The sequence below is a fragment of the Triticum urartu genome, chromosome 6A (genome assembly GCF_056163025.1).
Source record: "Triticum urartu cultivar PI428250 chromosome 6A, HENAU_Tu73, whole genome shotgun sequence".
NCBI classification, from domain to species: Eukaryota; Viridiplantae; Streptophyta; class Magnoliopsida; order Poales; family Poaceae; genus Triticum; species Triticum urartu.
This window is the reverse complement of record NC_141878.1, coordinates 427,498,486-427,642,664: the sequence shown is the minus strand read 5'-3', so window position 1 is coordinate 427,642,664 and position 144,179 is coordinate 427,498,486. Positions and strand designations below refer to the sequence as shown.

The window sequence follows — 144,179 nt, the reverse complement described above, 5'->3', positions numbered from 1 at the left end:
TTTCATACTTGTTCTAGGTAAAGTGAACGTCAAGCGTGCGTAGAGTTGTATCGGTGGTCCATAGAACTTGAGGGAATAATTGTTCTGCCTTTAGCTCCTCGTTGGGTTCGACACTCTTACTGTTGCGATCCCCTATACTTGTGGGTTATCAGCAGGGTGCCGGAACGGGTCTAGATTGGTTTTTGGTGGCTACGGAGGCTTCTGGCGGCGGAACTCCCGATCTATTGTGCTCCCTGAAGTTTTTCGGGTATATGGGTATATATAGGAGGAAGAAGTACGTCGGTGGATCTCCGGGCTGTCCACGAGGCAGGGGCATGCCTAGGGGGTGGGCGCCCCCCCACCCTTGTGGGCAGCCCGGGACTCTTCTGGTCCATCTCCGATACTTCGTGGGCTTCTTCTGGTCCAAAAATAAGTTCCGTGAGGTTTCAGGTCAATTGGACTCCATTTGATTTTTCTTTTCTGCAATACTCTAAAACAAGGAAAAAAACAGAAACTGGCACTGGCACTGGGCTCTAGGTTAATAGGTTAGTCCCAAAAATCATATAAATAGCATATAAATGCATATAAAACATCCGAGGTTGATAATATAATAGCATTGAACAATAAAAAAATTATAGATACGTTGGAGACGTATCAGCATCCCCAAGCTTAATTCCTGCTCGTCCTCGAGTAGGTAAATGATAAAAACAGAATTTTTGATTTGGAATACTACCTAACATATTGATCCATGTAATTCTTTATTGTGGCAAGAATATTCATATCCATAAGATTCAAGACAAAAGTTTAATATTGACATAAAAATACTTCGAGCATACTAATAAAGCAATTATGTCTCTTCAAAATAACATGGACAAAGAAAGTTATCCCTACAAACTCATATAGTCTGGCTATGCTCCATCTTCACCACACAAAGTATTGACATCATGCACAACCCCGATGACTAGCCAAGCAATTGTTTCATACTTTTGGTGTTCTCAAACTTTTTCAATCTTCACGCAATACATGAGTGTGAGCCATGGATATAGCACTATAGGTGGGATAGAATGGTGGTTGTGGAGAAGACAAAAAGGGAGAAGATAGTCTCACACCAACTAGCCATATCAACGGGCTATGGAGATGCCCATCAATAGATATCAATGTGAGTGAGTAGGCATTGCCATGCAACGGATGCACTAGATCTATAAGTATATGAAAGCTCAACAAAAGAAACTAGTGGGTGTGCATCCAACTCGCTTGCTCACAAAGACCTAGGGCATTTTGAGGAAGCCCACCATTGGAATATACAAGCCAAGTTCTATGATGAAAGATTCCCACTAGTATATGGAAGTGACAACATAGGAGCCTCTCTATCATGAAGATCATGGTGCTACTTTGAAGCACAAGTGTGGTAAAAGGATAGTAGCATTGCCCCTTCTCTCTTTTTCTCTCATATTTTATATATTTTTAGTTGGGCCTTTTCTCTCTTTTTTTGGACTCTTTTTTTTAGTCCGAAGTCTCATCCCGACTTGTGGGGGAATCATAGTCTCCATCATCCTTTCCTCACTGGGACAATGCTCTAATAATGATGGTCATCACACTTTTATTTACTTACAACTCAACAATTACAACTCGAAACTTAGAACAAAATACGACACTATATGAATGCTTCCGGCGGTGTACCGGGATGTGCAATGACTCATGAGTGACATGTATGAAAGAATTATGAACGACGGCTTTGCCACAAATACGATGTCAACTACATGATGATGCAAAGTGATATGACAATGATGGAGCATGTCATTATAAACGGAACAGTGGAAAGTTGCATGACAATATATCTCGGAATGGCTATGGAAATTCCATAATAGGTAGGTATGGTGGCTGTTTTGAGGAAGGTAAATGGTGGGTTTATGGTACCGGCAAAAGTTGCACGGCACAAGAGAGGCTAGCAATGGTGGGAGGGTGAGAGTGCGTATAATCCATGGACTTAACATTAGTCATAAAGAAGTCACATACTTATTGCAAAAATATATTAATTATCGAAACAAAGTACTACGCGCATGCTCCTAGGGGGGTAGATTGGTAGGAAAAGACCATCACTCGTCCCCGACCGCCACTCATAAGGAAGGCAATTAATGAATAAATCATGCCCCGACTTCATCACATAACGGTTCACCATACGTGCATGCTACGGGAATCACAAACTTCAACACAAGTATTTCTCAAATTCACAACTACTCAACTAGCATGACTCTAATATCACCATCTTCATATCTCAAAACAATCATCAAGTATCAAACTTCTCATAGTATTCAATGCACTTCATATGAAAGTTTTTATTATATCCCTCTTGGATGCCCATCATATTAGGACTAAATTCATAACCAAAGCAAACTACCATGCTGTTTAGAGACTCTCAAAATGATATAAGTGATGCATGATAGTTCATCTATTTCTTCAAAATAAAATCACCGCCGTGCTCTAAAAAGATGTAAGTGAAGCACTAGAGCAAAGGACAAACCACTCCAAAAGATATAAGTGAAGATCAATGAGTAGTTGAATATTTATGCAACTATATGAAGACTCTCTAACATTTAAGAATTTAAGATCTTGTTATTTTATTCAGGCAGCAATAAAAAACTAAATAAAGTAAAATGATGCTCCAAGAAAAACACATTTCATGTGGTAAATAAAAATATAGCTCCAAGTAAAGTTACCGATGAACAAAGACGAAAGAGGGGATGCCTTCTGGGGCATCCCAAGCTTAGGCTTTTGGTTGTCCTTGAATATTACCTTTGGTTGGGTGCCTTGGGAATCCCCAAGCTTAGGTTCTTTCCACTCCTTGTTCCATAGTCCATCGAATCTTTACCCAAAACTTGAAAACTTCACAACACAAAACTTAACAGAAAACTCGTAAGCTCCGTTAGTATAAGAAAATAAATCACCACTTAGGTACTTTTGTGAACTCATTCTAAATTCATATTGGTGTCACCCGCAACAAAAAATTCATATTGGTGTAATATCTATTGTATTCCAACTTCTCTATGGTTTATAAACTCTTTTACTAGCCAACGGTCTGTAGTAATCTGAATCAAACGTATACTTCTGGAACCCCAAAAATTCTAAAATAAATTTCTGGACGTTAGTAATTTATCTATTAATCATCTGCAAAAAGAATTAAGTAAATAGAACTCTCCAATTAAAACTGGAAGCAATTCTCGTGAGCGCTAAAGTTTCTGTTTTTTACAGCAAGATCAACAAGACTTTCCCCAAGTCTTCCCAATGGTTCTACTTGGCACAAACACTAATTGAAACATAAAAAACACAATCATAACAAAGGATAGATGATTAATTTATTACTAAACAGGAACAAAAGGCAAGGAGCAAAAAAAATTGGGTTGCCTCCCAACAATCGTTATCGTTTAACGCCCCTAGCTAGGCATGATGATTTCTATGATGCTCACATAAAAGATAAGAATTGAAACATAAAGAGAGCATCATGAAGAATATGAATAGCACATTTAAGTCTAACCCTCTTCCTATGCATAGGGATTTTGTGATTAAATAACTGATGAGAACAATAATCAACTAGCATAGGAGGGCAAAACAAGCATAACTTCAAAACTTTAAGCACATAGAGAGGAAACTTGATGTTATTGCAATTCCTACAAGCAGATGTTCCTACCTCATAATAATTTTCAGTAGCATCATGAATGAATTCAACAATATAACCAGCACCTAAAGCATTCTTTTCATGATCTACAATCATAGAAATTTTATTACTCTCCACATAAGTAAAATTCTTCTCATTCGGAATAGTGGGAGTATCATAAGAAAGTCGAATACAATAAATTGTTTCCACATTAAAAGAGTAATGTTCAGAAAAAGGGTAATCATAATTGAGGGAGTCCTGGATTAGGGGGTGTCCGGATGGCCGGACTATACCTCAGCCGGACTCCTGGACTATGAAGATACAAGATTGAAGACTTCGTCCCGTGTCCGGAAGGGACTTTCCTTGGCGTAGAAGGCAAGCTTGGCGATACGGATATGTAGATCTCCTATCATTGTAACCGACTTTGTGTAACCCTAACCCTCTCCGGTGTCTATATAAACCGGAGGGTTTTAGTCCGTAGGACAACATACAGAACAACAATCATACCATAGGCTAGCTTCTAGGGTTTAGCCTCTCCGATCTCGTGGTAGATCTACTCTTGTACTACCCATATCACCAATATTAATCAAGCAGGACGTAGGGTTTTACCTCCATCAAGAGGGCCCAAACCTGGGTAAAACTTCGTGTCCCTCGCCTCCTGTTACCATCCGGCCTAGACACACAGTTCGGGACCCCCTACCCGAGATCTGCCTGTTTTGACACCGACATTGGTGCTTTCATTGAGAGTTCCTCTGTGTCATCGCCGTTAGGCTTGATGGCTCCTACGATCATCAATAGCGATGTAGTCTAGGGTGATACTTTCCTCCCCGGACAGATCTTCGTCTTCGGCGGCTTCGCACTGCGGGCCAATTCACTTGGCCATCTGGAGCAGATCGAAAGCTATGCCCCTGGCCGTCAGGTCAGATTTGGAAGTTTAAACTACATGGTTGACATCCGCGGGGACTTGATCTTCGGCGGATTCGAGCCACTGCCGAGAGCGCCACACTTTCACGACGAGCATGATCTAGCTCTGCCGCCGAACAATGCCCTGGAGGCCGCACCCTCATCGGCTTCGACCCTTAATTCGGAGCCAACTGCGCCAATCGAGGATGGGTGGTTGGACGCCGCCTCGGGGGCTGCGATCTCAACGGCGATCAAGCCGAGCACCAGCCCCGCACTCCGTGAGACTCGCGACTCCAAGGAGCTGGACTCCTCTCCGGACTCCGAACCCTCTGCGCCCCTGCCGATCGAATCCGATTGGGCGCCGATCATGGAGTTTACTGCCGCGGACATCTTTCAGCACTCGCCTTTCGGCGATATTCTGAAGACGCTAAAGTCTCTCTTTATCAGGAGAGCCCTGGCCGGACTACGGTCAGCAAGGTTGGGATACGAACGATGAAGAAATTCAAAGCCCACCCACCACCCACTTTGTAGCCACTGTCGATGATTTAACCGACATGCTCGATTTCGACTCCGAAGACATCGACGGTATGGACGCCGATGCAGGAGACGATGAAGAACCAGTGCCTATTGGGCCCTGGAAAGCCACCTCGCCATATGACATATACATGGTGGACACCCCAAAAGAAGGAGATGGCAATGGAACATCGGAGGATGACCCCTCCAAGAAACAGCCTAAGCGTCGGCGTCAGCGCCACTGCTCAAAATCCCGCAAAAGCAAATACGGTGATTCCAGCACGGGAGATAATAATACTCCGGAGAGTGCTGAAGAAAACCACCTCCAGCAAGATTCAGCACAGGAGGATGGAGAAGCCAGCCCTCATGAGAGAGCGGCAGACAGAGAGGTCGAGGACGATAATTATACGCCTCCCTCCGAAGACGAGGCAAGCCTCTACGACGATGAATTCGTCGTGCCAGAGGATCCCGGCGAGCAAGAGCGTTTTCAACGCAGGCTTATGGCCACGGCAAGAAGCCTCAAGAAAAAACAGCAACATCTTAGAGCTGATCAAGATTTGCTAGTCGACAGATGGACTGAAGTCCTTGCGGCCGAAGAGCATAAACTCGAACGCCCCTCCAAGAGCTACCCAAAGCGCAGGTTGCTACCCCGATTAGAGGAGGAAGCACTTAAACCTACATCACCAGCACTTGATACGGCCGACCGACCACCTCGTGGCCGCGACAAAGAGGTCTCTCGGCCCTCCACTCAAGCCGCACCCCGTACCAAGGCATGGGAAAATGCGCCAGACCTGCGAGATATGTTGGAGGACAAGGCAAGGAAAACAAGGTCGATCTACGGATCCCGTGGGCACCCCACGACTCGAGACAGTAACCGTCACGCCGGACACAAATCCGGTAGGGCCGAACACAGTAGACAAAGCTCATTGGAGCAACGTCGTGATATAGCCCAGTACAGAGGCGCCGCACACCCACTATGCTTCACAGACGAAGTAATGGATCATCAAATCCCCGAGGGTTTCAAACCCGTAAACATCGAATCATATGATGACACAACAGATCCTGTGGTATGGATCGAGGATTATCTCCTTCATATCCACATGGCCTGCGGCGATGATCTCCATGCCATCAAATACCTCCCACTCAAGCTTAAAGGACCAGCTCGGCATTGGCTTAACAGCTTGCCAGCAGGATCAATCAATTGTTGGGAGGACCTGGAAGCCGCATTTCTTGACAATTTCCAGGGCACTTATGTGCGACCACCAGACGCCGATGACCTAAGACACGCAATTCAGCAGCCAGAGGAATCGGCCAGGCAATTCTGGACACGGTTCCTAACAAAGAAAAATCAAATAGTTGACTGTCTGGACGTAGAGGCCCTAGCAGCCTTCAAGCACAATATCCGTGACGAGTGGCTTGCCCGGCACCTTGGACAGGAAAAGCCGAAATCTATGGCAGCACTCACGACACTCATGACCCGCTTTTGCGCGGGAGAAGACAGCTGGCTTGCTCGTAGCAACAATATGACCAAGAACCCTGGTAATTCGGATACCAGGGATAGTAGTGGCAGGTCGCGTCGCAACAAGCAGAAGCGCCGCATTAACGGCGACAATACTGAGGATACGGCAGTTAATGCCGGATTTAGAGGCTATAAATCCGGTCAGCGGAAAAAGCCATTCAAAAGAAATCCTAGGGGCCCGTCCAGTTTGGACCGAATACTCGACCGCTTTTGCCAGATACATGGCACCCCCGAAAAGCCGGCCAATCACACCAACAGGGATTGTTGGGTGTTCAAGCAGGCAGGCAAGTTAAATGCCAAAAATACCGACAAGGGGCTGCATAGCGATGATGATGAAGAGCCTCGGCCGCCGAACAACAGTGGACAAAAGGGTTTTCCCCCACAAGTGTGGACGGTGAATATGATATACGCAACCCACATCCCCAAGAGGGAGCGGAAGCGCGCGTTAAGGGACGTATATGCGGTAGAGCCAGTCGCCCCAAAGTTCAACCCATGGTCCTCCTGCCCGATCACCTTTGATCGAAGGGACCATCCCACTAGCACCCGTCATGGCGGATTCACCGCATTGGTTCTAGACCCAATTATTGACGGATTTCATCTCACTAGAGTCCTTATGGATGGCGGCAGCAGCCTGAACCTTCTTTACCAGGATACAGTGCGGAAAATGGGCATATATCCCTCGAGGATTAAGCCCACCAAAACGACCTTTAAAGGCGTAATACCAGGTGTAGAGGCCAACTATACAGGCTCAGTCACACTTGAAGTGGTCTTTGGATCTCCGGATAATTTCCGAAGCGAGGAGTTAATCTTCGACATAGTCCCATTCCGCAGTGGCTATCACGCACTGCTCGGGCGAACCGCATTTGCCAAGTTCAATGCGGTACCGCACTACGCATACCTTAAGCTCAAGATGCCAGGCCCTCGAGGAGTAATTACGGTCAGTGGAAACACCGAATGCTCCCTCCGAACTGAGGAGCACACGGCGGCCCTTGCAGCGAAAGTACAAAGCAGCCTCGCCAAGCAGTTCTCCAGTCCGGCCATTAAACGTCCGGACACTATCAAGCGCGCCCGGAGTAACCTACAACAAGACCGCCTGGCACATTCCGAGCAGGCGTAGCAATGCGGCCCCAACCCCAGCCCTCGCAAAAATGCGACGCCAGTGCTTCGCGTACATAACTACGCTCTAGAAATACCATGGGTACAGGGGGAGGGGCACCATCACGGCACGCCCGAAACACGGCTTAAACCACACCAGGGGCTGCCGATTTTTTAATTTTCTCGAACTTTCAGGACTCCACTCTTCAGAAGGCCTGTTCGGCAGTTCAATTGCCGCACAAACGATGCAAGAACCAGGGAAGCAGACAAGCCATGCCGCATTACGGAACTCCCAGGTGGTCTCTATCACGAGCAGTATACCTGTTTCGCATACCATTCTGCAGCCTGCCCCTGGAACGGACATGTTAAATAGTCCAACCTTTTTCTTATTGCATTATTTGTATCGTTCTTCTTTGATCGCAGCCCTTTTTAATAAACAATGCATAGCTTTTGTCTATTTTTGCATTACTCTTTTTTTTACAAATATATGTTCCTTAACGACATGTTGCACCCGTACACTTTGGTACGGCCAAAATACGCCAGGGGCTTTAGTACCCCTCAATATGGTGTGAGAAGTCCGAACACTTTAACAAGTGCGGCACCCCGAACTTATAGCATTATATGCATCAGCTCCGAATCATGTCTTGGGTCAATAGTTGGGTTTGCCCGGCTCCTATGTTTTGGTGCCCTACGTTCCGCTGTGTCGGCTAAGGTAGCACTAGGAGAACTACTGTGATTGTGCCCCAGTTGAGCTGGGTTGAGCACCTCAGTAGAGAAAGCTAAAACTGGTCGCTGTTCGAGAGGTTTTTCGAGTCCCTAAAGACTTATGCCGCTTAGAGCGAGGAGTCGGCTCTGTCCGGCCAAGGCGTGGATAGCGCCCTGAACTCGGTCTTCCGAATACCAGGGGCTTCGCCGAAATTTAAAATTATAGAATTCTATGGCTAAGTGAGAGTGTTCACGCATTATAGTCCGATTGCCTCGTTCGTTGTGTTGAGCGCCTCCCTCGAAGGACCCAAACATGGGAAAAAGAGCGCTCATGTTTATCCCCGAACACCCCAGCACTAGCGGCACAGGGGCAGAAGCCGACGACTCGCCATCTCTCAGAATTGATAAACAGCCACACAAAAGGTAATATTTTAAATTCCAACAGCACTGCTTAGCGCATATGAACAAGTTTTCAGCGCACAGGACAAAACGAGCGAGTTTTACTCAAAAATTACATCCCTGGAACATTCATCTGCCACAAGGCGGGCACCCTTCAGAACATCCGTATAATAATTCTCGGGCTTGCGATGCTCTTTCCCCAGCGGTGGCCCGTCCTTCACAAGCTTCTCAGCATCCAGCTTGCCCTAGTGCACCTTAGCAAGGGCAAGGGCCCTACGGGCACCTTCAATGCAGACGGAGCGCTTGATGACTTCGAGCCTTGGACAGGCCCCCACCAGCCGCCGCACCAGCCCGAAATAGCTCCCAGGCAGAGCCTCTCCAGGCCACAGCCGAACTATGAGGCCCTTCATGGCCTGTTCGGCCGCCTTGTGGAGCTCGACCAGTTGCTTCAGCTGGTCGCTCAGGGGCACGGGGTGTCCGGCCTCAGCATACTGAGACCAGAACACCTTCTCTGTCGAGCTACCCTCCTCGGCTCGATAGAATGCGGCGGCATCGGACATGCTACGGGGAAGATCTGCGAATGCTCCTGGAGAACTCCAGATTCGGGTAAGTAACAAGTAACTCACGTTTATGTGTTTGCTTTGCATAAAGAATGCCTTACCCGCCGCTATCTTTTTCACCGCATCCAACTCCTGGAGGGTCTTTTGGGATTTGGCCTTGGCATTTTCAATAGCCATCGCAAGCTCGGACGCTCGCGTCTTTGAGTCTAGCTCCAAACTCTCATGGTTTTTCATGAGAGCCTGGAGCTCTTGCCGCACCTTGCCAACCTGGGCCTCATACTTCTCCCGCTCGGTGCGCTCCGTGGCCGCCCTCTTCTTGACCTCGACCAGCGCTTGCTTAAGGGTCGCCACCTCAGACGTGGCCCCTACAATAGCCACGATAATCCTGTCATTTTTTGCAATTGCACTTTTTTATATATATTTAAACAAGGTATTTCTTACCTTCCTTGTCCTCGAGCTGCTTCTTGGCACACCCGAACTCTTGCTCGGACTGCTCGAGGTTCTGCTTTAGCGTGTCCACTTCCGTAGTCAGTGCGGCGGACGCCAGCAGAGAAGCCTGCATACGCATATTGACTCCTTTTTGTTAGACTCCTGCGAATTTTATTTGATCCTCTATTCGGATTTTCTTCCAAATGCCAAACAGAGCATCAGGGGCTACTGTCTATGCGGTAATATTATTTACACATTCTTTACTTACCTCAAGGCCTGTTAAAAGGCTAGCACAAGCTTCAGTCAGTCCGCTCTTGGCGGACTGAACCTTCTGGACCACCGCACTCATAATGGTGCGGTGCTCCTCGTCGATGGAGGCGCCTTTGAGCACCTCCAATAGATTGTCCGGTGCCTCCGGTTGGATGGGGGTCACCGGCACGGTGGGCTTCCTCCTCTTGGAAGGAGGTCGCCCGTTGGACTCTGGAACCTTTGAAGGTTCCGGAGCGGTGTCCGGCCTAGGGCCGGACTTGGAGTGGCCACTGCTCTTCGCCATCGTCGGCGTCGGTGGAGTAGTTTGGAGGAAGGGTTTTCCCCTTCTTAGACCCTTCGGCCTCCCCAGTGAGGGCGGCCTTCCTTTTCTTCTCTCCCCCGCTGGAGGGGGAGAGGTCTCTTCTTCGTCCTCCTCGTCATCACGGGAGGAATGCGCCTTGGAGCTGTTGGATGATGAACCCGACACCTCCTGGCGCCGGGCACTTTTTCGAGTCCCCGCGGCCTTCTTCGTGGCCTTCTTCTCCGGCACCACATGGGGTGCCGGAACCAGCAGCTTCGCCAAGCGGGCATCGGCTGGGTCTTCGGGAAAGGAGCTGGACAGTCGATCTGTCCAGACTTCGCCTGCCAAACCTGTCAAAGGTAGGGGAGCTTAGATCCCTCATAGAGTTAAACTATGAAAAACTAATACCCTGTAAAAGGTACAAACAACTTACCGCGCTAGCGTGACGCTGCGCGCTGAATCCGCGATCCTCGGTAGCGGATGCGGGAGCCTCAACACCCTTGAAAAGGACCTTCCAGGCATCTTCGTACGTCGTGTCGAAGAGCCTGCTCAGGGTTCGGTGCTCCGCCGGGTTGAACTTCCACAGATTGAAGGCCCGTTGTTGACACGGGAGGATCCGGCGGATGAGCATAACCTGGACTACGTTGATAAGCTTGAGCTACTTGTCCACCAGGGTTTGGATGCACGTTTGCAGTCCAGTCACCTCTCCTTTTCTACCCCACGACAGGCCCGTCTCTTTCCAGGACGTGAGCCGCATTGGGGGTCCGGACCGGAACTCGGGGGCTGCGACCCACTCAGGGTCGCACGGCTCGGTGATGTAAAACCACCCCTATTGCCACCCCTTCAGGGTCTCCACAAAGGATCCCTCGAGCCATAAGATGTTGGGCATCTTGCCCACCATGGCGCCTCCGCACTCCGCCTGGTCGCCGCGCACCACCTTTGGCTTGACATTGAAAGTCTTGAGCCATAGGCCGAAATGGGGGCGGATACAGAGGAAAGCCTCGCACACGACGATAAACGCCGAGATGTTGAGGATGAAGTTCGGGGCCAGATCATGGAAATCCAGGCCGTAGTAGAACATGAGTCCCCTGACGAATGGGTGGATAGGAAAGCCCAGTCCGTGGAGGAAGTGGGGAAGGAACACTACCCTCTCGTGGGGCCTTGGGGTGGGGAGGAACTGCCCCTCTTCGGGAAGCCGGTACGCGATGTCGTTAGACAAGTATCCGGCCTTCCTCAGTTTTTTGATGTGTCCCTCCGTGACGGAGGAGACCATCCACTTGCCTCTCGCTCCGGACATGGCTGGAGAAGGTTGAGGTGGGGAGTGCGGACTTGGGCGCTGGAGCTCGAGTGCGCGAAAATGGATAGGCAAAGGAGGAAGAAGGCGTAGGTGAAAAGGTGGATCCTTATCCCCTTATATGGGTGGACGCAACTACGTGTCCCCACTAGCCTGGTAAAACTCTCTTATCTCCAAGCGCCGTAATCAATGGCGCGGTTGGGTTACCCACGCCCGTATTGATGAGAATCCCGGAATAAGGGGACACGATCTCTGCTTTAACAAGACGTGCCAAGGAAACTGCCTCGCATGACGCGCTGAGGTGGGATAATAAAATGATTCGAATAAAGGCTTGGCCGTGGTGCGTTACACTACGGAATACGTCAGCAGATTAGATTTGTGTAAATATTATTCTCTCTATGGAAATATGTGGAAACTTATTTTGCAGAGCTGGATACTATCTTTGTGTTCAAAATCTTCTATGAAGTACTTGGAGGAGGAACCTGCTTTGCAATGCCGAAGACAATCTGCGCGCCAGACTCGTCGTCATTGAAGCCTGGTTCAGGGGCTACTGAGGGAGTCCTGGATTAGGGGGTGTCCGGATGGCCGGACTATACCTTCAGCCGGACTCCTGGACTATGAAGATACAAGATTGAAGACTTCGTCCCGTGTCCGGAAGGGACTTTCCTTGGCGTAGAAGGCAAGCTTGGCGATACGGATATGTAGATCTCCTACCATTGTAACCGACTTTGTGTAACCCTAACCCTCTCCGGTGTCTATATAAACCGGAGGGTTTTAGTCCGTAGGACAACATACAGAACAACAATCATACCATAGGCTAGCTTCTAGGGTTTAGCCTCTCCGATCTCGTGGTAGATCTACTCTTGTACTACCCATATCACCAATATTAATCAAGAAGGACGTAGGGTTTTACCTCCATCAAGAGGGCCCGAACCTGGGTAAAACTTCAGGTCCCTCGCCTCCTGTTACCATCCGGCCTAGACGCACAGTTCGGGACCCCTACCCGAGATCCGCCGGTTTTGACACCGACAATAATCATGACAAGTTTTATAAATATAATCATCACCACTTTTTATAGCATATGTATGATCACAATAATTATCATAAGTAGCAACTTTGTTCTCATCATAATCGATTGAAACCTCTTCCAAGATAGTGGAATCATCACTAAATAAAGTCATGACCTCTCCAAATCCACTTTCATAATTATCATAATAAGATTTAGCATCCTCCAAAATAGTGGGATCATTACTTCCTAAAGTTAACACTCTTCCAAACCCACTTTCATCAATATAATCATCATAAGTAGGAGGCATGCTATCATCATTATAAATTTGCATATCAAAACTTGGGAGACTAAAAATATCATCTTCATTAAAAGTAGCATCCCCAAGCTTGGGACAAACATTAATTGCAGCGAATATATTCTCAAAAACATCATCTTCATCAAACATAGCATCCCCAAGCTTGGGCCTTTTCATATCGTAAGCATAATCACTCTCATCATTAATAGTATGGATAGCACCAATAGTATAGCAATTATCATCATCACAATGAGTAGTAGGAGTAACATCATTTGGTAGGGATACATTTCTATCTTTGCTTCTCCGTCTTTTCCTTTTCTTCTTCACATCATGTGTGGGTTCAACCCTCTTTTTGGAGCTCCTTATTAATGAGATTGGTTGAATAGAAGGCTCCTCCTCGTTACCTGATTCATCATAAGAAATAATAGGAGGATATTGGGAAGTATCTTCCCTTTCATTAGTATTCTCTTCATCTTCTATTTGTTTTCTTTTCTTTATGTAATTGGCAATATAAGGATTTTCAATGCAATTCACCACACAACACATATAAATTTCTTCTAGATCAATATCGAGGAATTTCTCGAGGTTATATTCTGGGATAATCTTAGTTTGACGTTTCATTTCTTCATAACCCAAAAGCAAACTAAGTTCATTATAATGTGCAAGGGAAATCAAGTTATCACAATTTTTGGACACGATTCAATCATGAAACAATTTGCATTTGATATTTAAATGACCATGTTCATTGCAAAGTTCACAAGTATGGCTAAGAAATTTTAAATTTTAAGCACTAACATTTATCCTTTCTTGCAACCATTTAGTTTCTAAATGCTTATGCCTCTTGCAATATCTATCTTCCATATTTGGTGTGTACTTGCAAACCCAATGCACTCCACAAAAATTGACATGTTTATAGGAGACATTTTCATCATAACTAGTGCAATCATCATTAGTACTATGGATATTCAAGGAGTTCATACTAATAACATTGCAATCATGCTCATCATTCAAAGATTTAGTGCCAAACATTTTATAAACTTCTTATTCTAGCACTTGAGCACAATTTTCCCTTCCGTCATTCTCACGAAAGATATTAAAAAGATGAAGCGTGTGAGGCAAACTCAATTCCATTTTTTGTAGTTTTCTTTTATAAACTAAACTAGTGCTAAAACAAGAAACAAAAAGATTCGATTGAAATATCTAAAGATATACCTTCAAGCACTAACCTCCACGGCAACGGCGCTAGAAAAGAGCTTGATGTCTACTACACAACCTTCTTCTTGTAGACGTTGTTGGGCCTCCAACTGTAGAGGTTTGTAGGACAGTAGCAAATTTCCCTCAAGTGGATGACCTAAGGTTTGTCAATCCGTGGGAGGCGTAGGATGAAGATGGTTTCTCTCAAAGAACCCTGCAACCAAATAACAAAGAGTCTCTTGTATCCCCAACACACCCAATACAATGGTAAATTGTATAGGTGCACTAGTTCGGCGAAGAGATGGTGATACAAGTGCAATATGGATAGTAGATAATGGTTTTTGTAATCTGAAATAATAAAAACAGCAAGGTAGCAAGTGATAAAAGTGAGCGTAAACGGTATTGCAATGCGTGGAAATAAGGCCTAGGGTTCATACTTTCGCTAGTGTAAGTTCCCTCAACAATACTAACGTAATTGGATCACATAACTATCCCGAGGGTGAACTACTCCCTCCTCGTCATGGAGAGCCACCGGTGAGGGGTTCCCCCTCCGACAGGGTGCCGGAACGGGTCTAGATTGGTTTTCGGTGGCTACGGAGGCTTCTGGCGGCGGAACTCCCGATCTATTGTGCTCCCCGAAGTTTTTAGGGTATATGGGTATATATAGGAGGAAGAAGTACGTCGGTGGATCTCTGAGCTGTCCACGAGGCAGGGGGCGCGCCCAGGGGGGTGGGCACGCCCCCCACCCTCGTGGGCAGCCTGGGACTCTTCTCGTCCATCTCTGATACTCTATGGGCTTCTTTTGGTCCAAAAATAAGTTCCGTGAAGTTGCAGGTCAATTGGATTGCGTTTGATTTTCCTTTTCTGCGATACTCTGAAACAAGGAAAAAACAGAAACCGGCACTGGCACTGGCACTGGGCTCTAGTTAATAGGTTAGTCCCAAAAATCATATAAAATAGCATATAAATGCATATAAAACATGCAAGGTTGATAATATAATAGCATGTGAGGGAGTCCTGGATTAGGGGGTCTCCGGACAGCCGGACTATATCCTTTGGCCGGACTGTTGGACTATGAAGATACAAGATTGAAGACTTCGTCCCGTGTCCGGATGGGACTCTCCTTGGCGTGGAAGGCAAGCTAGGCAGTACGGATATGTAGATCTCCTCCCTTGTAACCGACCTTGTGTAACCCTAGCCCCCTCCGATGTCTATATAAACCGGAGGGTTTAGTCCGTAGGACAAGATACAATCATACCATAGGCTAGCTTCTAGGGTTTAGCCTCTATGATCTCGTGGTAGATCAACTCTTGTAATACTCATATCATCAAGAACAATCAAGCAGGATGTAGGGTATTACCTCCATCAAGAGGGCCCGAACCTGGGTAAACATCGTGTCCCCTGCCTCCTGTTACCATCCGCCTTAGACGCACAGTTCGGGACCCCCTACCCGAGATCCGCCGGTTTTGACACCGACATTGGTGCTTTCATTGAGAGTTCCACTGTGCCTTCACCGTAAGGCTTGATGGCTCCTTCGATCATTGGTAACAATGCGGTCCAGTGTGAGGTTTTCCTCCCCGGACAGATCTTTGTATTCGGCGGCTTCCACTGCGGGCCAATTCGCTTGGCCATCTGGAGCATATCAAGAGCTACGCCCCTGGCCATCAGGTCAGGTTCGGAAACTTAAACTACACTACCGACATCCACGGAGAATTTATCTTCAACGGATTCAAGCCCATGCCGGGTGCGCCGCACAGTCTTGATGAGCATGACATAACTCTGCCGTCGGACAGTATTCGGGAGATCGCATCTACAACTACTCTGGTCGTTAATTCGGAGCAAATTGCGCCATCCAGGAGCGGAGGGATAGACCCCGCCATGGAGGCCGCACTCTCAGTGGCGATAGAGCCGGATACTAACTTCACCCCTTACGAGAGCCGTGTCGCCGAACCACTGGATTCGTCTCCGGCCACGGACTCCGAGCCGCCTGCATCCGTGCCCATCGAATCCGACTGGGTGCCGATCATGGAGTTCACCTCCGCGGATATTTTTCAGCACTCGCCTTTCGATGATGTGCTAAATTCATTAAGGTCCCTCTCCTTGTCGGGGGAGCCTTGGCCGAACTATGTTCGGCTAGAATGGGATGGGGACGACGAAGAAATTCGCTGCCCGCCCACCACCCACTTAGTAGCCACTGTCGATGATTTAACCGACATGCTCGGCTTCGACTCCGAAGACATCGACGGTATGGACGACGATGCAGGAGACGAACAGGAACCACCGCCCACAGGGCGCTGGACCGCCACCTCATCATATGATATATACATGGTGGACACCCCCAAAGAAGGCAATGGCGACGAGACAGTGGAGGATGACCCCTCCAAGAAGCAACCCAAGCACCGACATCAGCGGCGCCGCTCTAAGTCCCCCCACAGCAAAAGTAGTGATGCCGGCACAGGAGATAATAAAACTCCAAATAGTGCTGAAGTCAACCACAACCCCCTCCAGTACGATGTAGAGCGGGAGGATGAACAAGCTAGCCCTCCAGAGCAGGCGGCAGATGGAGAACCAGAAGAGGACAATTACATGCCTCTCTCCGAAGACGAGGCGAGCCTCGGCAACGAAGAATTCATCGTGCCTGAGGATCCCGTTGAGCAGGAGCGCTTCAAGCACTGGCTTATGGCCACAGAAAATAGCTTGAAGAAAAAGCAACAACAGCATCAAGCTGATCAAGACTCGCTAGCAGACAGATGGACCAAATTCCTTGCAGCCGAGGAATACGAACTCGAGCGCCCCTCTAAGAGTTACCCAAAACGCAGCTTGCTACCTCACCTCGAGGAGGAAGCATTGAAACCTCATTCACCAGTGTACGATGTGGCTGACCGGCCACCGCGTGGCCGAGCCAGAGAAGCGTTTCGGCCTGAAGTTCAGCCTATACCCCGCCACCACTCAATGAAAAATACCAAGGCCCGGGGCAACACATGGGACCTGCGAGACGTATTGGACAGCGGGGCAAAACTTGCAAGGTCAATATACGACTCACGGGCACGCGTGCCAACACGGGACGATGATCGTCGCGCCGGATACACCAAAGGTAAATCCGTCGGGGCCGAATACAGCAGACAAGACTCATATGAACTGTGTCGGGATATAGCCCGGCACAGAGGCGCCGCACATCCCCTATGCTTCACTGATGAAGTTATGGATCACGAATTCCCGGAGGGTTTTAAACCCGTAAATATCGAATCGTATGATGGTACAACAGATCCCGCTGTATGGATCGAGGATTTCCTCCTTCACATCCACATGGCTCGCGGTGACGATCTACATGCCATCAATTACCTCCCACTAAAACTCAAAGGACCAGCTCGGCATTGGCTGAATAGCTAGCTAGCAGACTCCGTCGACAGTTGGGAGGATTTGGAAGACGCATTCCTTGACAACTTCCAGGGCACTTATGTGCGACCACCGGAAGCTGATGACTTGAGCCATATAACCCAGCAGCCAGGGGAATCGGCCAGACAATTCTGGACACGGTTCATGACTAAGAAAAACCAAATTGTCAACTGTCCGAACGCAGAGGCCCTAGAGACATTCAAGCACAACATCCATGACGAGTGGCTTGCCCACCACCTTGGCCAGGAGAAGCCGAAGTCTATGGCAGCCCTCACGACACTCATGACCTACTTTTGCATGGGCGAGGATAGTTGGCTGGCTCGCAGCAACAACACATCGAGGAATCCGGGCACTTCGGATACCAAAGATGCCAACGGCAGACAATGTCGTAACAGACCAAAGCGCCGCAATAAAGGCGATAACACCGAGGATACGGAAGTCAGTGCCGGATTCAGAGGCTCTAGATCCGGTCAGCGGAAAAAGCCATTTAAAAGAAGTACTTTGGCTCTGTCCAGTTTGGATCGCATACTGGATCGCTCGTGTCAAATCCACGGCACCCCTGACAAGCCAGCCAATCACACCAACAGAGAATGCTGGGTGTCCAAGCAGGACGGCAAGGTAAATGCCAAAAACAAGGACAAGGATCTGCATAGTGATGACAAGGAGCCCCGGCCGCCGAACATGGGAGGACAGAAGGGGTTCCCCCCACAAATGAAGACGGTGAACATGATATACGCAACCCACATTCCCAAGAGGGAGCGGAAGCATGCACTAAGGGACGTCTATGCGATGGAGCCCGTCGCCCCAAAGTTCAACTCATGGTCTACTTGCCCGATCACCTTTGATCGCAGGGACCACCCTAGTAGTATCCGTCATGGCGGATCCGCCACACTGGTCCTAGACCCCATCATCGACGGATTTCACCTCACCCGAGTCCTTATGGATGGCGGCAGCAGCCTGAACCTGCTCTATCAGGATACAGTGCGAAAAATGGGTATCAATCCCTCGAGGATCAAACCCACCAAAACCACCTTTAAGGGCATCATCCCAGGTGTAGAGGCCTATTGCACAGGCTCAATCACACTGGAAGTGGTCTTCGGATCACCGGACAACTTCCGAAGCGAGGAGTTAATCTTCGACATCGTCCCGTTTCGCAGTGGCTATCATGCACTGCTCGGACGAACTACATTTGCAAAATTCAATGCAGTACCGCATTACGCATATCTCAAGCTCAAGATGCGAGGACCTAGGGGGTCATAATAGTGAATGGAAACACAGAATGCTCGCTCCACACGGAAGAGCACACTGCGGCCCTCGCCACAGAAGCACAAAGCAGCCTTTTAAGGCAAACCACTAATTCGGCGATACAGCCCGCGAACACCTTCAAGCGAGTCCTGAGTAAACTACAACAGGATCGCCTGGCATGTTCAGAGCTCGCCTAGCAATTCGGCCCCGTCCCAGTCCCAGTCAAGCGACGAAATCTGTGCCGCGCGTACATAATTACGCACTGAAAATACCATGGACATAGGCGGGGCACAATCAAGGCACGTCCCGCAATGCGGCTTAACCGCCCTAGGGGCTGTATACCTTTATCATTTCTTTTCTCTTTCAGGGCCTAACTCTCTGGGAGCCCTTTCCGGCAGTACGATTGCCGGACACATTACGGGAAGGAACAACCAAGGTGGCAAGAATCTAAGATGTACATGAGAACCCCCAGGTGGTCTCTAATAATAATTGATATACCCGCTTTCTAATATCCATATGCAGCTTGCCCTTGGATAGGACATTTTGAATAGTCCTACTTTCTGCTTATTGCACTACTTGTACCAGTACGCTTCGACGTATTATTTTAACAATGCATAGCATTAGTCTATTGTTGCATTATTCATCCTTTTTTTCTTATATGTCCATTTACGACAATCTGCACCCGTACATTTGGGTACGGTCAGTATGCCAGGGGCTTTTGTTTACCCCATAATACGGCGCGAGAAGTCTGAACACTTTCGACAGAGCGGCACCCCGAACTTATAGCATTATATGCATCAGCTCCGAATCATGTCTTGGGTCATAAGTTGGGTTTGCCTAGCTCCCATACTTTGGTACCTTACGTTCCGCTATATCGGCTAAGGTAGCGGTGGGAGAACTACTGCGATTGTGTCCCGGTTCTTCTGGACGAGCACCTCAGTAGAGAAAGTCGAAAACTGACTATCATGATAACGCGAGAGACTGGTCGTTGTTCGAGAGGTCTCAAGTCCTTAAAGACTTTTTCCGCTTCAGGTGAGGAGTCGGCCTTGTCTGGCTTAGGCGTGTATAGCGCCCCAAATTTGGCCTTTCGAATACTAGGGGCTTCGCAAAAATTTAAAATTGTAGACTTCTATGGCTAAGTGAGAGTGATAAAGCCTTATAGTCCGATTGCCTGGTTCGTTGCGCTGAACACCTCCCTTGAAGGACCCAAAATTGGGGTAAAGAGTTCTCAGGTTTATCCCGAACACCCCAGTACTAGTTACATGGGGGAAGAAGCCGACGACTTGCCAACTCTCAGATTTTATAAACGGTCGCACAGAAGGTAATATTTTAAATTTAAAAAAAGTGTTGCATAGCGCAGATGAACTTGTTTCACATTACAGGATCACATGAGCATGTTCATTAAAAATTACATCCTTGGCACATTCATCCGCCATAGGGCGGGAACCCTTCAGGACACTCTCATAATACATCTCGGGGCAGCGATGCTCCTTGCCCTCCGGCGGCCCCTCCTTCACCAGCTTCACGGCGTCCAACTTCGCCCAGTGCACCTTCGCCCGAGCAAAAGCCCTACGCGCACCCTCGATGCAGACGGACCGCTTTATGACTTCAAGCCGGGGGCAGGCATCCACAAGCCGCCTCACCAGGCCGAAGTAGTTGCCAGACAGGGGCTCGCCGGGCCACATCCGGACTATAAGGCCCCTCATGGCCTGTTCGGCCGCCTTGTGAAGCTCGACCAGTTGCTTCAGCTGGTCGCTCAAGGGCATTGGGTGTTCGGTCCCAGTATACTGAGACCAGAACAACTTTTCCGTCGAGCTCCCCTCCTCAGCTCGGTAAAACTCCACGGCAACCAGTACGCTGCGGGGAAGATCCGCGAACGCTCCTGGAGGGCTCCGAACTCGGGTAAGAAAAAGGAAAGTTTCCTTCGCATGCTTGCTTTGCATAATGAATGCCTTACCCGCTGCTATCTTCTTCACCGCATCAATCTCCTGGAGGGCCTTGTGGGCTTCAGCCTTGGCACTCCGGGCACTTTCGAGCGCCTTATCAAGCTTGTACTCTCGCGTCTTAGAGTCAAGCTCCAAGGACTCATGTTTCTTGGCGAGAGCCTTGAGATCTTGCTGCACCTTGCCTACTCGGGCTTCTTGCTTTTCCCTCTCAAGGCGCTCCTTGGACGCTTTGTTTTCGGCCTCGGACGACGCCTTCTTCAGGGTCGCCACCTCGGTCCTGGCCCCTGGCAAATTCATGATGATCCTATTATTTTACAACCGAACTTCTTTTAAAAAAAAGTGTAGACAAGGTATTGCTTACCTTTGCTCTCCTCGAGCTGCCTCTTGGTAAGGCCGAGCTCGTTCTCGGACCGCTCCAGGTCCTACTACAGTGCAGAGACCTCCGCAGTACGTGCGGCAGTGGCCAGCAGTGAAGCCTGCACATACACATAGATATATTCTGATTAGACTCCTGAGTCATCATTTGATCCTCTATTCGGCCTTTCTCGCCGAATAGAGCATCAGGGGCTACTATCTATGCGGTAATATTTTCTTATATTTTGATTGCTTACCTCAAAGCCTGTTAGGAGGCTGGCACAAGCTTCGGTCAGTCCGTTTTTAGCGGACTGAACTTTCTCGATCACCGCACTCATGATAGTGCGGTGCTCTTCGTCGATGGAAGCATCATGAAGCACTTCCAGCAAGTTGTCCGGTGCCTATGGATGGACATAGGACACCGGCACGGGCGGCTACCCCCCCTTAATGGGGGATCGCCTGCCGGAGTCCGGAACCATCGAAGGTTCCGTCGCAGTATTCGGCTAGGGGCCGAACTCGGAGCCCGTGGGAGTTTTGCTCCCTTTGCGCCCAGTGTATGGGAGGTTGCTTCGAGGCGCCCCAGGACCACCTCCCCTCGGCTCGGTGCCTTTCGAGACAACACCTCAACGTTGTCCGTAGGGCGAGGGGTGGAGGTGGTCGGAAGAGAACCGATGTTCATATCCGACGAGTCCAATGAACCGCTCGACGAAGATACGTCGAGATGAGCTCGGGACGGCCTGCATAATCATGTTCGGCATGAGGAAAAGCAGTGCAATAAAACATACCATGAATTACTATGGTGTCCGGATACTTACGACTTCGCCAGGGGCTTGACCCTGGGTAGCCACTCGTCGCCGTTGTAGGCTGCCGTCGTGGAGCAGTCCGGAGGGAGGGTCCTTCCCTTCTTGGACCCTTCGGCCTCCCCGGTTGGGCCGGCCTTCCTTTTCTTGTCTCCCCCGGCTGGGGGGGGGAAACTTTCCTCCTCCTCGTCGTTTTCATGGGAGGAGTGTGCGTCGGAGTCATCGGACGATGAGTCCAATACAACCTTGCGCTGGAGACCCTTTCGGGTCCCCGTGGCCTTCTTCTTGGTCTTCTTCATCGGCACCTCGTAAGGTGCCGGAGCCAGCATCTCCGTTAGGAGAGCATTTGTAGGATCTTCAGGCAGAGGGGTTGGGCAATCGAGCTCCTCCGTTGTCTTTATCTAGTCCTGTTAATGACATGGAAGCTTAGATCCCGCACATGATTTAACTAGGGCAAATAAATACCCTGTGAGATATCAAAACTTACCGGATTGGCATGGCGCTTTGCGCTGAGTCCGCGGTCCTCGGTGAGGGAAGGAGGTACCTCGGCGCCCTTGAACAGCACCCTCTAGACGTCCTTGTGCGTCGTGTCGTAGAGCTCTCCCAGCGTCTGGTGCTTGGCCGGGTCGAACTCCCACAAATTGAATGCCCATCGTTGACACGGGAGAATCTGGCGGAAGAGCATGACCTGTACCACGTTGACGAGCTTGATTTTCTTGCTCATCATGTTCCTGATGCGGGTATGGAGTCCGGTCAGCTCTACCGAAGAACCCCAGGACAGGCCCTTCTCTTTCCAGGAAGTGAGCCGCGCGGGGATTCTGGATCGAAATTTGGGGGCCGCCGCCCAGTTGGTGTCGCGCGGCTCCGTGATGTAGAACCACCCCAATTGCCACCCCTTTATGGTCTCCACATAGGAGCCTTTGAGCCACGTGATGTTAGGCATCTTGCCCACCATGGCGCCTCCACACTCTGCTTGCTGGCCGACCACCACCTTCGGTTTGACATTGAAGGTCTTCAGCCACTGGGCGAAATGGGGCTTGATGCGGAGGAAGGCCTCGGACACGATGATAAACGCCGAGATGATGAGGATGAAATTGGGGGCCGGATCATGAAAATCCAGCCCGTAGTAGAACATGAGCCCGCAGACAAACGGGTGGAGGGGAAATCCCAGTCCGTGGACGAAGTTGGTAAGAAAAACTACCCTCTCATGGGGTTTGGGCGTAGGGATGACCTGCCCTGCATCTGGCAGCCGGTGCGCGATATCCGCGGCCAGATATCCGGCTTCCCGTAACTTTGTGATGTTCTCCTCCATGACGGAGGATACCATCCACTTGCCTCCCGCTCCGGACATGCTTGGAGTGGTTTGAGAAGAAAGACGTGAACTTGGGCTCTGGAGCTCGAATGTGCGAGAATGGGTATGCAAGGAGGAAGAAGGCGTGGGTAAAAAGAATGAATCCTAATCCCTTTATAAGGGCGGAATAGGCGATGCGCCTCCCCACTTTCCTGGCAAAATCACTTATCCCCCAAGCGTCGTAATTGATGGCGCGGTTGGGTTAGCACATCCGTATTGATGAGAATCCCGTAATAAGGGGAACGTGATCTCTGCTTTGACAAGACGTGTCAAGAAAACCGCCTCGCGATGTGTGCGGTGCTGGTTGAGAAAAACGGTTCGAATAATGACTGGGCCATGGCGTGATGTCATGCTGCCAAAATGTGTCAGCAAACGAGATTTGTGGAAATATTATTCTCTCTACGGTGGTGTGTGGAACTTGTTTTGCAGAGCCGGACACTATCTCTATGGTCAAAATCTTCCATGGAGTATTTAGAGGAGGAACCCGCCTTGCAATGTCGAAGACAATACTGTGCGCTGGACTCATCGTTATTGAAGCCTGGTTCAGGGGCTACTAAGGGAGTCCTGGATTAGGGGGTCTCTGGACAACCAGACTATATCCTTTGGCCGGACTGTTGGACTATGAAGATACAAGATTGAAGACTTCGTCCCGTGTTCGGATGGGACTCTCCTTGGCGTGGAAGGCAAGCTAGGCAGTACGGATATGTAGATCTCCTCCTTGTAACCGACCTTGTGTAACCCTAGCCCCCTTCGGTGTCTATATAAACCGGAGGGTTTAGTCCGTAGGACAATCATACCATAGGCTAGCTTCTAGGGTTTAGCCTCTACGATCTCGTGGTAGATCAACTCTTGTAATACTCATATCATCAAGAACAATCAAGCAGGACATAGGGTATTACCTCCATCAAGAGGGCCCGAACCTGGGTAAACATCGTGTCCCTGCCTCCTGTAACCATCCGCCTTAGACGCACAGTTCGGGATCCCCTACCCGAGATCCACCGGTTTTGACACCGACAGCATGGAACAATTAAAAATTATAGATACGTTGGAGACGTATCATTGACTGAACTTCCATTGTTGTGACAAAACCTCTTGGAACTATCTCCAAACGAAGTTCCTTGAGATCATCAACTAACTCCTGCAGTAATCCACCGCTTACGAGGGTATTGACATAACTCTTCCAGCTCAAAGCGTTTGCTACAACATTGGCCTTTCCTGGATGATAATGCAGCTTCATGTCATAATCCTTTATAAGCTCCAACCATCTACTATGTCTGAGATTCAGCTCCTTCTGACTGAAAATGTACTTCAAACTCTTATGATCCATGTACACATCGCAGCGGTTTCCAACAAGAAAATGTCTCCAGGTCTTGAGTGCATGCACTACAGCTGCTAACTCCAAATCATGTGTGGCATAATTCAACTCATGCAGTCGAAGCTGTCGTGAGGCATATGAAACAACTCTTCTGTCCTGCATAAGTACTCCTCCAAGTCCTAAGCGAGAAGCATCGCAATACACTTGGAAATCCTTGCGTATATCAGGAAGAATCAGCACTGGGGCTGTAACCAAACGTTTCTTCAACTCCTGAAAACTGGCCTCACATTCATTCGTCCATTTAAACTTAGTGTCCTTCTTCAACAATTCTGTCATAGGCTTCGCAATCTTGGAAAAGTTCTCAATGAATCTCCGATAATATCATGTGAGTCCAAGAAAACTGCGGATGTCTCCTACTGAGGTGGGGGACAACCAATCAGTGACTGACTGAACCTTGGTAGGGTCTACTGCTATACCCTCTCCTGATATAACATGCCCGAGAAATCCAACTTCCTTCAACCAAAACTCACATTTGCTGAACTTTGCAAATAGCTGATGTTCCCTGAGCTTCTCGGGAACTAAACGCAAATGCTCCTTGTGCTCCTCTTCATTCTTCGAGTATACCAAAATATCATCAATGAACACCACAACAAATTTATCCAGGAACTCCATGAACACTTTATTCATCATGCTCATGAAATAGGCAGGGGCAATTGTCAATCCAAATGACATGACCGTGTGCTCATATAGCCCGTACCTTGTGGTGAAAGCTATCTTAGGTATATCCTGTTCTTGGATCTTCAGCTGGTGGTATCCTGATTGCAGATCGATCTTGGAGAATACTTTAGCTCCTTGCAGCTGGTCAAACAAATCGTTGATCATCGGTAGTGGGTACTTGTTCTTGATCGCCACTTCATTCAATGCACGATAATCAACAACCATTCTCAAAGATCCATCCTTCTTGTCAACCAAGAGCACTGGGGCTCCCCACGGTGATGAACTTCGTCGAATGTAACCTTTCTCCAATAACTCCTTAATCTGCTTCTTGATTTCCTCCAGATCATTTGCGGGCGTCCGGTATGGTCTCTTTGATATCGGTCTGGTGCCTGGCAACAGCTCTATCAAAAACTCCCGAGTTCGGGGTAAAACGAGGCTTCTGCAATGCTCTAGAATTATACTTCCCTTCTCCATACTTCCTTTTGCGGCTCTCTATCTGCTGCTTGCTTTCATCATAAGGGCTCGATCTACCAACTCCTGGTAGTTAGTGAATGTTACCACCATCAACTGCATACGCATCTCATCATTCAGCCCTTCCATAAACTTCTCCTGCTTTGCGGCATCTATGGCCACATCATCTAGGGCATAGCGGGCTAACTTGCTAAACTCATCCACGTACTGCCCTACAGTACAATTTCCCTGGTGTAACTTGCGAAACTCACGCTTCTTCATATTCATTGCTCCTGTAGAGACATGTGCAGTGCGGAATGCTTGCTGAAATTGATCCCAAGGTAACATTGGCTATGGGGAACGTGGTTGTGTAATTCTCCCACCATGAGGCTGCAGGTCCAACCAGTTGGTGTGTGGCAAAGCGCACCTTCTCAGCATCTGTGCAACCTGCGGTGGTCAACTCTCTTCCAATCATGCGTATCCAGTCATCAGCAACAATCGGCTCGGTGCTACTGGAAAACACCGGCGGATTCAACCTCAAGAAACGGGCTAAGTTGTCAACTGGAGGTGGTGGCGGTGGGTTGTTGTTGTTGTTGTTGTTGTTGTTGTTGCCTTGGTTCTGGACTAGTAGCTGCATCAAGGCATTCTGCTGTTGGATCAACTGGGTGAGCTCCGGTGGGAAAACAAATCTAGGGTCACGTCTCGGAGGCATCTGATGGGTTTAGAGGGAAGAGATTAGAATAGAAAGGGGTCTAAGGAGAAATCCCTACCCATATGCACATGAGACACACACATTCATATCACACCACTCAATTCAAACAAAGGCATACAATTGATATAGCTACCATTACAAAGTACTCGAACTACAGTTATATACATGGGGGAATACTACTGATAATATAGTGGTCATCTAGAAATTTTGATCGGTGGAGGACTCCATGATATCCGCTCCAGCTTCATCTTCGTAATCATCATCACTACAGTCTGGGTCAGAGTCGGTGTCGTCGATGATGATGTAGTCCTTGGGATGGTCGTCATCTCCTCCTGGCGCGGGGTTTCCCATGAATACTCCTAGCTTCTTCTTCAGATCTTCATTCTTCTCTAGTAGGACTGCAATTTCCTCTTCATATCCATCGCGTGTAGACTTGAGTTCCTCTTCTAGCTCCATGTTCCTGGTCATCACCTTCTTCAGGTCTATCATGTTGGCGCACATCTGGTTCTCCTGTCGATGAATGTGTTGGTTTAACTCCTGGATGTAGGCTGCAATGGACTTGTCCCTCCTGATGCTGATCATCTCCCATTGCTCATCTCGGCATCCACATATCTAGTAGATGGTGTCCTTAAGATACTTGTGGTAAACTTGGCCGATGCGTCCCATGGCGATGTGTGCTGCCATGCTCTTTCCTAGACTCCAGGTTGGTGCATCAAAGGAAAACTCTATGGGCTCAATCACTGGTATGAATGTTCTTCTTGGAACATGTACTCGAATGGTCCAGCGCTCTTCTTCCGGTAGAGTAGCGTTGTAGGTCCCGGTGAAGCTTGGTATTCCGATGTTCAGGTATCTAGTGGCCTCCTTCAAGTGTCGTCCAAAAGGGGTGTCTTCATCCAGTTGAGCAAAATTGTTCCTTGGGTCCGCCATCTATAGAGTGGAAAGTGGAGAAGAGTCAAAATGAAGTAGAGAAGAGTGTCCTATGGCTCATCTTGGTGGTCGCGTCCTATAGTCAGCGTGTGCTCTGATACCATCATGTAGCGATCTAACCTCAAACGGTCAAATCTCTGTGCATAAGTGTCATCCCTGCATCGGTAATGCTAACACACACAGTACTTGAAGGATTAATAACTGAGTGCAATCACACACTTATTACATCAAATGTCTCAAAAGAGAACTTACTACAATAATATGGCATAAGGCCATCTAAATAAGATAATGGCAGAAGCATCGAGATAAATGAGTCCATCAACTCCATCGGCATAGCTGAGTGCACGACAACGACCTAGTGCACCTTACTCTTCATCTGAAAAGTCTGCAACATAATACGTTGCAGCCTGAAACGGGTCACACATGGAATATGCTGGCAAAATAACACTATAGAGCAATGAACACGGTAAATGCTAACACTACATGCATATATGGCTGGTGGAGGCTCTGCGTTATCATGTTTCTGCGAAAAGCCAGTTTTTCCCTACTACAAAGGAATATAATTTATTTAACTACAAAGTTAGTTGATAAACATTGAGAATGGAAACCCCATCTCAATCCCAATTAAATAGTAATTAACAACCCAGCAAAATTAATTTAGAGTGTTGAGATCACATCAATAATTCAAGAACCAGATACTCAAGATGTCCATAACCGGGAACACGGCTAACCATGATTAGTTTGTACACTCTGCAGAGGTTTGTAAACTTTTCCCCACAAGACTTGATCTCATCCATTGTATTTCTCGCACTGCATGGTGTTTGAGAAACGGATGACCAAGACGCAGTCTTTCCGAAGAGGTCACCTTAACTGATAGATAGGCCCGTACACCTACAATTCCCTACATCTGCTAGCCCATCATGGAAAGGTTTCCCATAACTTACTCAACTATGCCAGAGCCCATAATGGCTTGTGGCTACACATGAAAGTTTCTAGCATGAATGATCTTACGATCCCTTTGAGCCTGGGTGGTGAACCATAGGATGATCACGCGGATTCCCTGGGATCTCCTTGGACAACACTGGATTCCCTAGGTGCCCACAAACAATCCACCCAGAATTGTATTAAAGTAGCCACCTTTGATAGACCCTTAGTTCATAATAATACTCACAACTGTCATGAATCTCTCAAACCAAACCACGTCTACGAGCATAGCATAGCAGTATAAGCATAACGTATTAACACCCAGGGTTTAAATAAACTACAATAGGTTCTACCTCATCAACTACTTCCCAATACCCACAAGTTATCAAATACATGCAGTCTTTGAGGATTGAAAGTAATGCATAAAACTGGGTAATGAAGAAGTATGATCAAAGTGTTACTTGCCTTGATGATGATCTGCAAACCCTAGTGACTCGTAGTAGCACGCTTTGCACTCCGGAAATTCTACCACAAACAAACAATAGCATACATAAGCACTCAAGCATATATGCAAGGGTAAAACTCATATGAGAAAGCCCAAATTGAAAGTTCAACTGAAGTGCTTCGATTTGCAAAAAGAATCAATCAAATCGGAGCTACGAAACTCAAACTACGATCAAAAGTAGTTCGAATTCAAATCTGCTTGAAACCAAATTTTAAATTGTCAAAATCAAGTTCAAGTTTGTTAACTGGAAAGAGGGGTTCGATACGAAGATTTTGGCGTTGGTTTCACTGGATTTGGATGAACGGTTAAAAAGTTGCGAGGGTTTGAAGATCAGGGGCTAATATGCGATAAAAATAATCACGGGTAGGTCCCTGGCCAAAAAAAGATTAAAAAAAACCTAACTAACTTTCGTTCATTAACAGAACCAAACGAATGAACGTGTTTGCGAACAGAAGCATTCGGGCGAACGTTCGCTAATTAGCGAAACCGAAACAAAAAACCGATCTAACCAATCCAAATGGAAACCCGAAAAAAACTGGGCGGCGGCGGCAGTTTTTACCGGTTCGTCGAAAAAGACCGGCGGCGGTGAGGTGGGATTCCGGAGGGGTGGTGCTCCAGCGGGGCAGCGGTGGTGCGGTGTCGGCGGGGTGGGGCGACGGCGTGGCGGCGGCGCGGCAAGCGGCAAGCAGCGGCGGTGGTGGCTGCGGCTGCTGCTACTGTTGCTGTGGAGGCGGCGGGCGGCGGCGGTGGTGGTGAGGGAGGGGGTCAGGGCTCCGGCTTTTAAAGCCTCAGGAGGGCGGCGGCTTACGCAAGGGGGCGGCGGCGAGGAGTCCGGCTCGGACTCCTGTTGGAGTCCGGCGGCGGCACGGCGGGGAAGACGCGGTGGCGCGGACGGGCCGACCTGCTCAGCTGGGCCTTCGGCCCAGTCGGGCTGGAACATTTTTTTAATAAATTCCACCAAAAACAAAAAATCTAATAAATAATTAAAAAATCTAAAAATGCCAAAAACAATGTTCACCGTCTAAATAAAATATTTAGAACAAAGTGAACATTTTTCTAGCCTAAAAATGCACATTTTTTAATTCAAATAAAATAGCAATAAAATTCCAAATAAAATATTTATTTGATTTTAACATTTTTCCTCCAATATTCCCCTCTGATTTTGGAGAAGTCATTTTATCTCCACTCATTTATTTTTAATATTGGAAATATTTCAGAGAGAAAAATTATTAAGATCAAAATGATCCTCTTTTCAAATTTGAGAAAATTCAAATATGAAAATAATGAAATCCCCAACTCTCTCTCTCTCTGTGTGTGGGTCCTTGAGTTGCTTAGGATTTCTTGGATCACAAACAAAATGTAAATAAAATATGATATGCATGATGACCGATGTATAACATCCAAATTGAAATTTGGGATGTTACAATTTCCCTCAAGGACGAGGGGAGGTAAGGAACTGCCATCTAGTTCTGCTTTAGATTCACCTTCTGTTATGAATAAACTTGCAACACCACCACATGCTATTAATTCTGATATGTCGCAAGTTATTGATGATGCTACTTCTACTATGAATGATGCTTATGATGATGCTAGTACCTTGCTTGATAATGATGATGTGCCACTTGGTGAATTTCTTGATGAACAAATTGCTAGAGTTATACAACATGATGTTGTTGAATCTCATGATGAGCTTGAAACTGAAACTCCTGAAACACCTGCTAGAACTAGCCTTCCTAGATATAAATTGCCTAAGGTACCGGAAGGTTATCTTTTGAGTGAAGAAGCAACTAGAGATATTCTTGCTTGTAATGATAGAGATGATCTAGGGACATTATTACACAAGTGTAAAGAAAAATCTCTGAATGCTAGAATGAAATGTGATCCTAAGTTTGCTACTTCACCTATCTTTATTGATGACAAGGATTATGAATTCTATGTCGACCCACAGTTAATTACTCTGGTTGAATCTGATCCTTTCCATGGTTATGAAACTGAAACTGTTGTGGCACATCTTACTAAGTTGAATTACATAGCCACTCTTTTTACACATGATGAGAAAACTCGCTATTACTTTATTCTCAAATTATTTCCTTTCTCATTAAAGGGTGATGCTAAAGCTTGGTACAATACTCTTGCTCCTGGTTGTGTGTGTAGTCCTCGGGATATGATTTATTACTTCTCTGAAACATATTTTCCTGCTCATATGAAACAAGCTGCCTTACAGGAAATATTTCACTTTGCTCAAACTAAGGAAGAGAGTCTCCCACAAGCTTGGGGGAGGCTTTGCCAGTTACTTAATGCTTTGCCTAATCATCCTCTTAAGAAAAATGAAATACTTGATATCTTCTATAATGGACTAACCGATGCTTTTAGGGACTTCCTAGATAGTTGTGCTGGTTGTGTTTTCAGGGAACAAACTATTGCTCAAGCTGAAGAATTATTGAATAACATATTGAAAAATTATGATGATTGGACTATTCCTGAACCAACACCTAAACCCACTCTGAAGAAGAGGGGTATATTATATCTCAGTCCCGAAGATATGCAAGAGGCAAAGAAATCTATGAAGGAAAAAGGTATTAAAGCGGAGGATGTTAAAAATTTACCTCCTGTTGAAGAAATACATGGGCTTAATACACCACCAATGCCTAAGGTGGTAGAGGTAAATTCTCTTTTGAATTTTAACGATAATGATAATCCTCACAATATGCATCCTAGTCAATGCCTTTATGAGTTTGAAAACTACATTAGAAAACAAGATCACTTCAATGCAAATGTTATGAAACAATTGAAATATAATTCTGATATGATTGCTCGCTTGAGTGACTTGTTATTTAGAATATCAAATGATGTTAGAGGTGTTGGAAAACATGCTTCTATGGTTCAAACTCAATTAGAACAAGTTGCTAAAGCACAAAGAGAATTGCTTGATGAAATGAATCATAATATGCATGACCTTTGTTGTTAGAGTTGCAACTAGAGGAGGTAAAATGAGTCAGGAACCACTATATCCTGAGAGACACCCTAAAAGAATTGAACAAGATTCACAAAGAACTAAAACTAGTGCACCTAGTCCTTCTAGAAAGAAAAAGAAAAAGAAAAATGGTAGGACTTTGCACACTTCTAGTGAACCCGAAATAGAAAAACTTCCTGATAATGAAAATGAAATTTCTATCTCTGATGCTGAAACTCAATCTGGTAATGAACACTCACCTAATGATAATGAAAAAGATAATAGTGAGGTTCATGAAGACTCTCAACCAAATGATAAAGAACGAGATAATGATGTTGAGATAGAACCACCTGTTGATCTTGATAACCCACAACTTAAGAATAAAAGATATGACAAAAGAGACTTCATTGCTAGAAAACATGGTAAAGAAAGAGAACCATGGGTTCAAAAACCTATGCCTTTTCCCCCAAGTCAACTAAAAAGAATGATGATGAATAATTTGAATGCTTTGTTGAAATGTTGAGGCCAGTCTTTTTGCGTACTCGCTTGACTAATATCTTGAAAATGCCTCCTTATGCAAAGTATACGAAAGACATCATCACAAATAAGAGAAAAATACCGATAGCTGAAATCTCCACTATGCTTGCTAATTATACTTTCAAAGATGAACTACCTAAAAAACTTGGAGATCCGGGAATACCAACAATACCTTGCTCTATCAAAAAGAATTATGTGAAAACTACTTTGTGTGATTTGGAGCTAGTGTTAGTGTTATACCTTTCCCTTTGTATAAAAGACTTGACTTGAATTAACTCACACCTACTGAAATATCTTTGCAAATGGCTGACAAATCAACTGCCATACCTATCGGTATCTGTGAGGATGTGCCCGTTGTTGTTGCTAATGTTACTATTTTGACTGACTTTGTTATACTTGAGATGCTCAAGGACGACAACATGTCGATTATCCTTGGTAGACCCTTCTTGAATACTGCAGGGGCTATCATTGATCGCAATAAAAGCAAGGTCACTTTTCATATTAATGGCAATGAGCATACGGTGCACTTTCCGAAGAAACAATAAAAAGTGAATGGTATTAAATATTATTGCAAAATCTCCGACAATCACTATTGGAAGTTTTCAAGTACCTCTACCTGCTGTCAAAAAGAAGAATGAAATGCTTATTGTTGGGGAAATGCATATCCCCATTGAGGTAACTTAGTGATTTATGAAAGTTCTTCGGTTTCATGCTAATCAAAAGTGGTTGTTAATAAGACTTGATCAACCTTATTAATGGATCATTTTTGAACGGTATGAAGTTGATGAATTTAGTAAGCACTACTTTCTGTCCCTACCTTTTGTTTTCTGTTTTTATCAGTTAAATAAAATAAAGTGCCATGTATTGTATGTTTTCTGAATTTCCCATGCAAAAAAAATGACCCAAAAATAAAAGTTCTTAGAATGCCCTAAAGATTGAATACGGTTTTTTTATGAATACTTGAGATTTTTTTGTGCAATAAACATCAGAGGGAGGTGCACCAGGTGGCCACAACCCACCTGGGCGCGCCAGCACCTCCAGGCACGCCCTGGTGGGTTGTGGTCCCCATGTGGGCCCCCCTCACTTACCTCTTCATACCACATCATCACTTAGCTCTAGAAAAAATCCCCATTGCTCTCTCTCTCTCTACTGTGTTCTTGAGCTCAAACCCACGGATTTCGATCTCTTTGCTTGAAGCTCCATTTCCGAAACTCTTCCGGGGGATTGTTGCTTGGTATGTGACTCCATCATTTGTCTAATTAGTTTTTGTTTTAGTGGCTTATACTTTGAATAATTAGTTACTCTTCGTGCTGCTATAGATGTGCTTGCATGATGAATTCTTAGTGTTCTAAGTAGTTTGAATGCTTGCTATGGCCTCTATGTATTCCTATGAGTAGTTGCTATCAATCTTACAGAGTTTTGTTGACAAATTTTTGTCACTCTAAAATTTTTGTTTTTAAAAAATTGTACGCGGACATGATGAACCTATTTGGAAGGAGTTCTTCGAGGAGACGATCCTCGTGGGCATCTTCTAGTGACAATTCCGCCCATTGGTCTTATGTTGAATCAAGTGAAAGTTCCACACGGGATGCCGCCACCAAGACATGTTTATGGCCTAGCGATGAATATATGGTGCATGTGGGCATTAAGGAGGAATTTGAAAAATATGTTCACAATGTCGGCTTCGGTCCCTACCTATTAGATAAGTGTGTACAACACCGCCTTCTCACTGAATCATTTGTCAAAGGATTTAAATATTTTCCATGTGAGTCTAGGGTGTCGTTTATGTTTTATGGTAATCCTTATACTATCCCAGTAGATAATTTTACTTACCATTGCAAACTTCCATTTTGGGGTTCGCTTGATGAGCCACCAACAGTTGAGTATGAGTCTTTATTGACTAGCATGTGCTACGGCGAAAATAGGGGAGTGAGACAAGGAATAATAAAGAGCATTCACTTTCTCGCAATTCAGTATTTTGCATTGTTTAACGGGAAATGCATAGTAGGCAAGCAAGACTGTAGCATACTTTGTGCGCCAGACTTGGGCCTCCTTCACACCGCTCACTCTGGTGAAAGGAATTATAACCTTGGAGCGATTGCTGCACGCAGACTTCAGCACAATGCTTAAAGTGGCTGGTTCTATGGTGGAATTTATGCCACACACCTAGCACGAGAGGTGGGTGTCTCACCTTTGCCCTTTGATCCTATCCTACCCACTCGGTATTTATATTTTGATGCCTTGAAAGATCATAAAATTCACAAGGGAATGGCTAATAACTTCACTTATAATTTGTTGTTTAACCAATCACATGTTGTGGACACATATTTGCCTGCGCCTGCTCTCTTTGATTATCACTACAAAACCAATACCGTTACTTTTGCTATCATTATCGCTACTATCATATTACTTGCTACTAAATACTTTGCTGTAGATATTAAGTTTCCAGGTGTAGTTGAATTGACAACTCAGCTACTAATACTTGAGAATATTCTTTGGATCCCCTTGTGTCGAACCAATAAATTTGGGTTGAATACTCTACCCTCGAAAACTGTCGTGATCCCCTATACTTGTGGGTTATCAGGACTATTTTCTGGCGCCGTTGCCGGGGAGCATAGCTCTATTATTTGAGTCACATGGGATTTATATCTGCTGATCACTATGAAGAACTTGAAAGATAAAAGAACCAAGATTTTTCCCTCAACTACAAGGGGAGGTAAGGAACTTCCATCTAGCTCTGCACTTGATTCACCTTCTGTTTTGAGTAAACTTGCGACACCTACTCCTTCTATTCATTCTGATATGTCGCATGTTATTGATGGTGCCAATTCTGCTTTGCATGATACTTATGATGAAACTACTTCTATGCTTGATAATATTGTGCCACTTGGTGAATTTCTTGATGAACAACTTGCTAGGGTTAGAGAGAATGAACTTATTGAAACTGATAATATTGATGAAAGTGATGATGAAGATTCTCCCCCTAGATATGAATTGCCTGTTGTTCCTGAGGGTTATGTTATGGATGAAGAAACTGCTAGACACTTCTTAGCTTGCAATGATAGATATGATCATAAGAAATTATTAGTTAAGCTTAAAGAAAAGTCTTTGAATGCTAGAATGAAATATGACCCTGCTTTTGCTACTTCACCTATCTTTATTTCCGATAAGTATTATGATTTCTCTGTCGACCCTAAGTTAATTACTTTGGTTGAATCTGATCCTTTTTATGGCTATGAATCTAAAACTGTTGTGGCACATCTTACTAAATTAAATGATATAGCCACCCTCTTCACTAATGATGAGAAAACTTGCTATTACTTTATCCTTAAGTTGTTTCCATTCTCATTAAAGGGTGATGCTAAAACATGGTTTAATTCTCTCGATCCTGGTTGTGTGCATAGTCCTGAGGATATGATTTATTACGTCTCTGCTAAATATTTCCCCACTCATAAGAAACAAGCTGCCTTAAGGGAAATATATAATTTTGTGCAAATTGAAGAAGAGAGTCTCCCATAAGCTTGGGGGAGGCTTCTCCATTTACTTAATGCTTTGCCTGATCATCCTCTCAAGAAAAATGAAATACTTGATATCTTTTATAATGGACTAACTGATGCTAACAGAGACCACCTAGATAGTTGTGCTGGTTGTGTTTTCAAGGAAAGAACTGTCGATCAAGATGAATTTCTATTGAATAATATGTTGAGTAATGAAAATTATTGGAAACTTCCTGAACCAACACCTAAGCCAAGTCCGAAGAAAAGGGGTATTCTATTTCTCAATCCGGAAGATATGCAAGCGGCAAAGAAATCAATGAAAGAAAAAGGTATTAAAGCTGAAGATGTTAAGAATTTACCACCTATTGAAGAAATGCATGGTCTTGATAACCCGACACAGGTAGTAAAGGTAAATTCTCTCTATAGATTTGATAAATGTGAAGTCCCATCTACTAAGTTTTCTAGCCAATGCTTGGATGAGTTTGATAATTTTATGGTTAAACAAGAAGAATTCAATGCTTATGTTGGTAGAAAATTGAAACGAAATGCTTATATGATTGAACACTTGAGTGATTATATGTCTAGAGTTAAAGGTGAACTTAAACTCATTAGTAAACATGCTTCTATGGTTACCACTCAAGTAGAACAAGTACTTAAAGCTCAGAATGATTTGCTCCATGAATTAAATAATAAGAAAAATGATCATGTTGTTAGAGTTATGACTAGAGGGGGTAAAATGACTCAGGAACCTTTGTAACCTGAGGGCACCCTAAGAGAATTGAGCAAGATTCTCAGAGAACTAATGTTGATGCACCTAGTTCTTCTAAGAAGAAGAAAAACAAAAATGATAGGACTTTGAATGCTTCTAGTGAACCTGTTGTTGACACACCTGAGAACCCCAGTGATATTTATATTTCTGATGCTGAAACACAATCTGGTAATGAACATGAACCTAGTGATAATATTAATGATGATGTTCATTGATACGTCCATTTTGCATCATGCTTTTATATCGATATTTATTGCATTATGGGTTGTTATTACACATTATGTCACAATACTTATGCCTATTCTTTCTTATTTTACAAGGTTTACATAAAGAGGGAGAATGCCGGTAGCTGGGATTCTGGGCTGGAAAAGGAGCAAATATTAGAGACCTATTCTACACAGCTCCAAAAGTTCTGAAACTTCACGGAAGACGTTTTTAGAATATATAAAAAATACTGGGCGCAAGAAGTTCACCAAGGGGGCCACACCCTGCCCTCGAGGGTGGGGGCGCGCCCTACCCCCCTGGGCGCGCCCCCATACCTCGGGCCCCCTGGTGGCTCTCCGAGGTCCATCTTCTGCTATATGAAGTCTTTCGATGAGAAAAAAATAATAAGCCATCTCCTCGGACGAAACTCCGCCGCCATGAGGCGGAACCTTGGCGGATCCAATCTAGGGCTCCGGTAGAGTTGTTCTGTTGGGGAAACTTCCCTCCGGGAGGGGGAAATCATCGCCATCGTCACCACCAACGCTCCTCTCATCGGGAGAGGGCAATCTCCATCAACATCTTCACCAGCACCATCTCCTCTCAAAACCCTAGTTCATCTCTTGTGTCCAATTCTTGTCATTCTAGTTTTAGACAGATTCTGTTTTTTGATGCATAGTTTGCTTGTTTTGATGAAACTACCAATTCATATCAGTGGATTAATCCATGAAAAAGTTATATTATAGTAGACACAATGCAAAAACAAAATATGAATTGGTTGGCAACAGTATTTAGAGTAGTGATTTGCTTTATTATACTAACGGACCTTACCGAGTTTTTTGTTGAAGTTTTGTGTGGATGAAGTGTTCGATGATCGAGAAGGTCTCGATGTGAGAAGAAGGAGGAGAGGCAAGAGATCAAGCTTGGGGATGCCCGAGGCACCCCAAGTAAATATTCAAGGAGACTCAAGCGTCTAAACTTGGGGATGCCCCAGAAGGCATCCCCTCTTTCTTCAACAAGTATCGGTATGTTTTCGGATTCGTTTCGTTCATGCGATATGTGCAATCTTGGAGCGTCTTTTGCATTTAGTTTTCGTTTTTCTTTTATGCACCATGCTGGTATGAGGTAGTCCTTGGTTGATTTATAGAATGCTCTATGCACTTCACTTATATCTTTTGAGTATGGCTTTATAGAATGCTTCATGTGCTTCACTTATATCATTTGAAGTTTGGATTGCCTGTTTCTCTTTACATAGAAAACCGCCATTTGTATAATGCTCTTTTGCTTCACTTATATTTGTTAGAGCGTGGGCATATCTTTTGTAGAAAGAATTAAACTCTCTTGCTTCACTTATATCTATTTAGAGAGATGACAGGAATTGGTCATTCACATGGTTAGTCATAAAATCCTACATAAAACTTGTAGATCACTGAATATGATATGTTTGATTCCTTGCAATAGTTTTGAGATATAAAGATGGTGATATTAGAGTCATGCTAGTGGGTAGTTTTGGATTAGTAGAAATACTTGTGTTGAGGTTTGTGATTCCCGTAGCATGCACGTATGGTGAACCGTTATGTAACGAAGTTGGAGCACGAGGTATTTATTGATTTTCTTCCTTATGAGTGGCGGTCGGGGACGAGCGATGGTCTTTTCTACCAATCTATCCCCCTAGGGGCATGTGTAGTAGTACTTTGCTTCGAGGGCTAATAAACTTTTGCAATAAGTATGTGAGTTCTTTATGACTAATGTTGAGTCCATGGATTATACGCACTCTCACCCTTCCATCATTGCTAGCCTCTTCGATACCATGCATTGCCTTTCTCACCTCGAGAGTTGGTGCAAACTTCGCCGGTGCATCCAAAGCCCGTGATATGATATGCTCTGCCACACATAAACCTCCTTATATCTTCCTCAAAACAGCCACCATACCTACCTATCATGGCATTTCCATAGCCATTCCGAGATATACTGCCATGCAACTTCCATCATCATCATATATATGACTTGAGCATTCATTGTCATATTGCTTTGCATGATCCTAAGATAGCTAGCATGATGTTTTCATGGCTTGTCCGTTTTTTGATGTCATTGCTATGCTAGATCATTGCACATCCCGGTACACCGCCAGAGGCATTTATATCGGGTCATATCTTTGTTCTAGTATCGAGTTGTAATATCGAGTTGTAAGAAAATAAAAGTGTGATGATCATCATTATTAGAACATTACCCCAGTGAGGAAAGGATGATGGAGACTATGATTCCCCCACAAGTCGGGATGAGACTCCGGACAAAAAAAAGAGAAAGGCCAAAAAAAGAGAAGGCCCCCCCCCAAAAAAAATAAAAAAATAAAACAAAATGAGAGAAAAAGAGAGAAGGGTCAATGTTACTATCCTTTTACCACACTCGTGCTTCAAAGTAGCACCATGTTCTTCATATAGAAAGTCTCTTGAGTTATCACTTTCATATACTAGTGGGAATTTTCATTATAGAACTTGGCTTGTATATTCCGATGATGGGCTTCCTCAAATGCCCGAGGTCTTCATGAGCAAGCAAGTTGGATGCACACCCACTTAGTTTTCAGTCTGAGATTTCATACACTTATAGCTCTTAGTGCATCCATTGCATGGCAATCCCTACTCACTCACATTGATATCTATTGATGGTCATCTCCATAGCCCGTTGATACGCCTAGTTGATGTGAGACTATCTTCTCCTTTTTGTCTCCTCCACCATCATATTCTATTCCACCTATAGTGCTATGTCCATGGCTCACGCTCATGTATTGCGTGAGGGTTGAAAAAGCTGAAGCGCGTTAAAAAGTATTAACCAATTGCTCGGCTTGTCATCGGGGTTGTGCATGATGTGAATATTTTGTGTGGTGAAGATGGAGCATAGCTAGACTATATGATTTTGTAGGGATAACTTTCTTTGGCCTTGTTATTTTGAAAAGACATGATTGATTTATTAGTAGGCTTGAAGTATTATTGTTTTTATGTCAAATTATAGACTATTGCTTTGAATCACTCGTGTCTTAATATTCATGCCATGATTAGATTACATGATCAAGATTATGCTAGGTAGCATTCCACATCAAAAATTATCTTTTTTATCATTTCCCTACTCGAGGACGAGCAGGAATTAGGCTTGGGGATGCTGATACGTCTCCGTCGTATCTGTAATTTTTGATTGTTCCATGCCAATATTCTACAACCTTCATATACTCTTGGCAACTTTTTATACTATTTTTGGGACTAACATATTGATCCAGTGCCCAGTGCCAGTTCCTGTTTGTTGCATGTTTTTTGTTTCGCAGAATATCCATATCAAACGGAGTCCAAGCAGGATAAAAACCGACGGAGATTTTTTTGGAATATATATGATTTTTGGGAAGAAAAATCCACGCGAGACGATGCCCGAGGGGGCCACGAGGCAGGGGGCGTGCCCCAGGGGGGCAGGCGCGCCCCTGACCCTCGTGGCCACCCCGTCAGGCAGTTGACGCCCTTCTTTCGCCACAAGAAAGCTAATATCTAGATAGAGATCGTGTTAAAATTTCAGCCCAATCGGAGTTACGGATCTCCAGGAATATAAGAAATGGTGAAAGGGCAGAATCTGAGAACGCGGAAACAGAGAGAGACAGATCCAATCTCGGAGGGGATCTCGCCCCTCCCACGCCATGGAGGCCAAGGACCAGAGGGGAAACCCTTCTCCCATCTAGGGAGGATGTCAAGGAAGAAGAAGACGAAGGGCCCCCCTCTCCCCTTCTCTTCCAGTGGCGCCGGAACGCTACCGTGGCCATCATCATCACCGCAATCTTCACCAACAACTTCACCACCATCATCACCAACTCTTCCCCCCTCTATGCAGTGGTGTAACCTCTCTTTTACCTGCTATAATATCTACTTAAACATGGTGCTCAACTCTATATATTATTTCCCAAGGATGTATGGCTATCCTATGATGTTTGAGTAGATCCGTTTTGTCCTATGGGTTATTTGATGATCAAGATTGGTTTGTGTTGCATGTTTTATTATTGGTGCTGTCCTATGGTGCTCTCTGCATCACGCAACCGTGAGGTATCCCCGTTGTAGGGTGTTGCAATACGTTCATGATTCGCTTATAGTGGGTTGCTGATGTCTACTACACAACCTTCTTCTTGTAGACATTGTTGGGCCTCCAAGTGCAGAGGTTTGTAGGACAGTAGCAAATTTCCCTCAAGTGGATGACCTAAGGTTTATCAATCCGTAGGAGGCGTAGGATGAAGATGGTCTCTCTCAAGCAACCCTGCAACCAAATAACAAAGAGTCTCTTGTGTCCCAACACACCCAATACAATGATAAATTGTATAGGTGCACTAGCTCGGCGAAGAGATGGTGATACAAGTGCAATACGGATAGTAGATAATGGTATTTGTAATCTGAAATAATAAAAACAGAAAGGTAGCAAGTGATAAAAGTGAGCATAAACGGTATTGCAATGCGTGGAAATAAGGCCTAGGGTTCATACTTTCGCTAGTGTAAGTTCCCTCAACAATACTAACATAATTGGATCACATAACTATCCCTCAACATGCAACAAAGAGTCACTCCAAAGTCACTAATAGCGGAGAACGAACGAAGCGATTATGGTAGGGTACGAAACCACCTCAAAGTTATTCTTTCGAATCAATCCGGTGGGCTATTCCTATAAGTGTCACAAACAGCCCTAGAGTTCGTACTAGAATAACACCTTAAGACACAAATCAACCAAAACCCTAATGTCACCTAGATACTCCAATGTCACCTCAAGTATCCGTGAGTATGATTATACGATATGCATCACACAATCTCAGATTCATCTATTCAACTAACACAAAGGACCTCAAAGAGTGCCCCAAAGTTTCTACCGGATAATCACGACGAGAACGTGTGTCAACCCCTATGCATAGGTTCCCAATGTCACGAAACCCGCAAGTTGATCACCAAGACATACATTAAGTGTTCTCAAATCTTTAAAGACTCAATCCGATAAGATAACTCCAAAGGGAAAACTCAATTCATTACAAGAGAGAAGAGGGGGAGGAGAAACATAGGATCCAACTATAATAGCAAAGCTCGTGATACATCAAGATTGTATCATCTCAAGAACACAAGAGAGAGAGAGAGAGAGATCAAACACATAGCTACTGGTACATACCCTCAGGCCCGAGGGAGAACTACTCCCTCCTCGTCATGGAGAGCACCGGGATGATAAAGATGGCCACCGGTGAGGGATTGCCCCCTCTGGCAGGGTGCCGGAACGGGTCTAGAATGGCTTTTGGTGGCTACGGAGGCTTCTGGCGGCGGAACTCCCGATCTAATCTCTGTTCTGGAAGTTTTAGGGTATATGGAGTTATATAGGCAGAAGAAGCACGTGAGGGGAGCCACGGGGGGCCCATGAGGCAGGGGGCGCGCCCTAGGGGGGTGGGCGCGCCCCCCACCCTCGTGGGCAACTCCTGTATCTTCTGACATGGGGTCCAAGTCCATCAGGTGTGTTTCCTTCCAAAAATAACTTCTCCAGTTGATTTCGTTCCGTTTCGACTCCGTCTGATATTCCTTTTCTTCAAAACACTGAAATAGGCATAAAACAATAAATCTGGGCTGGGCCTCCGGTTAATAGGTTAGTCCAAAAATAATATAAAAGTGGATAATAAAGCCCAATATTGCCCAAAACAGTAGATAATATAGCATGGAGCAATCAAAAATTATAGATACGTTGGAGACGTATCAAGCATCCCCAAGCTTAATTCCTGCTCGTCCTCGAGTAGGTAAATGATAAAAAAGATACTTTTTGATGTGGAATGCTAGTTGGCATAATTTCAATGTAATTCTTCTTACTTGTGATATGAATATTCAGATCTGAAAGATTCAAGACAAAAGTTCATATTGACATAAAAATAATAATACTTCAAGCATACTAACTAAGCAATCATGTCTTCTCAAAATAACATGGCCAAAGAAAGCTATCCCTGCAAAATCATATAGTCTGGCTATGCTCTATCTTCACCACACAAAATATTTAAATCATGCACAACCCCGATGACAAGCCAAGCAATTGTTTCATACTTTTGATGTTCTCAAACTTTTTCAATCTTCACGCAATACATGAGCGTGAGCCATGGACATAGCACTATAGGTGGAATAGAATGGTGGTTGTGGAGAAGACAAAAAGGGAGAAGATAGTCTCACATCAACTAGGCGTATCAACGGGCTATGGAGATGCCCATCAATAGATATCAATGTGAGTGAGTAGGGATTGCCATGCAACGGATGCACTAGAGCTATAAGTGTATGAAAGCTCAAAAGAAACTAAGTGGGTGTGCATCCAACTTGCCTGCTCACGAAGACCTAGGTCATTTTGAGGAAGCCCATCATTGGAATATACAAGCCAAGTTCTATAATGAAAGATTCCCACTAGTATATGAAAGTGACAACATAGGAGACTCTCTATCATGAAGATCATGGTGCTACTTTGAAGCACAAGTGTGGTAAAAGGATAGTAGCATTGTCCCTTCTCTCTATTTCTCTCATTTTTTTTATTTTTTTAATTTTTATTTGGGCCTTTCTCTTTTTTATGGCCTCTTTTCTCTTTTTTTATTTGGGCTTCTTTGGCCTCTTTTATTATTTTTATTTTTATTTTCGTCCGGAGTCTCATCTTGACTTATGGGGGAATCATAGTCTCCATCATCCTTTCCTCACTGGGACAATGCTCTAATAATGATAATCATCACACTTTCATTTACTTACAACTCAAGAATTACAACTCAATACTTAGAACAAAATATGACTCTATATGAATGCCTCCGGCGGTGTACCGGGATGTGCAATGACTCATGAGTGACATGTATGAAAGAATTATGAATGGTGGCTTTGTCACAAATACGATGTCAACTACATGATCATGCTAAGCAATATGACAATGATGGAGCGTGTCATAGTAAACGGAACGGTGGAAAGTTGCATGGCAATATATCTCAGAATGGCTATGGAAATGCCATAATAGGTAGGTATGGTGGCTGTTTTGAGGAAGGTATATGGTGGGTGTATGATACCGGCGAAAGGTCCGCGGTATTAGAGAGGCTAGCAAAGGTGGAAGGGTGAGAGTGCGTATAATCCATGGACTCAACATTAGTCATAAATAACTCATATACTTATTGCAAAAATCTACAAGTTATCAAAGCAAAGTATTACGCGCATGCTCCTAGGGGGATAGATTGGTGGGAAAAGACCATCGCTCGTCCCCGACCGCCACTCATAAGGAGGACAATCAATAAATAAATCATGCTCCGACTTCATCACATAACGGTTCACCATACGTGCATGCTACGGGAATAACAAACTTCAACACAAGTATTTCTCAAATTCACAACTACTCAACTAGCATGACTCTAATATCACCATCTCCATATCTCAAAACAATTATCAAGTATCAAACTTCTCATAGTATTCAACACACTCATAAGAGAATTTTATTATTCTTGAATACCTAGCATATTAGGATTTTAAGCAAATTACCATGCTATTTAAGACTCTCAAAATAATATAAGTGAAGCACGAGAGTTCATCTATTTCTTCGAAATAAAACTACCACCATGCTCTAAAAGATATAAGTGAAGCACTAGAACAAAAACAAAACTACTCCGAAAGATATAAGTGAAGATCAATGAGTAGTCGAATAATTATGCAACTATGTGAAGATTCTCTGACATTTAATAATTTCAGATCTTGGTATTCTATTCAAACAACAAGCAAAGCAAAATAAAATGACATTCTAAGAATGGAAAACATCATGTGAAGAAGCAAAAACTTAGGATCAACCGATACTAACCGATAGTTGTTGAAGAAGAAAGGTGGGATGCCAACCGGGGCATCCCCAAGCTTGAGATTTTGTGTCTCCTTAATTCCTCTCATATCACGGTCTCCCTAAATCTCAAAAAGCTTCATCCACACAAAACTCAACAAGGACTCGTGAGATAAGTTAGTATAAACCATTGCCAAAACCTTATCATACTCTACTGTAGCAAATCACTAAAATTATTATTCAACATTGAATAATAAATGCCTCTGCATATTTAATAGTCCAATCCTCAAATAGAATCATTAAAGAAGCAAACATATGCAAACAATGCAAACATAACAGCAATCTGCCTAAACAGGATAGTCTGTAAAGAATGCAGCAACATCCATACTTCCCTAGCTCCAAAAATTATTAAAGAAAATTCCCACTGTAGTAAATTTATCAGAGCTTAATATTCAAAAGGTTTCAACATTTTATCACATTCTGACTTTTCTAGGGAATTATTCCAACAGCGGTGAACTTTCTGTTTTCAAACAGAAACATGTGGACTTCTAAAATAGGCATAGTAAAGACTATCAATGCCACTTTTATTGAAATAAAAGATGCAAAAAATTTTTCTAAATAAAAGCAAGAAAATACTAACAAAATAAATTGACGCTCCAAGCAAAACACATATCATGTGGTGAATAAAAATATAGCTCCAAGTAGAGTTACCGATGAACGAAGACGAAAGAGGGGATGCCTTCCGGGGCATCCCCAAGCTTAGGCTCTTGGTTGTCCTTGAATATTACCTTGGGGTGCCTTGGGAATACCCAAGCTTAGGCTCTTGCCACTCCTTATTCCATAGTCCATCGAATCCTTACCCAAAACTTGAAAACTTCACAACAAAAACTTAACAGAAAACTCGTAAGCTCCGTTAGTATAAGAAAATAAATCACCAATTCAAGGTACTGTAATGAACTCATTCTTTATTTATATTGGTGTAATATCTACTGTATTGCAACTTCTCTATGGTTTATAAACTCTTTTACTAGCCATAGATTCATCAAAATAAGCAAACAACACATAGAAAACAGAATCTGTCAAAAACAGAACAGTCTGTAGTAATCTGGATCAAACGTATACTTCTGGAACTCATAAAATTCTCAAATAAATTTCTGGACCTGAGGAATTTATCATCTTCAAAAAGAATTAACTAAATATCACTCTCCAAATAAAAATGGCAGCAATTCTCGTGAGCGCTAAAGTTTCTGTTTTCTACAGCACGATCGCAAAGACTTTCCCCAAGTCTTCCCAAAGGTTCTACTTGGCACAAACACTAAACAGAGGCTAGATGAATTATTTATTACTAAACAGAAAAAAATCAAGGAACAAAAATAAAGTTGGGTTGCCTCCCAACAAGCTCTATCATTTAACGCCCCTAGCTAGGCACGATGATTTCAATGATGCTCACAAAAAAGATAAGAATTGTAACAGAAAGAGACCGTCATGAAGAATATGACTAGCACATTTAAGTCTAACCCACTTCCTATGCATAGGGATTTTGTGAGCAAACAACTTGTGGGAAAAGGAATCAACTTGCATAGGAAGGTAAGACAATCATAACTTCAAAACTTTAAGCACATAGAGAGGAAACTTGATATTATTGCAATTCGTACAAGCATAAGTTCCTCCCTCATAATAATTTTCAGTAGAATCATGAATGAATTGAACAATATAACCAGCACCTAAAGAATTCTTTTCATGATCTACAAGCATAGAAAATTTACTACTCTCCACATAAGCAAATTTCTTCTCATGAATAATAGTGGGAGCAAACTCAACAAAATAACTGTCATGTGATTGAAAATTAAGATCAAGATGACAAGTTTCATGGTTATCATTATTCTTTAAAGCATACGTGTCATCACAATAATCATCATAGATAGGAGGCATGCTTTCATCATAATAAATTTTCTCATCAAAACTTGGGGGACAAAAAATATCATCTTCATCAAACGTAGCTTCCCCAAGCTTGTGGCTTTGCATATCATTAGCATCATAGATATTCAAGGAATTCATACTAACAACATTGCAATCATGCTCATCATTCAAATATTTAGTGCCAAACATTTTATAGATTTCTTCTTCTAGCACTTGAGCACAATTATCCTTTCCATCATACTTACGAAAGATATTAAAAAGGTGAAGCGTATGAGACAAACTTAATTCCATTTTTTGTAATTTTATTTTATAGACTAAACTAGTGATAAAACAAGAAACTAAAAGACTCGATTGCAATATCTAAAGATATACCTTCAAGCACTCACCTCCCCGGCAACGGCGCCAGAAAAGAGCTTGATGTCTACTACACAACCTTCTTCTTGTAGACGTTGTTGGGCCTCCAAGTGCAGAGGTTTGTAGGATAGTAGCAAATTTCCCTCAAGTGGATAACCTAATGTTTATCAATCCATAGGAGGCGTAGGATGAAGATGGTCTCTCTCAAGCAACCCTGCAACCAAATAAAAAAGAGTCTCTTGTGTCCCCAACACACCCAATACAATGGTAAATTGTATAGGTGCACTAGTTCGGCGAAGAGATGGTGATACAAGTGCAATATGGATAGTAGATAATGGTATTTGTAATCTGAAATAATAAAAACAGCAAGGTAGCAAGTGATAAAAGTGAGCGTAAACGGTATTGCAATGCATGGAAATAAGGCCTAGGGTTCATACTTTCGCCAGTGTAAGTTCCCTCAACAATACTAACATAATTGGATCACATAACTATCCCTCAACATGCAACAAAGAGTCACTCCAAAGTCACTAATAGCGGAGAACGAACGAAGCGATTATGGTAGGGTACGAAACCACCTCAAAGTTATTCTTTCCGATCAATCCGTTGGGCTATTCCTATAAGTGTCACAAACATCCCTAGAGTTCGTACTAGAATAACACCTTAAGACACAAATCAACCAAAACCCTAATGTCACCTAGATACTCCAATGTCACCTCAAGTATCCGTGGGTATGATTATATGATATGCATCACACAATCTCAGATTCATCTATTCAACTAACACAAAGGACCTCAAAGAGTGCCCCAAAGTTTCTACCGGAGAATCACGACGAGAACGTGTGCCAACCCCTATGCATAGGTTCCCAATGTCATGAAACCCGCAAGTTGATCACCAAGACATAGATCAAGTGTTCTCAAATCGTTAAAGACTCAATCCGATAAGATAACTCCAAAGGGAAAACTCAATTCATTACAAGAGAGAAGAGGGGGAGGAGAAACATAGGATCCAACTATAATAGCGAAGCTCGCGATACATCAAGATCGTATCATCTCAAGAACACGAGAGAGAGAGAGAGAGATCAAACACATAGCTACTGGTACATACCCTCAGCCCCGAGGGAGCACTACTCCCTCCTCGTCACGGAGAGCACCGGGATGATGAAGATGGCCACCGGTGAGGGATTGCCCCCTCCGGCAGGGTGCCGGAACGGGTCTAGATTGGCTTTTGGTGTCTACGGAGGCTTCTGGCGGCGGAACTCCCGATCTAATCTCTGTTCTGGAAGTTTTAGGGTATATGGAGTTATATAGGCAGAAGAAGCACGTCAGGGGAGCCACGGGGGCCCCACGGGGCAGGGGGCGCCCCCTAGGGGGGTGGGCGCGCCCCCCACCCTCGTGGGCAGCTCCTGTATCTTCTGACATGGGGTCCAAGTCCATCAGGCGTGTTTCCTTCCAAAAATAACTTCTCCAGTTGATTTCGTTCTGTTTCGACTCCGTCTGGTATTCCTTTTCTTCAAAACACTGAAATAGGCATAAAACAACAAATCTGGGCTGGGCCTCCGGTTAATAGGTTAGTCCCAAAATAATATAAAAGTGGATAATAAAGCCCAATTTTTCCCAAAACAGTAGATAATATAGCATGGAGCAATCAAAAATTATAGATACGTTGGAGACGTATCAGTTGCGTGAGTGACTGAAACACAAACCCGAGTAAAGGGGTTGTTGCGTATGGGATAAAGAGGACTTGATGCTTTAATGCTATGGTTGGGTTTTACCTTAATGATCTATAGTAGTTTCGGATGCTTGCTAGAGTTCCAATCATAAGTTCATATGATCCAAGTAGAGAAAGTATGTTATCTTATGCCTCTCCGTCAAATAAAATTTCAATAATGATTACCGGTCTAGTTATCGATTGCCTCGGGACAAATAACTTTCTCGTAACAAAAAGCTCTTTACTAAAACTAACTTAGTTGTGTCTTTACCTAAACAGCCCCTACTTTTTATTTACGTGCTCTTTATTATCTTGCAAACCTATCCAAAAACACCTACAAAGTACTTCTAGTTTCATACTTGTTCTAGGTAAAGTGAACGTCAAGCGTGCGTAGAGTTGTATCGGTGGTCCATAGAACTTGAGGGAATAATTGTTCTGCCTTTAGCTCCTCGTTGGGTTCGACACTCTTACTTATCGAAAACTGTTGCGATCCCCTATACTTGTGGGTTATCAGCAGGGTGCCGGAACGGGTGTAGATTGGTTTTCGGTGGCTACGGAGGCTTCTGGCGGCGGAACTCCCGATCTATTGTGCTCCCCGTAGTTTTTAGGGTATATGGGTATATATAGGAGGAAGAAGTACGTCGGTGGATCTCCGGGCTGTCCACGAGGCAGGGGCATGCCCAGGGGGTGGGCTCCCCCCCACCCTCGTGGGCATCCTGGGACTCCTCTGGTCCATCTCCGATACTTCGTGGGCTTCTTCTGGTCCAAAAATAAGTTCCGTGAGGTTTCAGGTCAATTGGACTCCATTTGATTTTCCTTTTCTGCAATACTCTAAAACAAGGAAAAAAACAGAAACTGGCACTGGCACTGGGCTCTAGGTTAATAGGTTAGTCCCCAAAATCATATAAATGCATATAAAACATCCAAGGTTGATAATATAATAGCATCGAACAATAAAAAATTATAGATACGTTGGAGACGTATCAGCATCCCCAAGCTTAATTCCTGCTCGTCCTCGAGTAGGTAAATGATAAAAACAGAATTTTTGATGTGGAATACTACCTAACATATTGATCCATGTAATTCTTTATTATGGCAAGAATATTCATATCCATAAGATTCAAGACAAAAGTTTAATATTGACATAAAAATACTTTGAGCATACTAATAAAGCAATTATGTCTCTTCAAAATAACATGGACAAAGAAAGTTATCCCTACAAACTCATATAGTCTGGCTATGCTCCATCTTCACCACACAAAGTATTGAAATCATGCACAACCCCGATGACTAGCCAAGCAATTGTTTCATACTTTTGGTGTTCCCAAACTTTTTCAATCTTCACGCAATACATGAGTGTGTGCCATGGATATAGCACTATAGGTGGGATAGAATGGTGGTTGTGGAGAAGACAAAAAGGGAGAAGGTAGTCTCACACCAACTAGCCATATCAACGGGCTATGGAGATGCCCATCAATAGATATCAATGTGAGTGAGTAGGCATTGCCATGCAACGGATGCACTAGAGCTATAAGTATATGAAAGCTCAACAAAAGAAACTAGTGGGTGTGCATCCAACTCGCTTGCTCACGAAGACCTAGGGCATTTTGAGGAAGCCCATCATTGGAATATACAAGCCAAGTTCTATAATGAAAGATTCCCACTAGTATATGAAAGTGACAACATAGGAGACTCTCTATCATGAAGATCATGGTGCTACTTTGAAGCACAAGTGTGGTAAAAGGATAGTAGCATTGCCCCTTCTCTCTTTTTCTCTCATTTTTTATATATTTTTATTTGGGCCTTTTCTCTCTTTTTTTGGCCTCTTTTTTTAGTCCGAAGTCTCATCCCGACTTGTGGGGGAATCATAGTCTCCATCATCCTTTCCTCACTGGGACAATGCTCTAATAATGATGATCATCACACTTTTATTTACTTACAACTCAACAATTACAACTCGAAACTTAGAACAAAATATGACACTATATGAATGCATCCGGCGGTGTACCGGGATGTGCAATGACTCATGAGTGACATGTATGAAAGAATTATGAACGGTGGCTTTGCCACAAATACGATGTCAACTACATGATCATGCAAAGCGATATGACAATGATGGAGCATGTCATAATAAACGGAACAGTGGAAAGTTGCATGACAATATATCTCGGAATGGCTATGGAAATTCCATAATAGGTAGGTATGGTGGCTGTTTTGAGGAAGGTAAATGGTGGGTTTATGGTACCGGCGAAAGTTGCACAGCACAAGAGAGGCTAGCAATGGTGGAAGGGTGAGAGTGCGTATAATCCATGGACTTAACATTAGTCATAAAGAACTCTCATACTTATTGCAAAAATATATTAATTCTCGAAACAAAGTACTACGCGCATGCTCCTAGGGGGGTAGATTGGTAGGAAAAGACCATCGCTCGTCCCCGACCGCCACTCATAAGGAAGGCAATTAATGAATAAATCATGCCCCGACTTCATCACATAACGGTTCACCATACGTGCATGCTACGGGAATCACAAACTTCAACACAAGTATTTCTCAAATTCACAACTACTCAACTAGCATGACTCTAATATCACCATCTTCATATCTCAAAACAATCATCAAGTATGAAACTTCTCATAGTATTCAATGCACTTCATATGAAAGTTTTTATTATATCCCTCTTGGATGCCCATCATATTAGGACTAAATTCATAACCAAAGCAAACTACCATGCTGTTTAGAGACTCTCAAAATGATATAAGTGATGCATGATAGTTCATCTATTTCTTCAAAATAAAATCACTGCCGTGCTCTAAAAAGATATAAGTGAAGCACTAGAGCAAAGGACAAACTACTCCAAAAGATATAAGTGAAGATCAATGAGTAGTTGAATAATTATGCAACTATATGAATACTCTCTAACATTTAGGAATTTCAGATCTTGTTATTTTATTCAGGCAGCAATAAAAAACTAAATAAAGTAAAATGATGCTCCAATAAAAACACATTTCATGTGGTAAATAAAAATATAGCTCCAAGTAAAGTTATCGATGAACGAAGACGAAAGAGGGGATGCCTTCTGGGGCATCCCAAGCTTAGGCTTTTGGTTGTCCTTGAATATTACCTTCGGTCGGGTGCCATGGGAATCCCCAAGCTTAGGTTCTTTCCACTCCTTATTCCATAGTCCATCGAATCTTTACCCAAAACTTGAAAACTTCACAACACAAAACTTAACAGAAAACTCATAAGCTCCGTTAGTATAAGAAAATAAATCACCACTTAGGTACTGTTGTGAACTCATTCTAAATTCATATTGGTGTCACCCGCAAAAAAAAATCCATATTGGTGTAATATCTACTGTATTGCAACTTCTCTATGGTTTATAAACTCTTTTACTAGCCATAGATTAATCAAAATAAGCAAACAACACATAGAAAACAGAATCTGTCAAAAACAGAACAGTCTGTAGTAATCTGGATCAAACGTATACTTATGGAACCCCAAAAATTCTAAAATAAATTTCTGGACGTTAGTAATTTATCTATTAATCATCTGCAAAAAGAATTAACTAAATAGAACTTTCCAATTAAAACTGGCAGCAATTCTCGTGAGCGCTAAAGTTTCTGTTTTTTACAGCAAGATCAACAAGACTTTCCCCAAGTCTTCCCAACGGTTCTACTTGGCACAAACACTAATTGAAACATAAAAAACACAATCATAACAGAAGATAGATGATTAATTTATTACTAAACAGGAACAAAAGGCAAGGAGCAAAAAAAATCGGGTTGCCTCCCAACAAGCATTATCGTTTAACGCCCCTAGCTAGGCATGATGATTTCTATGATGCTCACATAAAAGATAAGAATTGAAACATAAAGAGAGCATCATGAAGAATATGACTAGCACATTTAAGTCTAACCCTCTTCCTATGCATAGGGATTTTGTGATTAAATAACTGATGAGAACAATAATCAACTAGCATAGGAGGGCAAAACAAGCATAACTTCAAAACTTTAAGCACATAGAGAGGAAACTTGATGTTATTGCAATTCCTACAAGCATATGTTCCTACCTCATAATAATTTTCAGTAGCATCATGAATGAATTCAACAATATAACCAGCACCTAAAGCATTCTTTTCATGATCTACAATCATAGAAATTTTATTACTCTCCACATAAGTAAAATTCTTCTCATTCGGAATAGTGGGAGTATCATAAGAAAGTCGAATACAATAAATTGTTTCCACATTAAAAGAGTAATGTTCAGAAAAAGGGTAATCATAATTGAGGGAGTCCTGGATTAGGGGGTGTCCGGATGGCTGGACTATACCTCAGCCGGACTCCTGGACTATGAAGATACAAGATTGAAGACTTCGTCCCGTGTCCGGAAGGGACTTTCCTTGGCGTAGAAGGCAAGCTTGGCGATACGGATATGTAGATCTCCTACCATTGTAACCGACTTTGTGTAACCCTAACCCTCTCCGGTGTCTATATAAACCGGAGGGTTTTAGTCCGTAGGACAACATACAGAACAACAATCATACCATAGGCTAGCTTCTAGGGTTTAGCCTCTCCGATCTCGTGGTAGATCTACTCTTGTACTACCCATATCACCAATATTAATCAAGCAGGACGTAGGGTTTTACCTCCATCAAGAGGGCCCGAACCTGGGTAAAACTTCGTGTCCCTCGCCTCCTGTTACCATCTGGCCTAGACACACAGTTCGGGACCCCCTACCCGAGATCTGCCTGTTTTGACACCGACATTGGTGCTTTCATTGAGAGTTCCTCTATGTCGTCGCCGTTAGGCTTGATGGCTCCTACGATCATCAATAGCGATGCAGTCCAGGGTGATACTTTCCTCCCCTGACAGATCTTCGTCTTCGGCGGCTTCGCACTGCGGGCCAATTCACTTGGCCATCTGGAGCAGATCGAAAGCTATGCCCCTGGCCGTCAGGTCAGATTTGGAAGTTTAAACTACATGGCTGACATCCGCGGGGCTTGATCTTTGGCGGATTCGAGCCACTGCCGAGCGCGCCGCACTTTCACGACGAGCATGATCTAGCTCTGCCGCCGAACAGTGCCCTGGAGGCCGCACCCTCATCGGCTTCGACCCTTAATTCGAAGCCAACTGCGCCAATCGAGGATGGGTGGTTGGACGCCGCCTCGGGGGCTGCGATCTCAACGGCGATCAAGCCGAGCACCAGCCCCGCACTCCGCGAGACTCGCGACTCCAAGGAGCCGGACTCCTCTCCGGACTCCGAACCCTCCGCGCCCCTGCCGATCGAATCCGATTGGGCGCCGATCATGGAGTTTACTGCCGCGGACATCTTTCAACACTCGCCTTTCGGCGATATCCTGAAGACGCTAAAGTCTCTCTCTTTATCAGGAGAGCCCTGGCCGGACTACGGTCAGCAAGGTTGGGATACGGACGATGAAGAAATTCAAAGCCCACCCACCACCCACTTTGTAGCCACTGTCGATGATTTAACCGACATGCTTGATTTCGACTCCGAAGACATCGACGGTATGAACGCCGATGCAGGAGACGATGAAGAACCAGTGCCTATTGGGCCCTGGAAAGCCACCTCGTCATATGACATATACATGGTGGACACCCCAAAAGAAGGAGATGGCGATGGAACATCGGAGGATGACCCCTCCAAGAAACAGCCTAAGCGTCGGCGTCAGCGGCGCTGCTCAAAATCCCGCCAAAGCAAATACAGTGATTCCAGCACGGGAGATAATAATACTCCGGAGAGTGCCGAAGAAAACCACCTCCAGCAAGATTCAGTACAGGAGGATGGACAAGCCAGCCCTCATGAGAGAGCGGCAGACAGAGAGGTCGAGGACGATAATTATACGCCTCCCTCCGAAGACGAGGCAAGCCTCTATGACGACGAATTCGTCGTGCCAGAGGATCCCGTCGAGCAAGAGCGTTTTCAACGCAGGCTTATGGCCACGGGAAGAAGCCTCAAGAAAAAACAGCAACATCTTAGAGCTGATCAAGATTTGCTAGTCGACAGATGGACTGAAGTCCTTGCGGCCAAAGAGCATAAACTCGAACGCCCCTCCAAGAGCTACCCAAAGCGCAGGTTGCTACCCCGATTAGAGGAGGAAGCACTTAAACCTACATCACCAGCACTTGATACGGCCGACCGGCCACCTCGTGGCCGCGACAAAGAGTGCTCTTGGCCCTCCACTCAAGCCGCACCCCGTACCAAGGCACGGGAAAATGCGCCAGACCTACGAGATATGTTGGAGGACAAGGCAGGGCAAACAAGGTCGATCTACGGATCCCGTGGGCGCCCCACGACTCGAGACAGTAACCGTCACGCCGGACACAAATCCGGTAGGGCCGAACACAGTAGACAAAGCTCATTGGAGCAACGTCGTGATATAGCCCAGTACAGAGGCGCCGCACATCCACTATGCTTCACAGACGAAGTAATGGATCATCAAATCCCCGAGGGTTTCAAACCCGTAAACATCGAATCATATGATGACACAACATATCCTGTGGTATGGATCGAGGATTATCTCCTTCATATCCACATGGCCCGCGGCGATGATCTCCATGCCATCAAATACCTCCCACTCAAGCTTAAAGGACCAGCTCGGCATTGGCTTAACAGCTTGCCAGCAGGATCAATCAGTTGTTGGGAGGACCTGGAAGCCGCATTTCTTGACAATTTCCAGGGCACTTATGTGCGACCACCAGACGCCGATGACCTAAGACACGTAATTCAGTAGCCAGAGGAATCGGCCAGGCAATTCTGGACACGGTTCCTAACAAAGAAAAATCAAATAGTCGACTGTCTGGACGTAGAGGCCCTAGCAGCCTTCAAGCACAATATCCGTGACGAGTGGCTTGCCCGGCACCTTAGACAGGAAAAGCCGAAATCTGTGGCAGCACTCACGACACTCATGACCCGCTTTTGCGCGGGAGAAGACAGCTGGCTTGCTCGTAGCAACATTATGACCAAGAACCCTGGTAATTCGGATACCAGGGATAGTAGTGGCAGGTCGCATCGCAACAAGAAGAAGCGCCGCATTAACGGCGACAATACTGAGGATACGGCAGTTAATGCCGGATTCAGAGGCTATAAATCCGGTCAGCGGAAAAAGCCATTCAAAAGAAATCCTAGGGGCCCGTCCAGTTTGGACCGAATACTCGACCGCTTGTGCCAGATACATGGCACCCCCGAAAAGCCGGCCAATCACACCAACAGGGATTGTTGGGTGTTCAAGCAGGCAGGCAAGTTAAATGCCGAAAATACCGACAAGGGGCTGCATAGCGATGATGATGAAGAGCCTCGGCCGCCGAACAATAGTGGACAAAAGGGTTTTCCCCCACAAGTGTGGACGGTGAATATGATATACGCAACCCACATCCCCAAGAGGGAGCGGAAGCGCGCGTTAAGGGACGTATACGCGGTAGAGCCAGTCGCCCCAAAGTTCAACCCATGGTCCTCCTGCCCGATCACCTTTGATCGAAGGGACCATCCCACTATAACCCGTCATGGCGGATTCGCCGCATTGGTTCTAGAACCAATTATTGACGGATTTCATCTCACTAGAGTCCTTATGGATGGCGGCAACAGCCTGAACCTGCTTTACCAGGATACAGTGCGGAAAATGGGCATAGATCCCTCGAGGATTAAGCCCACCAAAACGACCTTTAAAGGCGTAATACCAGGTGTAGAGGCCAACTGTACAGGCTCAGTCACACTTGAAGTGGTCTTCGGATCTCCGGATAATTTCCGAAGCGAGGAGTTAATCTTCGACATAGTTCCATTCTGCAGTGGCTATCACGCACTGCTCAGGCGAACCGCATTCGCCAAGTTCAATGCGGTACCGCACTACGCATACCTTAAGCTCAAGATGCCAGGCCCTCGAGGAGTAATTACGGTCAGTGGAAACACCAAACGCCCCCTCCGAACGGAGGAGCACGTAGCGGCCCTTGCAGCGGAAGTACAAAGCAGCCTCGCCAAGCAGTTCTCCAGTCCGGCCATTAAACGTCCGGACACTATCAAGCGCGCCCGGAGTAACCTACAACAAGACCGCCTGGCACATTCCGAGCAGGCGTAGCAATGCGGCCCCAACCCCAGCCCTCGCAAAAATGCGACGCCAGTGCTTCGCGTACATAACTACGCTCTAGAAATACCATGGGTACAGGGGAGGGGCACCATCACGGCACGCCCGAAACACGGCTTAAACCGCACCAGGGGCTGCCGATTTTTTAATTTTCTCGTACTTTCAGGACTCCACTCTTCGGAAGGCCTGTTCGGCAGTTCAATTGCCGCACAAACGATGCAAGAACCAGGGAAGCAGACAAGCCATGCTGCATTACGGAACTCCCAGGTGGTCTCTATCACGAGTAGTATACCTGTTTCGCATACCATTCCGTAGCCTGCCCCTGGAATGGACATGTTAAATAGTCCAACCTTTTGCTTATTGCATTATTTGTATCGTTCTTCTTTGATCGCAACCCTTTTAATAAACAATGCATAGCTTTTGTCTATTTTTGCATTACTCTTCTTTTTACAAATATATGTTCCTTAACGACATGTTGCACCCGTACACTTTGGTACGGCCAAAATACGCCAGGGGCTTTAGTACCCCTCAATATGGTGTGAGAAGTCCGAACACTTTAACAAGTGCGGCACCCCGAACTTATAGCATTATATGCATCGGCTCCGAATCATGTCTTGGGTCAATAGTTGGCTTTGCCCGGCTCCTATGTTTTGGTGCCTTATGTTCCGCTGTGTCGGCTAAGGTAGCACTAGGAGAACTACTGCGATTGTGCCCCAGTTGAGCTGGGTCGAGCACCTCAGTAGAGAAAGCTAAAACTGACTGTCATGATGAAGCGAGAGCTGGTCGCTGTTCGAGAGGTTTTTCGAGTCCCTAAAGACTTATGCCACTTAGAGCGAGGAGTCGGCTCTGTCCAGCCAAGGCGTGGATAGCGCCCTGAACTCGGTCTTCCGAATACCAGGGGCTTCGCCGAAATTTAAAATTATAGAATTCTATGGCTAAGTGAGAGTGTTCACGCATTATAGTCCAATTGCCTTGTTCGTTGTGTTGAGCGCCTCCCTCGAAGGACCCAAACATGGGAAAAAGAGCACTCAGGTTTATCCCCGAACACCCCAGCACTAGCGGCCCGGGGGCAGAAGCCGACTACTCGCCATCTCTCAGAATTGATAAACAGCCACACAGAAGGTAATATTTTAAATTCCAACAGCATTGCTTAGGGCATATGAACAAGTTTTCAGCGCACAGGACAAAACGAGCGAGTTTTACCCAAAAATTACATCCCTGGAACATTCATCCGCCACAAGGCGGGCACCCTTCAGAACATCCGTATAATAATTCTCGGGCTTGCGATGCTCTTTCCCCAGCGGTGGCCCGTCCTTCACAAGCTTCTTAGCATCCAGCTTCCCCTAGTGCACCTTAGCACGGGCAAGGGCCCTACGGGCACCTTCAATGCAGACGGAGCGCTTGATGACTTCGAGCCTTGGACAGGCCCCCACCAGCCGCCGCACCAGCCCGAAATAGCTCCTAGGCAGAGCCTCTCCAGGCCACAGCCGAACTATGAGGCCCTTCATGGCCTATTCGGCCGCCTTGTGGAGCTCGACCAGTTGCTTCAGCTGGTCGCTCAGGGGCACGGGGTGTCCGGCCTCAGCATACTGAGACCAGAACACCTTCTCTGTCGAGCTGCCCTCCTCGGCTCGATGGAATGCGGCGGCATCGGACACGCTACGGGGAAGATCTGCGAATGCTCCTGGAGAACTCCAGATCCGGGTAAGTAACAAGTAACTCACGTTTATGTGTTTGCTTTGCATAAAGAATGCCTTACCCGCCGCTATATTTTTCACCGCATCCAACTCCTGGAGGGTCTTTTGGGATTTGGCCTTGGCATTTTCAATAGCCATCGCAAGCTCGGACGCTCGCGTCTTTGAGTCTAGCTCCAAACTCTCATGTTTTTTCATGAGAGCCTGGAGCTCTTGCCGCACCTTGCCAACCTGGGCCTCATACTTCTCCCGCTCGGTGCGCTCCGTGGCTGCCCTCTTCTCGGCCTCGACCAGCGCTTGCTTTAGGGTCGCCACCTCAGACGTGGCCCCTACAATAGCCATGATAATCCTGTCATTTTTTGCAATTGCACTTTTTTATATATATTTAAACAAGGTATTTCTTACCTTCCTTGTCCTCGAGCTGCTTCTTCGCACGGCCGAGCTCTTGCTCGGACTGCTCGAGGTTCTGCTTTAGCGTGTCCACTTCCGCAGTCAGTGCGGCGGACGCCAGCAGAGAAGCCTGCATACGCATATTGCCTCCTTTTTGTTAGACTCCTGCGAATTTTATTTGATCCTCTATTCGGAATTTCTTCCCAAATGCCAAACAGAGCATCAGGGGCTACTGTCTATGCGGTAATATTATTTACACATTCTTTACTTACCTCAAGGCCTGTTAAAAGGCTAGCACAAGCTTCAGTCAGTCCGCTCTTGGCGGACTGAACCTTCTGGACCACCGCACTCATAATGGTGCGGTGCTCCTCGTCGATGGAGGCGCCTTTGAGCACCTCCAACAGATTGTCCGGTGCCTCCGGTTGGATGGGGGTCACCGGCATGGTGGGCTTCCTCCTCTTGGAAGGAGGTCGCCCGCCGGACTCTGGAACCTTTGAAGGTTCCGGAGCGGTGTCCGGCCTAGGGCCGGACTTGGAGCCCTGGGGGGTTTTATCCCCTTTACTCCTGGAGTCCGGGAGGTCGCCTTGCGGCGCCTCCAGGACCACCTCCTCCTGACTTGGAACCTGTTGGGACAATACTTCGGCGTCGTCCGTAGGGCGGGGGGAGGTGGCCATCGGAAGCGAATTCACATCCGACGAGTCCAGTGAACCGCTCGACGACGCGTCGAGCCGGTCTTTGGGTGGGCTGCATAATCATATTCGACATAAGGGAAAGCTGTGCAATAAAGGAATACTATGAATTACTCTGGTATCCGGACACTTACGATTTCGCCAGGGGCTTGGCCCTGAGCGGCCACTCCTCTCCGCCGTCGTCGGCGTCGGTGGAGTAGTCTAGAGGAAGGGTTTTCCCCTTCTTGGACCCTTCGGCCTCCCCAATGAGGGCGTCCTTCCTTTTCTACTCTCCCCCGCTGGAGGGGGATAGGTCTCTTCTTCCTCCTCCTCGTCTTCACGGGAGGAATGCGCCTTGGAGCCGTTGGATGATGAACCCGACACCTCCTGGCGCCAGGCACTTTTTCGAGTCCCCGCGGCCTTCTTCGTGGCCTTCTTCTCCGGCACCACATGGGGTGCCGGAACCAGCAGCTTCGCCAAGCGGGCATCGGCTGGGTCTTCGGGCAAAGGAGCCGGACAGTCGATCTGTCCAGACTTCGCCTGCCAAACCTGTCAAAGGTAGGGGAGCTTAGATCCCGCATAGAGTTAAACTATGAAAAACTAATACCCTGTAAAAGGTACAAACAACTTACCGCGCTAGCATGACGCTGCACGCTGAATCCGCGATCCTCGGTAGCGGATGCGGGAGCCTCAGCACCCTTGAAAAGGACCTTCCAGGCATCTTCGTACGTCGTGTCGAAGAGCCTGCTCAGAGTTCGGTGCTACGCCGGGTTGAACTTCCACAGATTGAAGGCCCGTTGTCGACACGGGAGGATCCGGCGAATGAGCATAACCTGGACTACGTTGACAAGCTTGAGCTGCTTGTCCACCAGGGTTTGGATGCACGTTTGTAGTCCAGTCACCTCTCCTTTTCTACCCCACGACAGGCCCATCTCTTTCCAGGACGTGAGCCGCGTTGGGGGTCCAGACCGGACCTCGGGGGCTGCGACCCACTCAGGGTCGCACGGCTCGGTGATGTAAAACCACCCCGATTGCCACCCCTTCAAGGTCTCCACAAAGGAGCCCTCAAGCCATAAGACGTTGGGCATCTTGCCCACCATGGCGCCTCCGCACTCCGCCTGGTCTCCGCGCACCACCTTTGGCTTGACATTGAAAGTCTTGAGCCATAGGCCGAAATGGGGGCGGATGCAGAGGAAAGCCTCGCACACGATGATAAACGCCGAGATGTTGAGGATGAAGTTCGAGGCCAGATCATGGAAATCCAGGCCGTAGTAGAACATGAGTCCCCTGACGAATGGGTGGATAGGAAAGCCCAGTCCGCGGAGGAAGTGGGGAAGGAACACTACCCTCTCGTGGGGCCTTGGGGTGGGGAGGAACTGCCCCTCTTCGGGAAGCCGGTATGCGATGTCGTTAGACAAGTATCCAGCCTTCCTTAGTTTTTTGATGTGTCCCTCCGTGACGGAGGAGACCATCCACTTGCCTCTCACTCCGGACATGGCTGGAGAAGGTTGAGGTGGGGAGTGCGGACTTGGGCGCTGGAGCTCGAGTGCGCGAAAATGGATAGGCAAAGGAGGAAGAAGGCGTAGGTGAAAAGGTGGATCCTTATCCCCTTATATGGGTGGACGCAACTACGTGTCCCCACCAGCCTGGTAAAACTCGCTTATCTCCAAGCGCCGTAATCAATGGCGCGGTTGGGTTACCCACGCCCGTATTGATGAGAATCCCGGAATAAGGGGACACGATCTCTGCTTTAACAAGAAGTGCCAAGGAAACCGCCTCGCATGACGCGCTGAGGTGGGATAATAAAACGATTCGAATAAAGGCTTGGCCGTGGTGCGTCACACTATGGAATACGTCAGCAGATTAGATTTGTGTAAATATTATTCTCTCTATGGAAATATGTGGAAACTTATTTTGCAGAGCCGGACACTATCTTTGTGTTCAAAATCTTCTATGAAGTACTTGGAGGAGGAACCCTCTTTGCAATGCCGAAGACAATCTGCGCGCAAGACTCGTCGTCATTGAAGCCTGGTTCAGGGGCTACTGAGGGAGTCCTGGATTAGGGGGTGTCCGGATGGCCGGACTATACCTTCAGCCGGACTCCTGGACTATGAAGATACAAGATTGAAGACTTCGTCCCGTGTCCAGAAGGGACTTTCCTTGGCGTAGAAGGCAAGCTTGGCGATACGGATATGGAGATCTCCTACCATTGTAACCGACTTTGTGTAACCCTAACCCTCTCCGGTGTCTATATAAACCGGAGGGTTTTAGTCCGTAGGACAACATACAGAACAACAATCATACCATAGGCTAGCTTCTAGGGTTTAGCCTCTCCGATCTCGTGGTAGATCTACTCTTGTACTACCCATATCACCAATATTAATCAAGCCGGACGTAGGGTTTTACCTCCATCAAGAGGGCCCGAACCTGGGTAAAACTTCGTGTCCCTCGCCTCCTGTTACCATCCGGCCTAGACGCACAGTTCGGGACCCCCTACCCGAGATCCGCCGGTTTTGACACCGACAATAATCATGACAAGTTTTATAAATATAATCATCACCACTTTTTATAGCATATGTATGATCACAATAATTATCATAAGTAGCAACTTTGTTCTCATCATAATCGATTGAAACCTCTTCCAAGATAGTGGAATCATCACTAAATAAAGTCATGACCTCTCCAAATCCACTTTCATAATTATCATAATAAGATTTAGCATCCTCCAAAATAGTGGGATCATTACTTCCTAAAGTTAACACTCTTCCAAACCCACTTTCATCAATATAATCATCATAAGTAGGAGGCATGCTATCATCATTATAAATTTGCATATCAAAACTTGGGAGACTAAAAATATCATCTTCATTAAAAGTAGCATCCCCAAGCTTGGGACAAACATTAATTGCAGCGAATATATTCTCAAAAACATCATCTTCATCAAACATAGCATCCCCAAGCTTGGGCCTTTTCATATCATAAGCATAATCACTCTCATCATTAATAGTATGGATAGCACCAATAGTATAACAATTATCATCATCACAATGAGTAGTAGGAGTAACATCATTTGGTAGGGATACATTTCTATATTTGCTTCTCCGTCTTTTCCTTTTCTTCTTCACATCATGTGTGGGTTCAACCCTCTTTTTGGTGCTCCTTATTAATGAGATTGGTTGAATAGAAGGCTCCTCCTCGTTACCTGATTCATCATAAGAAATAATAGGAGGATATTGGGAAGTCTCTTCCCTTTCATTAGTATTCTCTTCATCTTCTATTTGTTTTCTTTTCTTTATGTAATTGGCAATATAAGGATTTTCAATGCAATTCACCACACAACACATATAAATTTCTTCTAGATCAATATCGAGGAATTTCTCGAGGTTATATTCTGGAATAATCTTAGTTTGACGTTTCATTTCTTCATAACCCAAAAGCAAACTTAGTTCATTATAATGTGCAAGGGAAATCAAGTTATCACAATTTTTGGACACGATTCAATCATGAAACAATTTGCATTTGATATTTAAATGACCATGTTCATTGCAAAGTTCACAAGTATGGCTAAGAAATTTTAAATTTTCAGCACTAACATTTAGCCTTTCTTGCAACCATTTAGTTTCTAAATGCTTATGCCTCTTGCAATAACTATCTTCCATATTTGGTGTGTACTTGCAAACCCAATGCACTCCACAAAAATTGACATGTTTATAGGAGACATTTTCATCATAACTAGTGCAATCATCATTAGTACTATGGATATTCAAGGAGTTCATACTAATAACATTGCAATCATGCTCATCATTCAAAGATTTAGTGCCAAACATTTTATAAACTTCTTATTCTAGCACTTGAGCACAATTTTCCCTTCCATCATTCTCACGAAAGATATTAAAAAGATGAAGCGTGTGAGGCAAACTCAATTCCATTTTTTGTAGTTTTCTTTTATAAACTAAACTAGTGCTAAAACAAGAAACAAAAAGATTCTATTGAAAGATCTAAAGATATACCTTCAAGCGCTAACCTCCACGGCAACGGCGCTAGAAAAGAGCTTGATGTCTACTACACAACCTTCTTCTTGTAGAAGTTGTTGGGCCTCCAACTGTAGAGGTTTGTAGGACAGTAGCAAATTTCCCTCAAGTGGATGACCTAAGGTTTGTCAATCCGTGGGAGGCGTAGGATGAAGATGGTTTCTCTCAAAGAACCCTGCAACCAAATAACAAAGAGTCTCTTGTATCCCCAACACACCCAATACAATGGTAAATTGTATAGGTGCACTAGTTCGGCGAAGAGATGGTGATACAAGTGCAATATGGATAGTAGATAATGGTTTTTGTAATCTGAAAAATATAAAAACAACAAGGTAACTAATGATAAAAGTGAGCGCAAATGGTATTGCAATGTGTTGAAATAAGGCCTAGGGTTCATACTTTCACTAGTGCAAGTTCTCTCAACAATAATAACATAACTGGATCATATAACTATCCCTCAACATGCAACAAAGAGTCACTCCAAAGTCACTAATAGCGGAGAACAAACGAAGAGATTATGGTTGGGTACGAAACCACCTCAAAGTTATCCTTTCTGATCGATCTATTCAAGAGTCCGTAGTAAAATAACACGAAGTTATTATTTCCATTCAATCTATCATAAAGTTCATACTAGAATAACACCTTAAGACACAAATCAACCAAAACCCTAATGTCACCTAGATACTCCAATGTCACCTCAAGTATCTATGGGTATGATTATACGATATGCATCACACAATCTCAGATTCATCTATTCAACCAACACAAAGAACTTCAAAGAGTGCCCCAAAGTTTCTACCAGAGAATCAAGACGAAAACGTGTGCCAACCCCTATGCATAGGTTCTTGGGCGGAACCCGCAAGTTGATCACCAAAACATACATCAAGTGGATCAATAGAATACCCCATTGTCACCACGGGTATCCCACGTAAGACATACATCAAGTGTTCTCAAATCCTCAAAGACTCAATCCGATAAGATAACCTCAAAGGGAAAACTCAATCCATTACAAGAGAGTAGAGGGGGAGAAACATCATAACATCCAACTACAATAGCATAGCTCACGATACATCAAGATCGTACCACCTCAAGAACACGAGAGAGAGAAAGAGATCAAACAAATAGCTACTGGTACATACCCTCAGCCCCGAGGGTGAACTACTCCCTCCTCGTCATGGAGAGCGCCGGGATGATGAAGATGGCCACCGGTGAGGGGTTCCCCCTCCAACAGGGTGCCGGAACGGGTCTAGATTGGTTTTCGGTGGCTACGGAGGCTTCTGGCGGCGGAACTCCCGATCTATTGTGCGCCCCGAAGTTTTTAGGGTATATGGGTATATATAGGAGGAAGAAGTACGTCGGTTGATCTCCGAGCTGTCCACGAGGCAGGGGGCGCGCCCAGGGGGGTGGGCACGCCCCCCAACCTCGTGGGCAGCCTGGGACTCTTCTGGTCCATCTCTGATACTCTATGGGCTTCTTCTGGTCCAAAAATAAGTTCCGTGAAGTTTCAGGTCAATTGGACTGCGTTTGATTTTCCTTTTCTGCGATACTCTGAAACAAGGAAAAAATAGAAACCGGCACTGGCATTGGCACTGGGCTCTAGTTAATAGGTTAGTCCCAAAAATCATATAAAATAGCATATAAATGCATATAAAACATGCAAGGTTGATAATATAATAGCATGTGAGGGAGTCCTGGATTAGGGGGTCTCCGGACAGCCGGACTATATCCTTTGGCCGGACTGTTGGACTATGAAGATACAAGATTGAAGACTTCGTCCCGTCTTCGGATGGGACTCTCCTTGGTGTGGAAGGCAAGCTAGACAGTACGGATATGTAGATCTCCTCCCTTGTAACCGACCTTGTGTAACCCTAGCCCCCTCCGGTGTCTATAAACCGGAGGGTTTAGTCCGTAGGACAAGATACAATCATACCATAGGCTAGCTTCTAGGGTTTAGCCTCTACGATCTCGTGGTAGATCAACTCTTGTAATACTCATATCATCAAGAACAATCAAGTAGGACGTAGGGTATTACCTCCATCAAGAGGGCCCGAACCTGGGTAAACATCGTGTCCCCTGCCTCCTGTTACCATCCGCCTTAGACGCACAGTTCGGGACCCCTACCCGAGATCCGCCGGTTTTGACACCGACATTGGTGCTCTCATTGAGAGTTCCACTGTGCCTTCACCATAAGGCTTGATGGCTCCTTCGATCATTGGTAACGATGCGGTCCAGTGTGAGGTTTTCCTCCCCGGACAGATCTTCGTATTCGGCGGCTTCCACTACGGGCCAATTCGCTTGGCCATCTGGAGCATATCAAGAGCTACGCCCCTGGCCATCAGGTCAGGTTCGGAAACTTAAACTACACTACCGACATCCACGGAGACTTTATCTTCAACGGATTCAAGCCCATGCCGGGTGCGCCGCACAGTCTTGATGAGCATGAGGTAACTCTGCCGTCGGACAGTATTCGGGAGATCGCATCTGCAACTACTCTGGTCATTAATTCGAAGCAAATTGCGCCATCCAGGAGCGGAGGGATAGACCCCGCCATGGAGGCCACACTCTCAGTGGCGATAGAGCCGGATACTAACTTCACCCCTTATGAGAGCCGTGTTGCCGAACCACTGGATTCGTCTCCGGCCACGGACTCCGAGCCGCCTGCATCTGTGCCCATCGAATCCGACTGGGTGCCGATCATGGAGTTCACCTCCACGGATATTTTTCAGCACTCGCCTTTCGATGATGTGCTAAATTCATTAAGGTCCCTCTCCTTGTCGGGGGAGCCTTGGCCGAACTATGTCCGGCTAGAATGGGATGGGGACGATGAAGAAATTCGCTGCCCGCCCCCCACCCACTTAGTAGCCACTGTCGACGATTTAACCGACATGCTCGACTTTGACTCCGAAGACATCGACGGTATGGACGACGATGCAGGAGACGAACAGGAACCACCGCCCATAGGGCGCTGGACCGCCACCTCATCATATGATATATACATGGTGGACACCCCCAAAGAAGGCAATGGCGACGAGACAGTGGAGGATGACCCCTCCAAGAAGCAACCCAAGCGCCGACATCAGCGGCGCCGCTCTAAGTCCCGCCACAGCAAAAGTAGTGATGCCGGCACAGGAGATAATAAAACTCCAAATTGTGCCGAAGTCAACATCAACCCGCTCCAGTACAATCTAGAGCGGGAGGATAAACAAGCTAGCCCTCCAGAGCAGGCGGCAGATGGAGAACCAGAAGAGGACAATTACATGCCTCTCTCTGAAGACGAGCCGAGCCTCGGCGACGAAGAATTCATCGTGCCTGAGGATCCCGTCGAGCAGGAGCGCTTCAAGCACTGGCTTATGGCCACAGCAAATAGCTTGAAGAAAAAGCAACAACAGCTTCAAGCTGATCAAGACTCGCTAGCAGACAGATGGACCGAATTCCTTGCAGCCAAGGAATACGAACTCGAGCGCCCCTCTAAGAGTTACCCAAAACGCAGCTTGGTACCTCACCTCGAGGAGGAAGCATTGAAACCTCATTCACCAGTGTACGATGCGGCTGACCGGCCACCGCGTGGCCGAGCCAGAGAAGCGTTTCGGCCTGAAGTTCAGCCTGCACCCCGCCGCCACTCAATGAAAAATACCAAGGCCCGGGGCAACACATGGGACCTGCGAGACGTATTGGACAGCAGGGCAAAACATGCAAGGTCAATATACGGCTCACGGGCACGCGTGCCAACACGGGACGATGATCGTCGCGCCGGATACACCAAAGGTACATCCGGCCGGGCCGAATACAGCAGGCAAGACTCATATGAACTGTGTCGGGATATAGCCCGGCACAGAGGCGCCGCACATCCCCTATGCTTCACTGATGAAGTTATGGATCACGAATTCCCGGAGGGTTTTAAACCCGTAAATATCGAATCGTATGATGGTACAACAGATCCCGCTGTATGGATCGAGGATTTCCTCCTTCACATCCACATGGCTCGCGGTGACGATCTACATGCCATCAATTACTTCCCACTAAAACTCAAAGGACTAGCTCGGCATTGGCTGAATAGCTAGCTAGCAGACTCCGTCGGCAGTTGGGAGGATTTGGAAGACGCATTCCTTGACAACTTCCAGGGCACTTATGTGCGACCACCGGAAGCTGATGACTTGAGCCATATAACCCAACAGCCAGGGGAATCGGCCAGACAATTCTGGACACGGTTCCTGACTAAGAAAAACCAAATTGTCGAATGTCCGAACGCAGAGGCCCTAGCGACATTCAAGCACAACATCCATGACGAGTGGCTTGCCCACCACCTTGGCCAGGAGAAGCTGAAGTCTATGGCAGCCCTCACGACACTCATGACCTGCTTTTGCATGGGCGAGGATAGCTGGCTGGCTCGCAGCAACAACACATCGAGGAATCCGGGCACTTCGGATACCAAAGATGCCAATGGCAGAGAACGTCGTAACAGACCAAAGCGCCACAATAACGGCAATAACACCGAGGATACGGCAGTCAATGCCGGATTCAGAGGCTCTAGATCCGGTCAGCGGAAAAAGCCATTTAAAAGAAGTATTCTGGCTCCGTCCAGTTTGGATCGCATACTGGATCGCTCGTGTCAAATCCACGGCACCCCTGACAAGCCAGCCAATCACACCAACAGAGAATGCTGGGTGTCCAAGCAGGACGGCAAGGTAAATGCCGAAAACAAGGACAAGGGTCTGCATAGTGATGACGAGGAGGAGCCCCGGCCGCCGAACATGGGAGGATAGAAGGGGTTCCCCCACAAATGAAGACGGTGAACATGATATACGCAACCCACATTCCCAAGAGGGAGCGGAAGCATGCACTAAGGGACGTCTATGCGATGGAGCCCGTCGCCCCAAAGTTCAACTCATGGTCTACTTGCCCAATCACCTTTGATCGCAAGGACCACCCCAGTAGTATTCGTCATGGCGGATCCGCCGCACTGGTCCTAGACCCCATCATCGACGAATTTCACCTCACCCGAGTCCTTATGGATGGCGGCAGCAGTCTGAACCTGCTCTATCAGGATACAGTGCGAAAAATGGGTATCAATCCCTCGAGGATCAAACCCACCAAAACCACCTTTAAGGGCGTCATCCCAGGTGTACAGGCCTATTGCACAGGCTCAATCACACTGGAAGTGGTCTTCGGATCACCGGACAACTTCCGAAGCGAGGAGTTAATCTTCGACATCGTCCCGTTTCGCAGTGGCTATCATGCACTGCTCGGACGAACTACATTTGCAAAATTCAATGCAGTACCGCATTACGCATATCTCAAGCTCAAGATGCCAGGACCTTGGGGGTCATAATAGTGAATGGAAACAAAGAACGCTCGCTCCACACGGAAGAGCACACTGCGGCCCTCGCCACAGAAGCACAAAGCAGCCTTTTAAGGCAAACCACTAATTCGGTGATACAGCCCGCGGACACCTTCAAGCGAGTCCTGAGTAAACTACAACAGGATCACCTGGCATGTTCAGATCTCGCCTAGCAATTCGGCCCCGTCCCAGTCCCAGTCAAGCAACGAAATATGTGCCGCGCGTACATAATTACGCACTGAAAATACCATGGACATAGGCGGGGCACGATCAAGGCACGTCCTGCAATGCGGCTTAACCGCCCTAGGGGCTGTATACCTTTATCATTTCTTTTCTCTTTCAGGGCCTAACTCTCTGGGAGCCCTTTCCGGCAGTACGATTGCCGGACACATTACGGGAAGGAACAACCAAGGTGGCAAGAATCTAAGATGTACACGAGAACCCCCAGGTGGTCTCTAATAATAATTGATATACCCGCTTTCTAATATCCATACGCAGCTTGCCCTTGGATAGGACATTTTGAATAGTCCTACTTTCTGCTTATTGCACTACTTGTACCAGTACGCTTCGACGTATTATTTTAACAATGCATAGCATTAGTCTATTGTTGCATTATTCATCCTTTTTTTCTTATATGTCCATGTACGACAATCTGCACCCGTACATTCGGGTACGGTCAGTACGCCAGGGGCTTTTGTTTACCCCATAATACGGCGCGAGAAGTCCGAACACTTTCAACAAAGCGGCACCCCGAACTTATAGTATTATATGCATCAACTCCGAATCATGTCTTGGGTCAATAGTTTGGTTTGCCTAGCTCCCATGCTTTGGTACCTTACGTTCCGCTATATCGGCTAAGGTAGCGGTGGGAGAACTACTGCGATTGTGTCCCGGTTCTTCCGGACGAGCACCTCAGTAGAGAAAGTCGAAAACTGACTATCATGATAACGCGAGAGACTGGTCGTTGTTCGAGAGGTCTCAAGTCCTTAAAGACTTTTTCCGCTTCAGGCAAGGAGTCGGCCTTGTCTGGCTTAGGCGTGTATAGCGCCCCAAATTTGGCCTTCCGAATACTAGGGGCTTCGCCAAAATTTAAAATTGTAGACTTCTATGGCTAAGTGAGAGTGATAAAGCCTTATAGTCCAATTGCCTGGTTCATTGCGCTGAATACCTCCCTTGAAGGACCCAAAATTGGGGTAAAGAGTTCTCAGGTTTATCCGGAACACCCCAGTACTAGTTACATGGGGGAAGAAGCCGACGACTTGCCAACTCTCAGATTTTATAAACGGTCGCACAGAAGGTAATATTTTAAATTTAAAAAAAGTGTTGCATAGCGCAGATGAACTTTTTTCACATTACAGGATCACATGAGCATGTTCATTAAAAATTACATCCTTGGCACATTCATCCGCCACAAGGCGGGAACCCTTCAGGACACTCTCATAATACATCTCGGGGCAGCGATGCTCCTTGCCCTCCGGCGGCCCCTCCTTCACCAGCTTCACGGCGTCCAGCTTCGCCCAGTGCACCTTCGCCCGAGCAAAAGCCCTACGCGCACCCTCGATGCAGACGGACCGCTTTATGACTTCAAGCCGGGGGCAGGCATCCACAAGCCGCCTCACCAGGCCAAAGTAGCTGCCAGACAGGGGCTCGCCGGGCCACATCCGGACTATAAGGCCCCTCATGGCCTGTTCGGCCGCCTTGTGAAGCTCGACCAGTTGCTTTAGCTGGTCGCTCAAGGGCATTGGGTGTTCGGTCCCAGTATAATGATACCAGAACAACTTTTCCGTCGAGCTCCCCTCCTCAGCTCGGTAAAACTCTGCGGCAACCAGTACGCTGCGGGGAAGATCTGTGAACGCTCCTGGAGAGCTTTGAACTCGGGTAAGAAAAAGGAAAGTTTCCTTCACATGCTTGCTTTGCATAATGAATGCCTTACCCGCTGCTATCTTCTTCACCGCATCAATCTCCTGGAGGGCCTTGTGGGCTTCAGCCTTGGCGCTCCGGGCACTTTCAAGCGCCTTATCAAGCTTGGACTCTCGCGTCTTAGAGTCAAGCTCCAAGGACTCGTGTTTCTTGGCGAGAGCCTCAAGCTCTTGCTGCACCTCGCCTACTCGGGCTTCTTGCTTTTCCCTCTCAAGGCGCTCCTTGGCCGCTTTGTTTTCAGCCTCGGACAACGCCTTCTTCAGGGTCGCCACCTCGGTCGTGGCCCCTGGCAAATTCATGATGATCCTATTATTTTACAACCGAACTTCTTTTAAAAAAAAGCGTAGACAAGGTATTGCTTACCTTTGATCTCCTCGAGCTGCCTCTTGGTAAGGCCGAGCTCGTTCTCGGACCGCTCCAGGTCCTACTACAGTGCAGAGACCTCCGCAGTACGTGCGGCAGTGGCCAGCAGTGAAACCTGCACATACACATAGATATATTCTGATTAGACTCCTGAGTCATCATTTGATCCTCCATTCGGCCTTTCTCGCCGAATAGAGCATCAGGGGCTACTATCTATGCGGTAATATTTTCTTATATTTTGATTGCTTACCTCAAAGCCTGTTAGGAGGCTGGCGCAAGCTTCGGTCAGTCTGTTTTTAGCGGACTGAACTTTCTCGATCACCGCACTCATGATAGTGCGGTGCTCTTCGTCGATGGAAGCGCCGTGAAGCGCTTCCAGCAAGTTGTCCGGTGCCTATGGATGGACATAGGACACCGGCACGGGCGGCTGGCCCCCCTTAATGGGGGATCGCCTGCCGGAGTCCGGAACCATCGAAGGTTCCGTCGCAGTATTCGGCTGGGGGCCGAACTCGGAGCCCGTGGGAGTTTTGCTCCCTTTGCGCTCAGGGTATGGGAGGTTGCTTCGAGGCGCCCCAGGACCACCTCCCCTCGGCTCGGTGCCTTTCGAGACAACACCTCAACGTTGTCCGTAGGGCGAGGGGTGGAGGCGGTCGGAAGAGAACCGATGTTCATATCCGACGAGTCCAATGAACCGCTCGACGAAGATACGTCGAGATGAGCTCGGGACGGCCTGCCTAATCATGTTTGGCATGAGGAAAAGCAGTGCAATAAAACATATCATGAATTACTATGGTCTCCGAATACTTACGACTTCGCCAGGGGCTTGACCCTGGGTAGCCACTCGTCGCCGCTGTAGGCGGCCATCGTGGAGCAGTCCGGAGGGAGGGTCCTTCCCTTCTTGGACCCTTCGGCCTCCCCGGTTGGGCCGGCCTTCCTTTTCTTGTCTCCCCCGACTGGGGAGGGGGGGGACTTTCCTCCCCCTCCTCGTTTTCATGGGAGGAGTGTGCGTCGGAGTCATCGGACGATGAGTCCAATACAACCTTGCGCTGGAGACCCTTTCAGGTCCCCGTGGCCTTCTTCTTGGTCTTCTTCGCCGGCACCTCGTAAGGTGCCGGAGCCAGCATCTCCGTTAGGAGAGCATTTGCAGGATCTTCAGGAAGAGGGGTTGGGCAATCGAGCTCCTCCGTTGTCTTTATCCAGTCTTGTTAATGACATGGAAGCTTAGATCCTGCACATGATTTAACTAGGGAAAATAAATACCCTGTGAGATATCAAAACTTACCGCATTGGCATGGCGCTTTGCGCTGAGTCCGTGGTCCTCGGTGAGGGAAGGAGGTACCTCGGCGCCCTTGAACAGCACCCTCTAGACATCCTTGTGCATCGTGTCGTAGAGCTCTCGCAGCGTCTGGTGCTTGGCTGGGTCGAACTCCCACAAATTGAATGCCCATCGTTGACACGGGAGAATTTGGCGGAAGAGCATGACCTGTACCACGTTGACGAGCTTGATTTTCTTGCTCATCATGTTCCTGATGCGGGTATGGAGTCCGGTCAGCTCTACCGAAGAACCCCAGGACAGGCCCTTCTCTTTCTAGGAAGTGAGCCGCATGGGGATTCTGGATCGAAATTTGGGGGCCGCCGCCCAGTTGGTGTCACGCGGCTCGGTGATGCAGAACCACCCCGATTGCCACCCCTTTATGGTCTCCACATAGGAGCCTTTGAGCCAGGTGATGTTAGGCATCTTGCCCACCATGGCGCCTCCGCACTCTGCTTGCTGGCCGACCACCACCTTCGGTTTGACATTGAAGGTCTTCAGCCACTGGCTGAAATGGGGCTTGATGCGGAGGAAGGCCTCGCACACGATGATAAACGCCGAGATGATGAGGATGAAATTGGGGGCCAGATCATGAATATCCAGCCCGTAGTACAACATGAGCCCGCGGACAAACGGGTGGAGGGGAAATCCCAGTCCGCAGACGAAATTGGTAAGAAAAACTACCCTCTCATGGGGTTTGGGCGTAGGGATGATTTGCCCTGCATCTGGCAGCCGGTGCGCGATATCCGCGGCCAGATATCCGGCTTCCTGTAACTTTGTGATGTTCTCCTCCATGACGGAGGATACCATCCACTTGCCTCCCGCTCCGGACATGCTTGGAGTGGTTTGAGAAGAAATACGCAAACTTGGGCTCCAGAGCTCGAGTGTGCGAGAATGGGTAAGCAAGGAGGAAGAAGGCGTGGGTAAAAAGAATGAATCCTAATCCCTTTATAAGGGCGGAATAGGCGATGCGCCTCCCCACTTTCCTGGCAAAATCGCTTATTCCCCAAGCGACGTAATTGATGGCGCGGTTGGGTTAGCACGTCCGTATTGATAAGAATCCCGTAATTAGGGGAACACGATCTCTGCTTTGACAAGACGTGTCAAGAAAACTGCCTCGCGATGTGTGCGGTGCTGGTTGAGAAAAACGGTTCGATAATGACTGGGCCATGGCGTGATGTCATGCTGCCAAAACGTGTCAGCAGATGAGATTTGTGGAAATATTATTCTCTCTACGGTGGTGTGTGGAACTTGTTTTGCAGAGCCGGACACTATCTCTGTGGTCAAAATCTTCCATGGAGTATTTAGAGGAGGAACCCGCCTTGCAATGTCGAAGACAATACTGCGCGCCGGACTCATCGTCATTGAAGCCTGGTTCAGGGGCTACTAAGGGAGTCCTGGATTAGGGGGTCTCTGGACAGCCGGACTATATCCTTTGGCCGGACTGTTGGACTATGAAGATACAAGATTGAAGACTTCGTCCCGTGTCCGGATGGGACTCTCCTTGGCGTGGAAGGCAAGCTAGGCAGTACGGATATGTAGATCTCCTCCCCTATAACCGACCTTGTGTAACCCTAGCCCCCTCCGGTGTCTATATAAACCGGAGGGTTTAGTCCGTAGGACAATCATACCATAGGCTAGCTTCTAGGGTTTAGCCTCTATGATCTCGTGGTAGATCAACTCTTGTAATACTCATATCATCAAGAACAATCAAGCAGGACATAGGGTATTACCTCCATCAAGAGGGCCCGAACCTGGGTAAACATCGTGTCCCTGCCTCCTGTAACCATCCGCCTTAGACGCACAGTTCGGGATCCCCTACCCGAGATCCACCGGTTTTGACACCGACAACATGGAACAATCAAAAATTATAGATACGTTGGAGACGTATCATTGACTGAACCTCCATTGTTGTGACAAAACCTCTTGGAACTATCTCCAAACAAAGTTCCTTGAGATCGTCAACTAACTCCTGCAGTAATCCACCGCTTACGAGGGTATTGACATAACTCTTCCAGCTCAAAGCGTTTGCTACGACATTGGCCTTTCCTGGATGATAATGCAGCTTCATGTCATAATCCTTTATAAGCTCCAACCATCTACTATGTCTGAGATTCAGCTCCTTCTGAGTGAAAATGTACTTCAAACTCTTATGATCCATGTACACATCGCAGCGGTTTCCAACAAGAAAATGTCTCTAGGTCTTGAGCGCATGCACTACAGCTGCTAACTCCAAATCATGTGTGGCATAATTCAACTCATGCAGTCGAAGCTATCGTGAGGCATATGAAACAACTCTTCCGTCCTGCATAAGTACTCCTCCAAGTCCTAAGCGAGAAGCATCGCAATACACTTGGAAATCCTTGCGTATATCAGGAAGAATCAGCACTGGGGCTGTAACCAAACGTTTCTTCAACTCCTGAAAACTGGCCTCACATTCATTCATCCATTTAAACTTAGTGTCCTTCTTCGACAACTCTGTCATAGGCTTCGCAATCTTGGAAAAGTTCTCAATGAATCTCCGATAATATCATGTGAGTCCAAGAAAACTGCGGATGTCTCCTACTGAGGTGGGGGACAACCAATCAGTGACTGACTGAACCTTGGTAGGGTCTACTGCTATACCCTCTCCTGATATAACATGCCCGAGAAATCCAACTTCCTTCAACCAAAACTCACATTTGCTGAACTTTGCAAATAGCTGATGTTCCCTGAGCTTCTCGAGAACTAAACGCAAATGCTCCTTGTGCTCCTCTTCATTCTTCGAGTATACCAAAATATCATCAATGAACACCACAACAAATTTATCCAGGAACTCCATGAACACTTTATTCATCATGCTCATGAAATAGGCATGGGCATTTGTCAATCCAAATGACATGACCGTGTGCTCATATAGCCCGTACCTTGTGGTGAAAGCTATCTTAGGTATATCCTGTTCTTGGATCTTCAGCTGGTGGTATCCTGATCGCAGATCGATCTTGGAGAATACTTTAGCTCCTTGCAGCTGGTCAAACAAATCGTTGATCATCGGTAGTGGGTACTTGTTCTTGATCGTCACTTCATTCAATGCACGATAATCAACAACCATTCTCAAAGATCCATCCTTCTTGTCAACCAAGAGCACTGGGGCTCCCCACGGTGATGAACTTCGTCGAATGTAACCTTTCTCCAATAACTCCTTAATCTGCTTCTTGATTTCCTCCAGATCATTTGCGGGAGTCCGGTATGGTCTCTTTGATATCGGTCTGGTGCCTGGCAACAGCTCTATCAAAAACTCAATGTCTCGATCTAGCGGCATGCTTGGTAGTTCCTAGGGAAATACATTTGGGTAATCCTTCACTACAGGCACTTCCTCCTGAACAACTCCTGAGAGGGAATTCACTTGGGTCCTCTTCGGCGCATGTCGTGACACATACTTAATCCGTTTACCCTCTAGGGTGGTGAGCAAAGTTGACTTACTGGCGCGATTGATGTTCCCTCCATACATCGATCACCAATCCATGCCTAGTATCACATCCAATCCTTGTGACTCCAGAATAATTAGGTCTGAGGGGAAAACATGCCTACCTATGGTCAATGGTACCTGAAAACATCCTTGGTTTGCCATATACTCCGCTCCTGGCGAGCTTACTAACATAGGTGTCTTAAGAACTTTGGTGGGCAACTTATACTTCTCCACAAACCCTCTCGAAATGTATGAATGTGATGCACTAGTATCAAAAAGAACGATTGCAGTAAATGACTTAACCAAAAAGTTACCTATAACTGCATCTAGCTGCTCTTCAACCTCCTCCACGCTAACATGGTTCACCTGCCCCCTATTCAAAGGGTTGGGCTTCTTCCCAGAGTTTCCATTTCCGTTGCCATTCTTCAACTAAGAACATTCATTGGCGTAGTGCCTAGTCTTCCCTCACTTGTAACAGGTGACATGACTCAGATCCTTTTTAGCGGGTGTTGCTGGGTTGGAACGGTTCTGGTTGCTGCTTGCTCCATTCCCATTTCCATTCTTGGGGCCACTATGATTATGCGAACTTCGTCCATTGTGGGTGTGGCCTCCATGGTTACGGGTATATCCTCCCGAGTTCGGGGTAAAACGAGGCTTCTGCAATGCTCTAGAATTATACTTCCCTTCTCCATACTTCCTTTTGCGGCTCTCTATCTGCTGCTTGCTTTCATCATAAGGGCTCGATCTACCAACTCCTGGTAGTTAGTGAATGTTACCACCATCAACTGCATACGCATCTCATCATTCAGCCCTTCCATAAACTTCTCCTGCTTTGCGGCATCTATGGCCACATCATCTAGGGCATAGCGGGCTAACTTGCTAAACTCATCCACGTACTGCCCTACAGTACGATTTCCCTGGTGTAACTTGCGAAACTCACGCTTCTTCATATTCATTGCTCCTGTAGAGACATGTGCAGTGCGGAATGCTTGTTGAAATTGATCCCAAGTAACATTGGCTATGGGGAACGTGGTTGTGTAATTCTCCCACCATGAGGCTGCAGGTCCAACCAGTTGGTGTGTGGCAAAGCGCACCTTCTCAGCATCTGTGCAACCTGCGGTGGTCAACTCTCTTCCAATCATGCGTAGCCAGTCATCAGCAACAATCGGCTCGGTGCTACTGGAAAACACCGGCGGATTCAACCTCAAGAAACGGGCTAAGTTGTCAACTGGAGGTGGTGGCGGTGGGTTGTTGTTGTTGTTGTTGTTGTTGTTGCCTTGGTTCTGGACTAGTAGCTGCATCAAGGCATTCTGCTGTTGGATCAACTGGGTGAGCTCCGGTGGGAAAACAAATCTAGGGTCACGTCTCGGAGGCATCTGATGGGTTTAGAGGGAAGAGATTAGAATAGAAAGGGGTCTAAGGAGAAATCCCTACCCATATGCACATGAGACACACACATTCATATCACACCACTCAATTCAAACAAAGGCATACAATTGATATAGCTACCATTACAAAGTACTCGAACTACAGTTATATACATGGGGGAATACTACTGATAATATAGTGGTCATCTAGAAATTTTGATCGGTGGAGGACTCCATGATATCCGCTCCAGCTTCATATTCGTAATCATCATCACTACAGTCTGGGTCAGAGTCGGTGTCGTCGATGATGATGTAGTCCTCGGGATGGTCGTCATCTCCTCCTGGCGCGGGGTTTCCCATGAATACTCCTAGCTTCTTCTTCAGATCTTCATTCTTCTCTAGTAGGACTGCAATTTCCTCTTCATATCCATCGCGTGTAGACTTGAGTTCCTCTTCTAGCTCCATGTTCCTGGTCATCACCTTCTTCAGGTCTATCATGTTGGCGCACATCTGGTTCTCCTGTCGATGAATGTGTTGGTTTAACTCCTGGATGTAGGCTGCAATGGACTTGTCCCTCCTGATGCTGATCATCTCCCATTGCTCATCTCGGCATCCACATATCTAGTAGATGGTGTCCTTAAGATACTTGTGGTAAACTTGGCCGATGCGTCCCATGGCGATGTGTGCTGCCATGCTCTTTCCTAGACTCCAGGTTGGTGCATCAAAGGAAAACTCTATGGGCTCAATCACTGGTATGAATGTTCTTCTTGGAACATGTACTCGAATGGTCCAGCGCTCTTCTTCCGGTAGAGTAGCGTTGTAGGTCCCGGTGAAGCTTGGTATTCCGATGTTCAGGTATCTAGTGGCCTCCTTCAAGTGTCGTCCAAAAGGGGTGTCTTCATCCAGTTGAGCAAACTTGTTCCTTGGGTCCGCCATCTATAGAGTGGAAAGTGGAGAAGAGTCAAAATAAAGTAGAGAAGAGTGTCCTATGGCTCATCTTGGTGGTCGCGTCCTATAGTCAGCGTGTGCTCTGATACCATCATGTAGCGATCTAACCTCAAACGGTCAAATCTCTGTGCATAAGTGTCATCCCTGCATCGGTAATGCTAACACACACAGTACTTGAAGGATTAATAACTGAGTGCAATCACACACTTATTACATCCAATGTCTCAAAAGAGAACTTACTACAATAATATGGCATAAGGCCATCTAAATAAGATAATGGCAGAAGCATCGAGATAAATGAGTCCATCAACTCCATCGGCATAGCTGAGTGCACGACAACGACCTAGTGCACCTTACTCTTCATCTGAAAAGTCTGCAACATAATACGTTGCAGCCTGAAACGGGTCACACATGGAATATGCTGGCAAAATAACACTATAGAGCAATGAACACGGTAAATGCTAACACTACATGCATATATGGCTGGTGGAGGCTCTGCGTTATCATGTTTCTGCAAAAAGCCAGTTTTTCCCTACTACAAAGGAATATAATTTATTTAACTACAAAGTTAGTTGATAAACATTGAGAATGGAAACCCCATATCAATCCCAATTAAATAGTAATTAACAACCCAGCAAAATTAATTTAGAGTGTTGAGATCACATCAATAATTCAAGAACCAGATACTCAAGATGTCCATAACCGGGAACACGGCTAACCATGATTAGTTTGTACACTCTGCAGAGGTTTGTAAACTTTTCCCCACAAGACTCGATCTCCTCCATTATATTTCTCGCACTGCATGGTGTTTGAGAAACGGATGACCGAGACGCAGTCTTTCCGAAGAGGTCACCTTAACTGATAGATAGGCCCGTACACCTACAATTCCCTACATCTGCTAGCCCATCATGGAAAGGTTTCCCACAACTTACTCAACTATGCCAGAGCCCATAATGGCTTGTGGCTACACATGAAAGTTTCTCGCATGAATGATCTTATGATCCCTTTGAGCCTGGGTGGTGAACCATAGGATGATCACGCGGATTCCCTGGGATCTCCTTGGACAACACTGGATTCCCCAGGTGCCCACAAACAATCGACCCAGAAGTGTATTAAAGTAGCCACCTTTGATAGACCCTTAGTTCATAATAATACTCACAACTGTCATGAATCTCTCAAACCAAACCACGTCTACGAGCATAGCATAGCAGTATAAGCATAACGTATTAACACCCAGGGTTTAAATAAAGGACAATAGGTTCTACCTCATCAACTACTTCCCAATACCCACAAGTTATCAAATACATGCAGTCTTTGAGGATTGAAAGTAATGCATAAAACTGGGTAATGAAGAAGTATGATCAAAGTGTTACTTGCCTTGATGATGATCTGCAAACCCTAGTGACTCGTAGTAGCACGCTTTGCACTCCGGAAATTCTACCACAAACAAACAATAGCATACATAAGCACTCAAGCATAGATGCAAGGGTAAAACTCATATGAGAAAGCCCAAATTGAAAGTTCAACTGAAGTGCTTCGATTTGCAAAAAGAATCAAGCAAATCGGAGCTACGAAACTCAAACTACGATCAAAAGTAGTTCGAATTCAAATCTGCTTGAAACCAAATTTTAAATTGTCAAAATCAAGTTCAAGTTTGTTAACTGGAAATAGGGGTTCAATACGAAGATTTTGGCGTTGGTTTCACTGGATTTGGATGAACGGTTAAAAATTTGCGAGGGTTTGAAGATCAGGGGCTAATATGCGATAAAAATAATCACGGGTAGGTCCCTGGCCAAAAAAAGATTAAAAAAAACCTAACTAACTTTCGTTCGTTAACAGAACCAAACGAATGAACGTGTTCGCGAACAGAAGCATTCGGGCGAACGTTCGCTAATTAGCGAAACCGAAACAAAAAACCGATCTAACCGATCCAAATGGAAACCCGAAAAAAACTGGGCGGCGGCGGCAGTTTTTACCGGTTCGTCGAAAAAGACCGGCGGCGGTGAGGTGGGATTCCGGAGGGGTGGTGCTCCAGCGGGGCAGCGGTGGTGCGGTGTCGGCGGGGTGGGGCGACGGCGTGGCGGCGGCGCGGCAAGCGGCAAGCAGCGGCGGTGGTGGCTGCGGCTGCTGCTACTGTTGCTGTGGAGGCGGCGGGCGGCGGCGGTGGTGGTGAGGGAGGGGGTCAGGGCTCCGGCTTTTAAAGCCTCAGGGGGGCGGCGGCGGTGGTGGTGAGGGAGGGGGTCAGGGCTCCGGCTTTTAAAGCCTCAGGGGGGCGGCGGCTTACGCAAGGGGGCGGCGGCGAGGAGTCCGGCTCGGACTCCTGTTGGGGTCCGGCGGCGGCACGGCGGGGAAGACGCGGTGGCGCGGACGGGCCGACTAGCTCAACTGGGCCTTCGGCCCAGTCGGGCTGGAACATTTTTTTTAATAAATTCCGCCAAAAAACAAAAAATCTAATAAATAATTAAAAAAATCTAAAAATGCCAAAAACAATGTTCACCGTCTAAATAAAATATTTAGAACAAAGTGAACATTTTTCTGGCCTAAAAATGCACATTTTTTTAATTCAAATAAAATAGCAATAAAATTCCAAATAAAATATTTATTTGATTTTAACATTTTTCCTCCAATATTCCCCTCTGATTTTGGAGAAGTCATTTTATCTCCACTCATTTATTTTTAATATTGGAAATATTTCATAGAGAAAAATTATTAAGATCAAAATGATCCTCTTTTCAAATTTGAGAAAATTCAAATATGAAAATAATGAAATCCCCAACTCTCTCTCTCTGTGTGTGTGGGTCCTTGAGTTGCTTAGGATTTCTTGGATCACAAACAAAATGTAAATAAAATATGATATGCATGATGACCGATGTATAACATCCAAATTGAAATTTGGGATGTTACAATTTCCCTCAAGGACGAGGGGAGGTAAGGAACTGCCATCTAGTTCTGCTTTAGATTCACCTTCTGTTATGAATAAACTTGCAACACCACCACATGCTATTAATTCTGATATGTCGCAAGTTATTGATGATGCTACTTCTACTATGAATGATGCTTATGATGATGCTAGTACCTTGCTTGATAATGATGATGTGCCACTTGGTGAATTTCTTGATGAACAAATTGCTAGAGTTATACAACATGATGTTGTTGAATCTCATGATGAGCTTGAAACTGAAACTCCTGAAACACCTGCTAGAACTAGCCTTCCTAGATATAAATTGCCTAAGGTACCGGAAGGTTATCTTTTGAGTGAAGAAGCAACTAGAGATATTCTTGCTTGTAATGATAGAGATGATCTAGGGAAATTATTACACAAGTGTAAAGAAAAATCTCTGAATGCTAGAATGAAATGTGATCCTAAGTTTGCTACTTCACCTATCTTTATTGATGACAAGGATTATGAATTCTATGTCGACCCGCAGTTAATTACTCTGGTTGAATCTGATCCTTTCCATGGTTATGAAACTGAAACTGTTGTGGCACATCTTACTAAGTTGAATTACATAGCCACTCTTTTTACACATGATGAGAAAACTCGCTATTACTTTATTCTCAAATTATTTCCTTTCTCATTAAAGGGTGATGCTAAAGCTTGGTACAATACTCTTGCTCCTGGTTGTGTGTGTAGTCCTCGGGATATGATTTATTACTTCTCTGAAAAATATTTTCCTGCTCATATGAAACAAGCTGCCTTACAGGAAATATTTCACTTTGCTCAAACTAAGGAAGAGAGTCTCCCACAAGCTTGGGGGAGGCTTTGCCAGTTACTTAATGCTTTGCCTAATCATCCTCTTAAGAAAAATGAAATACTTGATATCTTCTATAATGGACTAACCGATGCTTCTAGGGACTTCCTAGATAGTTGTGCTGGTTGTGTTTTCAGGGAACAAACTATTGCTCAAGCTGAAGAATTATTGAATAACATATTGAAAAATTATGATGATTGGACTATTCCTGAACCACCACCTAAACCCACTCTGAAGAAGAGGGGTATATTATATCTCAGTCCTGAAGATATGCAAGAGGCAAAGAAATCTATGAAGGAAAAAGGTATTAAAGCGGAGGATGTTAAAAATTTACCTCCTGTTGAAGAAATACATGGGCTTAATACACCACCAATGCCTAAGGTGGTAGAGGTAAATTCTCTTTTGAATTTTAATGATAATGATAATCCTCACAATATGCATCCTAGTCAATGCCTTTATGAGTTTGAAAACTACATTAGAAAACAAGATCACTTCAATGCAAATGTTATGAAACAATTGAAATATAATTCTGATATGATTGCTCGCTTGAGTGACTTGTTATTTAGAATATCAAATGATGTTAGAGGTGTTGGAAAACATGCTTCTATGGTTCAAACTCAATTAGAACAAGTTGCTAAAGCACAAAGAGAATTGCTTGATGAAATGAATCATAATATGCATGACCTTTGTTGTTAGAGTTGCAACTAGAGGAGGTAAAATGAGTCAGGAACCACTATATCCTGAGGGACACCCTAAAAGAATTGAACAAGATTCACAAAGAACTAAAACTAGTGCACCTAGTCCTTCTAGAAAGAAAAAGAAAAAGAAAAATGGTAGGACTTTGCACACTTCTAGTGAACCCGAAATAGAAAAACTTCCTGATAATGAAAATGAAATTTCTATCTCTGATGCTGAAACTCAATCTGGTAATGAACACTCACCTAATGATAATGAAAAAGATAATAGTGAGGTTCATGAAGACTCTCAACCAAATGATAAAGAACCAGATAATGATGTTGAGATAGAACCACCTGTTGATCTTGATAACCCACAACTGAAGAATAAAAGATATGACAAAAGAGACTTCATTGCTAGAAAACATGGTTAAGAAAGAGAACCGTGGGTTCAAAAACCTATGCCTTTTCCCCCAAGTCAACTAAAAAGAACGATGATGAATAATTTGAACGCTTTGTTGAAATGCTGAGGCCAGTCTTTTTGCGTACTCGCTTGACTGATATCTTGAGAATGCCTCCTTATGCAAAGTATACGAAAGACATCATCACAAATAAGAGAAAAATACAGGTAGCTGAAATCTCCACTATGCTTGCTAATTATACTTTCAAAGATGAACTACCTAAAAAACTTGGAGATCCGGGAATACCAACAATACCTTGCTCTATCAAAAAGAATTATGTGAAAACTGCTTTGTGTGATTTGGAGCTGGTGTTAGTGTTATGCCTTTCTCTTTGTATAAAAGACTTGACTTGAATTAACTCACACCTACTGAAATATCTTTGCAAATGGCTGACAAATCAACTGCCATACCTATCGGTATCTGTGAGGATGTGCCCGTTGTTGTTGCTAATGTTACTATTTTGACTGACTTTGTTATACTTGAGATGCTCAAGGACGACAACATGTCGATTATCCTTGGTAGACCCTTCTTGAATATTGCAGGGGCTATTATTGATTGCAATAAAAGCAAGGTCACTTTTCATATTAATGGCAATGAGCATACGGTGCACTTTCCGAAGAAACAATAAAAAGTGAATGGTATTAAATATTATTGCAAAATCTCCGACAATCACTATTGGAAGTTTTCAAGTACCTCTACCTGCTGTCAAAAAGAAGTATGAAATGCTTATTATTGGGGAAATGCATATCCCCATTGAGGTAACTTAGTGATTTACGAAAGTTCTTCAGTTTCATGCTAATCAAAAGTGGTTGTTAATAAGACTTGATCAACCTTATTAATGGATCATTTTTGAACGGTATGAAGTTGATGAATTTAGTAATCACTACTTTCTGTCCCTACCTTTTGTTTTCTGTTTTTATTAGTTAAATAAAATAAAGTGCCATCTATTGTATGTTTTCTGAATTTTCCGTGCAAAAAAATGACCCAAAAATAAAAGTTCTTAGAATGCCCTAAAGATTGAATATGATATTTTACGAATACTTGAGAATTTTTTGTGCAATAAACATCAGAGGGAGGTGCACCAGGTGGCCACAACCCACCTGGGCGCGCCAGCACCTCCAGGCGCGCCCGGGTGGGTTGTGGTCCCCATGTGGGCCCCCCTCACTTACCTCTTCATACCACATCATCACTTAGCTCTAGAAAAAAATCCCCATTGCTCTCTCTCTCTCTGCTGTGTTCTTGAGCTCAAACCCACGGATTTCGATCTCTTTGCTCGAAGCTCCGTTTCCGAAACTCTTCCGGGGGAATGTTGCTTGGTATGTGACTCCATCATTTGTCTAATTAGTTTTTATTTTAGTGACTTATACTTTAAATAATTAGTTACTCTTCGTGCTGCTATAGATGTGCTTGCATGATGAATTCTTAGTGTTCTAAGTAGTTTGAATTCTTGCTATGGCCTCTATGTATTCCTATGAGTAGTTGCTATCAATCTTACAAAGTTTTGTTGATAAATTTTTGCCACTCTAAAATTTTTGTTTTTAAAAAATTGTACGCGGACATGATGAACCTATTTGGAAGGATTTCTTCGAGGAGACGATCCTCGTGGGCATCTTCTAGTGACAGTTCCGCCCATTGGTCTTATGTTGAATCAAGTGAAAGTTCCACACGGGATGCCGCCACCAAGACATGTTTATGGCCTAGCGATGAATATATGGTGCATGTGGGCATTAAGGAGGAATTTGAAAAATATGTTCACAATGTCGGCCTCGGTCCCTACCTATCAGCTAAGTGTGTACAACACCACCTTCTCACTGAATCATTTGTCAAAGGATTTAAATATTTTCCATGTGAGTCTAGGGTGTCGTTTATGTTTTATGGTAATCCTTATACTATCCCAGTAGATAATTTTACTTACCATTGCAAACTTCCATTTTGGGGTTCGCTTGATGAGTCACCAACAGTTGAGTATGAGTCTTTATTGACTAGCATGTGCTACGGCGAAAATAGGGGAGTGAGACAAGGAAGAATAAAGAGCATTCACTTTCTCGCAATTCAGTATTTTGCATTGTTTAACGGGAAATGCATAGTAGGCAAGCAAGACTGTAGCATACTTTGTGCGCCAGACTTGGGCCTCCTTCACACCGCTCACTCTGGTGAAAGGAATTATAACCTTGGAGCGATTGTTGCACGCAGACTTCAGCACAATGCTTAAAGTGGCTGGTTCTATGGTGGAATTTATGCCACACACCTAGCACGAGAGGTGGGTGTCTCACCTTTGCCCTTTGATCCTATCCTATCCACTCGGTATTTATATTTTGATGCCTTGAAAGATCATAAAATTCTCAAGGGAATGGCTGATAACTTCACTTATAATTTGTTGTTTAACCAATCACATGTTGTGGACACATATTTGCCTGCGCCTGCTCTCTTTGATTATCACTACAAAACCAATACCGTTACTTTTGCTATCATTACCGCTACTATCATATTACTTGCTACTAAATACTTTAATGTAGATATTAAGTTTCCAGGTGTGGTTGAATTGACAACTCAGCTACTAATACTTGAGAATATTCTTTGGATCCCCTTGTGTCGAACCAATAAATTTGGGTTGAATACTCTACCCTCGAAAACTGTCGTGGTCCCCTATACTTGTGGGTTATCAGGACTATTTTCTGGCGCCGTTGCTGGGGAGCATAGCTCTATTATTTGAGTCACTTGGGATTTATATCTGCTGATCACTATGAAGAACTTGAAAGATAAAAGAACCAAGATTTTTCCCTCAACAACAAGGGGAGGTAAGGAACTGCCATCTAGCTCTACACTTGATTCACCTTCTATTTTGAGTAAACTTGCGACACCTACTCCTTCTATTCATTCTGATATGTCGCATGTTATTGATGATGCCAATTCTGCTTTGCATGATACTTATGATGAAACTACTTCTATGCTTGATAATATTGTGCCACTAGGTGAATTTCTTGATGAACAACTTGCTAGGGTTAGAGAGAATGAAATTATTGAAACTGATAATATTGATGAAAGTGATGATGAAGATTCTCCCCCTAGATATGAATTGCCTGTTGTTCCTGAGGGTTATGTTATGGATGAAGAAACTGCTAGAGACTTCTTAGCTTGCAATGATAGATATGATCATAAGAAATTATTAGTTAAGCTTAAATAAAAGTCTTTGAATGCTAGAATGAAATATGACCCTGCTTTTGCTACTTCACCTATCTTTATTTCCGATAAGTATTATGATTTCTCTGTCGACCCTAAGTTAATTACTTTGGTTGAATCTGATCCTTTTTATGGCTATGAATCTAAAACTGTTGTGGCACATCTTACTAAATTAAATGATATAGCCACCCTCTTCACTAATGATGAGAAAACTTGCTATTACTTTATCCTTAAGTTGTTTCCGTTCTCATTAAAGGGTGATGCTAAAACATGGCTTAATTCTCTCGATCTGGTTGTGTGCATAGTCCCGAGGATATGATTTATTACTTCTCTGCTAAATATTTCCCCACTCATAAGAAACAAGCTGCCTTAAGGGAAATATATAATTTTGTGCAAATTGAAGAAGAGAGTCTCCCATAATCTTGGGGGAGGCTTCTCCATTTACTTAATGCTTTGCCTGATCATCCTCTCAAGAAAAATGAAATACTTGATATCTTTTATAATGGACTAACTAATGCTAATAGAGACCACCTAGATAGTTGTGCTGGTTGTGTTTTCAAGGAAAGAACTGTCGATCAAGATGAATTTCTATTGAATAATATGTTGAGTAATGAAAATTATTGGACACTTCCTGAACCAACTCCTAAGCCAACTCTGAAGAAAAGGGGTATTCTATTTCTCAATCTGGAAGATATGCAAGCGGCAAAGAAATCAATGAAAGAAAAAGGTATTAAAGCTGAAGATGTTAAGAATTTACCACCTATTGAAGAAATGCATGGTCTTGATAACCCGACATAGGTAGTAAAGGTAAATTCTCTCTATAGATTTGATAAATGTGAATTCCCATCTACTAAGTTTTCTATCCAATGCTTGGATGAGTTTGATAATTTTATGGTTAAACAAGAAGAATTCAATGCTTATGTTGGTAGACAATTGAAACGAAATGCTTATATGATTGAACACTTGAGTGATTATATGTCTAGAGTTAAAGGTGAACTTAAACTCATTAGTAAACATGCTTCTATGGTTACCACTCAAGTAGAACAAGTACTTAAAGCTCAGAATGATTTGCTCCATGAATTAAATAATAAGAAAAATGATCATGTTGTTAGAGTTATGACTAGAGGGGGTAAAATGACTCAGGAACCTTTGTAACCTGAGGGCACCCTAAGAGAATTGAGCAAGATTCTCAGAGAACTAATGTTGATGCACCTAGTTCTTCTAAGAAGAAGAAAAACAAAAATGATAGGACTTTGCATGCTTCTAGTGAACCTGTTGTTGACACACCTAAGAACCCCAATGATATTTATATTTCTGATGCTGAAACACAATCTGGTAATGAACATGAACCTAGTGATAATATTAATGATGATGTTCATTGATACGTCCATTTTGCATCATGCTTTTATATCGATATTTATTGCATTATGGGTTGTTATTACACATTATGTCACAATACTTATGCCTATTCTTTCTTATTTTACAAAGAATGCCGGTAGCTGGGATTCTGGGCTGGAAAAGGAACAAATATTAGAGACCTATTCTACACAGCTCCAAAAGTTCTGAAACTTCACGGAAGACGTTTTTAGAATATATAAAAAATACTGGGCGCAAGAAGTTCACCAGGGGGGCCACACCCTGCCCACGAGGGTGGGGGCGCGCCCTACCCCCTGGGCGCGTCCCCATACCTCGTGGGCCCCCTGGTGGCTCTCCGATGTCCATCTTCTGCTATATGAAGTCTTTCGATGAGAAAAAAATAATAAGCCATCTCCTCGGACGAAACTCCGCCGCCATGAGGCGCAACCTTGGCGGATCCAATCTAGGGCTCCGGTAGAGTTGTTCTATCGGGGAAACTTCCCTCCGGGAGGGGGAAATCATCGCCATCGTCACCACCAACACTCCTCTCATCGGGAGAGGGCAATCTCCATCAACATCTTCACCAGCACCATCTCCTCTCAAAACCCTAGTTCATCTCTTGTATCCAATTCTTGTCTCCAAGTCCGGGGTTGGTACTAATAGGTTGCTAGTAGTGTTAACTACTCCTTGTAGTTGATGCTTGTTGGTTTATTTGGTGGAAGATCATATGTTCAGATCCTATATGCATATTAATACCCCTCTGATTATGAACATGATTATGCTTTGTGAGTAGCTATGTTTGTTCCTAAGGACATGGGAGAAGTCTTGCTATTAGTAGTCATGTGAATTTGGTATTTGTTCGATATTTTGATGAGATGTATGTTGTCTCTCCTCTGGTGGTGTTATGTGAACATCGACTACATGACACTTCACCATTATTTGGGCCTAGAGGAAGGCATTGGGAAGTAATAAGTAGATGATGGGTTGCTAGAGTGACAGAAGCTTAAACCCTAGTTTATACGTTGCTTCGTAAGGGGCTGATTTGGATCCATATGTTTCATGCTATGGTTAGGTTCACCTTAATACTTTTGTTGTAGTTGTGTATGCTTGAAATAGAGGTTAATCATAATTGGGATGCTTGTCCAAGTAAGGACAGTACCCAAGCACCGGTCCACCCACATAACAAATTATCAAAGTACCGAACGCGAATCATATGAACGTGATGAAAACTAGCTTGACGATATTCCCATGTGTCCTCGGGAGCGCTTTACATCATATAAGAGTTTGTCCAGGCTTGTCCTTTGCTACAAAAGGATTGGGCCACCTTGCTGCACTTTATTTAATTTTGTTACTTGTTACTCGTTACAAATTATCCTATCACAGAACTATCTGTTACCACTTATTTCAGTACTTGCAGAGAATACCTTGCTGGAAACCGCTTATCATTTCCTTCTGGTCCTCGTTGGGTTCGATACTCTTACTTATCGAAAGGACTACGATAGATCTCCTATACTTGTGGGTCATCAAGACTCTTTTCTGGCGCCGTTGCCGGGGAGTGAAGCGCCTTTGGTAGGTGGAATTTGTAAGGAAAAATTTATATAGTGTGCTGAAATTTACTGTCACTTGTTACTATGGAAAGTAATCCTCTAAGGGGCTTGTTCGGGGTATCTTCACCCCGACCAGTAGAGCAAAGAGTTGCTCCTCAACCTACTGAACGTACTGAAAATGAAAATGTCTACTTTGAAATTCCTTCGGGTATGATAAAAAACTGCTAGCTAATCCTTTTGTAGGAGATGGAACATTACATCCTGATGAGCACCTAATATATGTGGATGAAGTTTGTGGATTATTTAAGCTTGCAGGTGTACCCGGAGATGTTGTTAAGAAGAAGGTCTTCCCTTTATCTTTGAAGGAAGATGCATTGACATGGTATAGGCTATGTGATGATACGAGGTCATGGAACTACAAACGATTGAAATTGGAATTTCATCAGAAGTTTTATCCTATGCATCTTGTTCATCGTGATCGCAATTATATATATAATTTTTGGCCTCGTGAAGGAGAAAGCATCACTCAAGCTTGGGGGAGGCTTAAATCAATGTTATATTCATGCCCCAATCATGAGCTCTCAAGAGAGATGATTATTCAAAATTTATATGCTCGGCTTTCTGATAAGAATCGCACCATGCTCGATACTTCTTGTGCTAGCTCTTTTATAACGAAGACTATTGAATTCAAATGGGATTTATTGGAAATAATTAAACGCAACTCTAAAGATTGGGACCTCCACGAAGGTAAGGAGTCAGGTATGACACCTAAGTTTAATTGTGTTAAATCTTTTATGGATACTGATGTTTTCCGTAAATTTAGCACTAAATATGGACTTGACTCTGAGATAGTAGCTTATTTCTGTGAATCTTTTGCTACTTATGTTGATCTCCCCAAGGAGAAGTGGTTTAAATATCATCCTCCCATAGAAGTAAAAGTAGCTGCACCTATTAAAGTTGAAGAAAAGACTGTCACTTATAATGATCGTATTGTTCCAACCGCTTATGTTGAGAAACCACCTTTTCCTGTTAGGATAAAGGATCATGCTAAAGCTTCAACACTGGTTCGTAAAAGCAATATTAAAACGTATACACCTCCTGAGCAAATTAAAGTTGAACCTGATATTGCTATTGTTAAAGATCTCTTGTCTGATAATATTGATGGGCATGTTATTCATTTCCTTGATGAGACTTGTAACATCCCAAATTTTCAATTTGGAATGTTATACATTAGATCATCATGGATATCATATTTTATTTTGCATTTTGGTTGATCCTAGAAATTCTACGCAACTCAATGACCCACGGAGAGAGTTGGGGATTTCGTTATTTTCATATTTCAGTTCTCTCAAATTTTGAGAATAGGATCATTTGATTTTATTTATTTTATCGTCAATTATTTCTATTACAAAAATATGAGAGAGGGAATAAAATGACTTTCCCAAAATAAAGAAATATTGAGGATTTAATAAAAAAATCAAATAAGATTTTATTTCGGAGTTTTTCGGTGTTCTATTTGAATTTAGGAAAAATGTGTGTTTTTCAAAATTGCATTTAGGGCCCAAATAAATGTTCACCTCGTGCGGCTTGATTTTAGAAGCCCGTGAAAATTTATTTCAGAATTTTTGGAGTCCGTTTAGTATTTATTTTTGTTTTTCTTCCGAGCGGAATAATTAAAAAAAAGAACCGACTTCGGGCCGTACCCGAGCGGGACACCGCCCGGGGGCAGCCTTTAAATAGCGCCGGCCCGAGCCGCCCCAGCCCATCAGCCCCGCCTCGATCCGCGTGCGCCGCTGGAGCCGCCGCCACCGCCGACGACGATCCCGCCGCCCAAGGTTCGTCGCGCCTCGTTTCCCGTGCCGAAAAAAATTGGCGTTCGTCATTTTTCTTTTTCTCGGATTAAATCCGCGATTTTTCTGATCGCGATTCCTGATCCGATTTTCGTTTTAGTTTAATTTTTCGCTCGTTTATCGGAATCAGGCGATTCAAGCGCCTAGGGATTCGTCTCGAAACCCTCTATCCGTTTAACCAACTTAAACAAGATTTTGCTACTATAAAATTTGCTTTAGATCCAGATTAGTAGAACGAAGTTGTTTTCTTTCGCCGTTTGTCTATCGTTGCTTCGTTCGATTTGATTCTTTTTGCCAACCGGAGTTCTTAAGTTGAACCTTCTGGTTGGATCTCTTATTTGAGTTTTACCTGTGCATTAGATGAGTACTTATTGTATGATTGTTTGTTTGTCTGCGATAGAGTACCCGGAGTGCACCGCCTGTTATTTCGAATCGTTAGGTTTCGCGGATCATCAGCAAGGCAAGTAATACTTTGATCATACCTTTTCTACTACCCAGTTTTATTGCATTAGATCAATCCTCACACATTGCATGATTAGGATCTAATTAAATTGTGGGATGGGAAGTAGATGAGGTAGTACCTATTACCTGTTTATTTTCAAACCTTTGGGAGTTACCTCTATGTTTGCTTATTATGCCATGCTATGCTAGTAGACGTGGATTGGGTGAGTGAAATCCATGACAGATGTGAGATTGTTAATTAATGGTTTATCTAAGGTGGCAACTTAAACACACATCTGGGTGGATTGAGGCACCTGGGTATTCCAGGACTTGCCTGTTTTCTTTTGGACCGCCACCCAGGCTCAAAGGGATCATGAGACTATTCATACTAGAAACTTCCGTGTGCAGCCACAAGCTATTATGGGCTCTAGCATAGTTGACTAAGTCGTGCGAACTCTTATAGTGGTAGACTAGTAGATGTAGGGGATGTAGGTGGTACGGTCTACCCGGTCGTAAGGTGCTAGCGCTTCTGAAAGACTATGTCTCGGTCATCCGTCTTCTCAAACACCATGTAGTGCGAGAAACCAAACGGAGGCGATCGAGTCTTGTGGGGAAAAGTGCGCAAACCTCTGCAGAGTGTAATAAACTAATCATGGTTAGCCGTGTCCCCAGTTATGGACATCTTGAGTATCTAGTACCTGGATTTTCATGTGAATCTCAACATGTTACTCTAAATTAATTTTGTTGGGTTATGTTTAATGATGATGCTTAATTGGGATTGAGAATGCTGTCAACCATTCTCAATGTTGAAAAACCACCATGATAGTAATTAAATTTTATTCCTTTGTAGTTGGGAAAAATTGGCTTGACACAGAACTGTAACCATAGAGCTTTCCACCAGCCAAATATGCATCTAGTATAGCCGTTTCATTCCATTACTCTCTATGTGTTACCTTGCCAGCATATTCCATGTGTTGACCCATTTCGGGCTACAACTTTAATGTTGCAGACTTTTCAGACGACCATTGAGGAGTTTTTAGGTCGTGGTTCTACACTCAGTGATGCCGTTGGAGTTGATGGACTCACTTATCTTCCAAGCCTTCCGTTGTTATCGTTATTAGATGGCCTTAAGCCATACTTATTGTAATAAGTTCTCTTTTGAGACACTCGATGTAATAAGTGTGTGATTGCTACTCTGTTATAAATCCTCCGAGTACTGTGTGGTGTCAGCATTACTGATCCAGGGATGACACCGGAGCACAGAGATCAGACTGTTTGAGGTCTGGTCGCTACAGAGATGGTATCAGAGCACACGCTGACTGTAGGACACGACCACTAAGCTAAAGACCTAGATCACTATTCACCCTCTTCTCTTCTGACCTCTCATCCTTTCTACTCTTTGGGATGGCGGATGCAAGGAACAAGTTCACACAACCGGATGAAGATACACCCTTTGGACGCCACTTGAAGGAAGTCAGTAGATACCTGAATATAGGAGTACCAAGCATCACGGGAACCTACAACGCCACTTTACCTGAAGAAGAGCGCTGGGTGATTCAAGTTGAAGTTCTAGGAAGGACGTTCATGCCAGTCACTGAGCCCATAGAGTTTTCTTTTGATGCACCAACTTGGAGTCTAGGAAAGAGCATGGCAGCTCACATCGCCATGGGACGCATTGGAGAAGTCTACCACAAGGATCTCAAGGATACTATCTACCAGATTTGTGGGCGCCGAGATGAACACTGGGAGATGATCAGCACCAGGAAGGATAGATCAATTGCAGCTTTTATCCAGGAGCTAAACCAGCACATTCGACAACAGGAGAACCAGATGTGCGCCGACATGATAGATCTGAAGAAGGCTAAGACTAGAATCAAGGAACTGGAGGAAGAACTCAAGGCTACACGTGAAGATTATGAGGAGGAAATTGAAGTATTGGTGGAGAAGAATGACGACCTGATCAAGAAGATTGGAATAATTATGGGAGACCCTACGCCAGTAGATGAAGACGAAGAACCTCAGGAAATTAGCCCGGAAGACTACATCATCATCGACGGCACCGACTCGGAAGCAGATAGTAGCGATCATGACTATGTTGATGAAGCTGGAGCAGATATCATGTAGTCAACGACCGTAGAATATTTCTAGTAGACCACCTCATCAGTAATAGTAGTCCACCATGTAAATATAGTAGTCCGAGCACTTTTGCGATAGATAGATCGATTGTATGCCTTTGTTTGATTGAATGAAGTGAATTGTTTGCTTTTGCCTCATGTGCATATGGGTAGTGTTTTCTCTTTAGAACCCCTCTATTCTTATATCTCATCTTTTCTAAACCCTCAGATGCCTCCGAGACGTGACCTCGGATTTACCTTTCCACCGGAGCTCACCCAGTTGATCCAGCAGCAGAACACATTGATGCGGTTACTAGTCCAGAATCAGAATCAGGGGAACAACAACAACCCACCACCACCACCACCTGTTGACCACTTAGCCCGTTTTTTTAGGATGAATCCGCCGGTGTTTTCTAGTAGCACCGAGCCGATAGTAGCAGATGATTGGCTCCGCAAGACAGCTAGGGAGTTGACCACAGCAGGATTTATGGATGCGGAGAAGGTGAAGTTTGCCGCACATCAGCTAGAAGGACCAGCAGCATCATGGTGGGAGAATTTCACAGCCACTTTCCCAGTTGACACTGTCACATGGGACCAGTTTCAGTAGGCTTTTCGTACTGCACACGTTTCAGCAGGAGCTATGGCCATGAAGAAGCGTGAGTTCGCAACTTGCGCCAAGGAGGAAGGACAGTTGGCCAGTATGTGGAGGAATTTAGTAAGCTAGCACGTTATACCCCAGATGACGTTGCTATGGATGCAGCTAAGCAGGAGAAGTTTCTAGAAGGACTGAATGATGAGTTGAGCATGCAGTTGATGGTAGCAACCTTCAACAACTACTAGGAGTTGGTAGATCGTGCTCTTATGATTGAAGGGAAGCAGCAGCAGATTGAGAATCGCAAGAGGAAGTATGGACAAGGAAAATATAATTTAGGAGCTCAGCAGAAGCCACGTTTTACCCCTAGACCGGGAGGACATTTTCAGCATACCCATGGAGGAGGTAGCTCGCACAATCACAATGGCACCAAGAATGGTAATGGCAATGGAGGAAGCAACGGCCAGAACCGCACCAACCCCTCAACCCCAGCCAAGAAGGACCTGAGCCAAGTCACTTGTTTTAAGTGTCAGAAGACCGGACATTATGCCAATGAATGTCCTGAAGGCCAAAATGGCAATGGAATTTCTGGGAAGAAGCCGAACCCTTTCAACAGGGGATAGGTGAACCACGTTAGCATGGACGAGGTTGAAGCTCAGCCCGATGCAGTAACAGGTAAGTTTTTGGTGAAGTCATTTACTGCACTCGTTCTTTTTTATACTGGTGCATCGCATTCATACATCTCAAGGGGATTTGTGGATAAGTATAACCTACCAACCCAAGCCCTTAGGTCACCCATGTTAGTAACCTCGCCCGGAGCAGAGTATGTGGCTAGTGTATGGTGTGATCGGTTACCATTATGGATTGGTAACTATGTTTTTCACTCAGACCTAATAGTATTGGAATCTCAAGGATTGGATGTGATATTAGGCATGGATTGGTTATCAAAGTATGAAGGGAATATTGAATGTGCTAGTAAGTCAATTTTTCTTACCACCCCAGAAGGGAGAAGGATCAAGTATGTATCCCGGCATGTACCAAAGAGGACTCAAGTAAATTGCTTAACAGGAGTTGTGCAAGAGGAAGTACCAGTGGTAAGGGATTTCCCTGATGTATTTCCAGAGGAGTTGCCAGGCATGCCACTGAATAGAGATATTGAGTTTTTGATTGAGCTATTGCCAGGCACAGGTCCAATATCAAAGAGACCATATAGGATGCCAGCAAAGGATTTGGTGGAAATTAAGAAGCAGATTAAAGAGTTACTGGATAAGGGATATATTCGCCCAAGTTCTTTGCCTTGGGGATCGCCAGTACTTCTAGTGGAGAAGAAGGATGGATCATTAAGGATGGTTGTTGATTATCGAGGATTGAATGAAGTAACGATCAAGAACAAGTACCCGCTACCAATGATCAACGATCTGTTTGATCGATTGCAAGGAGCTAAGGTATTTTCCAAGATCGATCTGCGATCAGGATACCACCAGTTGAAGATTCAAGAACAGGATATTCTGAAGACAGCTTTTACCACCAGGTATGGGCTGTGTGAGTATACTGTTATGTCATTTGGTCTGACTAACGCACCTACCTATTTTATGAACATAATGAACAAAGTGTTTATGGAGTTTTTGGATAAGTTCGTCGTAGTGTTCATTGATGATATCCTGGTTTATTCGAAGAATGAAGAGGAACATAAGGAGCATTTGTGTTTGGTACTTGGAAAGCTCAGAGAACATCAATTATATGCCAAGTTCAGCAAATGTGAGTTTTGGTTGAAGGAAGTAGGATTCCTCGGACATGTTATATCTGGAGAAGGTATAGCAGTAGAACCCGCTAAAGTTGAAACCGTGACCAAGTGGGAAGCCCCAACAACAGTTGGAGAGATCCGGAGTTTCCTTGGACTCGCAGGATACTACCGGAGATTTATTGAGAATTTCTCAAAGATTGCGAAACCTATGACTGAGTTGTTGAAGAAAGATACCAAGTTCATATGGACAGAGGAATGTGAGGCTAGTTTCCAGGAATTGAAGAAACATTTGGTTACCTCACCAGTGTTGATTTTGCCAGACTAGACCAAACATTATGAGGTGTATTGTGACGCTTCACATCGAGGACTTGGAGCAGTGCTTATGCAGGAAGGGAGAGTTGTTTCATATGCCTCAAGACAACTGAAGCCTCATGAGTTGAATTATGCTACGCATGATTTGGGGTTAGCAGCCGTAGTGCATGCATTTAAAACATGGAGACATTTTCTCATTGGAAACCATTGTGAGGTGTACACGGATCATAAGAGTTTGAAGTACATTTTCACACAGAAGGAGTTAAATATCAGACAAAGGAGATGGTTGGAACTTATCAAGGATTATGATATGAAATTGCATTATCACCCCGGAAAGGCTAATGTAGTAGCTGACGCATTAAGCCGTAAGAGCCATGTCAATACGTTAATGACGGGAGGAATACCAAGGGAGTTAGCCGAAAATCTTCGTGAACTATGTTTAGAAATAGTTCCGAGAGGCTATGTAGCATCATTGGAGATTCAGTCCACTTTGATGGATAAAATCAGGGAAGCTCAGAAAGCTGACAAAGAGATTGCCGCTATAAAGGAGAAACTGAGCAAAGGAAAAGCTAAAGGATTTCGTGAGGATGAGCACGACACTCTATGGTTTGAAGACCGTGTTTACGTGCCCAATGACCCGGAGATCAGGAAGTTGATACTGCAAGAGGCACATGACTCACCGTATTCAATTCACCCAGGAAATACCAAGATGTATCTGGATTTGAAGGATATTTTCTGGTGGGCCGGAATGAAGAAGGATATAGCGGAGTATGTAGCAGTTTGTGATGTATGTTAAAGAGTAAAGGCAGAGCATCAGAAGCCAGCAGGATTGTTACAACCATTGCCGATACCCGAATGGAAGTGGGATAAGCTAGGCATGGATTTTATCATGGGATTACCCAGGACTCGTTCAGGCTATGACTCGATTTGGGTTGTAGTTGATCGATTGATGAAAGTAGCTCATTTCATCCCAGTAAAGACCACTTATACCAGTGCTAAGTTGGCAAAGATATACATGACCAAGATCGTATGTCTGCATGGAGTTCCAAGGAGTATCATATCAGATAGAGGAACCCAGTTTACCTCAAAGTTCTGTAAGCAGTTGCACGAAACTTTGGGAACCAGGCTAGAATTCAGTACAGCTTTTCATCCACAGATAGATGGACAGACCGAGAGAGTCAATAAGATTTTGGAGGATATGCTGAGAGCTTGTGCGCTAGATTATGGATCTAGTTGGGATGATAATTTGCCATATGCAGAGTTCTCTTACAACAACAGTTACCAAACCAGTTTAAAGATGGCCCCTTCCGAAGCCTTGTATGGAAGGAGGTGCAGGACACCGTTGTCATGGGACGAAGTTGGAGACCGCCAGTTTTTTTGGTCCTGACTTGATTAAAGAGTCTGAACATAAGGTGAAGCTGATTCGCGATAGGCTCAAGGTAGCCCAGTCCATACAGAAAAGTTATACAGATTCTAAACGCAAGGAGACAGTTTACGAAGTCGGAGACAGAGCTTATCTTCGAGTATCTCCACTTCGGGGAACAAAGCGTTTTGGAGTTAAAGGGAAGCTAGCACCACGATTTGTAGGACCATATCGAGTTTTGGAGAGTATGGGAGAAGTGGCCTACAAGTTGGAGTTGCCCGAAGGATTGTCAGGAGTACATGATGTGTTCCATGTTTCTCAGTTAAAGAAATGTCACGCGGAGATGGCCGATATACTGTTGAGAGACACAGTGCCTTTGGAAACTATTCAGTTGGATAACGATTTGACGTACGAGGAGAAACCAATTAAGATCCTCGAATTTGCCAGTCGAGTCACTCGTAGCAAGGTTATCAAGTTTTGCAAAGTTCAGTGGAGCCACCACACGGAGGACGAAGCCACTTGGGAGCGAGAGGAAGATTTGCTCAAAGACCACCCTAACCTATTTTCTAGCCAACCCGAATCTCGAGGGCGAGATTCATCTTAAGGGGGGTAGGTTTGTAACATCCCAAATTTTCAATTTGGAATGTTATACATTAGATCATCGTCATGCATATCATATTTTATTTTGCATTTTGGTTGATCCTAGAAATTCTACGCAACTCAATGACCCATGAAGAGAGTTGGGGATTTCGCTATTTTCATATTTGAGTTCTCTCAAATTTTGAGAATAGGATCATTTGATTTTATTTATTTTATCGTCAATTATTTCTATTACAAAAATATGAGAGAGGGAATCAAATGACTTTCCCAAAATAAAGAAATATAGAGGATTTAATAAAAAAATCAAATAAGATTTTATTTTAGAGTTTTTCGGTGTTTTATTTGAATTTAGGAAAAATGTGCGTTTTTCAAAATTGCATTTAGGGCCCAAATAAATGTTCACCTTGTGCGGCTTGATTTTAGCAGCCCGTGAAAATTTATTTCGGAATTTTTGGAGTCCGTCTAGTATTTCTTTTTATTTTTCTTCCGAGCGGAATAATTAAAAAAATGAACCGACTTCGGGCCGTACCCGAGCGGGACACCGCCCGGGGGCAGCCTTTAAATAGCGCTGCCCCGAGCCGCCCTACCCCATCAGCCCCGCCTCAATCCGCGCGCGCCGCCTGAGCCGCCACCGCCGACGATCCCGCCGCCCGAGGTTTGTCGTGCCTCGTTTTCCGTGCCGAAAAAAATTTCAGCGTTCGTCGTTTTTCTTTTTCTCGGATTAAATCCGTGATTTTTCTGATCGCGATTCCTGATCCGATTTTCGTTTTAGTTTAACTTTTCGCTCGTTTATCGGAATCAGGCGATTCAAGCGCCTAGGGATTCGTATCGAAACCCTCCATCCTGTAAAATTTGCTTTAGATCCAGATTAGTAGAACGAAGTTGTTTCTTTCGCCGTTTGTCTTTCGTTGCTTCGTTCGATTTGATTCTTTTTGCCAACCGGAGTTCTTAAGTTGAACCTTCTGGTTAGATCTCTTATTTGAGTTTTACCTGTGCATTAGATGAGTACTTATTGTATGCTTGTTTGTTTGTCTGTGATAGAGTACCCGGAGTGCGCCACCTGTTACTTCGAATCGTTAGGTTTCGCGGATCATCAGCAAGGCAAGTAACACTTTGATCATACCTTTTCTACTACCCAGTTTTATTGCATTAGATCAATCCTCACACATTGCATGATTAGGATCTAATTAAATTGTGGGATGGGAAGTAGATGAGGTAGTACCTATTACCTGTTTATTTTCAAACCTTTGGGAGTTACCTCTACGTTTGCTTATTATGCCATGCTATGCTAGTAGACGTGGATTGGGTGACTGAAATCCATGACAGATGTGAGATTGTTAATTAATGGTTTATCTAAGGTGGCAACTTAAACACACATCTGGGTGGATTGAGGCACCTGGGTATTCCAGGACTTGCCTGTTTTCTTTTGGACTGCCACCCAGGCTCAAAGGGATCATGAGACTATTCATACTAGAAACTTCCGTGTGCAGCCACAAGCTATTATGGGCTCTAGCATAGTTGACTAAGTCGTGCGAACTCTTACAGTGGTAGACTAGCAGATGTAGGGGATGTAGGTGGTACGGTCTACTCGATCATAAGGTGCTAGCGCTTCAAAAAGACTATGTCTCGGTCATCTGTCTTCTCAAACACCATGTAGTGCGAGAAACCAAACGGAGGCGATCGAGTCTTGTGGGGAAAAGTGTGCAAACCTCTGCAGAGTGTAATAAACTAATCATGGTTAGCCGTGTCCCCGGTTATGGACATCTTGAGTATCTAGTACCTGGATTTTCATGTGAATCTCAACATGTTACTCTAAATTAATTTTGTTGGGTTATGTTTAATGATGATGCTTAATTGGGATTGAGAATGATGTCAACCATTCTCAATGTTTAACAACCACCATGATAGTAATTAAATTTTATTCCTTTGTAGTAGGGAAAAATTGGCTTTACGCAAAACTGTAACCATAGAGCTTTCCACCAGCCAAATATGCATATAGTATAGCCGTTTCATTCCATTACTCTCTATGTGTTACGTTGCCAGCATATTCCATGTGCTGGCCCGTTTCGGGATGCAACGCTAATGTTGCAGACTTTTCAGATGACCATTAAGGAGTTTTTAGGTCATGGTTCTATACTCAGTGATGCCATTGGAGTTGATGGACTCACTTATCTTCCAAGCCTTCCGCTGTTATCGTTATTAGATGGCCTTAAGCCATACTTATTGTAATAAGTTCTCTTTTGAGACACTCGATGTAATAAGTGTGTGATTGAAACTCTGTTATAAATCCTCCGAGTACTCTGTGGTGTCAGCATTACTGATCCAGGGATGACACCGGAGCACAGAGATCAGACTATTTGAGGTCTGGTCGCTACAAGACTACTAGAATTGCTAAACCCTGTGCAAAATATAAAAACAAACCTGTGGTAGGCATGCCTGTTATTTCTGTTAAAATAGGAGATCATTGTTATCATGGCTTATGTGATATGGGTGCTAGTGCTAGTGCAATACCTTACGAATTATACAAAGAAATTATGCATGATATTGCACCTGCTGAGATAGAAGATATTGATGTCACAATTAAACTTGCCAAAAAAGATACTATTTCACCAATGGGAATTGTTAGAGATGTTGAAGACTTGTGTGGGAAAACTAAATATCCTGCTGATTTTCTTGTTCTTGGTTCCCCACAAGATATCTTTTGTCCCATTATATTTGGTAGACCATTCTTAAACACTGTTAATGCTAGGATAGATTGCAAAAAGGATGTTGTTACTATCGGTTTAGATGATATGTCTCATGAATTTAATTTCTCTAAATTTAGTAGACAACACCGTGAAGAAGAATTACCTAGTAAGGATGAAATTATTGGTCTTGCTTCGATTGCCGTACCTCCTAGTGATCCTTCAGAACAATATTTGCTAGACCATGAAAATGATATGTTTATGAATGAAAGAAGGGAAATAGATGAAGTATTCTTTAAATAGGAACCTATTCTGAAACACAATTTGCATGTTGAAATCCTAGGGGATCCTCCTCCACCCAAGGGTGATCCTGTGTTTGAGCTTAAACCGTTGCCTGATACTCTTAAATATGCTTATCTTGGTGAGAAAAAGATATATCCTGTTATTATTAGTGCTAACCTTTCAGAGCATGAGGAAGAGAGATTATTGAAAACTCTGAAGAAGCACCGTGCTACTATTGGGTATACTCTTGATGATCTTAAGGGCATTAGTCCCACTCTATGTCAACATAAAATAAATTTGGAAGAAGTTGCTAAACCAGTTCGTGATCATCAACAACGGCTGAATCCTAAAATGAAAGAAGTGGTAAGAAAGGAAATACTAAAGCTCCTTGAGGCAGGTATAATCTATCCCGTTGCTGATAGTCAGTGGGTAAATCATGTCCATTGTGTCCCTAAGAAGGGAGGTATTACTGTCTTTCCTAATGATAAAGATGAATTGATTCCTCAAAGAATTATTACAGGTTATAGGATGGTAATTGATTTCCGCTAATTAAATAAGGCCACTAAAAAGGATCATTACCCCTTACCTTTTATCGATCAAATGCTAGAAAGATTATCCAAACATACACATTTTTGCTTTCTAGATGGTTATTCTGGTTTCTCTCAAATACCTGTGTCAGCCAAGGATCAATCAAAGACTACTTTTACTTGCCCTTTTAGTACTGTTGCTTATAGACGTATGCCTTTTGGTTTATGTAATGCACCTGCTACCTTTCAAAGATGCATGATGGCTATATTCTCTGACTTTTGTGAAAAGATTTGTCAGGTTTTCATGGACGATTTCTCCATCTATGGATCTTCTTTTGATGATTGCTTGAGCAACCTTGATTGAGTTTTGCAGAGATGTGAAGAAACTAATCTTGTCTTGAATTGGGAAACGTGCCACTTTATGATTAATGAAGGTATTGTATTGGGGCATAAAGTTTCTGAAAGAGGTACTAAAGTTGATAAAGCCAAGGTTGATGCTATTGAAAAGATGCCATGCCCCAAGGACATCAAAGGTATAAGAAGTTTCCTTGGTCACGCTGGATTTTATAGGAGGTTCATTAAGGACTTCTCAAAAATTTCGCGGCCTTTGACTAATTTATTACAAAAAGATATACCATTTGTCTTTGATGATGATTGTGTAGAAGCATTTGAAATACTTAAGAAAGCATTGATCTCTACACCTATTGTTCAGCCACCTGATTGGAATTTACCCTTTGAAATTATGTGTGATGCTAGTGATTATGCTGTAGGTGATGTTCTAGGGCAAAGAGTTGATAAGAAATTAAACGCAATTCAATATGCTAGTAAAACCCTAGACAATGCTCAAAGAAATTATGCTACTACTGAAAAAGAATTCTTAGCAGTTGTATTTGCTTGTGATAAGTTCAGACCTTATATTGTTGATTCTAAAGTGACTATTCACTATGATCATGCTGCTATTAAATATCTTATGGAAAAGAAAGATGCTAAACCTAGACTTATTAGATGGGTTCTCTTGCTACAAGAATTTGAGTTACATATTGTTGATAGAAAGGGAGTTGAGAACCCCGTTGCAGACAACTTGTCTAGGTTAGAAAATGTGCTTGATGACCCACTACCTATTGATGATAGCTTTCCTGATGAGCAATTAAATGTCATAAATGCTTCTCATACTGCTCCATGGTATGCTGATTATGCTAATTACATTGTTGCCAAATTCATACCACCTAGTTTCACATACCAGCAAAAGAAAAGGTTCTTCTATGATTTGAGGCATTACTTTTGGGATGAACCACATATTTATAAAGGAGTAGATGGTGTTATTAGACATTGTGTACCTGAGCATGAACAGGAACATATCCTATGCAAGTGCCACTCCGAAGCTTATGGAGGACACCATGCTGGAGATAGAACTGCACATAAGGTATTGCAATCTGGTTTTTATTGGCCTACTCTCTTCAAGGATGCCCGTAAGTTTGTCTTATCTTGTGATGAATGTCAAAGAATTGGTAATATTAGTAGACGTCAAGAAATGCCTATGAACTATTCACTCGTTATTGAACCATTTGATGTTTGGGGCTTTGACTATATGGGACCTTTTCCTGCCTCTAATGGTTATACACATATTTTAGTTGCTGTTGATTACGTTACTAAGTGGGTAGAAGCTATTCCAACTAGTAGCGCTGATCATAACACTTCTATTAAAATGCTTAAAGAAGTTATTTTTCCAAGATTTGGAGTCCCTAGATATTTAATTAGTGATGGTGGTTCACATTTTATTCATGGTGCTTTCCGTAAAATGCTTGCTAAGTATGATGTTAATCATATAATTGTATCCCCTTATCACCCTCAGTCTAGTGGTCAAGTAGAATTGAGTAATAGAGAGCTCAAATTAATTTTGCAAAAGACTATCAATAGGTCTAGAAAGAATTGGTCCAAGAAACATGATGATGCATTATGGGCCTATAGAACTGCATATAAAAATCCTATGGGTATGTCTCCGTATAAAATGGTTTATGGAAAAGCATGTCACTTACCTCTCGAACTAGAACACAAAGCATATTGGTCTATTAAAGAGCTCAATTATGATTTTAAACTTGCCGGTGAGAAGATGTTATTTGATATTAGCTCACTCGATGAATGGAGAACCCAAGCCTATGAAAATGCCAAGTTGTTCAAAGAAAAGGTTAAAAGATGGCATGATAAAAGGATACAAAAGCGTGAGTTTAATGTAGGTGATTATGTATTTCTATACAACTCCCATTTAAGATTTTTTGCAGGAAAACTTCTCTCTAAATGGGAAGGTCCTTACGTTACGAGGAGTTCTATCGTTCCGGTGCCATAAAAATCAACAACTTCGAAGGCACAAATCTGAAGGTGGTGAACGGTCAAAGAATCAAACATTATATCTCAGGCAACCCCATAAATGTTGAAACCAATGTTATTGAAACCGTAACCCCGGAGGAATACATAAGGGACACTTTCCGGAACATTTCAGACTCCGAAAAGGAATAGGTATGTGGTACGGTAAGTAAAGTGACTCCAAAACCGTTTTTAAGGCAATATTTCTCCGTTTTGGAATATTTAGAAAAATAGAAAAATTAGAAGCATTTCGGGAAGGACACGAGGCCTCCACGAGGGTGGAGGGCGCGCCCTACCCTACAGGGTGCGCCCCCTACCTCGTGGGCACCTCGTGCGCTCTCCCGACTCCGTTTTCTTACATGACACGTATTTTGGTCGGTAAAAATTCATTATATAATCTCACGGGGGTTTTGACTCCCGTATCATGAAATTATCCTCTGTTTGTGTTTCGAGTTGTTGCTGTTGTAGATTAGAGCAAGATGTCTTCGCAAGAGTCAGTCGGGGAGAGCCGGGTGTCTCATCCGGCACCGAGATCAATGACAAACAACAATGTTGACCCCATTTGGGCCAGAAATGGAGGGAGAGATGGAGGCTGATTTGAAGAGGATAGATGCCATGGAAGAGGATCAAGAAGTCACTTCCCGCTTCTGAGCTGGATTCACAATGGGGGAACTGCAGAGCTCGGCTATTCCAAACTCGGTTATCCCTTCCAATGTTGGATTTCTTTCTTATAATAATATGAAAAAGAGTGTCACTGGTTCTCCCGCAGCTATGCAGCACCCTTGGGTGCAGGGCGCTTTGGCTGTTACAGGAAAACTCCGAAAGGAAATAATGGACCTCAAGCAGCAAGTTAATAAGCTCGAGGAGGAGAATCGTATCCTGAGGGGCATCATCGCCAAGAATATCACATCACCATCCCCGAAAAGAGAGACATAATCACATGGGTAAGGGCACTCCCCTTGGCAACTGCCAAGCTTGGGGAGTGCCCCGATATCGTATCACCATCACTTTTATCTTTACCGGTTTTTTTCTTAGTTCGATCCTTTTGGTAATATCTTGATCTAGTAGAATAAAGTTTTAGTATGATCTAGTTGTGAGTTCTGCTTTATGATCCTTTTATGTAATCGAGTCCATGAGCTATATATAATAAAGATTAGTGTTGAGTCAAGGGCTTGATTATTTTGCCATGATCCTAAGTGAATAAAAGAAAAGACAAAGAATAAAAAAGGAAACAAAGAGATCATATGGATCTTATGGAGAGTAATGAACTCACATAGAAAAAGTATGATGAATAAAAGTTGTTGAGAGTTGACAAACATAGTTTTGGTCATCGTTGCAATTAATAGGAAGTAATAAAGAAAGAGAGGTCTTCACATATAAATATACTATCTTGGACATCTTTTATGATTGTGAGCACTCATTAAAATATGACATGCTAAAGAGTTGACGTTGGATAAGGAAGACAACGTAATGGGTTATGTTTTCTTACATCTGAGATAAATTATATTGTCATGGATCATCCAACATGATTGAGCTTGCCTTTCCCCCTCATGCTAGCCAAATTCATCGCACCAAGTAGAGATACTATTTGTGCTTCCAAATACCCTTAAACCAGTTTTGCCATGAGAGTCCACCATACCTACCTATGGATTGAGTAAGATCCTCCAAGTAAGTTGTCATCGATGCAAGCAATAAAAATTGCTCTCTAAATATGTATGACTTATTAGTGTGGGAGAAAATAAGCTTTATACGCTCGTGTGATATGGAAGAAATAAAAGTGACAGACTGCATAATAAAGGTCCATATCACAAGTGGCAATATAAAGTGACGTTCTTTCGCATTAAGATTTTGTGCATCCAACCATAAAAGCGCATGACAACCTCTGCTTCCCTCTGCGAAGGGCCTATCTTTTTCTTTTGTCTCCTACCTTGCATAAGAGTCATGGTGATCTTCACCCTTCCTTTTTATATTTTATCCTTTGGCAAGCACAGTATGTTGGAAAGATCCTGGTATATATGGCTAATTGGATGTGAGTTTTCATGAACTATTATTGTTGACATTACCCTTGAGGTAAAACGTTGGGAGGCAAAACTATAAGCCCCTATCTTTCTCCGTGTCCGACAAAAACTCCATACCCATAGGTATTGCGTGAGTGTCAGCAATTGTGAAAGACTATATGATAGTTGAGTATGTGGACTTATTGAAAAGCTCTTATATATTGACTCTTTCCTATGTTATGATAAATTGCAATTGCTCCAATGACTGAGATTATAGTTTGTTAGTTTTCAATGAAGTTTACGATTCATACTTGAAATTGTGATTGAATTAATACTCTAGCATAAGAAATCATATGACAAGAATTATGTAAGTTGTTGTTCTAAGAATGATCATGATGCCCTCATGTCAGTATTTTACTTTTATCGACACCTCTATCTCCAAACATGTGGACATATTTTTCGATTTTGGCTTTCGCTTGAGGACAAGCGAGGTCTAAGCTTGGGGGAGTTGATACGTCCATTTAGCATCATGCTTTTATATCGATATTTATTGCATTATGGGCTGTTATTACACATTATGTCACAATACTTGTGCCTATTCTCTCTTATTTTACAAGGTTTACATAAAGAGGGAGAATGCCGGCAGCTGGGATTCTAGGCTGGAAAAGGAGCAAATATTAGAGACCTATTCTGCACAGCTCCAAAAGTCCTGAAACTTCATGAAAGATGTTTTCAGAATATATAAAAAATACTGAGCGCAAGAAGTTCACCAGGGGGGCACACCCTGCCCACGAGGGTGGGAGGCGCGCCCTACCCCCCTAGGCGCGCCCCCTACCTCATGGGCCCCCTGGTGGCTCTCTGATGTCCATCTTATGCTATATGAAGTCTTTCGATGAGAAAAAATAATAAGCCATCTCCTCGGACGAAACTCCGCCGCCACAAGGCGGAACCTTGGCGGATCCAATCTAGGGCTCCGGCAGAGCTGTTATGCTGGGGAAACTTCCCTCCAGGAGGGGGAAATCATCGGCATCGTCATCACCAACGCTCCTCTCATCGGGAGAGGGCAATCTCCATCAACATCTTCACCAGCACCATCTCCTCTCAAAACCCTAGTTCATCTCTTGTATCCAATTCTTGTCTCCAAGTCCGGGGTTGGTACTAGTAGGTTGCTAGTAGTGTTAATTACTCCTTGTAGTTGATGCTAGTTGGTTTATTTGATGGAAGATCATATGTTCAGATCCTATATGCATATTAATACCCCTCTGATTATGAACATGATTATGCTTTGTGAGTAGTTACGTTTGTTCCCGAGGACATGGGAGAAGTCTTGCTATTAGTAGTCATGTGAATTTGGTATTCGTTCGATATTTTGATGAGATGTATGTTGTCTCTCCTCTAGTGGTGTTATGTGAATGTCGACTACATGACACTTCACCATTATTTGGGCCTAGAGGAAGGCATTGGGAAGTAATAAGTAGATGATGGGTTGCTAGAGTGACAGAAGCTTAAACCCTAGTTTACGCGTTGCTTCGTAAGGGGCTGATTTGGATCCATATGTTTCATGCTATGGTTAGGTTTACCTTAATACTTTTGTTGTAGTTGCGGATGCTTGCAATAGAGGTTAATCATAAGTGGGATGCTTGTCCAAGTAAGGACAGTACCTGATACGTCTCCAAAGTATCTATAATTTTTGATTGCTCCATGCTATATTATCTACTGTTTTGGACATTATTGGGCTTTATTATCCACTTTTATATTATTTTTGGGACTAACCTATTAACTAGAGGCCCAGCCCAGAATTGTTGTTTTTTGCCTGTTTTAGGGTTTTGAAGAAAAGGAATATCAAACGGAGTCCAAACGGAAGGAAACCTTCGAGAACGTTGTTTTCTCAACGAATAAGACCAGTGAGACTTGGACCCTACGTTAAGAAACGAAACAGGAGGGCATGAGGTAGGGGGCACGCCCACCCCCACCAGGCGCGCCCTCCACCCTCGTGGGGCCCCTGTTGCTCCATCGACGTACTCCTTCCTCCTATATATATCCACGTGCCCCCAAATAATCAGATACGGAGCCAAAACCCTAATTCCACCGTCGTAACTTTCTGTATCCATGAGATCCCATCTTGGGGCCTGTTCCGGAGCTCCGCCGGAGGGGGCATCGGTCATGGAGGGCTTCTACATCAACACCATAGCCTCTCCGATGAAGTGTGAGTAGTTTACCTCAGACCTACGGGTCCATAGTTAGTAGCTAGATGGCTTCTTCTCCCTTTTTGGATCTCAATACAATGTTCTCCCCCTCTCTTGTGGAGATCTATTCGATGTAATCTTCTTTTTGCGGTGTGTTTGTTGAGATCGATGAATTGTGGGTTTACGATCAAGTCTGTCTATGAATAATATTTGAATCTTCTCTGAATTCTTTTATGTATGTTTGGTTATGTTTGCAAGTCTCTTTGAATTATCAGTTTGGTTTGGCCTACTAGATTGATCTTTCTTGCAATGGGAGAAGTGCTTAGCTTTGGGTTCAATCTTGCGGTGTCCTTTCCCGGTGACAGTAAGGGCAGCAAGGCACATATTGTATTGTTGCCATCGAGGATAACAACATGGGGTTTTCTTCATATTGCATGAGTCTATCCCTCTACATCATGTCATCTTGCTTAAGGCGTTACTCTGTTTTTAACTTAATACTCTAGATGCATGCTGGATAGCAGTCGATGAGTGGAGTAATAGTAGTAGATGCAGGTAGGAGTCGATCTACTTGTCTCGGACGTGATGCCTATATACATGATCATACCTAGATATTCTCATAACTATGCTCAATTCTGTCAATTGCTCAACAGTAATTTGTTCACCCACGATAGAATACTTATGCTCTCGAGAGAAGCCACTAGTGAAACCTATGGCCCCTGGGTCTATCTTCATCATATTAATCTCCTACTACTTAGTTATTTCCTTTGCTATTTACTTTGCCTTTATTTTACTTTGCATCTTTTATCATAAAAATACCAAAAATATTATCTTATCATATCTATCAGATCTCACTCTCGTAAGTGGCCCTATAGGGATTGACAACCCCTATTTGCGTTGGTTGCGAGGATTTATTTGTTTTGTGCAGGTGCGAGGAACTCACACGTAGCCTCCTACTGGATCGATACCTTGGTTCTCAAAAACTGAGGGAAATACTTACGCTACTTTGCTGCATCATCCCTTCCTCTTCGGGGAAAACCAACGCAGTGCTCCAGAGGTAGCAAGAAGGATTTCTGGCGCCGTTGCTAGGGAGGTCTATGTAGAAGTCAACATACCAAGTACCCATCACATACCCTTATCTCCCGCATTACATTATTTGCCATTTGCCTCTCGTTTTCCTCTCCCCCACTTCACCCTTGCTGTTTTATTCGCCCTCTCTCTCTATCCTCCCTCTCTATTTGCCTCTTTTTGTTCGCTTGCTTTTTGTTTGCTTGTGTGTTAGTTTGCTTGCTTGTCACGATGGCTCAAGATAATACTAAATTGTGTGACTTCAGCAATACCAAGAACAATGATTTTATTAGCACTCCGACTGATGTTCTTACCGATGCTGAATCTTGTGAAATTAATACTGCTTTGCTGAATCTTGTCATGAAAGATCCGTTCTCTGGCCTACCTAGTGAATATGCCGCTACTCATCTAAATAGCCTCGTTGATTTGTGTGACATGCAAAAGAAGAAAGATGTGGATAATGATATTTTTAAATTGAAGTTATTTCCTTTTTCGCTTAGAGATCGTGCTAAAGCTTGGTTTTCGTCTTTGCCTAAAAATAGTATTGATTCATGGAACAAGTGCAAATATGCTTTTATCTCTAAGTATTTTCCTCCCTCTAAGATCATCTCTCTTAGAAATGACATTATGAATTTTAAGCAACTTGATCATGAACATGTTGCACAAGCTTGGGAGAGAATGAAATTAATGATACGTAATTGCCCTACTCATGGTTTAAATTTGTGGATGATTATACAAAAAATTTATGCCGGATTGAATTTTGCTTCTAGAAATCTTTTAGATTCGGCCGTGGGAGGCACTTTTATGGAAATCACTTTAGGAGAAGCTACTAAACTCCTAGATAATATTATGGTTAATTACTCTCAATGGCACACTGAAAGATCTACTAATAAAAAGGTGCATGCGATAGAAGAAATTAATGTTTTGAGTGGAAAGATGGATGAACTTATGAAATTATTTGCTAATAAGAGTGTTTCTTCTGATCCTAATGATATGCCCTTGTCTACTTTAATTGAGAATAATAATGAATCTATGGATGTGAATTTTGTTGGTAGGAACAATTTTGGTAACAACGCGTATAGAGGAAATTTCAATCCTAGGCCTTATCCTAGTAATCCCTCTAATAATTATGTTAATTCCTACAACAATTCTTATGGAAATTATAATAAGATGCCCTCTGATTTTGAATCTAATATTAAAAAATTTATTACTTCGCAAAAGAATTTTAACGCTATGATTGAAGAAAAATTGCTTAAGATTGATGATTTGGCTAGGAACGTTGATAGAATTGCTCTTGATGTTGATTCCTTGAAACTTACATCTATTCCACCTAATCATGATATCAATGAGTCTCTCAAACCCATGAGAATTTCCATTGATGAGTGCAAAGAAAGAACCGCTAGGATGCGTGCGAAGAAAGATGCCTTTATAAGAGCGTGTTCTTGTAGTTGCTATGAAAATAAAGATGAAGATCTAAAAGTTATTGATGTGTCCCCTATTAAATCTTTGTTTTGAAATATGAATCTTGATAATGATGGGACTGAATATGATCCACCTTTACCTATAAGGCATTCCAAGAGTTCAGAATTTGTTGATCTTGATGCTAAATTTGATAAAAGTGGGATTGAAGAAATTAAAACCCTAGATGTTGCTAAACCCACTATTATGGATTTCAAGTAATTTAACTATGAAAATTGCTCTTTGATTAATTGTATTTCCTTGTTGCAATCCGTGCTAAATTCTCCTCATGCTTATAGTCAAAATAAAGCGTTTACTAAACATATCGTTGATGCCTTGATGCAATCTTATGAAATAAAACTTGAATTGGAAGTTTCTATCCCTAGAAAACTTTATGATGAGTGGGAACCAACTACTAAAATTAAAATTAAAGATCATGAATGCTATACTTTATGTGATTTGGGTGCTAGTGTTTCCACGATTCCAAAGACTTTGTGTGATTTGTTAAGTTTCCGTGATTTTGATGATTGATCTCTAAACTTGCACCTTGCGGATTCCACTATTAAGAAACCTATGGGAAGAATTAATGATGTTCTTATTGTTTCAAATAGGAATTATGTGCCCGTAGATTTTATTTTTCTTGACATAGATTGCAATCCTTCATGTCCTATTATTCTTGGTAGACCTTTCCTTAGAACGATTGGTGCAATTATTGATATGAAGGAAGGAAATATTAGATTACAATTTCCATTAAGGAAAGGCATGGAACACTTTCCTAGAAATAAGATGAAATTACCTTATGAATCTATTATGAGAGCCACTTATGGATTGCCTACCAAAGATGGCAATACCTAGATCAATTCTGGCTTGTTATGCCTAGCTAGGGGCGTTAAACGATAGCGCTTGTTGGGAGGCAACCCAATTTTATTTTTATTCCTTGATTTTTGATCCTCTTTTGTAATAAATAATTTATCTATCCTCTGTTTTTTGTGTTTAATTAGTGTTTGTGCCAAGTAGAACCGTTGGGAAGACTTGGGGAAAGTCTTGTTGAACTTGTTGTAAAAAACAGAAACTTTAGCGCTCACGAGAACTGCTGTCATTTTATTATGGAGTGTTATTTAGTTAATTTTTTTAAGATGATTAATAGATAAATTCGTCACGTCCATCAATTTATTTTAGAATTTTTGGGGTTCCAGATCTTGCACTAGCTACAGATTACTACAGACTGTTCTGTTTTTGACAGATTCTGTTTTTCGTGTGTTGTTTGCTTATTTTGATGAATCTATGGCTAGTAAAATAGTTTATAAACCGTAGAGAAGTTGGAATATAGTAGGTATAACACCAATATAAATAAATAATGAGTTCATTATAGTACCTTGAAGTGATCTTTTATTTTCTTTCGCTAACGGAGCTCACGAGATTTTCTACTTTAAGTTTTGTGTTGTGAAGTTTTCAAGTTTTGGGTAAAGATTTGATGGATTATGGAACAAGGAGTGGAAAGATACTAAGCTTGGGGATTCCCATGGCACCCCCAAGATAATCTAAGGATACCTAAAAGCCAAAGCTTGGGGATGCCCCGGAAGGCATCCCCTCTTTCGTCTACTTCTATTGGTAACTTTATTTGGAGCTATATTTTTATTTACCACATGATATGTGTTTTTCTTGGAGCGTCTTGTATTATTTGAGTATTTGCTTGTTAGTTTACCACAATCATACTTGATGTACACACCTTTTGAGAGAGCCATACATGATTTGGAATTTGTTAGAATACTCTATGTGCTTCGCTTATATCTTTTGAGTTATATAATTTTGCTCTAGTACTTCACTTATATCTTTTAGAGCACCCTGGTGGATTTTTTTTATAGAAACTATTGATCTCTCATGCTTCACTTAGATTATTTTGAGAGTCTTAAATAACATGGTAATTTGCTTAAAATCTTAATTTGCTTGGTATACAAGATTAATAATAAAACTTTCTTATGAGTGTATTGAATACTATGATAAGTTTGATACCTGATAATTGTTTTGAGATATAGAGATGGTGATATTAAAGTCATGCTAGTTGAGTAGTTGTGAATTTGAGAAATACTTGTGTTGAACTTTGTGATTCCCGTAGCATGCACGTATGGTGAACCGTTATGTGATGAAGTCGGAGCATGATTTATTTATTGATTGTCTTCCTTATGAGTGGCGGTCGGGGACGAGCGATGGTCTTTTCGTACCAATCTATCCCCTAGGAGCATGCGCGTAATACTTTTCTTTGATAACTTGTAGATTTTTGCAATAAGTATATGAGTTCTTTATGACTAATGTTGAGTCCATGGATTATACGCACTCTCACCCTTCCACCATTGCTAGCCTCTCTAATACCGCGCACTTTTTGCCGGTATCATGGACCCACCATATACCTTCCTCAAAACAGCCACCATACCTACCTATTATGAAATTTCCATAGCCATTTCGAGATATATTGCCATGCAACTTTCCACCGTTCCATTTATTATGACACACTCCATCATTGTCATATTGCTTAGCATGATCATGTAGTCGACATCGTATTTGTGGCAAAGCCACCATTCATAATTCTTTCATACATGTCACTCATGAGTCATTGCATATCCCAGTACACCGCCGGAGGCATTCACATAGAGTCATATTTTGTTTTAAGTATCGAGTTGTAATTGTTGAGTTGTAAGAAAAATAAATGTGTGATGATCATCATTATTAGAGCATTGTCCTAGTGAGGAAAGGATGATGGAGACTATGATTCCCCCACAAGTCGGGATGAAACTCCAGATGAAAAATAAAAAAAGGAGAAAGAAAAGAGGCCATAAAAAAAAAGGCCCAAATAAAAAAATGAGAGAAAAAGAGAGAAGGGACAATGTTACTATCCTTTTACCACACTTGTGCTTCAAAGTAGCACCATGCTCTTCATAGTAGAGAGTCTCTCATGTTATCACTTTCACATACTAGTGTGAATCTTTCATTATAGAACTTGGCTTGTATATTCCAATGATGGGCTTCCTCAAATTGTCCTAGGTCTTCATGAACAAGCAAGTTGGATGCACACCCACTTAGTTTCTTTTTGGGCTTCCATATACTTAGCTCTAGTGCATCCGTTGCATGGCAATCCCTACTCACTCACATTGATATCTATTGATGGGCATCTCCATAGCCCGTTCATATGCCTAGTTGATGTGAGAATATCTTCCCCTTTTTGTCTTCTCCACAACCACCATTCTATTCCACCTATAGTGCTATATCCATGGCTCACACTCATGTATTGCGTGAAGATTGAAAAAGTTTTGAGAATGTCAAAAGTATGAAATAATTGCTTGGCTTGTCATCGGGGTTGTGCATGATTTAAATATTTTGTGTGGTGAAGATGGAGCATAGCCAGACTATATGATTTTGTAGGGACAACTTTCTTTAGCCATGTTATTTTGAGAGGACATAATTGATTTGTTAGTATGCTTGAAGTATTATTATTTTTTATGTCAATATGAACTTTTGTCTTGAATCTTTCGGATCTGAATATTCATACCACAATTAAGAAGAATTACATTAAAATTATGCCAAGTAGCACTCCGCTTAAAAAATTCTGTTTTTATCATTTACCTACTCGAGGACGAGCAGGAATTAAGCTTGGGGATGCTTGATACGTCTCCAACATATCTATAATTTTTGATTGCTCCATGCTATATTATCTACTGTTTTGGACATTATTGGGCTTTATTATCCACTTCTATATTATTTTTGGGACTAACCTATTAACCGGAGGCCCAGCCCAGAATTGTTGTTTTTTGCCTGTTTTAGGGTTTCGGAGAAAAGGAATATCAAACAGAGTCCAAACGGAATGAAACCTTCGGGAACGTGATTTTCTCAACGAATAAGACCAGGGAGACTTGGACCCTAGGTAAAGAAATGAAACAGGAGGGCACGACGTAGGGGGGCGCACCCACCCCCACCAGGCGCGCCCTCCACCCTCATGGGCCCCCTGTTGCTCCACCGACGTACTCCTTCCTCCTATATATATCCACGTACCCCCAAACGATCAGATACGGAGCCAAAACCCTAATTCCACCGCCGTAACTTTCTGTATCCACGAGATCCCATCTTGGGGCCTGTTCCGAAGCTCCGCCGGAGGGGGCATCGATCACGAAGGGCTTCTACATCAACACCATAGCCTCTCCGATGAAGTGTGAGTAGTTTACCTCAGACCTACAGGTCCATAATTAGTAGCTAGATGGCTTCTTCTCTCTTTTCGGATCTCAATACAATGTTCTCCCCCTCTCTTGTGGAGATCTATTAGATGTAATCTTCTTTTTGCGGTGTGTTTGTTGAGACCGATGAATTGTGGGTTTATGATCAAGTCTATCTATGAATAATATTTGAATCTTCTCTGAATTCTTTTTTGTATGATTGGTTATCTTTGCAAGTCTCTTCGAATTATCTGTTTGGTTTGGCCTACTAGATTGATCTTTCTTGCAATGGGAGACGTGCTTAGCTTTGGGTTCAATCTTGCGGTGTCCTTTCCCGGTGACAGTAAGGGCAGCAAGGCACGTATTGTATTGTTGCCATCGAGGATAACAAGATGGGGTTTTCTTCATATTGCATGAGTCTATCCCTCTACATCATGTCATCTTGCTTAAGGCGTTACTCTGTTTTTAACTTAATACTCTAGATGCATGCTGAATAGCGGTCGATGAGTGGAGTAATAGTAGTAGATGTAGGCAGGAGTCGGTCTACTTGTCCCGGACGTGATACCTATATACATGATCATGCCTAGATATTGTCATAACTATGCTCAATTCTGTAAATTGCTCAACAGTAATTTGTTCACCCACCGTAGAATACTAAAGCTCTCGAGAGAAGCCACTAGTGAAACCTATGGCCCCCGGGTCTATCTTCATCATATTAATCTCCTACTACTTAGTTATTTCCTTTGCTATTTACTTTGCCTTTATTTTACTTTGCATCTTTTATCATAAAAATACCAAAAATATTATCTTATCATATCTATCAGATCTCACTCTCAAAAGTGGCCCTATAGGGATTGACACCTATTTGCGTTGGTTGCGAGGATTTATTTTTTTTGTGCAGGTGCGAGGGACTCGCGCGTAGCCTCCTACTGGATTGATTCCTTGGTTCGCAAAAACTGAGGGAAATACTTACGCTACTTTGCTGCATCATCCCTTCCTCTTCGGGGAAACCAACGCAGTGCTCAAGAGGTAGCAGTACCCAAGCACCGGTCCACCCACATACCAAATTATCAAAGTACCGAACGTGAATCATATGAACGTGATGAAAACTAGCTTGACGATATTCCCATGTGTCCTCGAGAGCGCTTTACATCATATAAGAGTTTGTCCAGGCTTCTCCTTTGCTACAAAAGGATTGGGCCACCTTGCTACACTTTATTTACTTTTGTTACTTGTTGCTCGTTACAAATTATCCTATCACAAAACTATCTGTTACCACTTATTTCAGTACTTGCAGAGAATACCTTGCTGGAAACCGCTTATCATTTCCTTCTGCTCCTCGTTGGGTTGAAACTCTTACTTATCGAAAGGACTACGATAGATCCCCTATACTTGTGGGTCATCATTCATGTTGATGCTCGACCTAGTAATAACAATGATTTAGAGATTGAACCTGATGTTGATCTTAATTACCCACAATCATAGAATCAATGTCATGATAAGAGAGACTTCGTTGTTAGGAAGCACGGTAAAGAAAGAGAACCTCATCAACTACTTCCCAGTACCCACATGTTATCAAGCCCTAACCATGCAGTGTTTGAGGATTGAAACTAATGCATAAAAACTGGGTAATAAGGGATACGATCAAAGTTTTACTTGCCTTGCTGACGGTATGAAAACCCTAGAGATTCGTAGTAGCGAGCCTCGCACTCCGGAAACTCTATCATGAACAAACAATAGCATACATAAACACTCAAGCATAATATGCAAGGGTAAAACTCAAATGTAAAGATCCAAACTGAAGTTCAAATGAGGAGCTTTGATTTGCAAAAAGAAACAATCGAATCAGAGCTATGAAACTCAAACTATGATCAAAAGAAGTTCAAATTCAAATCTGCTTGAAACCAAATTTTAAATTGTCAAAACCATGTTCAACTTGATTATCTGGATAGAGGGGAACAAGAGGAAAATTTTGGCGTTGGTTTCACTTGATTTGGATAAACGAGCAAAAAGTAACGAAGGTTTGAAGTTCAGGGACTAATATGTGATAAAAGTATTCATGGATAGGTCCCTGACTGAAATTAAACTAAAAAGAAAATCCTAACGAACAAATGTTCGTAAACAGAGGCTAACGAACGAACATGTTCGCTAACAGAGAGGATCGGGTGAACGTTCGCTAATTAGCGAACCCAAACAAAAAAATAAAACTGATCTATAAAAAAAATAAACCGAGCGGGTTTTCTCCGGTTTTTACCGGTTCGGTCGGGAAAAACCGATGGCTGCGGCGGCAGCGGTGGCGCGGCGGAGGTGGGTGGCGGGGTGAAGAGAGGGGTCGGGGCGGCTTATAAAGGCGGGGGCGGGGCGGCGGCCGGCTTGGAGGAGGGGCAAGCGGGATGGCGGCGAGGCAGAGTTAGGCTCGGACTCTTGCCGGCGGCGGGCGGGACTCCACGCGAGGAGGCGGTGGCGGTGGCTGGGCCGGCCCAGGAAGGATTTTTTTTATAAAAAATCAAAACCGCCGCACAAGAAAAATCCTAATAAAATATAAAAAATCCTTAAAACCCCATAAACAATTTTCACCGTCCAAACGTAATATTTAGGACAAGATGAACATTTTTCTGGCCTAAAATGCAAGTTTTAAAAAATGCAAGTTTTTCTCTAACTCAAATAAAATAGCAAATAAACTACAAATAAAATAGTAATTTGATTTTTAAATTTCTTCTCCAATATTTCTCTTTTGTTGAAGAAGTCATATTATCTTCTCTCATTTATTTTTGTTATTGAAAATAATTGGAGGGAAAATATTAAAATCAAATTGATCCTTTTTTCAAATTTGAAATAAATTCAAATAAGAAAAATTTGTGAAACTTCCAACTCTCTCCTTCGGTCCTTGAGTTGCTTAAGATTTCTAGGATCACAACCAAAAGTAAATAAAAAAATATGATATGCATATGATGACCTATGTATAACATCCAAATTGAAAATTGGGATGTTACAGATGTTGATAACTCATGGTCGTGAAGTGAATAAGAAGGGCGCATGTCTCAAAATTTCATTTATCTCTGTTTTAAAAATTGAGCTCTGGCACCTCTGCAAATCACTGCTTTCCTCTGCGAAGGGACTATCTTTTTACTTTTATGTTGTGTCATCACCTTCTATAAACAAGCGCCAGAAACTGAGTAGAGCACAACGGTCATGATTTATGCATTGTGTATAGCTAATGTTGGATGCATCATGACTGGATCTTTTCTACCATGAATTACAATGTTTAGTCACTGCTTGAACTTCGGATATGCTCTGCATTTATGTTTTGCGGTCTCAGAAAGGGCTAGCGAGATACCATTATTGTAATATTATATCATGGTTGTTTTGACAAAGTGTTGCTGTTTGAGATATCTTATTATTGCTCGCAAGCTGATTATGTCATTGATATGAATCATTATAATCTTGAAGATTTATTGTTGATATGGTTAGTTATAATGTTGGCTAAAAACCTGGGTGTTGTTTAAGCTTATTTATGCAAAGAAGAGCAAAAGAGTTCGTAAAAGTTTTTCTTTCTCACTTTCAGTTTATCAACTGAATTGCTTGAGGACAAGCAAATGTTTAAGCTTGGGGGAGTTGATACGTCTCCAACGTATCTACTTTTTCTCACGCTTTTCCTCTTGTTTTGGACTCTAATTTGCATGATTTGAATGAAACTAACCCCGGACTGACACTGTTTTTAGCAGAACTACCATTGTGTTGTTTTTGTGCAAAAATAAAAGTTCTCAGAATGGAACGAAAATTTTTGAGGATTTTTTATACCGATAATAAGAATTTCTGGAGCCAAGACCCACTGGAGAGGGGCCATAGGTGGGCACAACCCACCAGGGTGCGCCCCCCTCTCCTAGCGCCCAGGTGGGTTGTACCCACCTGGTGGCCCCGCTGATGACCCCCTGATACTACAAAATCACATTATTCCAGAAAAAATCAGGGAAAAAGAATTATCGTGATCCAGGAGACGGAGCCACCGCCAAGCCCTGTTCTTCCTCGGGAGGGCAGATCTGGAGTCCGTTTGGGGCTTTGGAGAGGGGGATCTTCGTTCTTCGTCGTCACCAACCCTTCTCCATCGCCAATTCCATGATGCTCCCCACCAGGAGTGAGTAATTCCTTCGTAGGCTCGCTGGTCGGTGAGGATTTGGATGAGATTCATCATGTAATCGAGTTAGTTTTGTTAGGGCATGATCCCTAGTATCCACTATGTTCTTAGATTGATGTTGCTATAACTTTGCTATGCATAATGCTTGTCACTTTGGGCCCGGGTGCCATGATTTCAGATCTGAACCGTTTATGAATTCATTATTATATCCATGTTTTAGATCTGATCTTGCAAGTTATAGTCACCTACTACGGTTATGATCCGGCAACCCCGGAGTGACAACAACCGGGCCCACTCTCGGTGATGACCGTAGTTTGAGGAGTTCATGTATTCACTATGTGTTAATGCTTTGTTCCGGTTCTCTATTAAAAGGAGGGCTTAATATCCCTTAGTTTCCAATATGGACCCCGTAGCCATGGGAGGGTAGGACAAAAGATGCCATGCAAGTTCTTTTAAAAAATCACGTATGACTCTTTACGGAATACATGCCTACATTATGTCGATGAACTGGAGCTAGTGCCGTATCGCCCTAGGTTATAACTGTCACATGATGAATATCATCCAACAAGTCACTGATCCAATGCCTATGAATTTATCCTTATTGTTTCTGCTAAGTTACTAGTACTGCTATCATCACTGTTACACTTGCTACAAACTACTTCTATCACTGTTATTGTTACCGTTGCTATTGTCACTACTATCAAAACTATCAAACTACTTTGCTACGGATCATATTGCTGCAGATAATTAATCTCCAGGTGTGGTTGAATTGACAACTCAGCTGCTAATACCTTCAAATATTCTTTGGCTCCCCTTGTGTCAAATCTATAAATTGGGGTTGAATACTCTACCCTCAAAAACTGTTGCGATCCCCTATACTTGTGGGTTATCAGACCCCAGCCATCGCCCGTTACACACGGTTCAATGTACATTAATACAGGGCGTTACTGATAACGCCATCTATAAAGAGGTATAAATGATCTTAAAGACTGCGGAGTGAATGCCTGACCGTTGCCATCCTGAGTGGCTTTAGGTCTTCTGCACTCTGAGTGGTTTCTTGTATGGTCAAGCGACCTCTTCTTGGTTGAATGGAATTGGGGTATCCGAGTGAGATAATTGGTCGAGTCGATTGCATTTCAAGGCGATTTCAGTTGGTATGCTTTGTTTTACTTTGATTGTTCTTGACTCTAGGGTAGGGACCTTGGGTAGGACGTCTATGTCGGGCCTATGACCCTACCCTAGGTTAATGGCATCATCACCAATGACGATGATGAACCCCTCCATGATTGTGTCTAGATTGGATCTGGTGGTTCTGAAACTTGCGGCGGCTGGAATTGTGTTTCATCGACTGTCCTAGGATTTCTGGATTTTCAGGGTATTTATAGAGCAAAGAGGCGGTGAGGGAGGTGGACTAGGTGGGCAAAACCCACCAGGACGCGCCTGGGCCCCCAGGCGCGCCCAAGTGGGTTGTGCTCTCCTCGAAGCCCCCTCTGGTACTTCTTTGGCCCAACATGTGTCTTCCGGTCGAGAAAAATCTCCAAAAAGTTTCGCCGCGTTTGGACTCCGTTTGGTATTGATTTTCTGTAAAGTAAAAAACAAGCAAAAAATAGCAACTTGCACTGGGCACTATGTCAATAGGTTAGTCCCATAAAATAGTATAAAGTTGCTATAAAATGATTGTAAAACATCCAAGAATGATAATTTAACAGCATGGAACAATCAAAAATTATAGATACGTTAGAGATGTATCAATGGTGTTCTTGAAAATGTTGATGGAGATTGCTCTCCCCAAGAAGGGAGAGTTGTTGGTGATGATGACGATGATTTCCCCCTCCGGGAGGGAAATTGCCCCGGCGGAATTGCTCTGTCGGAGGGCAAAAGTCCTCCTGCCCAAGTTCCGCCTCGAGACGGCAGCGCTCCATCCCGAAAGACATTTCTTTATTTTTTTTCTAGATCAAAATGACTTATATACCATAAGAGGGGCACCGGAGGTGGGCCGAGAAGGGCACAACCCACTAGGGCGTGCCCAGGTGGGGTGTGCCCACTTGGTGGCCCCCCTCTGGTAGTTATTTGCTCCATTATTTTTCATATATTCCAAAACAATTCTCCGTAAGTTTTCAACTCATTTGGAGATGTGTAGAATAGGTGACTCTGACGTAGCCTTTTCAGGTCCAGAATTCCAGCAACCGGCATTCTCCCTCTTTGTGTAAATCTTGCATATTATGAGAGAAAAGACATTAGGATTACTCCATAAAGCATTATTATGCATAAAACATTGTAAATAATAGTAGGAAAACATGATGCAAGATGGAGGTATCACACGTGCATATGAGTTTTGCACTGAATCAAATATTCCATGATCATAGTAGTTACAACATAGAATATAAACTCTTAATTATGAACATAGAAATATAATAATACAATATTATTGCATCTAGGGCATACTTCCAACACATCAATCGTCACATTGAGGTGTCCTTCTTTTTTTGCATGGTTCGAACGTATGCGAGCGGTTTGAGGGTTGGTGTTGGAGATGCCCTTACTTCTTTTTTGCATGATAATATATTTCTCATTTAAGGAATAAAGATCAAGTTACAAGGCACATAAACACCGACCTTACATGACTAAAAAGATAGGATAGTACTACGCAAAATACTAGCGCCTATCCCTCTCCTTCGACACCACCGAAGCGGCCACCAAAGGGAAAGGGGACATCACCTCTTCACCCGAGCTCGACGCGGCTCCATCACCGATCTGCAGCTTTACAGACCTCCAAAGTAGTTTGTCAGAAGTAAAACAATTGTCGTTGAAAGAATCAGACCATGGCAACATGTCCTCGGACATGGCATCGAACTCCAAATCTGACCCCCCCCCCCCCGCACGATGATGACGTTGGAGGAGGAAACCAGAACCGTCAGCCACCAACCACAAACCCAGCACAAGATGCACCATCTTTCAGCTGTCACATGCGTAAACAACCGTCCTCCTGTACTCTTGGACGACAAAACCTCTCTGCTCCATCATGACGTCGGAGACAACGTCGCAGCAACAGGGACAGAGCAGAAGGAGAGACGCACCTGATGGAGCCGTCTCGACCGCCTCGCCGACACCATCCATGAACCCTAACGCCGCCGATCTGAAGGATCGGCACACACACAATGCCATCAACTCCGAGACGCTGCCATGAAGGGCACCGCCGGTGTGGGAGTGGACCTAAGGCAGATTTATTCGTCCGGGTGGCACTCCCATCACCCCAACGGCACACTAGGACCTACAAATCCAAACCCTAATTACATATCAAAGGAACGGGCCCCCTCCCTCCTGCCGCCGGAGCAGCAGCCGGAGGGAGATAGGCCAGCGCTGTGGCCGGTTGAGATCGATGGAAGAAGATCGCCTTCCTAGTCGGCCCGTGGCGGCGGCTAGGTTATGAAAAATCCGATGCCCTTACTTCTTGGGATGTAATCTTTATGAGCATGAGCCTTTGGCTGGGCCATACGTACCGGTTGGCCTACCTCATATGTAATTCCCTGGCATTTTATATTAAAATATATGACACCAATATCTTACCAAATATGTGGAAGAATTGCTTCACTTCAGAATGACTGAATGAGTGAAACTGACATCTTAAAAAAATAAGTGAAACCGATATCTTCCAAAATATGTGAAACTGATTTCTTACAAAATATGCAAACTAGATTTGTAAGAAAGCGATTTCACTCATTTAAAAAAATTGATTTTACTAATTACAGTAAACCCGGTTTCGCTCAATTCAGAGAAATAATTTCATTCATTTTGAGTGAAATTAGTTTTTTTTGAAATTAGTGAAGTATATTTCATAATTTTGATTGATTTCACATATTCTAGTTTCTGTTTTGTTTCATAAATATCATATTCACACAACAGTTTCACAAACAGAGTGAAGTAAGTGGATTGAAACATTGCAATTTAAATATGTTGAAACGTGTCCATGATTGTTCTTGTTCTATTGATATTGGCGTCGGGAGTTCAAATATATAAAAAGTTTAAGAAACAAAAATATATTTCCCAATATATGAATGATTTAAATGATCAAAGAGAAAATAAAAGGATGAATTTATTGCGTGAGAGAGGGGAGAGGGTGAACATGGCATATCATGTATTTGAGTCAGAAAAAGAAATAGATGGAACCATGCATGCATCTTATCTCTGCACATGATGGGAAACTAGTGAAGAAAAACACCAACACGCAAACTCGGGAAAGGAACAAATGCAAACAAAGGTAGTACTGGGACTGGGATACTTTACTCGGTGGCGTTATCTTATTGGCTAATGGGTTGCCGGTAGGTATCGCCATTGCCAGAAATGTCTTTGCGTGTGTTAAGAATAGAATAGAATAGAATAGAATAGAATAGAATAGTTTATTGCGTGTGTTGATGGATGAAGTGGCTACATACTCATATGAGTCACTCATTTCGGAAATCTCTATTCAAGTCCCTGAAGGGCTTATACTTCCGAATCCAAAAGAAAATCGCAACAAGTTTTGTGTAAAACTTCATAAGTCACTCTATGACTTGAAATTGTCGGAAATCATATGGTACTACCGACTAAATGAGTTCCTTCTTCAAAAGGATTACTCAAAGAATGATGATTGCTTATGTGTTAATAAGGGAATCCCAAATTTGATTTCCTCATATCACTTAGTGTATATCGATGATTTCATCATCAATGTCTCTAAAGGACCTAAAAATACATAAAATCATCTCAAGACGGAAAATTTGGATTCAACCAAATTTAGCTTAAGCTTACAACTTGATAAGGTAATATCCAATACATATCAGTCTACATATATATCCAATACATATACGAGAAGTTCAATGTGGATATATCATACCAATAAAAGACATGTAATATGGTCATACTACCCCTGATAAGGTACAAATCCATTCATACCTAGGGGTGATACTGAAGTGATATCAAGACCTGAAGTTCTATATCTCACTAATGTCAAAGCACTCATATAATTCCAAACTATGTCAGGCCTGACACTATATTTGCTATCTTTGTTCAGAGTGCAACCCCCAACAAAAGGTATATATGGATGATATAAGAAATATTAGCTTATATCTCAAGCTCACAATAATTCTTGGATATTTCCATCAGGAAATACAAGATATGACCATGATATGATATAATGATATTGGCTCTTTCTTTGATCCTAACAATGCCATATCAATGACTGAATTTGCTAGAATAGCCTTCATATGGAAGTCATCTAAATGGGATTTAATGGCTATTTCTAGTTATCATTCTGACATAATTGCTTTATCTAAAAAATAGTGCAAAATATGCATGGCTTAGCAGAATGATTAACCACACTCAAAATCATGTGGTTAAGATTCATCAGAATCACATAACTTGATTTATCAAGACTCTACCACTTGTGTTACTCAAAAACTATAGGTTATATGAAAAGCAATATCATAAAGTACATTGCTCAAAAATTACTTATCCTCATGAATTATAGAAATTGAGGAAACAATATGCAAACAACATACTTTGAAAATCCTACAGATTATTCATAACGTCATGATCATATCAATGGAATTTGTATTACACATCTCCAGGTTTGCAGAGTTCAGGGGGAGTAATTTCCCAAATCTATAACCTATTAACAATCTTAAGATTGCATATATTGTACTCTTTTTCCCTTCATGAGTTTTCCCTAATGGTTTCTTATAAAGGTTTTTAACGAGACAATATAAACACAAGTGCCCATATATGTCATACATTTTCTCCTTATATTTTTCCCACTTGGTTTTAAAGGAGTTTTCAATGGCATATCATATCGCACTCTTTTCCCTTATGAGTTTTCTATCAAAGTTTCTCATAATGGTTTTAAATGAGGCAATATCTTATCAAACATCATATGGCATACTTTCTATTTTCCCTATCGGGTTTTTTTAAAGAAAGTACTCAAGACATATTAATTGTTCTCTAAACTCATCGATGAGTTTTCTCCTTTCTTCACAGGTTTTTCTCATATGAGTTATCAAGAGACAATAATCATTATATGTTGCATCATTTTCTCCTTATTATTTTACCCACTGGGTTTAAAGGATTTTTAGCAACATATCTGCACTATTCTCCTCATATTTTTCCCACAGGGTTTTTGGAGGAGACATTCAAGATTATTCAAAGAATTTGTCAAGGTGATGGATATACCAAAGAAGAGGCGTTGTACAAGGGGGAGTGTTAAGAATAGAATAGTTGCTTATTAATAAAGCTAATTAGGATTAAGTTAACTGTTAGATAGGTTGCTTGGTTCTCAAGCAACCATGTACTTAATTGGCTCTCAAGGCAACTATGTAATTCCTTGGCTCCCAAGTAACTTTGAGTTTACTTGACTCCCAAGTAACATGTGTACTTCCGCCCAGGTATAAATACCCCGCTTCTATCATCAATAAAGACTAATGGTTCATTCATATATCTATTTCCATTCGCTCATCTCTCTCGATTCTCTTTACAGCGTGGGCGGTGGAGGACGACGTGGTGGAGAAGCTCAGACCCGAGTGCTAGCGCGGTGGAGCAGCTCCCACTTGGAACGGGGATGCAAAAGAAAAGGAGTTGTTTTTGAGATGACGGGGATGCACAATTGGGGGATACTAGCTTGTCTCCTAGATTTAGATAACGATAGTGGATTACGTTTTTTGGACAGTGCATTACGTGGGCAGGGCTGTTTCTTTTTTTAAGTATCAGTACAGACATAAGCGCTCATATACACGCGCATACACTCACCCCCTATGAACGCACACATGCACACCCTATCCCTATGAGCACCTCCGATAGACTGAGCCGGCATATCATCTTGAGATTTACTAAGTCACTGTAGGCGCATCGTCGTCGACGGGAACGTCTCCTCCCACTGAAAGCGCATCGCCGAAAAGCCTAAAATAAATTCAGGAATAATGCGAGCACCAGGATTTGAACCCTGATGGGCAGGGCTGTTTCTCTGCGTGGTTAATGAACTGGTCCATTTGAACGTGAACTGAACTGGAGCAGTCCATGGGCCGCGCGATGCAGAACGCGGATCGACTGAACATGACCGGGAAAACGGAACGAAATCGGTCGGGGCCCCAAGTCGGACTGGGAATCCTGGTTCATGACAAACACGGACCTTGTGGGTAGTCGAGACTCAAGTCCGACCCAACGCAAGGCAATATAAGGCGAGCATACAGAGTTGATATCACCTTAGGTGGGCAATGGGCAATGCACACGGGAGACGCTCTCCTCGATCTACCACTACAAATCATCCCCAAGAGATCAAACCCTCAGCCAAGAACGCGGCCATGGAGACGCTGGAGCCGATCCAGCAAACCCTGGGCGAGATCGACAAACGGATCCCCGACACCCTCCGCACCGCGTTTGGCCTCGAGAAGCGAGCCTCGCGCTCCTCCGAGGACGCCATCGCCAGCTTCTTCGCGCTGTATCTAGAGCCGCCGCATCCTCGGGAGTGCCGCGAGCACGACGGCGACGAGCCACGGGCTCTGAGGATGAACTGGGCCTCATGCTACGCATCGCGCCACAACGAGGATGCGCACTTCGGGCACGACGAGGCCGGCGTCGTCGGCGTGGCGGATGGCGCGGCTGGTACCGCAACAAAGGCGTGGACGCCGGCGCGTTCTCGCGCAGGCTCATGACGAGCGCCTTGCTGCAGGTGCTCGCGACCGAGCCCAACCCGCCCGTCTGCCTGTACACGCTGCTGGAGCGGGCGTACGAGGAAACGGTCGCCTCGGCCGTGGACGGGGGGTCGACGGCGGTCATGCTCTCGCTCGCCGGCACGGCTCTCAAATGGGCGTTCATCGGCGACAGCGCGTTCGCCGTGTTCCAAGACGGCAGGCTCGAACCGTTCGCAGCGGCAGCAGAGGCGTTTCAACTGCCCGTTCCATCTCAATGCGACCGGCAAAGGGGAGCGCGTGAACAAAGCCGACGTCGGGCAAATGGCGGTGAGACACGGGGACGTCGTGGTGCTCGGGACAGACAGGCTGTTCGACAACATGTTCGACGCGGAGCTGGAGGTGGTCGTGCGGATGGGCATGTCGCTGGGCTTGTCGCCCAAGAACATGGCGGACGTCGTCGCGGGCATCGCTTACGAGATGTCGACGAGCAAAACCAGAGACTCGCCGTACAGCGCCGACAGCCGGAGGCTAATGTAACGCCCTCGATGCGGCTATATCTCCCACGTGTCGAAGCACGACTTAGAGGCATAACCGCATTGAAAGCAATGTCGCAAGTGAGGTAATCTTCACACAACCCATGTAATACATAAGGGAAAGAGATACATAGTTGGCTTACAATCGCCACTTCACACAATACAAGAATAAAACATTACATCATCCAGATACAATCAAGGTCCGACTACGGAACCAAAATAAAAGAAGACTACCCCAAATGCTACACAGATCCCCGATCGTCCCGACTGGGCTCCACTACTGATCAACTGGAAACGGAACAACACAAAGAACGAGATCTTCATCGAGCTCCTCTGTGAGCTTGGTTGCATCATCTGCATGGTCCAACGGCACCTGCAAACTGGTTTTGGAAGTATCTGTGAGCCACGGGGACTCAGCAATCTCGCACCCTCGCGATCAAGACTATTTAAGATTATGGGTAAGGTAAAGATATGAGGTGGAGCTGAAGCAAGCGACTAGCATATATGGTGGCTAACATACGCAAATGAGAGCGAGAAGAGAAGGCAAGGCACGAGCGAAAAACTATGATCAAGAAGTGATCCTATAAGAACCTATGTCAAGCATTACTCCAACACCGTGTTCACTTCCCGGACTCCGCCGAGAAGAGACCATCACAGTTACACACGCGGGTGATGTATTTTAATTAAGGTCAACTTTAGGTTTTCTACAACCGGACATTAACAAATTCCCATCTGCCCATAACCGCGGGCACGGCTTTCGAAATTTCAAATCCCTACAGGGGGTCCCAACTTAGCCCATGACAAGCTCTCACGGTCAATGAAGGAATAGACCTTCTCCCGAAACGTTCTGATCAGGCTCGGTATCTCGGTTCTTCAAGACACTTCGACAGGTTAAAACAATTCCAGCAACACTGCCCGAATGTGCCGACAAATCCCGATAGGATTTGCACATATCTCGTTCTCAGGGCACACTCAGATGAGACTAGCTACGAGTAAAACCAAACCTCAAGTTGCCCCAAGGTGGCCCCGCAGGCAGCTCAGTTCGGACCAACACTCAGAGGAGCACTGGAACGGGGGGGTTAAAATAAAGATGACCCTTGGGCTGGCCGACCCAAGGGAAAGAAAAGGCTAGGTGGAGAATGGTAAAACCAATGTTGGGCATTGCTGGAGAAGTTTTATTCAAGGCGAACTGTCAAGGGGTTCCCATTATCACCCAACTGTGTAAGGAACGCAAAATCCGGGAACATAACACCGATATGACGGAAACTAGGGCGGCAAGAGTGGAACAAAACACTAGGCATAAGGCCGAGCCTTCCACCCTTTACCAAGTATATAGATGCATTAAATTAAATAAGAGATATTTTGATATCCCAACAAGTAAACATGTTCTAACAAGGAACAACATCTCCATGTTCCAACAAGGAACAAACTTCAGTCTTCACCTGCAACTAACAACGCTATAAGAGGGGCTGAGCAAAGCGATAACATAGCCAAACAACGGTTTGCTAGGACAAGGTGGGTTAGAGGCTTGGTTCAACAATATGGGTGGCATGATAAGAAAGTGGTAGGTATCGCAGCATAGGCATAGCAAAAGAGCGAGCAACTAGCAAGCAAAGATAGAAGTGATTTCGAGGGTATGGTCATCTTGCCTGAAATCCCGCAAGGAAGAAGAACGAGTCCATGAAGAAGATAAACGGACATAGACGAACGGGTCCTCACAAACGCGACGTTACCGGAACCAACCCGAGGAAGCAAATACCGGAAAGAAGCACACAATACAGTAAACAACCAACACAAGAACATGGTATGACATGCGGGATGCGGTATGCGATGCATATGCATGATTTGACAAGAAATGAATGAACCTGGACTCAACTTGGAAATCCAAGTGTGTCACTGGAAAGATGAGATGAAATCGCTTGAAACCGATATAAAGAACGCCGGAATCGGAGTTACGGTTTGGGAATGGCAAGCAATTCAAATATGGCACCGGTCCGCGATTTACAGCAAGTAGCCAACTAAATGCAATGAGATGAACATGCTACAGCATCCAAACATGGCAACAAAATACATGGCAGGAATCCATTCATGATGCTTAACAAAAGACTAGCACTGAGCTACGGCCAATTCATCCACTAACAGGTTCAAACAAGCATGGCAAAAATACATTTGGTAAACAGATTTCAGACTTAGTGAAATTAACACAACCCTAGAATATCAGATCAGATAGCACTCTTCGGAGTATGAAAACTATATGCTACAGGGCCTGAAAATGTCAAAGTAAAGCATGGCATAGAGTTACTCAAAGAGCTTAACAAAAGTCCCTTAGTGACCTTGAGCCAAAAGGGATCAGAAAATACATTTGCAAGCATGTGAACATGGCAAAAACATAATCAGTTCTTAGACTTAGTGAAAACTGGGACATGCAAAACAAATATCAAGTAGGCATGTTTACGAGCTCGATGCACTCACTACAGAGCATGTCATGACAATCTAAGCATACACCCATCAAGAATACACATTATACAAGCTAGACATGGCAAAAACAACAACATGGCATGAACGGATCAACTACAACATCATCGGCAAAATCGCTAACAAGTAGACAATCTGCCCAGATTCACGAAATAGCAAAAGTAGAGCTCGATTGACTCAAGCTAGGGTGCTCCATAATTGCAAACAAATAAATGGATGGATAGAGAACTACAAGATTAACAAATCATCCTTAGTGATCATCCTCAAAAGAGGCACGGATCACCTAAGAAACAACATGAACATATGGCATCATGAGATAAACAGAACATGGACTTAGTGGAAATGCTAAGTCCCTGAAATCAGCATTACCAAGTGCACCACTTCGCAAGTTTGTGCTAGTCACCACACACATCACAAAAATACATGGATGGCACCAATGGAAAGATGGCAAAACCTATAACAAAACATATGTAGAGCTCATGGGCATATCATGCACACAATAATCATGGCAAAATGACAAATATCTAAATGGAGTAGCAGATTTGACAATTAACTCAACTAGCACTCTTCTAACAGCATTTCGGGTATCAAGATGAACTCAAATGAAAATGATGCAATGAGATGAAATGATGTGTTCTCTGAGACGAACATTTTGATATGCTATATGCATGAATCGGAGCTACGGATGCAGAGATACGACATGATGAATATTGCACAAAATTAGGGTTAGGGAGGCAAAAGTCAACCGCGTTTTTGGATCTAGATCCAGATCCGGGCTGCGCGGAAAACGAGGTTCGCCAGGGACGAAGAACGCGGCGGCCGGAGTGGAGGGGCTCGCCGGGGTGCGCCAGCGACGGAGAGGAGGACGGCGGCGTCGGGCGCGGTGGTCGGTGGTGGCGCCGGAAGCGGATGGCGGCGGCGGGCGGCGAGGTGCGAGGCGGTGGCGCAGGAGGCCGGCGCGGGCGGCGCGGTGGCCGGCGCGCTCGGCCGAGGCGGCGGAGCTCGGCCGGCGAGGGAGACGCGGGAGCGGGCGCGGCTCTCCTCGGGCGGCGGCGGTTGGGCCCCGCGGGCTCGCCCCGGGCCTGGGCAGGCCGCGCGGCTGGGAGGTGCGGGGAGGCCAGGGCGGTGCCAAGTGGCGTGGCCTGGTTGGAGGAGAGGGGCCGCGCGGCGACGTGGCATGCTCTGATTCGCCGGGGTGGCGCGTCCAGCAGACATGTCCGGCGCGGAATGGACGTGTCCGGCGGCGCGAGGAGGGAGATGGCTAGGGTTCATCCGCGAAATGATCCGAAATTTCGGGGAGGGGCACATATTTATAGGTAGAGGGAGCTAGGAGAGTCCAAATGAGGTGCGGCTTTTGGCCACGCGATCGTGATCGAACGACCGAGATGATGGAGGAGGTTTAGATGGGTTTTGGGCCAAATTGGAAGGGTGTTGGGCTGCAACACACACGAGGCCTTTTCGGTCCCTCGGTTAACCGTTGGAGTATCAAAGGAAGTCCAAATGGTACGAAACTTGACAGGTGGTCTACCGGTAGTAAACCAAGGCCGCTTGGCAGGTCTCGGTCCAATCCAGAAATGTTTAATCACCACACACGAAAGAAAGGTAGAAATGACCACCGGAGGAGAATGAAGCGCCGGAATGCAAAACGGACAACGGGGAAAATGCTCAGATGCATGAGACGAACATGTATGCAAATGAAATGCACATGATGACATAATATGCAAATGCATGACACGCAAGCAATGACAAGGCAACAACAGCGAATAACTGCACGACACATGGCACATCGGTCTCGGGGCGTTACAACACTCCACCACTACGAGAGGATCTCGTCCCGAGATCTAGAATGGCACCGGAGGGAAAACGGAAAAGGAAGAGAAACGGTAAAACTAAGTTGCTTCTTTGACAAACGAGTGAAACCAAAGAACCTTGAAAAGGGTAAACCATTTCGAGAAAAGAATACAACGGAGATAAATAAAGTTGATAGCACTCCGTTAGCAAAGAGGAACAAGGAAGAACAACTTTGGGCAGCACTCCGATAGAGAAAGGATGCAAGGCTTGATAAGGCGAAAAGAACTTGAGCAAAAAGGAGAGAACACTCCGGTTAAAAGGATAAGCATGATAAGGACAAGAAGAAGGTTTGAAGAGAGCAGCAACACAATGCCTCCGGAAAAAAATTAAGAATGGAATGGAATGAACGAAGGGAAATAAGATCTTGAGGGAGCACGCTTACAACAAATGCTAGAACGGAGTTTTTGGAAAACCAACAACGAAAAGAATAATCTTGATACGGTCTTATGGAATACATCTCAAATTATGAGGTGACAGCCTGCCACTCACGGAAAAAGAATTGGATTGGAATGAACAAGGAGACGAGAAAGTATTTCACCGAGAGGATAAAGAAGAACTTGGGTCCTTTATAAGCACCATGGATAGCAACAATCCTCAAGGAGGGCTTTTGGTGAAATATAACCCAAGATAAATCCAACGAAGAGGTTGATGGATTTAAAATATCTCATACTTGATAACTTGTGAATCATGAAAACATGAACTCAAATTATCAAGAATGACATAATACCACCTCCAATGATACGGAAGAAAGAATTGTACTCCGAATTGCAAGATGAAGAAAACTTGAGCTTCTTAGAAAAGAATCTCGATGAACACTTCGAGAATAAATTAAATCATAGATGAACCATCATGTAGAACCTCCGTGAAGAAACTCCGGTAACAAAAGGACAACGAGAAGAAAAAGGAAGTTGAAAACACGAGGTGAAACCTTGTAATGCTTAGATGAAGCTTTGGAATGGTATAATTGAAATAACTTTGAACTCCGGAAAAGAAAAATGGACAACTTGAATCAAGAATTTGATGAACCTCCGGAATAAGGAATTAATCACTTGGATGAACAAAAATAAGAATTACGTTATGCGTAGCCTCCACCAATTAAATTGATGACAATCAACGGATTTGGCATACTACTTATTATCGAAGAAAAGATTAAGATAGATGTCGTGCCAACTTGGGAAGGTATTGAACGAACCACCAGAAGGGTTGAAACAACAAATAAATTGATATGATAAAGAAGGAAGAGAAAACTTGGTAAGATTGAAGAACGCAAGCTGAAAGCTAGAATGAATAAACCTGAAATGATGGCCTTCGGAGAATCAAACTGAAAATACTCTGAATTACTCCGGATGGGTGAAAAGAAATTCTCACAATCGAAAACAATTATGAGAGGATGGCAGAGAATGGGGCAAGATTTAAAAGAAACTCTTCTTCGGACTTCAAAATCTGAGAATGACGATGAGAAACACCACCAAATTGTTGAGATACTCCGGGATGAAAAATGGAAGGTTGATCCAACAATGAAAAGAATTATAAGATCTTGGAGAAAGGCATTTGACTGATGATAACTCATTCTTACGTCAAACTTTGACAAGAATTTGAGAGTAACACCGGGAAAATAGAAGAGTCAGGTAAGATCCTGGCAAAATACCTGTGGGTTAGGGCCCACTCAAAAGAAACACCGTTGAAATGATTACTTGAAAAGAGAGATTGCATTGGTTGAATTAAAAGGCTTGAATGAGATAACAACCTCGAGATATGTTGAACGGATCTTGAATGACAAGACGAGCCTTCTGAGATATCTTCGGCACTCCCGAACAAATGAATAGCGAGAAGTGAATTATTATGAGGTGCACCGGTATGAGAAGGTATTTGAAACGAGGAAAAAGGGATGTGAGATCAACAAAGCTTGACTTGAAACCACCGGAGAAGGAAAAGAACGAAGAATGATGAGCTTGAAGCTCCATTAGAATCTTCATGAGAAACACCGGATAAGAACATTGAAGAAAAAGAATGGAGAGGCTTCACATCAATAATATGGATACTCGATTAAGAAATATGAGTCCTTGAAGAAAAAGGGTGGGTGGGTGGGAAAAACAAAGGAAACTTGGGGACGGATGAAACAAACACCGTTGAGAAGAAGTGATAATTGATCTTGCGAATGTTAAAATGATCGGATCCACTTGAAGAGAGACACACCGGTTGGAAAGAATTGACATGACAATCTCGATTATCATGAAGGATTGGTATTCACATAGAAATATGGGAAACACCGCTTGGAGAAGGTATGGAATCAACACTTGACATTGAAGTAACTCGAATACCACAACTCAAAACAAAACAAGGATTGGCATGCAGAATAAGCCGGAACAAACATATGATAGAGATTTCGTCCGAAGTTTTCGTGGTGGGGCCTACACGGGCTCGATCGTACAGCACCATCATGTACAAGGCAGTGCACATGACATACGAAGCGTCCCCGAGTCGGCATAGCCAAGGACTCTTCAAGACACAACGAGACCACTGTAAAACCGACCGTGAATAGGCGGACCACTAGACGTCGAACCCCAATTTCATATCATACATCTGTCAGAAAAATATCCTAAGAGCTCCTTGAATTCCCACTTATAAACTCCCGAACCTTTCCGGTTATGCAATCAGGTGTTGGGGATATAGGGGAAGCATAATATCTCACCCAAATCTAGCAAATCCTACATCCAGCTGTATCCATCCTTCAACACATAACCGAGAAAAACTTCGGAAACCATCTACATCACCTTCGAAAAGCATCCGTTATACAAGTTATGGCAATACTCCCGAACTCCCGCCCCAGTACTGGGTGGCGTCGAGGTTATCTCACCAACGAACTGCATAAAAGAGATTTTTGATGTCGGCGTACTAAACTCAGGTATTCCAGAACTGCAACGATAAAATTATGACGACAACACCTCGGAGCTCAACTCCCCGAGACACTGCCACAAAACCCCTGACAGGAGGCACCAAGACAATGTTCTCGTCATAAAACCATCGGAACGATTCCAAGATACCCGCGTGATCCTAAAAAATTTTTAGTGAAATTTGAGAAGAGAAGAGTCAAAACTCTACGTCAGGAAGCCTTACCAGAGCGATGAGGAGACTGGGAAGTAAAAACAATTCCTAAACTCTCCGATATATAATTCCTAAATGACTCAAAACATTTTTCTAGACTCAACTCGTCCGCTAATAACGATCAAGCAATGGGGCTCCTAAGGTCGGGATGGCTCTGATTACCAACTTGTAACGCCCTCGATGCGGCTATATCTCCCACGTGTCGAAGCACGACTTAGAGGCATAACCGCATTGAAAGCAATGTTGCAAGTGAGGTAATCTTCACACAAGCCATGTAATACATAAGGGAAAGAGATACATAGTTGGCTTACAAATCGCCACTTCACACAATACAAGAATAAAACATTACATCATCCAGATACAATCAAGGTCCGACTACGGAACCAAAATAAAAGAACACTACCCCAAATGCTACACAGATCCCTGATCGTCCCGACTGGGCTCCACTACTGATCAACTGGAAACGGAACAACACAAAGAACGAGATCTTCATCGAGCTCCTCTGTGAGCTTGGTTGCGTCATCTGCACGGTCCAACGGCACCTGCAAACTGGTTTTGGAAGTATCTGTGAGCCACGGGGACTCAGCAATCTCGCACCCTCACGATCAAGACTATTTAAGCTTATGGGTAAGGTAAAGATATGAGGTGGAGCTGCAGCAAGCGACTAGCATATATGGTGGCTAATATACGCAAATGAGAGCGAGAAGAGAAGGCAAGGCACGAGCGAAAAACTATGATCAAGAAGTGATCCTATAACAACCTACGTCAAGCATTACTCCAACACCGTGTTCACTTCCCGGACTCCGCCGAGAAGAGACCATCATGGTTACACACGTGGTTGATGTATTTTAATTAAGGTCAACTTCAGGTTTTCTACAACCGGACATTAACAAATTCCCATCTGCCCCGGGCACGGCTTTCGAAAGTTCAAATCCCTGTAGGGGGTCCCAACTTAGCCCATGACAAGCTCTCACGGTCAACGAAGGAATAGACCTTCTCCCGAGACGTTCCGATCAGGCTCGATATCTCGGTTCTTCAAGACACTTCGACAGGTTAAAACAATTCCAGCAACACCGCCCGAATGTGCCGACAAATCCCGATAGGAGCTGCACATATCTCATTCTCAGGGCACACTCAGATGAGACTAGCTACGAGTAAAACCAAACCTCAAGTTGCCCCGAGGTGGCCCCGCAGGCAGCTCAGTTCGGACCAACACTCAGAGGAGCACTGGCCCGAGGGGGTTAAAATAAAGATGACCCTTGGGCTGGCCGACCCAAGGGAAAGAAAAGGCTAGGTGGCGAATGGTAAAACCAATGTTGGGCATTGCTGGAGAAGTTTTATTCAAGGGGAACTGTCAAGGGGTTCCCATTATCACCCAACCGCGTAAGGAACGCAAAATCCGGGTACATAACATCGATATGACGGAAACTAGGGCGGCAAGAGTGGAACAAAACACCAGGCATAAGGCCGAGCCTTCCACCCTTTACCAAGTATATAGACACATTAAATTAAATAAGAGATATTGTGATATCCCAACAAGTAAACATGTTCTAACAAGGAACAACATCTCCATGTTCCAACAAGGAACAAACTTCAATCTTCACCTGCAACTAACAACAGTATAAGAGGGGCTGAGCAAAGCGATAACATAGCCAAACAACGGTTTGCTACGACAAGGTGGGTTAGAGGCTTGGTTCAACAATATGGGTGGCATGATAAGAAAGTGGTAGGTATCGCAGCATAGGCATAGCAAAAGAGCGAGCAACTAGCAAGCAAAGATAGAAGTGATTTCGAGGGTATGGTCATCTTGCCTGAAATCCCGCAAGGAAGAAGAACGAGTCCATGAAGAAGAGAAACGGACGTAGACGAACGGGTCCTCACAAACGCGACGTTACTGGAACCAACCCGAGGAAGCAAACACCGGAAAGAAGCACACAACATAGTAAACAACCAACACAAGAACATGGTATGACATACGGGATGCGGTATGCGATGCATATGCATGATTTGACAAGAGATGAATGAACCTGGCCTCAACATGGAAATCCAAGTGTGCCACTGGAAAGATGAGATGAAATCGCTTGAAAACGATATAAAGAACGCCGGAATCGGAGTTACGGTTTGAGAATGGCAAGCAATTCAAATATGGCACCGGTCTGCGATTTACAGCAAGTAGCCAACTAAATGCAACGAGATGAACATGCTACAGCATCCAAACATGGCAAAAAAATACATGGCAGGAATCCATTCATGATTCTTAACAAAAGACTAGCACTGAGCTACGGCCAATTCATCCACTAACAGGTTCAAACAAGCATGGCAAAAATGTATTTGGTAAACAGATTTCAGACTTAGTGAAATTAACACAAGCCTGGAATATCAGATCAGATAGCACTCTTCGGAGCATAAAAACTATATGCTACAGGGCCTGAACATGTCAAAGTAAAGCATGGCATGGAGCTACTCAAAGAGATTAACAAAAGTCCCTTAGTGACCTTGAGCCAAAAGGGATCAGAAAATACATTTGCAAGCATGTGAACATGGCAAAAATATAATCAGTTCTTAGACTTAGTGAAAACTGGGACATGCAAAACAGATATCAAGTAGGCATGTTTACGAGCTCGATGCACTCACTACCGAGCATGTCATGACAATCTAAGCATACACCCATCAATAATACACATTATACAAGCTAGACATGGCAAGAACAACAACATGGCATGCACGGATCAACTACAACATCATCGGCAAAATCGCTAACAAGTAGACAATCTGCCCAGGTTCGCGAAATAGCAAAAGTAGAGCTCGATTGACTCAAGCTAGGGTGCTCCATAATTGCAAACGAAGACATGGATGGATAGAGCACTACAAGATTAACAAATCATCATTACTGATCATCCTCAAAAGAGGCACGGATCACCTAAGAAACAAAATGAACATATGGCATCATGAGATAAACAGATCAAGGACTTAGTGGAAATGCTAAGTCCCTGAAATCAGCATTACCAAGTGCACCACTTCGCAAGCTTGTGCTAGTCACCACACACATCACAAAAATACATGGATGGCACCACTAGAAAGATGGCAAAACTTACAACAAAATATATGTAGAGCTCATGGGCATATCATGCACACAATAATCATGGCAAAATGACAAATATCTAAATGGAGCAGCAGATCTGACAATTAACTCAACTAGCAATCTTCTAACAGCATTTCGGGCATCAAGATGAACTCAAATGAAAATGATGCAGTGAGATGAAATGATGTGCTCTCTGAGGCGAACATTTTGATATGCTATATGCATGAATCGGAGCTACGGATGCAGAGATACGACATGATGAATATTGCAAAAAATTAGGGTTAGGGAGGCAAAAGTCAACCGCGTTTTTGGATCTAGATCCAGATCCGGGCTGCGCGGAAAACGAGGTTCACCGGGGACGAAGAACGCGGAGGCCGAAGTGGAGGGGCTCGCTGGGGTGCGCCAGCGATGGAGAGGGGGACGGCGGCGTCGGGCGCGGTGGTCGGTGGCGGCGCCGGAAGCGGATGGCGGCGGCGGGTGGCGAGGTGCGAGGCGGCGGCGCAGGAGGCCGGCGCGGGCGGGGCGGTGGACGTCGCGCTCGGCCGAGGCGGCGGAGCTCGGTCGTCGAGGGAGACGCGGGAGCGGGTGCGGCTCTCCGCGGGCGGCGGTGGCGGTTGGGCCCTTGGGCTCGCCCCGGGCCTGGGCGGGCCGCGCGGCTGGGAGGCGCGGGGAGGCCAGGGCGGTGCCAAGTTGCATGGACTGGTTGGAGGAGAGGGGCGGCACGGCGACGTGGCGCGCTCTGATTCGCTGGGGTGACGCATCCGGCGGACATGTCCGGCGCGGAATGGACGTGTCCGGCGGCGCGAGGAGGGAGATGGCTAGGGTTCATCCGCGAAATGATCCGAAATTTCGGGGAGGGGCACATATTTATAGGTAGAGGGAGCTAGGAGAGTCCAAATGAGGTGCGGGTTTCGGCCACGCGATCGTGATCGAACGACCGAGATGATGGAGGAGGTTTAGGTGGGTTTTGGGCCAAATTGGAAAGGTGTTGGGCTGCAACACACACGAGGCCTTTTCGGTCCCTCGGTTAACCGTTGGAGTATCAAACGAAGTCCAAATGGTACGAAACTTGATAGGCAGTCTACCGGTAGTAAACCAAGGCCGCTTGGCAAGTCTCGGTCCAATCCGGAAATGTTTAATCACCACACACGAAAGAAAGGTAGAAATGACCACCGGAGGAGAATGAAGCGCCAGAATGCAAAACGGACAACGGGGAAAATGCTCAGATGCATGAGACAAACATGTATGCAAATGAAATGCACATGATGACATGATATGCAAATGCATGACACGCAAGAAATGACAAGGCAACAACAGCGAATAACTGCACGACACCTGGCACAGCGGTCTCGTGGCGTTACAGCTAAAAGGAGACCACCGCCGCGGTGGGAAGCCAGACGATATCACTTCTTCCGTGCGTTGTGAGTCTTGGGGACAAGAACTGTCATCCATGGACATGTAAAGGAGTTTCCAACTAGAAATCAGGTCTTTGGGAAAATGAAACATGTGTGTACGTTCCTCCTCAATCGATCATAGAGGGCTTGGAATCTATGACCTGTAGAGATTCAGTAGAGCTCCTCGAGTCAGGTGGCTATTGCCTTCTATGGAACTATCATCCATGGCCATGGATTTGGACTGAAACGCCATGGATGCGTTTGATAGGCTCCATCCCCCAACAAGCCTACCTGAGAATCTGGCGGACGGTGCAGAATATGAAATTATGAAATCTTATATTCGAAATTGATATATTACTTCACTAATTTCAAAAAACTAATTTCACCCAAAATGAATGAAAACAGTTTTTTGAACTGAGTGAAATCGGATTTTTCGAATTGAGTGAAACCGGGTTTACTGTAATTAGTGAAATCACTTTTTTACAAATCTTGTTTGCATATTTTTTAAGAAATCGGTCTCACATATGTCGGATATGGGGTTCCGGCAAACCCTTAAAATTCGAACACTTTGGTGCGCGCGAAGTCTTTTCCTTCCACCGATCTACGCCCTAACTCGCTAAAATCTCGTGGACGAACACGACGAACTCACAACGCGGAAAGACACAAGATTTATACTGGTTAGGGCCACCGTTGTGGTGTAATACCCTACTCCAGTGTGGTGGTGGATTGCCTCTTGGGCTGATGATGAACAGTACAATAGGAAGAACAGCGTCCTGGGGTTGAGGTGTTCTTGTGCTTGGCTAACTTGTGTGGTTGAGAGTGATCCCAGATCTCCTCGTCCCCTGCCTATGGTGGTGGCTAGTTATACTTATAGAGGCCCTGATCCTCTTCCTAAATCTTGAGAGGGAAGGGAGCCAACAATGGCGGGCCAATTTGAAGGGGGACAGCTAGTACAAGCCATCCTGACAAAAGTGGTCTTCGCCTGCCAAAGGCTCTGGTGGTGACGCCGTCTTGGGCTCCATGATGACCTCCGTCTTGCCGTCCTTCTGGTCTCGGTCTTGTTGCACCAAAATGGCAACCTTTGCCTGATGCCTCGATACTCCTCGCCTGCGCTGGTTTCCTTAGCACCAAACAAGAAATAAGGACGTTGTGCGCGCTAACGCCCGCCTGGTGTCGATTGTCATGGCTCACGTCACGAGAGCCTCGTGAGGTTCGCCTCGCCTTGATATCTTCGCTCCTCGTGAGCCTGCCTGACTAGGCCGCTTCAGAGGAGGTCTTGTGTCGTCCGCCTCGCGAGGCTTGGCCCCTAGCGATGGTCTTGAATGCATTGTTTGTTGGGGAACGTAGTAACTTCAAAAAAAATTCCTACGCACACTCAAGATCATGGTGATGCATAGCAACGAGAGGGGAGAGTGTGTCCACATACCCTCATAGACCGAAAACGGAAGCGTTAGCACAACGCGGTTGATGTAGTCGTACGTCTTCACTATCCGACCGATCAAGTACCAAACACACGGCACCTCCGAGTTCTGCACACATTCAACTCGATGACGTCCTCGAACTCCGATCCAGCCGAGTGTTGAGGGAGAGTTTCGTCAGCACGACGGCGTGGTGGTGATGATGATGTTCTACCGACGCAGGGCTTCACCTAAGCACCGCCACGATATGATCGAGGTGGATTATGGTGAAGGGGAGCACCGCACACGGCTAAGAGATCAAGAGATCAATTGTTGTGTCTTTGTGGTGCCCCCTGCCCCCGTATATAAAGGAGTGGAGGAGGGGGAGGGCCTGCCCTCTCTATGGCGCGCCCTAGGGGAGTCCTACTCCCACCGGGAGTAGGATTCCCCCTTTCCTAGTAGAACTAGGAGCCCTTCCAAGTAGTAGGAGTAGGAGGGAAGGAAAGGCAAGGGAAAAGGAGAAGGAAGGAAGGGGGCGCCCCCTCCCTAGTCCAATTCGGACCGCCCATGGGGAGGGGTGCGGCCACCCTTTGAGGCCTTTCTCTCCTTTCCCGTATGGCCCATTAAGGCCCAATACGAATTCCCGTAACTTCCCAGTACTCCCGAAAATACCCGAATCACTAGGAACCTTTCTGATGTTCGAATATAGTCGTCCAATATATCGATCTTTACGTCTCGACCATTTCGAGACTCCTCGTCATGTCCCCGATCTCATCCAGGACTCCGAACTCCTTCGGTACATCAAAACACATAAACTCATAATATAACCGTCATCAAACTTTAAGCGTGCGGACCCTACGGGTTCGAGAACTATGTAGACATGACCGAGACACGTCTCCGGTCAATAACCAATAGCGGAACCTAGATGCTCATATTGGCTCCCACATATTCTACGAAGATCTTTATCGGTTAGACCACATAACTACATACGTTGTTCCCTTTGTCATCGGTATGTTACTTGCCCGAGATTCGATCGTCGGTATCTCAATACCTAGTTCAATCTCATTACCGGCAAGTCTCTTTACTCGTTCCGTAATACATCATCCCACAACCAACTCATTAGTTGCAATGCTTGCAAGGCTTATAGTGATGTGCATTACCGAGTGGCCCAGAGATACCTCTCCGACAATCAGAGTGACAAATCCTAATCTCAAAATACGCCAACCCAACAAGTACCTTCGGAGACACCTGTAGAGCACCTTTATAATCACCCAGTTACGTTGTGAAGTTTGGTGGCACACAAAGTGTTCCTCCGGTAAACGGGAGTTGCATAATCTCATAGTCATAGGAACATGTATAAGCCATGAAGAAAGCAATAGCAACAAACTAAACGATCAAGTGCTAAGCTAACGGAATGGGTCAAGTCAATCACATCATTCTCCTAATGATGTGATCCCGTTAATCAAATGACAACTCATGTCTATGGTTAGGAAACATAACCATCTTTAATCAACGAGCTAGTCAAGTAGAGGCATACTAGTGACACTCTGTTTGTCATATATTATGTTTCCGGCTAATACAATTCTAGCATGAATAATAAACATTTATCATGATATAAGGAAATAAATAATAACTTTATTATTGCCTCTAGGGCATATTTCCTTCAGTCTCCCACTTGCACTAGAGTCAATAATCTAGTTCACATCGCCATGTGATTTAATACCAATAGTTCGCACCACCATGTGATTAACACCCATAGTTCACATCGACATGTGACCAACACCCAAAGGGTTTACTATAGTCAATAATCTAGTTCACATCGCTATGTGATTAACACCCAAAGAGTGCTAAGGTGTGATCATGTTTTGCTTGTGAGAGAATTTTAGTCAACGGGTCTGCCACATTTAGATCCGTAAGTATTTTGCAAATTTCTATGTCAACAATGCTCTGCATGGAGCTACTCTAGCTAATTGCTCCCACTTTCAATATGTATCCAGGTTGAGATTTAGAGTCATCTGGATCAGTGTCAAAATTCGCATCGACATAACCCTTTAGGACGATCCTTTTTGTCACCTCCATAATCAAGAAACATATCCTTATTCCACTAAGGATAATTTTGACCGCTGTCTAGTGATCTACTCCTAGATAACTATTGTACTCCCTTGCCAAAATCAGTGTAGGGTATACAATAGATCTGGTACACAGCATGGCATATTTTATAGAACCTATGGCCAAGGCATAGGGAATGACTTTCATTCTCTTTCTATCTTCTGCCGTGGTCGGGCTTTGAGTCTTACTCAGTTTCACACCTTGTAACACAGGCAAGTACTCTTTATTTAACTGTTCCATTTTGAACTACTTCAAAATCTTGTCAAGGTATGTACTCATTGAAAAAAAACTTATCAAGCGTCTTGATCTATCTCTATAGATCTTGATGCTCAATATGTAAGCAGCTTCACCGAGGTCTTTCTTTGAAAAAGAAAACTTCCTTCAAACACTCCTTTATGCTTTCCAGAAAATTCTACATCATTTTCGATCAACAATATGTCATTCACATATACTTATCAGAAATGTTGTAGTGCTCCCACTCACTTTCTTGTAAATACAGGCTTCACCGCAAGTCTGTATCAAACTATATGCTTTGATCAACTTATCAAAGTGTATATTCCAACTCCGAGATGCTTGCACCAATCCATAGATGGATCGCTAGAGCTTGCATATTTTGTTAGCACCTTTATGATTGACAAAACCTTCTGGTTGCATCATATACAACTCTTCTTTAATAAATCCATTAAGGAATCCCATTTTGTTTATCCATTTGCCAGATTTCATAAAATGTGGCAATTTCTAACATGATTCAGACAGACTTAAGCATAGATACGAGTGAGAAAATCTCATCGTAATCAACACCTTGAACTTTGTCAAAAACCTTTCTCAACAAGTCTAGCTTTATATATAGTAACACTACTATCAGCGTCCATATTCCTCTTAATGATCCATTTTTTATGTCTTGCCGATCATCGGGCAAGTCAATCAAAGTCCACAGTTTGTTCTCATATATGGATCTCATCTCAGATTTCATGGCCTCAAGCCATTTCACGGAATCTGGGCTCATCATCGCTTCCTCATAGTTCGTAGGTTCGTCATGGTCAAGTAACATGACCTCCAGAATAGGATTACCGTACCACTCTGGTGCAGATCTCACTCTGGTTTACTTATGAGGTTCGGTAGTAACTTGATCTGAAGTTACATGATCATCATCATTAGCTTCCTCACTAATTTGTGTAGTAGTCACAGGAACAGATTTCTATGATGAACTACTTTCCAATAAGGGAGCAGGTACAGTTACCTCATCAAGTTCTACTTTCCTCCCACTCACTTCTTTCGAGATAAACTCCTTCTCTAGAAAGGATCCATTCTCAGCAACGAATATCTTTCCTTCGGATCTATGATAGAAGGTGTACCCAACATTTTCTTTTGGGTATCCTATGAAGACGCACTTCTCCGATTTGGGTTTGAGCTTATCAGGTTGAAACTTTTTCACATAAGCATTGCAACCTCAAAATTTAAGAAACGACAGCTTAGGTTTATTGCCAAACCATAGTTCATACGGTGTCGTCTCAACGTATTTAGATGGTGCCCTATTTAATGTGAATGTAGCTGTCTCTAATGCATAACCCCAAAACGATAGTGGTAAATTGGTAAGAGACATCATAGATCGCACCATATCTAATAA

At 44.1% G+C, this 144,179-nt stretch overlaps 1 protein-coding gene and 1 pseudogene across 1 annotated transcript; both read left to right on the top strand.

The window, feature by feature from the left end:
• Positions 1-34,889: 34,889 nt before the first annotated feature.
• Positions 34,890-125,506, top strand: LOC147965531 (uncharacterized; annotated as a pseudogene).
• A 770-nt stretch (positions 125,507-126,276) lies between these two features.
• On the top strand, positions 126,277-127,143 carry LOC125516810 (putative protein phosphatase 2C 23). Its single transcript, XM_087527664.1, has one exon. It carries the CDS (start codon positions 126,928-126,930, stop codon positions 127,141-127,143), a length of 216 nt encoding a protein of 71 aa, XP_087383790.1. The 5' UTR covers positions 126,277-126,927.
• The last annotated feature ends 17,036 nt before the right edge of the window (positions 127,144-144,179 follow it).

Coding starts and splice junctions, on each gene's coding strand:
- LOC125516810 (XM_087527664.1), top strand. CDS start 126,928: ATGGCGGTGAGACACGGGGACGTCGTGGTGCTCGGGACAGACAGGCTG.